The 123,934-nt window shown below is 36.1% G+C and overlaps 3 protein-coding genes across 8 annotated transcripts; 2 read left to right on the top strand and 1 right to left on the bottom strand.

Annotated features, from left to right (window-relative positions):
* The first annotated feature begins 6,595 nt into the window (after nucleotides 1-6,595).
* On the top strand, nucleotides 6,596-61,943 carry LOC100745699. Of its 6 annotated transcripts, none has more exons than XR_004461752.1 (14): nucleotides 6,598-6,800; nucleotides 6,871-7,004; nucleotides 7,079-7,236; nucleotides 7,325-7,490; nucleotides 7,572-7,827; nucleotides 7,912-8,049; nucleotides 8,138-8,758; nucleotides 8,807-9,453; nucleotides 9,539-9,640; nucleotides 9,745-9,788; nucleotides 11,766-11,841; nucleotides 12,515-12,887; nucleotides 13,102-13,167; nucleotides 61,926-61,943. XR_004461752.1 is itself a non-coding variant. In XM_024367682.2 (13 exons), exons 1-12 carry the CDS (start codon nucleotides 6,776-6,778, stop codon nucleotides 11,839-11,841), a joined length of 2,247 nt encoding a protein of 748 aa, XP_024223450.1. In that variant the 5' UTR covers nucleotides 6,596-6,775; the 3' UTR covers nucleotides 12,515-13,547. The 6 variants fall into 6 exon arrangements, 3 of the variants coding, with proteins under 3 accessions (XP_024223450.1, XP_024223448.1, XP_024223449.1); XR_004461751.1 differs by lacking the exon at nucleotides 61,926-61,943 and adding an exon at nucleotides 27,181-28,125; XM_024367682.2 differs by lacking the exon at nucleotides 61,926-61,943 and having other exon boundaries at nucleotides 6,596-6,800; nucleotides 8,807-8,949; nucleotides 9,070-9,453; nucleotides 12,515-13,547.
* LOC117151660 lies at nucleotides 14,360-18,101 on the bottom strand. Its single transcript, XM_033320747.1, has 4 exons — nucleotides 17,686-18,101; nucleotides 14,942-15,113; nucleotides 14,787-14,861; nucleotides 14,360-14,686 (listed from the first exon to the last, which is right to left on the bottom strand). Exons 2-4 carry the CDS (start codon nucleotides 15,054-15,056, stop codon nucleotides 14,511-14,513), a joined length of 366 nt encoding a protein of 121 aa, XP_033176638.1. The 5' UTR covers nucleotides 15,057-15,113; nucleotides 17,686-18,101; the 3' UTR covers nucleotides 14,360-14,510.
* A 15,605-nt stretch (nucleotides 61,944-77,548) lies between the features above and the next one.
* On the top strand, nucleotides 77,549-100,088 carry LOC100745460. The gene is made up of 5 exons (XM_003489564.4): nucleotides 77,549-79,238; nucleotides 85,370-85,608; nucleotides 93,904-94,044; nucleotides 94,768-94,905; nucleotides 96,002-100,088. The coding sequence occupies exons 1-5, from the start codon at nucleotides 78,890-78,892 to the stop codon at nucleotides 96,212-96,214; spliced, it is 1,080 nt and encodes a 359-aa protein (XP_003489612.1). The 5' UTR covers nucleotides 77,549-78,889; the 3' UTR covers nucleotides 96,215-100,088.
* The last annotated feature ends 23,846 nt before the right edge of the window (nucleotides 100,089-123,934 follow it).

The following is a 123,934-nucleotide window of genomic DNA, read 5'->3' as shown; positions in this document are numbered from 1 at the left end:
CCCGACATATCTATATATATCTAATATCTATATATATCTAATATCTAAAGATATACATCTAATAATATATATCTTTGGAAAACAAAAATTCTAAAAATACTTAAACTACTATAAAAATGGTAACTGCATAATTTATTGAAATTCATTGTACACGTATAGGTAATAAAACAAAAATAAAAGAAACATATATATATAAGTGCAACATTTTTATGTACTACCAACACTCTTCGCTAGTATTTTAAAGATACAAATTCTCGTTGCTTCTTTTAGTATCATGCATTATACTTTCTAAAAGAAAACATTCAAAGCTTTCAACAGCAACCAGCCAGCTCCAATAGCCAGCAGTTAAATTTCCTTTCACGTTTTTCGATATTCCCATCGTTACGGATAAATTCCGATCGTGTATCAATGTGGCTTCGATCTTCACTGGCTTTCAAACTACAATTTTCGGTAATATTCGAGTGACCATTGGTGGAGTACACGTAAAAATTTCACAAATGTAACCAATTTTTGAAATTTTCGTTTTTTTTCGTGCTTTCTGTTGCATAACGGAACGATGATTGAACGGAAACTACTCACATACAGTACATTTTAGTCCCTTCATCCATGAGCTTCCGGTGATGCGACGCTTTTATCACTCATTCGGATTTCATTTTTATCAAAAAGATCGTGTTTCCTATTGCGTCACGTATCAGAACGCGCAAAGATATTGTAATAGAGAATTCTAACTCTTTTAAAACTGATTATTTATATTTCGTGATTTCTACAATTTTACTAATGATATTAATCGATCTTTTAAACACTTATTGCGACATTTTACGTATTAAAGAACATCAAACAAGATTAGTATAAGGTATTGTACAACAAAATCATTATTTTTTCTTATCCATAAAAGCAAATACATTTTTTTATGATCAGATTAATTATAACGGTCATGCCGCATCTTTTAAATTATTTTCTTTAGCTACATTTTACTCGCATAGAATACAGAAATAATTGTAAGATTTCATACAAGTTACCTGTGAGTTCGTTTGCTATATTTAAGCAAGGCACTGCTACCATGATTGTTATCCAGAACACTTGCGAAACAATGCTTCAAACTTGTTAAAATGCCAACACCTGTTTCTGAAATTCCCTGAGGGTAACCTTAATCTCTCAGGTGAACCAAAATCGGGCCGGTCAGTCGACTTTGATAATGAAGCACTTAAGACTTTGGGTGACGTACACCATTATTTAGCGGAAGAGATTGTAGAAAGTTCGGATTCATTCATCGCTACTTAACGAGGATTTATGAGAGAGCAAAGTTCGAAAATTTGGCGAACAAATTCCAACCAGATTACTAGTAATCGTGTGTCGATGAATAAATATTTGAATTTAAGGAATGAATATGCATGTTTTATGATATTATGATGTTCACAGAATCATTTCAAGAAATGTATTTCTATTATTCGTAATTAATAAAAAAAGCAATTTTTCTTATAGGCTAGAAAAAATTCGATCCCGAAAGTATTAAACATAGTTCAGATTTTTGCCAGTAAATGCCACCTCGTCTTAGTCGTTCTCGAAAACCTATAAATTTGCATTCACTGTAAGCATTTTGAGTTATGTTCATGGATAAAAAAGAGTGATTTATTAGAAAGAAGCAGTCATAAAATACTTAATATTAAGATAGAATTAAAAAAAGTATTAAAAAGATAGTATTAAAAAAAAAAAAGATAGTATTAAAGTTACAAAATTCTAATTTAATATGCACATAAAAATAAACATTCTTATTACAATTGTGACTTTTAAATAGTTTTCTTAAAAAATTCCGATTCTAATTGTAAATAAAATTGTGTAAGTCACATATACGAATTATACGATTTTCAAATTTTGTTATCTGAATATGAAGTTGACAAAACTTGTAGTTCATAATGCATATAAAAAAAGCTTCACATGTGTCTATTTATTAATCTGTTTAATTTTTCTGATACTAAACATCACAAATATCCACATACAATAACTTTAAGGAATTACATTAGAAACTTGCACTAATAAGTTCATTACTTTCCACAATTATTATTTAAGTCTCATTGATATGTAACAATAATAATTTATTGTAAATTCCACGATCAAATTTCAAATATCCCACACGACATATACACGCGAGAAATTAAACCTATTCGCATCATGCTATTAATAATTTTCGTTCACATATAAATTGTGATTTTTGATAGATAAAGTGAAAAGATAGAGGATCGTTTGTTGAAAATATTATAGCAATCACATCAGGAAAATGAATAATAAAGTGATGGTATTCACCGTATAGAGGGCGTCGGTAACTCGGTCAAATTAACATTCTCTAGCTGACACTGCGTTAATTGCAAAAGTTTTCTTGGGCGATGAAAGTGATAAAGTGTCGACTAAAGCTATGGCTGTGTAAAGCAGCCTGCATAACAGGGAGATCGTTGTCGAGTACGGTAGAACTTTTCATCGTTGCGAATAAAAGTAGATCAAGCTTCAGTCGCATAGAACAGCGAGATTAAGAAACGTCTCGAGTGAACACTTTGAAATACGATAGAGGTCAATGCCAATCCCTTGAGGGATTCCTTTTACATCAAAAAGTATTTTCGTTTTCTTGAATTTATTGGAATCGACGGAAATACAAAAAAAAAAATCGAAGTAAACTTTGTAAAACTGAATCACTTATTAAACTGTAGATTATATTAACGTTTTGCGATTTTTCTAAATTGATAAACGTAAATATGACGCATCGAACTTTTGTATTGGAAAATCATGTCGATCTTTTTATACCAAAGAATCAAGTACGACCTTTTGTTCCTATTCGTTTATTCTAACTATATAGAGTTTGATGCTTCTCTAATATTCCTTGTTATTGATGCATATGTTGTGTCGAAGCAATTATTTAAATAATACTATCGACGAAACTGTTACAATTTTATCTTTACCCGTTTTGAGAAAATGACTGAAAAAGTTAACGAAATCAGTGGATAATGTATTTGAGATAGTCGTCATTATTTAAAATAAAAACATTTCTGACAGGAAATGAATTTTAAGTACTAATACAAAATAAGAAAGCGATAACAGAACAAACGAATGATATTTTGTATCTATTGTTCACCATAAAATACATGGGAGCGATGTATAACACAAGAAGGGTCATGAGGGATCAGACTCTGGATGCCTACCCAGCCAACGGTCTCGTTAATTGCTATGACACAATTTCAGGTTCATGATATGTCAATAGCTAAGGGAATTAGGGTTCTATAAATGCACATGCTTACCAAATGTGAATTAATTAATGACTTTCAACGCCCGACTTACAAGGACAATGCACCTTTGCTGATAACTCTAAAAGACAACCGAACTTATCGATCTACGTATATACCGAAGATCTAAGTTTTTAAATGACTTAACAAATTGGTAAAAAATTAGTATATCGACATTAATTTTGGAAATACATTTAAATATCCATACAGGGTGGTTGGTAACTGGTGGTACAAGCGGAAAGGGGGTGATTCTACGCGAAAAAGGAAATCGGAAATATAGAATAAAATTTTCTTTTTATTTTTTTCTTTTTTAAATTTTTCCATCGAGACAACGATCTACAATGAGATCCGTTATAACGTACCGCACGCGTACCGAGCGAAAATTCAAAGTCGATTTTCTCGAAAACAAAGCCTCAAACGAAAAATATTTATTCTATATTTTCGACTTCTTTTTTCGCGTAGAATCACCCCCTTTCCGCTTGTACCATCAGTTACCAACCACCCTGTATATTGGCATATATTACTTCTGGAATGTTAGGGATTGATTAATAGTTAAATACAAATGGTTCGGCTATAAGTACTCATAAAACACAATTAACCGTAACAATCATTGTATATATGTAAATATCTTGTTCTTGTCGTAAAACAATGGACAAAATACGGATCATAATGTGTTCGGCTAGTTTCAAACATAAATTGATATCTAATAAATATTACTTAATAGCACTATCAGTAACTAATTTCTAAATGAGTTCACATATTCATGAAATCGACCATTTCATATTATGCAATAACTTATCTAATATTTCACATTATCTTAAAATATGATTTCTCGGAATCGGATACTTCGGTGGTTAAATGAATAAGCAACTTGAAGGGATGCTACGATACCAAATTACGAACTCATATGCAGCTGTTGTACTGTTTGAATATTTAACGATAATTGGATTTAGTATCTCGATTTGAACATTCGGGAAATTTGTGCATGATCTGCACCCCTAATGTTCGTTAACTCTCTTTCAGTTAGTTAAACACATAGTATTTTCGCAAACACATATATAGATCTGTACGGCATTTCGAATAGCGCTGTCTCAGTTGAAAACACTTTTAATGAGTCGATCAATATTCGTACATACAACGAAATCAGCCCCGAGCTCTTCAGTTTAAGCCTACTGAAGATCCATTTACATACATGAAGCGTTACTTCCATGCTTGTTAACCTCCTTTCTTCGTAGTAGGAAATAAGCCAAGAAGATGGACTTCGCGAAGCAATTCGTCGAGGATCATTACGTAACATGAAGGTATATTAATATTTGTGTCCGATATTCTATTAAATGTAAGACTACTCTACATATCCTCAATAAAATTTTTATATATTTTTGTATCGTTATTCTTTTTTATGACATTTATTTTCCAAAGATCGTAGTTTCGCTTAAAAATAAACTGAAAAAATGAATTAGAAATAAGAGCAAGAAATAAAAATAATTCTGATAAGTAGAATTACACAAGATGATGCGTAAAATGTGTTGAAATTTAATATAAATCATGATTTATTAACCAATGTCCATAAACACGTTTTTATATAAACATATCTCTGTATTAAAATATCTTTGCTTACACTGTCGAAGTTTTTAAAATAAAGCATCACAGAATAAACCTTTATGTAAACTGAGCTAAGAAGGAAATTGCTGTGCTCAAACAGCCTCTCTTCCACCTATCTGACTGCTGTCACCCTCTTCCTTCCCAGAAAACTAAAACTGACATTAAATGCTATCTCTTCCATAAATTTAAATCTATCATGTATATGTAGAAACTAATATTTAAAATATATATTAACCAATTAGGAGATCATGGAGAAAAGATTAATATAGAAATAAAAAGAAATAATCCATTGATCTTATTGCCTTTCACCGTTGATGAAATGTATTTCTTTGAAAAAAGAGAATGTGTGAGAAAAAAGAGAATGAATTATTATAGAGAAATTCTTTGAATAGAGGATATTCCCTGAACTTCCATCTTGCATTCTATGTCTGCAACTCAACTATAATTATTAAAATTTGTATTCCTGTCTTCTCCTAGAATATACATTCATACACGAGTGTACTCGTATTCCTTAACACATTCGTTATTTATTATCAATAGAAGCTTTTTTTTAATTAAAATTATTTATATGTAACAGAACTTCATCCTTACAATTTACCTTTAAGAATTGCAAATTAAACCATTTATCCTTCTTAAAAAGGTACTCCATTTTCATGATGTCATATAAATTTATCGATTACTCTTACTTAGTCCAAATGCAGCATATTGAGGTCATAATGACTCAAGATATATTTGTCGAATTATAGGAAGATGCGCTCGTTATAATATGTGTTTGTCTTTCTTAACGATAATAATTGATTTACATTCAAATTTAACACTACGTATTCAACAAACTGCTTTGCGATTTTATAATGTATTTTTTATAAGTATATACAATTATTTAAAAAACACATACATATGTACTCATAAAATAAAAATCTATAAAATATCAAAAAGTACGATATATTTAATTTGTGTTTTAAGCGAATTACCAGCCGTTATTATAAAGATTAATATTACAGAAGATAAAAAATTATTTTTATTCATACGCGAGCGTGTGCGCGCGTGTGTCTCGATCACAATTTGTATACTACTAACGGACTCTATTCACGATATTGTGAAACTACTCTTACCATTTTCATATCACATGCGATATTACCGGCTCAGTCTAAAGAAATGCATATGCATTTATAAATGTATGAATGTACGTATATATAAGTTAAGTTACTTTTGCTATGCTATTTCTAAAATAAAAATAATAAATTTGTTAAAATAATTCATTATTTCGTATTGTTATTTTTTATTTTATTTTAAATCAAATGTGCCAAAGTCTATATCATATTCATAACTTCATAATTACAATTAATTTGAACATTTAAATCCCTGTCATTGTTTTATAAAATTGTTATAATCTTATTCTATAGTGTATTAGTAAGATCACAAATAGAAATACCAACGGGGCTCTGGGATTCATACTTAACAGCGTACTGATATTGTTATGTCTATTTTATTTTACATCTATACTTTGTTTGCAATGAAAACCTTTTGAATTTTGAAGAAAAAGAAATTTTTAATAAAGGTCTCCTTGTTTTGTATTAAATAGAGCTGATGAACTGGTACACTGAATTGATACAAAGAAAATTTAATTAATCATTAATTTTATCTAATCAGGCATAAAAACTGATGCCACTCATTGATTAGTGTTACATTATCATATTTACTGCACGAATATCATATTCTTTTTCTATTCCCTCTTCGTTTTTCCAGTTCGTTCATGCACGCACTCTATCTTTATATATATATATATCCATGGTATAAACATGCATACCTAACCAATATACCGTATGCCAGGCTATGAGCGAGTCAACTTATTGTAGATGTGTGAAATAAGTCAATTAAGTGTAACTTTATAATTGTTGATTACAATGTGGTACTTGGTTAATGAACAAGGTACGTTCTGTTATCGATTAAGTAATAGATCAATCATAAATGACAATGTTATTCCAGCTTTTGTGTTTAGGTGTCCGCATATATTTAAAACCAAATCAAGAGACGTTAATCGGCAGGAAGAAAGCTGACATTGTTTTGCCAAATGATAAATCAATCAGCAAGGAACATGCCTCAATTAGCGTTACAAAATTGGAGGAGATAAGGGTATTTTTAAACAGGAAAATATAATATAATAAGAAAATGCTGTTTACAAAATAAAAATTCTTACATTGTTTCAGAGTACTGAACCAACATCTATATGTAAACTAAAAGACTTAAAGTCAAAATATGGTACTTTTATCCTTCATGAACATGACATAATACAACTAACTGAAACTGAATGTATTTTAAAACACCAAGATACAATAAGATTTGGTTTACAGAACCATGTATTTAAGTAAGTTTTGGTTTTTTTACTTTTTTTTTTATCTAAAAATGTTACATATAATTATAAGTCTTCTATATGGAGGAAATTTACATATTAGGGTGATAAATGTGCCTATAATAACAACAGTATCTACTTTATGTGATAACGAGATAGAAAGATTAAAACAATTGATGGAAGAAATTGATGGTGTAATAATTACTGACAGCGATTGGAGAAGGGCATCCACTTATTTAACAGTAGGAAATGCTATCTTAACACTAAAGGTATTTTCCCTGAGAAAATTTTTTAATTTGGGTAATTTATTTCCTAATCGAATGTGTATTACTAATTTGGATATATAACAGCTTGCCTCTGCTATGGCTTCTGCTCTACCAATAGTGACAATGAAATATTGGGACGAAGTTAAATCTGCAATAGATAATGGTCAGCAACTTCCAGATTCAAATAATTTTGTTCCACCAATTAATGAACCATTAATCGCTAAAAAAAAGGTATTGATTTCTCCAAACAAGAAAAGAACGACGTTATTTGAAAATTTAACATTTATACATTTTAGTACAACTCAATATAGGAAATATAAAAAAATCATTAGAATAGCAGGTAAATACCAAAAATTGAAAATTGTATCCATGACTTATCTGAATAAAATATTAAATACTGTTTTTAATAAAAAATATATTTTAGGTGGAATACCACAATTATTTGAAAGAGCAAACCTAACAACTACAGAATTTTGTAGCCCAAACGTGATTGTACTACAATATTCAGACAATGATTCAACACAGATCACAGAAAATGTTTTCTGTACATATCATTCAATACGTAAGTGATTATTACACATTATAAAATAATTTGAGCGTTATCTTTTATTGGTCATATGTACTTAATTATCTTGTGCTTTCTTCTTCAGAACAAGCATTGAAAGCAAATAATTATAGAATGATAGCTGAAGTTGAAATTTGTCTTGCAATATTGCATTGTTCGACAGAAAAATATTGCAATCCTATGTATAAATTCGCAAAGCTTTTAAAAAGATCGGAACGAAAGAATGATTCATGTGAGATTTTAAATCTTGATACACAAGACGAAACAGCCAAAGTGTCAGCATTACCAACTTCTTCGTTTTCGATATCGACACCCGTAAAACACCGTATTATTCCTGAAACATTGGATATCAGTCAAGAACCATTACCAAATGTAAGTGGTGTTGTCATAAAACCTACAGAAGAGCAAAAATATAATAAAATACAATGCATAAGAAAAACTCCTAATGATACTTCAGCAACAGAGAATGTGCAAGTTACACGATCAAGAGTAATTTCCAACGTTTCGGCAACGACATCCGTGAAAATAAGACAACGTGTTATTCCTGAAACATTGAGTAGCATCAGTAGTCAAGAATCACAATCAGATGTACATTATATTTTCACACAACCAACAGGAACACAAAGATATAATGAAATACAGTGCATAAAAGAAACTCCTACTGATGCTTCAGCAACAATGAGAAATGTGCAAGTTAAACAACCAAAAGAAATTTCCAACCTTTCGAAAACAACATTCGTGAAAGTAAGACAATGTGTTATTCCTGAAACATTGAGCAGCATTAGTAGCCAAGAATTACAATCAAATTCAAATTTTGCTGATACACAACCTACAAGAAAGCAAAAATGTAATAAATTACAATACATAGACGAAACTCCTGATGCTTCAGCAACAGAGGCAAGTATGCAAGATATACGATCTAATGAAAACAATTCGACTTTTCCTAACATGTTCTCACAAATCATTCGATATTCTAACCATGATAACCAGAATTTACACAAACACGGTAATGTACAGGATAAGAGACAATCAAAGGAAGTAATAATCTTAAGTGATGATGAAATTGAACTAAAACCAGTACAGCAAAATAAAAATAATAACACGAATTCTAATAAAGATTTCATACATAATACATTGAATAATATATTTAAAACAAGTAATTCAAGAGATGAAAATAGGCAAATGCAACAAACAGCTCGATTAACTGATAATCGTATAGCTGCCACAAATTTAAAAGAAATGTGTGAGGTCAATAAAAAAATAGAATTAATAAATGTGCACCCTGTAACACTAGAAGTAGAGAAAAAGCATAATAAAGAAACGACATGTTCAGAAAATTCAATTACACCACATACAACAGAACCACTAAATACACCTGAAGATTCTCTTATATGTTCTGTGGTAAGTTTAATAGATATATAAATTTCATTAAAAAATTCTAAAGTAGGGGATTCTACTGTATATCATTTTTACTTCAAAATTTCAGGAAAAAGAAAAAAGGAAACATAAAGCACAAAATGTTATAAGTTCCGCACTAAAAAGTAATTCATCACTTCGAGCTCATCTTAATTTCAAAGTGTTCAAAAAGGTAAATTATAAAATGCTTTTAGGCTGTTTTCTATTCAGAAATATTGAAAGTAATGTAAGAATATTAAAAATAATAAGAAATATTAATAAGTTTTATTAATTTAGGTTCCTGCTATAGTTCCTCAGAAAAGGATAAAAATCGATAATATGTATGTATGGAACAAATATAATACTACAAATGAGAATTTGTGTTAAAATATAAAAATTATATTAAACTTCGAAATAATGTTTTTATGTTGTAGAGAATATTATTTTTCTAATTCGAATTGTAAAGAAAATGTAATTTCTATATTAATTTAATTTATATTATTTTCTTTTATAATATATTATTATTTAAAATAATTTCATGAGTACCTTAAACATTAAGAATTACCGTATTTAAGATAAAGATACGGATCTAGAAAAGCAACGATAAACGATCTGAAAAGCGCGAATGCTCGGTCGAGTCGGTACACGCGATTCAATAAAATAACCAATGGCTAAAATAAAAAACAATTTATTAACGACAATATCTATAATTACACTGTAATATATCGCGCATGAGAAGCGGTATTCCGCTTCGTACGTCGCCTCTATTTGCCCGTTTCTGTTTGCAAAACTGCTCCGTGTCAAACCCTCGATCAAATCGCGCAAACTTACCGTTGTAACAAACGAAAACGTTCGACCGGCTCTGCGACTTCGAGTTCGTGTTCGTCTTATTCGTTCGAACGCAGACGTGGTGGAAAATCAATCGGGGCGATCGTGAATGCAAACGAGGACGCGAATGGAAATCACACGGTAAAAACTAACGATAGGACGAAACACTCCTCGGTCATCGCCTTGCGTCCTGTCTTATTTAATTATTTATTTTTCATGCGCAATAATAGTATAGAGCGATTTACTTCGTATCACCTGTATCGATACATCACGGTGGTTTGGAATATCGAGTCGGATAGCTGCGATGATGTCTCTAACGCGAGAACGTCGCCAGGAAAGAGACAGCGAGTCGAATAAAAGTTCCGATGCGAAAAGTACAATGTTGCAACGATTGTTGCGATTCCGACGATGCAGTGCGTGATTTGACGCGTTCACAGCCGTTGACGTAAAATTACGTCATGTGTAATATAGGTATGTAATATAAATAATAAACATTCTATTTAGACGAATTTTACCTCTTTTAATATTTTTTTTTTCAAGCTATCTTATCGATATCAAGCCCTTATTTATTTTAACGTGTAAAACTACCGAAGCAGAAAAAATGTAAATATTCTTCTCTACTGCAACGTCCTTTCTTTCTTTCCTCTACGTTAGCCGGACATAACACATTCCCGTATATATATATATATATATATATATATATATATATGTATGTATACTATATATATATGTATACTATATATATATATATATATAGTATATATTCAACATATATATACTATATATATATATAGTATATATATGTTGAAAATCAAATACATTATGTTTTTATATTTTAATAAGAAAACGGTTCTATAATGATAATATGTACAGCATTATTCATTTAAATCTAACATACATCATCTAGGATCCACAAGAGAACACCAATAGCGTAAAATTACAACACACGTCACATATATGCATTGCACTCTCACTACTACAGTTGTGCCGATGTTACAAGTATAGAGTTATATAAATGATAGGAGATATGTGTATATATGTATGAATGTATGTACTTACATAGCTTGAATTGCAGCCATAGAACTTGAAGTTTGATCACAGAAAAAAATTACATTTATCAATTGACATCTTTCTCACTAAATCTCACAGCATTTAAAGCACAGAATTATCCGATGTAACAACATGTAACGCTCTTTCGGAATCAAAATTAATTAGTGAACTCGAAAGGAGTAAACTTTACTTGTCTCTAATTGTAAGCAAAGAACTTATAACTAGCTAACTAAATACATACATTTATATATACAACTTTTTAAAAAACTGTAATGTCTAAAAATTTAAAAATACACTTTGTCTATATAAATATTAAAAAAAGAATTAAAGACCGTCACTTTCGTGAAACTAGTGAAACTATAGAGTGTGCAATCGCTAATTACTAATTACATATCGCGATATTCGATTATGTCATCGATATAATTTCTCGTGGTCGATAGATTGATGGCGTCTTGGAGAAACGTTAGTTTTACGCGGGAAGTCCAGCGAAACGGAACATCTTCCAGATCCCATTAGGTAAAAATTAAAATTATTAGTTTTAAAATTTCTTTCTACATTGTCGAATATGTCTATTAATTAGATTAAAGAAACATTAAAGTTACATATCTGTAATTCAATCATGGAAGTTGATAAAAATAGAGCAGGCGAAATATATATCGTGAAGAGCAAAATGAATTTGATGTATATCTTTTCGTACTGTATGATTTAAGAGGCCAAGGAATAGTCGAATATAATTAACATAATTCTTAATATCCTTAATAATTGTATTAATGTGATGCTTTAATATATAATCTCATATTAAAAAGTAAAGTAGAATTGTGTGTGTAAAAATGTATCAGATTTACATATTATATTCTTATTTATTTATTAAATAAATAATTGTTGATTAACGGTATATTATGATAACTAGTAAAAATTAGAAGTTTGTAATAAAATTCCGATGAATCCGTAATTGATGCTATTACAACAGTAGATTGCTAGTAGATCACGATTTTTATATGTATCATGGTTAAGTATTCTTGATTGACAATCCTTGACAAACATGATTTTTAGCTACTACGCAATATAACTGTTTTTGTCACAAACTGGCATTTGATATATATATCAAATATACATACACACACACGCACACACACGTGTATATAGCTTTTCTAAATTTCTTCTAATATAATCCTTTATTCATTTTCAGGGAACATTCGTGGTCGTGTGTAATGTGATCAGCAGAGTCAGTGTTTGCTACGTGAAGTTATCTCCAATATTTTTGAGATTAAGATAGTTCTTAGTGATCATAAATTGAATCAGAATTCATACGCGAATTTAAACGCCAGTGTTTGTCCGTCGCTTGTAATTTAAACGAGCACGTTAATAGTCTTTTATCTTTTTTATACACATACACACACACGCGCGCGCGCGCGCGCACACACACACACACACGCGCGCGCGCGCACACACACACACACACACACAACACACAGATATATTCTTCTTTTTAAATACTCTTTTCCGGTATTAGAATCAGCCCTCCCCTCAAAAGGATCCAACCTCTTTAAAAACCAAGAACTGTAAGTATATATATTATATACCACTTTATCTTATTCATAGCTTAAACTGCTGTTAATCATGAAGGTAATTTAGTGAAGTTCCAAATTTTTATTCTTTATTGAAATAAAATCAGATTTTAGATTGAACATTTATTCTTACTAAAGTTCTAAAAGTAATAAAGTTCCATCTTTCTTTTGTTAAAGATTTTTTACAACTACCATTTTAATTATGCAGGTCGGTGCCTTCATGATGTTTCCCGGACAAAGATAATACTAATAACAATATTCTTCGCACCTAGTGGTAAGTCGCATGCATTTTTATTCTTCCGGTCACTTAATCATATCGTAGGGCGAAAGATTCGAATCGACACGACTGGTTGGTTATATTACGTAGACCTTTTTGTGAGCATAAGAACCACAGATATTTACCCGTAGTGTGGTAACATTTTGTGTATTTTAGTCATTAGTTCAGGATAGAATCTCCTTGTATATTGTATTTTCTGATGATTAAAATTTTATATCAGTAGTATTAATATAAACTGAATAGCTTCAAAGTAACATTTGATGTTTACAGAAGTTATCACATAAGTGAATGTTAAAATTGAATTGCGTATTTTGTAATAGAGAAATCCGATATTCTCTAATTTCGTTGCAATAAATATTACATCTGTGTTACCGTAATATTTTGAGTGATTGATTTATGTTTAAGTATAATTTTAAATACTCACAACGATATGAAAGTTCAGTTTTCGTCATGTGTCAGATATTAAATACAAGAAGACTTGTATTTAATAATTTATTGGCGAAAGGCAGATTTCAAAATCAAAGCAACAAATTTTGCTTTGATGATGGAATCGCTTATGAATACTTTACCTTATGGATACTTACGTCTACTGTAGTGTTAAATATTACATTGCAGTGAGTTTGTCTTTTTCTAAATAAGTTTGTTGCTTATCTACAACCTTTTTCATTTAATGATAAGGTTTCAATAATTTATAAAACTAGTGAAGTAGAGTGAAGAGTTCTAGTAATTTAAAACAAAATTTCAAAATACGAATTGAAAGATCACTAGCCCGTTAGATAAAAGATCGATACATATCACCTTTTTAGCTCAGGATTTTTAAGTTTAACCCTTTCCGTCACGTTTTAGGGCCTCATTCACGTATTTAGATGCAACTTGGAATTGGAATTACGAATTATAAGATACTGCTATTATTTTTAGAATTTTTTTATTATAGACTGCTATAATTTCTTATAAAATGTTATTAGGATTAGTTGTATTTTGCTTTAGTTAAAATTTAATTAAGAAGACATTAATTAATTAACTTTGTAGTATTATGATTTATAAGTATCACGCATATTAAACGTTTCTTTCGAGATATATAATTACAGTTATTTTCACTGAATGCATTTTAAGAATTAATATTGTTATATAATATTTAAAACATTATTGTATAGCTAATGAACTTAAATAGTAAATTATTTATTTCTTAAGGAGTCTATTATTCCATTCAGTGACATTTTTATTTATTACGCCCGAAAAACTTCTGAATATATATTAAGAATAAATTATTTTACAAAGTTTTACTTCCCAACTATAGGTAACAACTACATCTATTTCTAAAACTTGTATAAATATAGTAATTAGATATTATAAATGAGAATTATATACGTTAGACAGCGATACATTTTACACGGCAAATATAATAATATTAGATGAATATTATATTGCATATTTGTCTTCTCATCTTCGACGCAAAAAATTTCTTTCTTACCACTTACAGATAAAGAAGAATTTTTAAAATAAAGAAGTATTGTAACTGTAATATTTATTGATAAAATATCAAATTATCTATTAAAATGCGTATATAAAAATTGTTATTGAATTATACAATTTCACTTGCAAACATAGTCACTTACAGAAATAGTGGTCCCCATTGTCATCCGTATTCTTGTATTCTTTTCCATCAATCTCGGCTTCGATTTTGCGCCAAACTTGGATAAAAATAATACAAATAAGCATATTATTTAGTCGCAAATTTTTGAAACTTTTTTATTGATGTAGATTTACTTACCATTTCTGAGAAATTTTCTAATACTTGTTTTATGAGATATTCTATTACGTCTATTACGTCTAGGTGATCTTGTATTTTGTTCTGCGATTGAGCTTATATCGTCCTCCATATCCATGTTGATATTGTGTATTTGTGGATAAGTGAATCACGGCGAGAAAGTAATAGATGTGTGCTAAAAATAAATAATAACAAAATTTACGTTAATACAACTGTTGCAATGTTATTAACTTTGGTTTGTACAAAAACCCACACTTTATTATTGTTCTTTGATTGATCGAATGTTGCATTGTATCTTTCTTCAACTATATTTTTCTTTCAATCGTTGGTAGTTTACTTAGAAGAAGAATTCTAGAATACTCATGTTTGTTATTAACTTAGAATTTATTAACATTCAGTATCTAATACAATACAATATTACATACTACTTAATAAATAATTTCTTATTTGAGGAAACTATTTAATTGTTTTTGTTATCTATGGATATGGAAATCATGAGAATATTTCATATGTTCATTTTATTAGCACCACTGTTCACGCTATTACATTATTTACGTAAAATATGAAAAAGATGCTTGCTAAAAGCTAAAGTACTCCAAATTATCATCTATTAGAATGGTCACTAATTATTCTAAATATTACGGTAAATATAAATTTTGCATTATTTGTATTAAACCTTCGAGGTTTTAGTTTCGTTCTTGTTGGCCAATTCTAACGTTTCAAAAGCAAAGAAAACGCAAATGCATATTCCTGACCTTCCGCAACAAACAATTCGGTTCTGTGCTAAACGAAGATGAATACTACCAAAGCGAGATTTCAAGAGCTAAGAATTGAACACTACAAAAAATCTACGTGTTCGTCTTGAAGAAAATTTTTCCATTCTACTTACTTTCCGAAATATAAACATTTATAGGTTATAATAATGGATTACCCTGTGCATTAAACTATAGAAACAAAGTCTTAACTTCCTTCCTGAATTCCCTAATATAAATATTCTTACTTCTAGAAGTTTTACTGCTTTCTAAGTTCTGTAATATTAATATTCTTATTTTATTATTCTCTTCTTAACATTCTTTAATATCAATATATTAGATAATATTTATTTCTCAAGTTATTCGTTTTATTAAGGAAAGAAACTTTGTTTCTCCAATCTATAATTCTCTTTATATCAGAAGTACAAATATGTAGTTTAGTGGAACATATGAGACACTGCATAATATGTATTCTTGCACATAGCAGTATTTCATATTCAATACAGTGTCATAATAAATTTTTGCTAATAGAATTTGGACGTATTTCAAGAATTTAATGTGATAAGTATATCCGTTTATAAAATTACTAATGGCTAGTTTGTATGCTGTTGACCTAGTTATTACATATGACACAAACTTATCTCTTCTACATCCATACTGATTGCATAAACGATATTTGCTTGTGCAATCTTGCACAGTCAGGAAGATGCATATTTTTTATTAAATAAAATACATTTCATAAGACAGATCTGCACATTTGGATTTAATGTAGATCATGTTAGCAGGTTATAAGTATATTGCAATATATAATAATAATAGTTTCAATCAATAAAGTCTTATCAGATTTATGTTATACAATTTTTACAAATACAGCGATTTCAAATTTTATAAGCAATTTCTTAGTTTATCAATAACAAAGTTTAACTTTCTATTCTTTAATAGATTTAAAAAATCTGCAAATATCTATCGTTTATATTTTTAATTTATTAGAATTTTAAGAAAATATTCAGATTACATTAGTTATAAATAAAAGACTATAAAATATAGCTATAGCTATAAATAAAAAGTAATATTGCTATTTGTAAAAAAGTAAGCTATTTGTTTTGTAAGTCTTCTAAGTAAACTCGACAAACGCAACTCACGATAAATTTAACTCTGATAACGCCTTATTATCTTGTTTACGATGTTTAAGCAATTATCAGAAACTGCTATGCAAATTTCAATCTTTAAAAATCTCAACCCTTTCTTATAGTTCATAAACTTCTAAGATTCTTGATGACTATAAATTTATTTTTAATGCCATTGAAAGTCACATATATGGCGCTGGTGCAATATGAATAATATAATAATTATACCAGATTAATAAATAAGTAAATAGTGTATACATAACAAAACGGATAACCTGATACTACTATTTCCTTGGAAATTTGAAGTTAACTCCGGATTTCTTGCACGACAAAATTATAATATAAGTTTTCAAAATACAACTTTCTCAGATTTTAATAGTTAGCTATTATAGGTAGTATTTACCAACATTTACTTTGGTAGCTATTTACAGGAAGGACAAAATTGTGCGTAGAAGAAATGAAATAACATTCTAGAAATCGATAGATAGACAGATATGAATCTTCGGAATAAGTGTATTCTTTTGCCAAGAAAAAGACAATCTCACTCAAGCGATGAAAGGAAATGGTCAGAGTAATATTCCTGTTCGGTTTACGCAGTTTTATTACGCCGGTTACATGCAAAACATACGATAGTCTAACTATAAATGCATACATTTTTAACTTATACATCATAACTTTGTTTCTACCGGTACTATAACATTGTTGCGCAATCTTAAATGTCAATTCAATGTCACATCAATTTTATATCAAAATTTTTATATCACAAAATAGTAAAAAATTGGCACAATTTACACGACGGTATTAAGAACATGTATTGGTGACGTTATTAAATAAGATATAAACATAAGGTACGAACAAGAAAACTTACGTTTTATAACACAATCATCACGTGGCTTCGAGTTGCAGTTTCTTCAAGGATTTCAACGGAATATTTCTCAATCACTCTATTCATATAATCTGCTGTGCAACATGCAATTTACATAAAATCAACATCGCTGGTCCTCAAGTTACACCCAGCACACTAATTTACAAATCAATGGTACGTATATAAAAAAAAATATCGTCGGCCGCGAAGATATCGAACCGAAGAATATGAAAGAAGTGCGATCCACGAACGTAGCGATGATTGGCGAATGCCAAACTGCAAACTAAAATCTTCGCAATCTTCGTTGGTTGTAGGATAACGAAAGGCTATTCGCGGGTTACTTTGAACTTGGCTGAATAGCGAGCGGAAGAAGAAACTTTGGCCAGAGGCCAAATCCTCCTACTCATATTTTTTAACGTAAAACAAAAAGATTTTAACGTTACCAATAGATACATTATCGACTTTGACATGGTTAGTATAATCGAATACACAAATCGTAAAACTATGTGTGTTTTGATATCCTTACGCCTTGAATTCAGGAGAAATAAGAAATAGTTTTCAATAGGAACGTCGTAACTTGTTGCTCCGTTATTATAGTTCATACAAATAACAAAACTGGGAAAATTATTTACATATTTGTTGATTTGCCAAGTTGGCAGTTCTCAGTGTCACCTGTAATTATCCTAATGTGAGAAATATTTACAAAACCTAGTTTTCTTCCATCGATAATAAAATTGCGTACCTAAATATTAGTCAAAAGTAGAAGAGATATATTAGGGAATTATTAAGAAATCTATAAGAATTCTAAATCTTAAACTTGCACGATGATTGGAGGACATATTTGTGGCTGTTCGAATTTCGATCGTAACTGTTGCTGTCCTATTTTCAAGTTTGGTGGTTCAAAGCTGAAACGTTCGTACCAATTTCTCCAACTCTTTATCGAAACCTTATATTGTCTGAAATGACTCACGACGATGAATCGCAATATAAAATACAAAAGACGTGTTCTCAAAACGGTGACAACTCAATTAACACTTCGATCGCCGCTGAAACCACATTGGCGTCATTTGTAATATGTCAAGTGTTAATAATTGCTGATGCCATATAAGCGTCATTTGTTGTCAATTATTGACAAATAAGCGCAGGTTGATTAAAGCTACGCGCTAATAACGCAGCCTGATAGAGCTTGACAAAACATAAGCGAATTCTTAGCAGAAAGATTCGAATTTCCCATGTCTTCAAGTCTCACATTCGTACACTACTCTTATCAGTACGAATAATACCTAGGAATTCTTTTATCAAATATCATATACATCTGCATAAACCGACATTCTGGCACATTTACCCCGAAACAACGTAGAACGATCGAAGCGACACGATGAAGTCCGAAACAGGGGCAAAGCGTCGGGCAATGACAGAGCAAGAAGAAGAAGGGTTGCGTGCAGAGCGCGACGGCCGCGTTTTAAAAGCGTGCTTTGTCGCCATGCAACGGGTAACTGTACAGCCTCGGTCCGTGGCTCCTGGTCGTTTGACGGAAAGCGGCAAATTCCAGATAGTAACTGTCGTCGGCAGAATCATCGGTCAGCCTAGAAGGAAGGCATTTAATACCCTTTAGCGAGCGCGCCCGGTCGAGGCGAGTATCGCGCGAGCACGCAAGAAAGCCCAGCTCGGCGTATACAGCACAGTTAGCCTGGCTGCTTGTACAGAGACCGGCTTCTACTAAGAAATTTATATGGCGGCTTACCAGCAATTGCACAGCCACCCTGCCGCGAGTTCGTTTATCGGATGCTGCGCTAATTGGACCACCGGCCAATGCCAATGGACCGTGCTCGTGATTGCGCCTCGTGGACGCGGTCTACTGTCCACACCGAGGATTTCGTCCTTCCCAACCATTCCACGGCAGTGTTGTTCTTCTCGACGGTTTTTGTCGCAACTCCGCTGTTCCGCTGTAATTCGACAGACTTCTTTAACGAATGAGACGCGAAACGTTTCCTCATCCGGGAATTTATGGCTGGATTCGGATCGTTCGGCAAACGTACAGCAAACGTGCGATCTTGATGGAAAATAAGAGGTCTCTGTCCTTCAAAATGTATTAGGGTGAATACGGGAGACATGCCGTATTGTTGGTATTTTGAAGATGAAAGGGAAAAATGGGTTATTTCTAATATACGAAATGTTTGTACGAAACGTCTTATATAAAACAGTTTTCCAAGAACGATATCATTACAATCTGATTCCGTTCTTAAACGGTGAATAGCTTTCCAAGAAAAAAATTCATCAGTTCCAAACAAAATCTAGTATAAATAATAAATTATTTCCAAATCATATCGAAATCTCCGACTAAACCATGTAGGATCGAGTTGTATCGTGTAAGAAGAGAATTGCGGATTTCTTCTAGACCACGCTGAATTGAAATTGTAAGAAAAATGTCGAAATGAAAGCAGAACTGGGTGTACGAGTTTCTCAAGCAACTAATCGAAGCCTCACGGCAATAACAGGCAGAAAAGCTGCGACTGCGTGAAATCGGTTGGCATCAAGGTGGTGCGACAAAATAGCTGTCTTGTTCGCATTCTATAGAGAAGGCACGAGCACGTCCCACCAGGTGAAATATTATATAGATGTTAGAAGGGAAAAAATGGGCGTCCTGACGGGCGGCCGTTTGTGTTAGGACCGTAAGGCAGTTGTAAAATATTTAGGAGTCATCCCGCCCAGTTGTAAAGCCAGTGCTGGGCACAATGCTCCGTGATCTTTTTCACGGTACTTCACCATTCACAATGACTGACCCATGGCTTTAAAGGTGTGTCAAGATTCTAGTATTCTTTCAGGCTACGCAAACTGCCTCTGTTTCTTTCGTTACGCTTGACTTTCGATGTCACTGGCAAAGGAATAAATGGTTAATTTTAAAATAGGTCCATGCAGAAAAACCGACAAAATGTTACAGCAATGGGTTAACAAGACATTGAAATTTTCGAATAAAACCTTCCTTGTCGAGTTGTGTCTTAGAGTCGTTTATTAACTGCTGTGCTGTGTATATGTATGAATTTACATCCTTTGTCAAACTCTGTTTTAATATAGATTATATAGATTTAATATAGTTATAATATAGAAATATAGATTGACAACGTAAAATATAGATTTGGCAACTCTGAAAAAAAACTCATCTTCTATTAGATAGATCTAATATTACGTGCAACGTATAAATTATTGTTAGGAATGTTGGTACGATCAAAAATACAAAATGGTGAGTCTATATCCGACTCAATTTCTGAATATTTGTTTCTTACGAATAGAAAATTAACGAAATGACAAATTTTACGAATCAAGTTGTTATTAAATGATTGATATTAAATCGAAAGCTGGTAACTTATCTTGTAATACATAAAGTGCTTGGGAAATAAGAGGTCAGCAGCTGATACTTCAAGTACCAGGTGATCGAAGTAGAGAATCGGAAGAGACACGTGTTCTGCAGTGAATATCGAAGAATTGATCTCGTGTAGAGATCGCAATTTTAAGCTATTCGAATGTTCCACCTTTCTATCTGCCACAGCTGTAACAAGATTATAAACTAGAAGAAAGTTGGTTCTGTCAGTCAAGCTTGGATAGTTACATTGTCCATTTTCTTTAGCCGTTCAGCTACGTAGTAAAGTTGTTAACGTCTATCAGATGTAAGAATTCCTAAAAGAAACGCAACAGTCCCCAAAATATATCTGAATTGCTTTACTTCTACAAAAATTTCTATAAAAGCGCAAGCAAATAGATTAATTGTTAATATAATTAAATCATTGAACAAATATTATTAACTGGCTATATATTATACGTATAATACATTATTTTCATCTTTAAACGACCAAGATATCAACTCTGAAAATTAATACCTCGAAAATGGTTTGTATAAAAGGTCACAGATAAATCGCGTTTTGAAAAGAAAAACGCTTAGATTATCACTTATAAAATATGAGAAATAAAGATCAATGTGATCAATGTGTTCTTACTAATTAATCGTTTCAGTTCGATATTTCATACACAACGATCTTTCTATCTTTGATCTTTGATCTTAATGCTCGCTACGCTCGCTGAAATATTTTTCCATTTTCATCTATCAATTTCTTAGCTTCTATTAATTTTGATCTTTTATTATACGCTAAATTACCAAACGTTAAACGATTGAAAACATAGATTCGTCACACAAAACTTGGATAAAAACCTTATACGTTGTGAAAGCAGCTGATAATTGTAAAGAAAAATGCAGTAATAAGTGTCAATTATCATTGTTACAACGTGAACGCTTGTTTACCGCAGTTCTATCGACGGCTCGATCTTTCGACGATGATTTATAAATCGGATGAAATTCACGACGGTACATCGATGAGAACCGCGAGAAAGGAATGCCGATGCAGGCAGCTACAGTTGACGAGGGCATTAAGTAGAGGAGGAGAGGACATCAGAAAGAGGGAGACTCACATTGTAAATTAATGCCGGGACTCTTTAGCTAAATTAATTGCGCCAATGGTAATTACACTTAGAACGCGCCGGTCTGTTCGCATCCTGCTTTAAACGGTGCTAGTACTTCTTCTATGAGCTGTTTTCTTGCGTTCTCTCGTCTCCTCCCATTTTGTTCTGAGAGCGTACCAGCCTCTCTTGTACAACGACAGGACCGTGTGCCAACCTGTTCGACGATAGTCACAGTCTCCATTGACTGTCCGTACAAGCGTGAAACACGTGTTCGCACACGCACAAATATAATTAGTTGGACATTTTTGCGGAGACCGAGGCGATACTATGTTTGTTCGCCTCTTTCACTTTGCGACACGCATACCACAATTGTATTTGTCGTCGGGAGGTACTATTCAAGCGAATCAAACGTGTTCTGGTTTTGTCTACAGTTTCCATAGTCTTTAATGCGATGAACGTCTGAAGCCCGTTGATATGTCATTCCATTTTCTTAGAACGAGACGATCGACGTTGTAGTCGAAATTCGTGTAACAGACTTTCACGATTCCTTTCTTTTCTCTAGAGAACATTGTCCTTGTATCATCGTTCTTCGATATATACAATATAATATCGCAAATTAATAGGAGATATTATTTTTAAATTAACAGATAGTACATATTCAATTCGAAATTTATTTCACTATTCCTCTTTCTTTTCCATGGGACATTGTCCTTATGTTATTAGTTTTGTTATTATCTATCGTATAATATTATAAATCAACTGTATAAATCAACTGTTTATTTTTATTATCTTTAATTCATTTTCCAAATATATATTAAAAATAACGAGGAAGAAATAAATACGTCAAATTTGAAATAAATCTAAATTCCAGTTTTTGGACCAACATCGAACATTTATTAGAATCTTGCAATTTTATATGGAGAATATATATATCATTGATATGGAACGAGTATATTATATATTTCCTGCTTATTTTAAAAGTCGTACATATATACATTACGTTATATTGTAAAACAAGTGCCTAAGTAATATGTAGCCGCACACGGCGGGGTTGAAAGTTCATGATGGTCATTTTCACGGCGAATTACATAGAGTTGCGGATGATAGGTCCGCGACGTTTGCTCCGAAAGGAAAGGTCCCCTTTGTGGATGAAAGAAACGGCAAACACAGGGAGAACTACCGAGAGAGAAAGAAGGACAAGGCAGGAATGGGGAGGAATGATGCAAAGGGGGAGACGAACCGAAGCTTGGCACAGAGTCTGTTTCTCATGCTATGCTCCACGGGTATTGGAAGGTGCAGGAAGAGAAATCGTACGGCTGAGAAATCTGCGACAAAATGGAAGAGGGGCGAGAGAAGAGATGGAACGACGAAGAGACGAAAAGGGTAAAAGAGATGAAAAGAGACCTGTGTAGGTAGAAGCACGGGGAAAGAAAGGAGGAAAGAAAGGAAGAAAGAAGAAGGAAGAGAAAGAAAGAAAGAGAGTCGTGAAGGAAAAGGCGATGGTGGTAGGCGGAGAAGGGAAGAGGAGGACCGTTTATCGGACATACCTTGGGGCCACCCTGGCGTCTAATTGCGTGTAATGCACTCCCGACTTGCCAAGCCTCGAGTTGCCGCCAGAGGAGAGTCGAGCGAAAAACTCGGGTCGCGCAACGGCAAAACCCTGGCGATCGCGAGGACGCGGTGCTATGTCCGGCACGCTCGGACCCACACGACGAAGATGATCGGGACACGAGGTGCTGCTTGACGAGGACAGTGAAGACCACGTTCTCCAGGACATCGATCTCCACGTGCACGGGAATATCGTGTCTTTTCCGCTCGGCCCGCGTCCTAGTCCATTGGAATGTCACCACCACCTTCGAACTGCTAAAATGAAGACGTGTTCTTTGCCGGGTTCGAACCACCTGGGAATATGATTCTTGATCGCGGTCGTCGATGCTTGTTACTAGATTATAAGATTCAAATAAACTGGACGAATGCCGTGTTTCAAATCTGTTAGCATGTACAGTTTTGTTGCGAATGGGATAGAATCGGTATCGATTGTTCGTTAGATATTTCACTTGCGTTTATTGAGAGTTAGTAACAAATTAGTTAGAAGTTTATGTTACGCTTCTAGAAAAAGGTTTGATACAAAGTCAATCTATAAAGAAAATTTAGAAAGTTTGTTCATATTTCATTTTTAGTCAAATATACACATAGTGAATTAAAACATTTATCTTTGTATCTCACAATTTAAATAATAAAATGATCATTTCGTTACTAAGGGTACATGAATATTTAATTGCAACGTCTCATTGCCTTCTTATGATCATTTATAAATCAAATTTGGCAAGGAATAAAATCTTTGACTAGATCACCTAAGCTACTACTGTCGAGTTAACACTCGACACCATTACTAACAAAAAAGATACAAAATCTTATAAAAACTTGTTACAAAATCAAAAGATATAAGAATATAAGATATGAGAAAGATACAACAATTATATAAGAACAAGTTATAAGAATGTATCGTACAGCTCGAGTATAAAAACAACTTGTTATATGCTCAAGGCAATTGTTTCACTATATATATAGTATAGACGGAGTTTAAGTCACGTCAAACAGTCATCTCCGATAATTTCATCTACTTTTATAGGATGGCGCTTAGTCTCTCTAGAAATCAGAAGTTCCGAATTGAAAATGAGTTTAAAAGAGAACGTTTGGATTCTCACAAGGCGGCGTCCTTTAATCGCGCGATGATCTCCTCGAGGTCTTCTGAAGAACCGGTGGGGAGTCATCCGGTGGGGCGAGAGACAACTACGACGGCGATCATTTAGCGTAGCTAAGATCTGTCGGTAGAAATTTTTTGTCGCGACAGCTTATTATGAATAATGATTTATATCTGGTCTGGTAGGGTGTTCCTCTCAATCGAGTGAACGAGCCGCGGCTACAGGGTCGAAATAAAGACAGATTAAAGGGGGTCGTGACAGAGCAAGGGAGACCAACCGAGGGGTTAATAACGGTCGCGTGTTGTAATACCTGCCATTATCCACAAACCGACCGCCTAACAAGCTACCTGCTAATAATACATGACGACGCGGCACACATGATCACGTGCGTGATCTTTTTACTTGACTCCCCTCGAATTTTTGTCATTGCGATACCTAATCACCAGTACGATAGTTCTAGTCGATTGATCGCGATATACGCAGATCGTGGGAGCTGTAACGACGATTATAGCACGACGTATCGAAAGTAAGCAGAGTAACGTGAATCATTATTTAGTGAAGCATAATATATGGATACATTGGAAATACAATGAGGTGTAAGGCGTAGATTCTTTAAGAAACAAAACTTTGCCGTTACAAATATTTTATTCACGCCTATGCTATAAATAATCAAAAACAGTTGAATTTCGTTAATAGACTTTCGATTTCTTTCTGAAATAAAGCTCTCTTTCTATAAGATCTGGAATCAAACAGAAGATACGAATGATAGATAAACGATATATCTAGTAACATACGATCATTTGAATGTTTTTAACTACGCAAGATAAATTCTCTATTTATTTTATTTTGAATTAACTATTTCATTCTTTGCTCTCACTTTTTACACATCTCATTGTCGAAGGAACGAAGATCTTTCCAGAATCCCGGTTTCATCTTCGATTTCTAGATAAACATCGACAATGGTAAAAAAGCTAAGATTATTATTAGATATTCTTTCCTTTAACAAGCCCGTTACGTAGAACTAAAAGTCGAGTTAGGTGAGCCACGTTTGTACTTTTCTAAATATGTGCTGTTTCGATCGGAAAGTTCTATAATGAAATCTTGTCGAGCTAAAACAGAAACAATCTATCGACAGTTATATCTTCCTTATAATAAGGAAGATCCACTTGCACAAGTTATTCTTCGAATTAACGCTTATTACAGAAGACCAAGGTAAAGCAAATCAGCTTTGTTAACGTAAGAAGGCAAGTAGGTGGCTGGATCCGCGCAAAAGGTACTCCGCAAAAGTCAATTAGTAACGGAACAATTATATCCGGTCGAATGGATCGCTTCCAATCTCTTCTTGCATTACCTTCCTTGCACAACTTGGCTTCACCTGTCATCGGCCAACGATCCGCCAGTGAAATAATCAACCGAATGAAGAGAACGAGAAGAAGGTGGAGAAGGAGCAGCTTTTACGAGTTGTGAAATGACAGGGCGCAAGTATGACCATCAACTTCTCACCGATAGTTTTCCGTCGCTTGCTAATCCTTTTTCTTTGTTCCTCTGGGAATAGAGAGATTTCTTTGCGCGTTATTCAGTATAACTCGGGTGACATGATTTATGAGGAAACTTAATTAAGTTGAATGTTAAGTGAATGATTTTTGTAATAAGACTACGGACATTTATGTAAATTCATATTGTAAAACACTGGTGAAATGGTACCTGGGCAGAGATTACGTTTTGTTTCCCAACTATTATAACAGAAGTACTTATCTTGGATATTTTATATATCTTCACACAGTACGTGCATTCTGCACATTTTTGCACACTTGAATTCCTCACAAATCCATGAAATGTAAAAAGCTGCAGTCTAGTAATACGTTTGTAACTTACGAATGGAAGGGAAATTTGTTGAAATTAATCATCGCTTTTGTTAACAACCATAATAATTTTAATAATAATTCGTAACATCGTTAACGTATATTTGTATAAATATCGATCTAACATAAAACTATTGACGAGGTCGCCTAATTTGTTAATAGGAAGTTGTCTTATTTTAATTTGTTAGTTGAACGTATCGATGACGATAGGAAATTTCGTTTATTCTACCGATTGACTATGACGCGCTTACTTTCACGTATTCGATTCTTAGTATGAAAATTTCAACCCTAAAACGTTTCTTTAAGCAACGACGATTTGTAACATTAATCGACTTATTAGAAGTTTTACAACTTGTTTACTGAACTTTAACTTCGACCATCAATAAGCTCGCTACAAATGGACGTTCGAACATTGATATTCGTTCGTCGGCTATTGGAAGAGAAACAATGTACTTAGAAGTTTCTCAATCGTTTTGTAGCGAGCATGGCCTGCCTCCATCTATGCGTGTGCACAGTGGATCCGTTCGCTGGTCGGATGCAATTACGGATCGGGGCCGGACCGAGAAAAACGCCCAGTGCATCGCTTGCCAATTACTGGAAGGAAAGGCAAGGGAGTCTCCAATTTGCTACTAACTTCTCTCAACGAAGGGCGGAAGCGGCACGGAAGGGTGTGGCACCCAGTTACCGAACGCGAATTGCACGGAAGCCTTTGCGAATGTGAACTGAGTGCAACAGTATTTATTAATCTCTCAAATGATAACTCTTGAAGAAATTAATTGTGCAAATTGAAGTAAATCAATTTGAGCGCGATAATAATGATCCACAATGTGTTGAATTAAAAGTACGTACATAATACGTAGATTAAGGATTTAATTTATATTTAACATACGAAATGCTCGGTTGAACGCATTTTTTACTTAAATTATGCGAAACATTGCCGGGAGAAACACAATGTAACATTTTGACGTGTAACACGAACGTTGATAACGTTCTGTTACAATGGAAAATAACAAGCTTTCTTTATCGCGTATTTCACGGTAGAAAATGTGATCGATTGGCGTACGTGATGGTGAAACTGATACTAAAGATAGGCACGCAAAGTACAAATGTCAGAGTAAATCAATAATATAAAGGAACGTTGCTGCGAAACACAGAGCAAGTACTATAATAAATACACTAGATCAGAAGAATTCTAAAATTAAACAGAACAACGTATAAATACTACACTTAGACTGGAATATTAAACCTACTACGAAAATGCTATATCAAAAATACATCCAATGTTAAAAATAGAATTCAATAATGTTACAAATAACCACTAATGTATACAACAATGTGTAAACGAAAGAACTGTTTGGCCAATTTAAAATAAATTCACTGAAGAAGGTTGCAAATTTTGATCTGTCGTTGTTCTTTGATGGATCAATCCTCAATGATATTTTTAATCGATAGAACGATCATCTGATCATATCGACTAAATGTTAACATATTTTGCATTGATTACACAAAGATACATCTGATCGCTTAATCGTTCATATAAAAGTACGTCGTCCTTCTACTTGTCTATAACGTATTATTTCCTGCTTCTTCTATCAAGTACTTCATCGATTATAGCAATGTTTTAAAAGGATAATCGTAAATCTAAATACAACAATTTTGTACAAGGTGGATATACTTTAAGGTAATCAACGGTGAAACGATATTACGAAAAAAAGGTATTTTTACGTGACCAGCAGGAGATGTGTTAATAAGCAAATCAGCTCGTTTCGTAAACGAGAATAAGGTGGACGACGTATCGTTCGAGCGATACGATGGCATACAGATCATTCGTTTCGAGGACGCGGAGTCGGAATGAAAGAACGTGGGTGCGAGACACGAGCGAGCTGTGTCGAGCAGGTAATCGAAAATGCGATGCGAGTGCCACGCCGGCGGTCTTTGTCGGCAAGCCTGCACGAGCAAATGCAAAAGGCATGAATGCAGCTGAAACGGCACGAGCCGGCACGAAAGGCGTACGGTAGAGAACGACGTCTGCTGACGCAGACCGAGGCTTCCTCTTTGGCCAGACTTCCTGTCAGAAATGATCGTCGCGATTCGCGCGAGCCAACCGTTCATTCCGACCTTATGATTACATTCTCGATCAGCTCCAGTGATCAAATAATGCCACTCACTTGTCATCATTTTCTTTTCTATTCGTACAATTGTCCTTTAATGTCGTCGCATCCTGATAGAATAACGTTGCGTTTCTTAATATTGTTTCTATTGTAGGTAATATTATTACTTTACTATTTTTACAATATTATAATAGAGATTTATAATATAAATAGAGATTTGATTTATCCTCTAAACGTTCCAACGAGCATTTTATTTTGTACATTTTTACGAATTAGATACGTTAACTACATTTTTTATAATTTTCATTAATTCATAAATACGCGCAGTCTATTAATAATTAAACACACGATTTGAGTATTACGAAATATTAGTTGTCTAAAGTCACAAATGACAACTTTTAAAATAACATTCTTTATATTCTGATTATAAGTGCCACTTTTACAGGTGTATATTGAATCAACTTAAATAATATATTGAATCCCATAACTTTCATTAAATTGTATACGTATTTTACACCGTACAGTCAGAGAACCCAAAATAAGGCGTAGTAACAAGCGCATCATGAATGAAACCAGTGGAATGTCATTGAGAAACAGCATGAACGTAACACGATGACATTAGTATATGCCAACGCATTATCTGCTTACTTCGTTACGTTACGTTCCTTTTCGACAAAATCGCAAAACGGAACTCAGCCGAACATATATAGAACCGGTATTAATTTTATGCAAATACTTGCGAGTTTCGAAAACTCATTTTCTCAATAAACTCGTTTGATTCGCTCGATCAAGTACAATAAAGATTTATACGAGTTAAGAGACTTTCCCTTCGAACCTTGGTATTCTGCTAATTCGATGTGATGCACGAATCATCGTAGGTGGTCGAAGATGGAGGTGTGGGAGTTCGTTTCACGATGCCGAAAATCGCGACATCTTCGACACCGCATCGACATCCGGAGGAAGGCGCCTCGGTTGCGCATATTAATTATGCTACTTATCGATGCTAATTAATTCTTCTAATTAACTAGGCGACGCAGTAACGCGCCGTTAACGCCTTTCATTTATATATCATATGGCACATAGACAACTTTTACATATTTCTTTGCGTCATACTGGCCTCCGATATCAAGAAGCTTTGCTTCGATTATTATGCAAATCGATCAACGCGTTTCACCGATCGTTTATGCGCATTTATGGATCACTCGATACACAAAAAGGAAATAAGAACGTCACAAGTGAGAAAAGTCTTTCCGTTTTTTACATTTTCACTTGTTAACCACTTTCACGAGTTAACGAGTTAACCCGTTACTCGGATTTCCAATCTCTTGAATATAACAATTTCTTTATTTATACATGGATCTATTAGTTTTTAATATGTAGCATAGTGTGTCATACAGTGAATAAAAATCGAAATAATCATTGTTCGATTTTGGTCTTATTATTCGATGATATCATCAGTCTGTAAATAGCATAAATGTAAACAATAATTCCCCCTAAAATCGATAGAGGATTAGTAAACATCGCTTGTACATTAAAATTTAATCGCATGAAAATTAGCTCACTCACTCAATTATATATTCTTGTTTTCCAATTCTTGTTAAATAGCGTTTGTTACATCTTAAACATAAAGAATTTGAGCAAAGATATGTACAATGTTAATTTCTAATTTAAAAATTCCTTTCTTTTTTTAAAGAACGATCTTAAAAGAAAAGGATCCAAATTATCCTATAATTTTAATTGTTCTGTGTCAAGAAGATATTGTATCACATTGCTATATAACTTTTTTCTGCTACAAACTATTACATTGGATGTTGTTTACTTTTCTAGCAAAATGCATTCGCAATCGCGACTTGGTCGAGAAGTGGAATTCTGATTATATTTATTCCAAACAAATTTTTTAAGTTATGGAAACTCCCTGTCCTTTGCTAAGTGTCAACACAATACGTTATGGAATAAAAGGGGAGATAAATGACTTGTGCATGATCCTTACGAAATAATAGAAAGATTGTCCTTGGTATCAACACTATTTGCTTGAACGTCACCGCGTGTGGTTGGCCAAGGAAATAAATATTCAACTGAGCCAAAGGGTAACGAAAATATTAACAAAAATTTACTCGTGTCACATGCTTTGATATCAAGTTTCTATAAAACTGTATATTCGAATTATACGCATTTGTTGATTTTTGTCCCGAATCCTCATTCAAATGCCGCACTGTGGAACGTGGAAACGTGGTCTGCAAACCTGCGAACGTCGTCTGCGAACGTGGACTGCGAACCTGCGAACGTGGACTGCGAACGTGCGACCGTGGCAAACGTGGTCTACGACCACCAGCGAATTTTGATTTTTATTCCGAATTCTCATTCAACCGCCGTACTGTGCGTGTCATTTCCATTAAAAATAAACCATATCGTACTTATATTTGCAAAAGTTAAGATTGACCCAATTAGAATGTCATCGTTAGTTACTAATTCTGAAATTATAAATATTCTTGGCTAAGAGACCAGGACAACAGATTAAACAGGTCAAATAGACGGATTAACAGATTAATAAATATAATACTAAAAAAAAAAAAACGAAATCCCATTTATTAATACATTCAAATCATTTTCTCTTATCAGAACTCGCGAGATATATGAATTTCTATTGATAAGTTGACGAAATACGCGTAACGCGTTTCCGTGACGTAGCGTTACGTCACTGGGAAACCCGGAAAGGATAGGGCGGTATTCTTCCGACGAATATTTCCGACAGTATCCCTTTGGCGCAAAAACCAGAAAGGAGATCCGGTAGGCTGGTTGTTTCGTCGAAGGACAAGATTTTTGCGTCGGCGTGCGCTGCCGTTAAAACGACAAATTATCCATCTTGTAGTACAAGGTTCCTCCACCTAACCGATAGAGTAAAGATTTCTGAAGCAGGGAGGAGGGCAGATCCATCCCTTCCAACGTTCTGCGGATTCTTCCCGGACAGATTTGGTGGGAGAGATGGCTGTCGAGTGGGAAACCCGACGAACCATCGGAGGGGAAGTGGATTGACTTACGAGAGATTCTTGCACAAGTGCTCGCAATGCAACGGCGAGAACCTCCCGCAAAAGGATTTACGACATTACTTTCATTCTTCCTCTAGAGATTTTGTCCGGGCCGATTTCTAAGGGCTCGTGTGCTTCTCACCGTCAATGACTACCTGTTTCCATTTCTGACAAGATTTAATTAACGTGCTACGAGGCTCCGATTCCTTAGACACCGTTTTAATACCGACGCTTGTTGCTTAGAATGACACGTTGAAATCGATATGTGTGATACGATTGTAGTGGAAAAGTTTAGAACCTGATTTGGGTTGGGTTTGGGTTATCGAGACGTAGCAATGTTTATTTAAATTATATATCTTCTACTTCTTTCCAACGATTTCATTTCGTTCTTCAAATTATCCTATAAATAGTAAAAATGTTCTAATTTAACCAGGCTTTCTTGTTACCTCTTATCGGCAGTTTTAAATTATTTTCAAATAATAAGATATGACGAGTAGTGAAATTAGTTTAGTCTTTTAAGTTAGTAAAAGTATTCGTAGCCCTGTCCGTTACATTTTATCTTCTAATTTTTCACGTTATATGATAGTCGATGTTTTAATAGAAATGTAAAGTAATCTGAGTAAAAGCAATCACAACTACCATAAAAATGAACAGGAAGATTCATTAATCAATCAATGTTGAGGTAAAGTCTCAATCAAAACTTGTGCCAGAGAAGTTAAATCAAACTTCAATTTACTTTTAAAATTGCAACATTTCGAATCGTAATAGCGTGGTACCAAAATGGCGCACGCAGAGGCACGCCGCTAAAAATTACCGGATACGGATTCTTTTAAAACCTATGATTATAGTCCTATGGTGAAATGAAGTATTAACATATCACGGAAATATTCGATCTCGTACGTTGATCACGTTATATAGAAGAATTCGATGTTTAGACATCTGAGAACTTGAGCAACATTGAGGCTGAGACAGACTCACTACCGACAGGGTCGATGTCCGGCGAAGGCCGCTAACGACGCCTAATCTTTTCCAAGAAGTTGTCACAACTCGCCGCTCTTCTGGTATCGAGCCACGTTCAGGATCAGCTTAAGCTTCTCGATGTACTGTACTTGGAGTAACTTATAACTTATCCAATGAACAAACAGCAGCGATTAACGTAACTTTCAAATGCTATTAATATATCGATTTCGTTCTTTTTTTTTTCGGAAAAATATAAAAATTGGCGGGAATAAGAACTTAGAGTGTTGTTTCATTTCAACAATCTAATGGTACTTTCTTTTTAGAGAAAGTGCGGCTGTTCTCTAAGATGTGAGGTATATGGTATAATAAAGGGACAACAATGCATCTATTACATGTATTGTATATTGTTTCTGAATCGACATAATTCAGATGAGAGTGAGTGATTGGTATTATATAATTTTTGTCAAATAGTTTGAATATTAAAGAACTGTCTTTACTAATTCCATCTGCTAATTCAAATTTTGTAACGATATTGTATTCCAGAAGCTAAAATGAATTATGATATATTATAATAACCTCTTATAATATTATTTTCAACTTTTATTAAAGAATTTAGCGCTTCAAGTCGAATTAAATTTTATTTCAAATACTACTCTAGTAGATTTAGACTATATGTTACTCATCAAGTAGTCGTTAGTAAAATTTTGGAAATTTCTATATTAAAGACGCGCTTTAATCTATATAAAATTAATATAAAACATTAATTACGAACGTTAACAAATCCATTTTTTCATGTTACTATTCTAAATCAAAGTAGCCGATTAATAACATCCTCACGGCAACTAATGTCTTGTCATTTCATCCCTAATCTATTCTACATGTGTATATCTATTTACCTTTTTTACTCTTTGCAATCCATCAACTGATTCGCCATTTTGTCGCGATGTTGTAATAATAATGGCTACCTGTTATACATTTCCAGTAAGCTCGCTACTGAAAAAGTATGGGCTGCACTTGGAATCCTTGTGCTGAGATTTCATTTGCATGATACCGTTTTGGAACACGTCCAACGTGTAACAGAATTCTGTAAGTAATAGAAACTGGACACTCATAGATATATCTTAGCTGAGGTCTGTCCTGGCTGTTTTAAATGAATACGATGTTCGTTATTTTCAAAGGATGCACAATACAGATTGAAGTGGTTAGGACAATTTCAAATCTGCCTTTCGAGCATCCTGGTCCAGGTACTGATCTGCTGGAGGCTGATGGGGCGTGGCACCAGAAGATGCGGGTTCTGCCATTGGCTCGTACCTGTTAAACCATTCACTGGTACAATTGCTCTCTCTCTACTACACCGATACTGTAACTTTATCGATCGCTTCACACTCAAATTGAAAGGTCAAATAGTGCTGCTGTTCCAACCAGTGGTGATTTTTGTATCTCTTCGAAAGTGTAATTCTATAGTAATTCATCTCAATTTGTTTGGAATGAGACGATATATAAGATATTCTTTTAGACTCTTAATGCTACCAGACTAGTTTTTGTTCTTTATCTGCCTTACTTATCTGCAGTCGTGCATAAATACAGCAGATAGATATCAAGAGAAAAAGTAGGCAAGTGTTTATGTATATCTTCACCTGCATCTTTTTAGTGCACGTTCAACTTTTGAAAGGAATTCGTTCCACGTACGAGAATGAAATCGTGGAAGGCATAGCCTGGTTCCGCGTAAAGTGTCGCCAATTCCAGCAAATCATGAAAATTCATAGGTATCGCTTTCACGGAACGAATTACGAGACAGCCTGGCAGTTTTTCCACGAACCAGCTCAAGTGAAAGAATCGAAGGCAAACCTGTTGTAAAAGAGTTGTAGTAAATATTATTTATTTATCGAGTCACTGACGATCGGTTGATGGAACTTTAAAAGATAGTGTGTAGGCTGAGAGGTAGATTTTGTCATCAATATCAACAAATCCATCGTCTTCCTCTATAGTCTTGTCTTATGGACTCCGGAACATACAGTGTCCCAAGTTTAAGCGATCGGAAAACAAGAAGTTGCATAAACACGTGTCTGTGACGCTTTATTACGTTAAAAGAAGTTGACTTGTATTTCCATTTCAAAGTGCCGCCCTTCGTCTCGAACACAAGCTTGTCATCATAGGGAAATTGAGTCTATTACGCTTCGAATTTCATGTTTATCTTGCTGTTGCAGTTGTGAACAAATGCTGATTTATTCAATGAATGAACCATTAATCTTTTCTATTGCTTCTTGTCGCGAATTGATTCTTGCACGATGCACAATCGCTTTCGCTATTCCTCACTGATAAAAGACTGACGATGTAAGATTTGATGACCTTGTGGGACAAATAATGTGTTCTTCCCGATCAATTTTTCACGATAATGTTCTTCTAATGCCTTTAGGTTTCGCATTTCTGTTATAACTTTTTTATAAAACGTCAGCATACCTATGTTTATAACATATTTTTTCTTATCTCCACCTGTAGGACATATTGGAGACATTTGATCGTTTAAACTTCTGGGGCACGTTACATAATTGAAGCTTGACAAAATTATATGTTTTACGACTGATAATAACGACAGTTGTTTGTAACCCCGTTTGTTGTGTAACCCCGTCGAGCAATGAAAAGAGATAAATTACGTGATACTGATTTTTGTGTTTACACGAATTGCTTCCTGTTTGCCCTCTATCTATATCTATTTAGTATTAACTTTTTGGATTATACCACGCGTGTATAAATATGAATTAGAAGAAGTCATATAATAACGTTAGTTTAACGTATATTAATAATTTAACTTATGATAAAGGATACGCAATTTTTTGATGCAACATAAAATATAAAAAATGAATTTTACGCAACATGATATTGTGAAATTGTTACTAACAGTATAATAATAATAATAATAATAATAAACAGTATAATAATTTTAGTCCTATATTTGTTAATTTAGGATTTTATAAAACTAATCTTCGAAAATTTCTGAGAAATTTTATCTTTATAAATAAAGTTTCTAATTTTAATTAAAGAAATTATAGTAAATTTTTAATTAAATTACGATTAATACGCCTATTAATTTCTAGCTATCCGTACTTAGAAATGTCTTTCATTTTAGTTCTCATGCACGAATTGTTAGGTATCTGCAGGTTCTTATTAATAGATACACATAGAGTCGACCAGTTTAGTCGAGATTTACACATAGAGTCGAGCAGTTTAATTTTGAACGAACTCTTACAGTTTACGAAGTACTATAATAAAGAAAATAATTAAATAAGCTTAATAAAATTAATACTATCCATTTACTACTTATTTTTTCAAATACATACGTTTTATTGATTTTTGCGTGACAGTATTAATACAAAATATTTTGATCAGATAATAAATAAATAAACGGATCCGAAAATTTACGATTACCTTAATATTCTAAATTCAAATTACTTCTCATGTTAAATCACTGAGACGACTAAAATATTGATTTTATCAATATCAAACTTATTTCTCTCATATATGTGGTACACGACGTGATAATCGTCCCGCTGAGATGCATCATTGTATGAGTATCGAACTCCTGTTAAGATATCAAACGTTTGATTAAGTTAAAAATAAAACTAATCGTCAACATAACTTGATGCAATTTCCGTAATAAATGTTTTTGGCGTCGGTAGTAAGTAAGAAGCTTACATCTTGTTCTCTGATCGTTATATAAGTCACAATTTACATCAACTTGTATCCAATTGATACAAAAAGTAAGAATACGTGATATGTATAGAACATTTGTAAAGAATCTACTCAACTTAATAGGTCATTTAGCAAAATGTGTTCTTAGTTTTCAATAATGAATTTTCAAAAATTTTATCGGGAATTGAATGAGAAAAAATTAAACATGATAAGACAAAATCATAATAGCCTAATATGTAGGTACATTACAGCACTACGAAGTTTAACAATTATGTTTAATGACAAACATAAATATATATGTGTAGGTACATTTCGTAAGATCTGACTTTAATGGCGTAATTTAATATCCTTATCTGTTAGATTCTTATCTGTTAATATTGTTCATTGGCCATAATTTATAATTTATATATGTGATATAAAACAAATGTTACTTATCATATTTCTGCGGAATTTATGTGGAATTTACGATATTGTAATATTATGTAATTCAATCTAAAAATAATCTTTATTCCATCGAGAATAAATTTTATACGTAAAAGCACATATTCTGTTAGATATATATAGCTGAAAGTAAGACAAACATCAAGAATAATGAGATTACGTTGGAGGCTTCATTTCCGCTGAAATTTTATTTGGAAATATACACGTGAATTTGCCAAATTCGCAACTAGATAGGAATGTACAGGAATTTGTTCTACGAAAGATTTATGATTTTCTCGAAAATAAAACCTCCAACGCAATTCTGTTGTTCCTGGTTTTCGTCGTATTTCGAGACATAAAATCTGTCAATCTTCGCTTCTGCCACAAATTTAGACGGTGTTTATATACATAATTTTAGAAATAGTTTTTCAAAAATAGACTAACAAAACGTAATTCTAAAATAGCTTGCACATTTAATGATCTTTAATCGTAAACGTGAAAGAAACAATCTATCAGATTTTTAAAAGATACGAAAAATTGAATAAAACAACATACATAATATGATACACCAGTCCAAACTTTCTTCTTAAAATTACACAGTGAATTATCATTCATTATTTATTACCTAATTAATAATAATTATTACATAATTAATACTTAACATAATTTGACCGAGCAATTGACGCAACATTTAAACATAAGAAAAACCAAGAAAGACACTTTTCACTCGGTTTAACGCCAAGATTTTCCCACGTTTCTACTTCTACGAGATCAGCTCTATATTCCTTACCCTAAAAACGAGAATCTCGAATTTTCAACTGAAATAACGATATACAAAAAATGTTATCATATCACGCATCTTCCTAATCACAATTCATCATTCGATAATCGTATCATCGCTCAAATACTGTTATATTAATCAAAATAATCAGTCGCGATAATTCAATGTGTATCAGGCTAAGTATCAAGGTTTAAGTAGATAAAAATTGAAAGGAAGAGAATGAAAGAAAGGGGAGGAGGAAAAATAATTCTCGCGGTGTTCGGGAAAAGCATTCACGTGAAAGGCGCACGCTCGATTTACATGGAAGTAATAACACGCCCGCGCACTAATTTGCATGCAAATAAAGGTCGCCAACGAGAGAGCGCAGACGCCCCACTCTCACGCGATTCTGAACACGGTCGCAGCAGAACACATATCTACATAGTGGCGCGGAGGAGGCACCTATGTGTACGTTGTTACCAATACGACGCTAACTTAGACCGATATGCACAACCGTCCGCCTTGTTCTCGGTGATCTTTCACGACGGCAGTTCGTTTCTAGCATCGTTCGTAACTCAGCCACGCGTGATCTTCCAAAATTTTCCGGAAATTGCGTCGCGACACGTGTGTCGAGCTTTTCGCCGGATATCCGTCAGGTAGGACAAGACAAGCCGAAGTGGTGGCCAGCCGTTTAACCAGCTTACTGTGTCGTTCGCGCTTCTGGCACCGTTATTCCGTCCTTGAAAAGATACCAGTCTTACAAGAAGCATCTAGACATTGAGAAGCCGCAGTGTTCGCGGGATCGTCAGATTCCATTGATCCGATCGATTCTTGGACATTTAACCAGAAACCGGTGTTTGAATACGTGCTTGGGATTCATCGATCTCGCTATTCGGATCTCCCATCGAACAAATTCTCACGGTTCCGAACGGTATGTTGTTTTTAATATTCAGTTTTATTGATTCATTCGTGTTGTGTTTTTATTACATGTTTTACCAAGAAATGTATGAATGAAGGTTATGAAAGTAGTATTATGAATGCAAGTCTTTATGCACGCAAGTAACGATTGAATGTTCCTGTTCATAGTAGATGTTTGATAAAATTAACGCCCCTGAATACAAGATTTAAATAGTAAGTTTTAACAGATAAGTAATTCATTTTGTATCGTTGTGTTATCAAAGAGAAGTTCAATGAAAATCTCGAATTTGACATTCCACAGTAGGCTTTATTTGTTCGAAAGGAACGGCCAACAAGTTTTACGGTTAGAATTGTTTTATAAGTATAAGGATAGATATTTCCTGGTAGCTAATTTGTTTTTAGATCACAGCCGTGTAGTTTATTCTGTCTAGTGTGTTTAGCAACGTGGTAGGTGCCGGTTCACATCAAACAAACACGCAATAGATATTAATAGTCTGTTCCTCGTTATCGAAATTCCTGAACTAGAAAATCGTCAAACACGATTCCATTCTTTGTATAGCATCGTAATAATTATTGCTACGTGGACAGCGTAGTTGTAGCAGTGTGAACGTATTATGTAAGAGAAAGTCCTTGACTGCCGGCCGCAAATAACCTCTACTTCCTTCTACGATCGTTACGTTACGTATCGTAAAATCGAATTTATCAACGTTTCCATTAATTGAATCAGACTTGGCTTGGCGAGAGGTTCTATGCAAGATATCAACCATCGATTGTATAATAACTACATTTTCGTGGTTCCTTGCCAACAGGTATCGTGTATACTTTCTGTCGTAACATGTGACGCAGAACGCCGAACGCGTTGGGATATTAAACGAGTGTGGGTTTATGAATTGTTTCGTCATATGTTTTTCTACGGTGCATTGTACTCTAAGTTTAATACCAAAGCTATGTTTTCTTAGACTATATAGATCTTTTTTATTAAATATTTGAAAAGCGAGATGCATGCTGCTGCGATATTAAATTTTTTTACTATTTGATATACCATATATTACGCAAAAAGAGAACTATGTTCATTGAATAGATAATATTTATTAACACATAAGTGTTTTGATGTATTGAAAGAGAGTAGTACAAATACGAGAGAATTCCAAGTAAGGTGAATACGCGAATAAATAAAAAAAATCTCTGTTTAGCTTTTCTTTTTTTAATTATTTTCATGACATGAATATGCATAAACATCCACAGTTCGGTGATTTTCTATATTAAATTTTTAGTATCAAATTTTTACCACTTCTTTATGTTCAGTCCAATAATGCTTTTGGATATTTCACTGATGTTCTTAGATGTTTATCTTACAGAACAGTATATAGTTTATATCTATAGATTTTTTTATTATTTATATCAATAATTACTGCTTATTTTCTTATCAGCAAACTGTAAATTTGAAATACGTGACATTTATATAAAAAATTATTTCTTCCCTTTTTGTTTGCAAAAGAGTGTAGATTTGAGATTACATGTTTCTAAAATATTCTACTGGCAGTCACCTTGCGTGTAACTGCTTCCAAGCGAACGTCACAAAAGAGACATTTATTGTGCTAATAAAAATGGCCTGAATACCAACACTAAATGAGATACAGCAATTAAATGCAATCGTCTTTTTTATACTTACATAACGCTGCGCTCTATATTATACAGATTAATATTTGTGTAATATTGTACACTAACATCGCAGATATCACCGATATCAGGGATTAACATTATCACCATTGCATACGTAGTACATGTGCTATACTTTTGAAAACTGTGATATTATCTTAACCATTATCGATCCATGAGAAATAGTGAGAGAACTAGCCACCTAAAGGTAGTTTGATGTATGTAAACAGAAACATAACAGAGCGATTTGTCGATTATAAAATTTTACGTAATATTTTTAAATGAACCGACACTTTTATTCGAATACATAGGTATATTGTTACGTATTATTTTTATTATACTATTTTATGTATTGGTATATAGTACTTTTATAGCATGAAATAATTGACCAAGTTTAAAACGATTATTGTCTTCTTTCTTTTTTAGTATCATTCGCAATATACAAATTTATGTCAATATTAAAACTGCAAATAGGACAAACTGCAACATAGGAAACGAAGTACTTACGTAAATTTTCAATACACAGAAATCAATCGGGAAATGTTATTTAAATCTATGTAAATTGATGTCGAATACGAATTATCTATGACGTAAACAAGCCCTTCCTCTTCCAGTGTTCAAATTACATAATTTACGTATATCATATAATCATGATCGTCTTTTTCCTTCTGTTACTAGCATAAGCGTCATAACCTTAAGCTGAAGCAACACTTACAAGCTACATATTTTCTACTTACACTTATACTTTAAATCACTGCTGATGATCAATCACTTAACCATCACTATTACACTATGTACATACTTCCATTGAGAAATTACACACTATCGAGTCGTCCACTTAAAGTGTATAACATCATCGCGTTTACTAGTTTTTGTTTCAATTCATGACTATTATAATAATTAGTATTACAATGTCGTTTATACATTATTATATATGAACTATGGAAAACTATTGAGCTTCAAAATTAGTCCTGCACTTTGCAAAATAGTCATGACAATTATAGTACTAAAATTTTTAATGCATTAATAATTTTTATAATAAACTGTTTATAATTTGCTTATAATTCGAAAGCAAAAATTCAATATATAAATAAAAAATTGTATATGAAAATGAAAAAGTTATTTTAATAAAAGGTAGCAAGGTGCAAAGTAGCTTGAATACAATCACTTAAAACAAGTGTAACAATCTATCTTTAACATTCTCGTGAGATCATGCTGTTTTGTGGTATTGTACGACAGTATCTATCGATAAGAATAATCTTAAATAAGTCTTCATACGTATAATTGCTTACGTAATTTATTGTAACAATGTTAAAGAACTAAGAATATTCATTGTGTATTATAAAGTCTTTTACGTAATGTAGATATGCTGGATAATTTCACGTAATATCGATAACATGCTTTTTGAAAAATTTTTATTTCTTATATTTTTGGTAAAAATGATTCTTTTGAAAAAATTATCTAATCGAGTCAATTTTAATTTTTAAGCACTCCGAGCCTTATATAAATGCTCATAAATAAATTATTGTTGATAAAATTCATTTTGCAACTTGATTTGTTTGTTTGAAATCAATATAATATTATTTAAAAATTTGATAAACTTTGTATATATATAATACGTATAAGGATAATTAACATAATTAAGACAATTAAAATATTAACATGACAAGAGCTATGTGCACATTCCTCTGAAACTGATGTACTCAATATGATTGCTAAAATTGGCTCAAACTCTTTTAGAGGTCGACCCCAAGTCTGAAATCGATAAGTCGAGCCTGACGTAGTTACGTTAGTTGTGTCAGTTATCGAGCTGCACTTTAATTTCAGTTTTACTATTGCCAAATCACAGGAAATTTTCTTTTGAATTTGTATATGGCCACAAAATGTTACATAAAGTGTGTTGTATTGTTTTAATAGCTAACGAACAGATGTAATACTTCAGGTAGCTTTTTACGTCGTTTCCTGTTTCCAAAAGGCAGTAAAGTTTTTGCAATACTTAGTATATGTTATTAAGAACTTGATATTTTTTGAAAATCAAAATTGCACTTATTTTATGCCAAACCAAAGTACGTATTTGTATTACATTGAAAGGTAGAAATTGGAAAATACATTACAACAGGGCAAATATCGTGCTAAAGATTTTTCTTTTAAATCACATGTTTCAACTTTTATTTTAAAATCCTTTTTGTAAACGAGCGTTAGACTAGATGCAACATATTAAAATAATATATGTATATACCTATGTACATCATTTGTATTTAATGATGAATTTGTTTTTCTATCTAGCGATAAATTGCAGTTGGAACTAAAACTAAATTTAGTTACAAATACAAGTTCTTCTTGTCATTATCATTTGTCAGAGTTGAATCTATATTTCACGTAAAGAAAGCATTTGGAAATGAAGAAAAATAAACGTTCCATGTTCATTTTCTATTTTCAATTTTAACCTTAAATTCAGTATAAATCATGACATTGAAAGAATTTTTTCTTCTGAACGAATATCCATAAATATTGTACTAGTGTAATATAGTGCAAACAAAATATTGTTCTAGTAATGGAATTTACTATTGTGTACAAATTTAGCTGTAAACTTACAATTTAGTTTAATCTTGCGAAGAAAGACCAAGTAACATTTACACGATAACGTGATTTACACGGTATTATATTTAAGTTACGTTTATTCTTTGTAATCGGAGGCAACATAAAGCTCAATCTTCAATTTTTATATTATGCAATATTGAACAGACACTGTATCGTGTTATTCAAACTATATATTTATAGAATCCGTTCATAATTAGGTATATCTATAAGCGAGTTATTTCTAGAAAATCAATCATATTTTAGTTTTACCTTTTTCATTGATAAAATATGTTAGAACTAGTGCGTTTTCAGTGCGAGCATCTATTCAAACTCATGTATGTCACGTGCATACACAACCACGTGGTTTTTTCCACAGTCGATACAGAAGAATCAGTCAATCGGTAAAGAAGTTCGCTATAGTTCAAATTATGTGCACTATCATTTATGCTAATATGCGTACCTTCTGACATAGTATGTATTTGAATCACTATTTCTGTGTAGATATTCAAGCGGGTTAATCATTTCTTCTACAGATGTCTCCATACATGCGATCAATGTGATTAAGATGTTTTTTATTTTTATATTCGTATTTTTAATTACACAGTAATATTCGTTAACGTAACAACATTGCAATTAAGCATACAATTGCTTTTAACTTGTCATAATTTATGTAAAGAAAGTATATTTTAACCATAAACATAGCTACAATTTAGTGGACTAAACTGGAGTAAAACTAGATTAAAAGATAAACATATTTTATTTTTATTTACTTTATTTAGTTATTTTACTAAATAAAAATAAAGTGGTATTATTAAATGAAGATACAGATAAAGATAGGGACAAAAATTAACGAGAAGTGTCGTACGTTTTTTAATGACACAAAATATACACCTATTCCATTTTCATATATATTTCAACTATATCTTTTAATATACGATAATTTTCTAAATATGAAGTTTTAAAATTACATATAAATTACACGTATAGATCTTATCCAACAGAAGATGACTAACAAATGATCCATCTTACGTTTGGAGCTATACTTATTTTTAGTCGACACAATTTTTCATGCATAATTTATAAAAGTTTAGAAACAGTTAATAGTTGCATAAAATTAAAGATTATTATATCACTTCTTCTCTCTCTCTCTCTCTCTCTCTCTCTCTCTTTGGATCCGTAACTAAAGAATATAATACATATAAATAGTTATAGAGATGAAATTAGTTTTAATTGTGTCATATTTATCACCAGAAAATATGTATCTAGGCATTTTAAATATCCACTCATTCCTGTTTTACCACTGTCTTGCAAATAATGAGACACGTGTGCCACAGGATATCACGGTAACAGGATAACAGTATACCGAAATATACTGCGCGTACTACGATGAAGTTCAACCGAGTATTTGTATTTTATTCACGGAGATGTAATGCGAGAAATAAAGCAGGACATTAAAGAAACTAACCATCGCATAAACTTGTGCGACAAGTTTCGTTCACACGACACTGACAACCTCAAGCTCAATGTAGAATTAAAAAGAGCTAAATTTTCGTGGATATCTTCGTAGCTTATATTTCGATACAAACTTTACGATTTACTTACAATTCAAATTTTTTATTAATCATTTCATATAAATTAATATCATTTAAGAATAAGTATTCTCTTTTCTCTTTTTTTAGATAGATTGTTTACTATAATACATTATTAGCGATGCGGTTGAAATTACGGAGTTCACAATCTTTAAAAAAGATTGATATGTTTTACAGTGTTTCTCAGTTATAATACTTCACAAAAATTTGTCAAATTATCCTTCACCGAAGAGCAATTAATATAAAAATATGATCTAGCGATAGAAATCTGTAAAATATTATTTTACAATTAAAATTTCGAAAGTTTGCAATTGTCTTTTATGTTTATTTTTCTGGGACTATGTATACAGAAACCTCTTTTACTACTCGAGAGAAAAAATTAAATGAATCATGCCGTAGAAACGCGCATATCGCACAAATTCCTGTTGCATTTGCTTGCCATTGGACAGGCCGTGGAAACTTAGGTGATAATTCTTCAAAATGTATAAATAGATCTACATACGGTTATATGTAAAACTGTAGGAAGTATAAACAAGTAACTCAAAGAGATCTTGAACTGATGAAAATAAGCTGTACAATATACATATGAACACTGTTATTACTTAATCAAATTGCTGACTTCATCTGAGCATTTCTGCAATCTTAGATGATTCTACATCTCGATTGTCTCTAATCCTAGTCTCCGGTTACGTCCAGTATCCAACTGATGCATTCTTTTCAAAAATATCACTACTGTACAATAAGTTTTATTATATGTGTGATGGAGATTATGTAATGAAAAATTTGCTATTATTAAAGTATGTAATATATTGCTTTCCGTTAAAATATATAATGATTAAGAATTCATACTATTACATATGTATAAATTTTACGTGTTTTACGAGTTTCTACTCTACATTTATCTCGTGACTCATTCTTCGTGATAGTGACTCACATACGTTATCGTATGGAGACACAGATACTTCGAACCTGCTTCGTTCTGATCTAATTCATGAATTTTTTTATTACATATTGTTGTATCCATATCTATGTTCTGTAAATACTTTCTTTGATATTATTCTGCTCCATTTTAAGCAAAACAATCGTATTATAGAGATACGTAAGTATTTATAAGATTGCTGTAATCAAAATTATCATCTATCTATGTCATATCCTGTAAAATTCCAATGCATATTGCTATTATCCACGGTAGATTTCCATGTTCGTTTTCATTTGTTTCTCTAAATCTGTACCCTCCATTTCGTTTTAAAAATTTGTTGCCGTATATTTGATAAAAATTAACGTTATCCAAATTTATTTATTTCAGCTTTATCTATTGGTTTTAACAGTAAACCTATTGTACTTGATGTACATATTATAAACTCGTTTTAGAAATGTTGATCCTCATGACTATAACTTAATTTACACGTATATTTAATGTTTTTATTTCACTCTTTAATATTTCTTTAGCTCCTTGGCCTGTTACCTGTTATTTTCTCTTATTGCCTGTACTTGTCAATTTATTAGTCAAGTCATGTCAAGTTAAAAAATTACACTAACTGAACGTTTATGCACATTCTTATTTTTATGGATGCAATGAGTAAAGAAAAAAGAAATAGAACACAAATAGAGATGAGTTTCATTCTTTAAATATTGTAACGAATACTATATTAGCTTAAGATATTTTGTATATCCTTAATCTGTACGTGTTGTATATAGTTTGCATATTTTAGCATATGGTATAAATACATAAATATAATGCATAAAAGCATGAATAGTCTATTTTTAACGTGCGCCTTGTGCACAAACTTCATGCTATGTAAACAGAAAGCGACACATGTTTTCGCGTCAATCAGCAAGTCAAACAATCAGCCGTCTGTATAAGAAATCTCCTAACATTTCGCAACAAAGATAAAACACTTTTCTCGAGGAAACACTCGAACCTTACGAAGAGAAGCTTGACTATCGGATAAAATTCGGATTTATAAGCGCCTATAGAACTTGATTTCGCCGGTAATTTCGGCTATTAAACGCGTAGAGCAAGCAAGCATCGATGAAGTCCGCGAATACCTGGCAAGTACGAATACCGTAGCGCCCTCCTACCAACGTAACGAATCAAGCGGCCGACACTCATGGTCAGCAGGCCAAGGTCAGCGGTCTTTGCCGCATTGTCAGATAGAGAGACAGAGAAAGAAAAAAAGGGACAGATAAAGAGGCAAAAAGTAAGAGAGAGGAAGCAGGACACGATACATAAGCGCGAGACACGCGTCGTGTGCACACATATATGATACGCGAGCGATGTGTGAGCGTGGAGGGGCATGGTTAAGAGGGACGCACACGAGCGCAATCGCGGCCTTAAACTTTTCGCACGCACGATTCCTTCGTGTGTCACTGACCACATGTTGCGCGCCAGTACACACGAGCGCGCGCACCCACGTGTACGAGTCTCCGCTCTTCCACGCTCGTGTCGCCAGTGAATAATACGCAGTCCGCCTTAACCGTGACCGAGTATCAATGATATTCGGCTGATTCTTTTCTTCTTTCATGCACCTATAGAGTTTCCTTCGATCAGAGATGACTAATTTAATAGTTGGATACTTGTATTGTGAGAAATTAATTAGTACACTTTGTTACGTAAAATGACTCGATGATGGTTAATTATATATTTTACTTATCAGTTAATCGGGTTATCTCTTAACGAGAAACCTTTATAATTGGACTGCGTTATGGATATTTATATTTGCAATGGATATCTATGAATTTTCGCATTTTTTATGAATATATAAAGAAATGAAATCTAAATAGGGATTCATTTTTTTCTCTGGATGTTACAACGAATGCTTTATTTCGCATATTTTTGCAATTTTCTATCTCCAAATTTCCTGTAAACGAATAATAGTCGTCGGTCTATTTGCGATCATAGAATTAAAAGTTAATAAAGAGTATCAATTTCAGTGAAGTTTATTTTAGTCTTTAGAGATATAAATATGATATAATTTATTCAAAAAAAGAAAAGAAATGTGTGTCAAAGGATATTGAATCTGTAAGTAAAGAAATTATATTATGTACGAAGACTGGAAATCCGGCTGACGAATTTACTCGTCTTTCTTGCTTAAGGGGACATTCTCCTGTGAACGTTGCAAAATTTAGCAGTTTTCACATGACATTTGTTACATGACACTGGTAGGATCTTTTCAGATACAATTTTTAAACAAGTGATTATTGCGAGCGAGATTAAAACGAGAAACAATTAAAACTGTGTAAAAAGTACTAAATAAGGTATGAAAAAGATTGTAACGTTAGACGTACCATTGCTTTAAAAAGCATTCATGAGAATTATTAAATTTTACGACTTTCACAGGAGAATATTCCCTTGCCAGGTTAAGAATAGCGATAAATAATAGAAAAATACCGAATATCGAAATTGGAATTATTCTCTTACATCAGAGAGAAACAAAATATTCCATACGGTATAAGGAAGCCTAATTACGTAAACGAGTGAATAATCCCGTACAATTAAGTACATACGTATACGTATACGTGTATGCATTTACTCATCTAGACACGTAAACTCTCAAAGGAAACTTTCATACATTAACGCAAACAAATCAATAAGAATCTTTTGAATTTGCTTAATCATGTAGGTAAGATTCTTTAAATTACGCTAAAGAATTACGCTACGTTTCATTAAAATGTATAACATTGAAATAATATCATATAAGATGCTCTAATTAAACGTTACAAACCCTTTTTTCCGAAATCATAGCAGTTATTGACATTAACTTTTCTTTTTTGTCAAGACTATGTCGTGTCATTTTGATGGTTCGATAGTTCTATTATCAAGCCCTGGTAACCTTGAATTATTAAAATGCACTAGTTTTTGTAGAATTTTCCATCGTGTTCGTTCGTGCGATGAAAATTATGCTCGTTAAAGACATTTTTCTGTTATGAATGAAGCAGTTTTCTACTAGCGAAGGCTAATATCAAGAGTTCTAGGTACTAACTATTATGACGTTTGCAAACGTGACGTTGACATCATCAAAATTTCCACAAAGGCCAGCAGCAAAGGTATAGAAAAAATAGACCTGATTAACAATTCTTAGAGACTTGTCTCTTCGAGATCGCGATCGATCTTCCATTCACAGAATTATTTCCAGAATGATATTCCTACCGCGTTCTGTGCGAAGATGGAAAACTTTGATTCATTGTTTAAAGGCATAAGTGAAAAAAATTAAGCTGCCATCTGAGATACATGGAACATAGTTAATGAAAATAATGGAAAATTGTATGTTTTTGACAAAGTTTACATTTAAATAACATACATATATACAGTATCGTTGTATATATCTTTCGTTGTAAAAGGTAAATAGGACATACAATTTAAATATTTGTGTTTCATTCATAATGTTATCATTATTCATATGTTATGGAGGAAATAAAAAAAAGATATTTCAATAATAATATAATATTCCAAAATTATAATAGCGAGAGAATTGAACTTAAAATATAAACAAATGAATCTTATACTTTATTAAATTTCTTTAAAAAAAAAAATATCTTATTTCTGTAGTCATTATTTTCTTTTACGTTTGAAAAGTTACATATTGTAGAAGATACGTATGTAGGTATATTATTTTTCGAACACGTATTCAAGATGCAATCGATCGATTTATTTCTCATGTCGAAGAGAAAAGATCGCTCAGTATGTGAATTTGGAAACCAATGATTCATATTGGCCTTATTACGTTGCACTTTCACTCACTCGCAACTGTCTCCACTTTCACGCTGAAAGGTGTGTTGCAGTGATTCTTTCAGGCCATGTCTCACAAGTGGCACTGTTCTTAGTGACGTCACAACGATTGCTCTTACATCTCGCTATGCCATTTTTTCTCGGATTGTGTCAAGAATCTGAAAAATCTATGAACGTCGAACATATGATTTTCCACTAATAAATCCAAACTTTTGCCAGAATTATTTGAAGTTCTACCAGAAACAGAGAGGATTCCCGGAAACGTCTCATTTTTCCTTTACATTGTTTCATAATGTATAAGAATTCACTTTCAATCTGACTATCTATTATGAAATTATTACAACATCTTAAAGAATAGACATAATAGTATGATAGATGAGAAAAATCACTTTTTACAATTGTTTTAAAATAAAATATCGGATTAACGTTCTCAATCTAACGTAATTAGTATCTTCAATCACGTAATTTTATAATATGAATTAAGTCAGAATTATGAAAGAAATTTTCTTCAAGCGGAACCAGATTTCTGAGAAAAACGTCATTGAAGATTAATCGAGTACGCATGAGCTTAATTGACATCACAGATATTCCACGATAAATTGTACTTTTATACTTATTCCGACAATTTTGTGTTTCTCAAATATATCTACTTTTAACGTCATTGATTAATACAACAACGCGTACGTAAAAAATGATATGAAAAGTATTGCAAGGAATACCTTCGATCCGAAAGATCTGCAATAGGAATAATAATCGTTTAGTTAGAAAAGACCTCCGGTAATTAAACGATATTTCGATCTTTTTAAAACGAACATATCATCTAAATCAAAATTTAAAACCACGAAATCTTCTATTCTGCATGTAAGACACAGTTCACCACCAAATGTGTCGTCATATTTATTAAAATGCTGTACTTCAAATATCACCAGAAATAAGTGGCTAATTTTAAAATAACAAAACGAAGCGATTTAGTGTCCCGTGATGATTACTGTGTCGTTCGAACGGTCAAAGGAACAAATTCTGAATACTAAATCTGAGCGTGATTTGTGTTCCATCTTCCAAGCGTTCATAGGAGGATCTAGAAATCGATCGACCGAACTAACGGTTGGAATTACCGGCGCGCTTCGTTGTGCAACCTTCTTGACGTCACTCGGTCGTTACACTTGCTTGAGACTGATTCATACACGTCATGGCGTTGCGCGCCGCGCTCGTCGTCTTCTCTTCCTTCACGTTGCAGGAATATCGCCGCGGAACGTTTCTTGTATCGAGCACTGATTTAGTTTGTTTCTCGACGAGCTCGTCTAGAAACGCGAGCGCTATTTCCGCGTAAAAGGAATACTGCGAAAATCGAACGTTCCTCTGACACTGTAAATGAGACAGTAATTAATTGGAGATGTCGTTATCAATCTGTTTATTTTTAATTAACCTTTTTTTTTTCTTTTTTGAATGTTAGGTAATACAAGACAATTTCTAAGAACAATGTTCTGTATAATGCACACGGGTAAAGTAGAGAATTATTATGAAAGTATATATGCCTTTGACTGCTTTTTAAGGAGTTTAGTGCTCGAATAAAAAATGATGGAAAGTTGTTATTTATATAAAATACCAATTCGTCTTTAGAAATAATGATTTCAATTTAATTATGACTTGATTATTATTGATTCTATTGCGAGGCAAAATACTGTATACTTTAATTCTGTGTTAGAATGTTAGTACAAATTGTAAGTGAGTGTCAAGGTGCTAATAAAGCATTGATAGTGTTGGAAAATAGATAGGAATACCTATTTCTTATTTCAACAGCTTAATTTCGATCACAAACTGCAAAAGCGATTTCAAATAGGCTGATATAAAAATATCAATAACTAATGAAAAAATGCGGAACATTTTTTATGACCACATCGACAAGGAAGGTCAATGAATCAATTGACTTATCGTCAATGTAATGGCGATTTAATTCGTGTAATTGCTATAGATAAGACGTACACATGTATCAGACACTTGTTCGATATGTTTTTAAATTCACGAAAAGAAGTCGATGATAAGTGTCCTGTCTGGTGTAGGACGTATCTGTTTCTCTTAGTCAAATGAAAAAAAGAGGTCAGTATTGTGAGATAACGTGCGTCAGATCACGGACGCCGTTAACGTAATAATTTATCCAACATATTATTCAACTCTCGTGCGTATGCGCGCACATAGGAACGTGTCTGTGTGGAAAAACTCGGGATTTACCGTGGCGAACATTTACTTACACTTGAGCTCCGTAGAAGATTCTTACTGCACTTGTACTTTGTACGACATTGCATAGCATACCGGAAAATTATGCATTTGTGATAGAGGAAATTTACACTCGAGATGTGTGGCATATTCGAAAGATATTGTCATCGTTCGAAACAAGATTGATAAATTTACTTTTCGATCATTGTTGTGATTCATGTAAAATCCATTCGTGTAAATCCTTTGTATATATATAAAACAAGTGGTTTCAACATTTATTCGTTTCTTCAAATTAATTGAAAAGTAATTAGTCGTACGTTACCTAGTTTCTTTTAATTTTTTCATGTAAGGAGAAATTATTTTTCTTCGAACTCTTTTATTATACGACTATCAGATGAAGGTATGTTTTATTATTTTTATTTGAATAAATAATTTCTTGAAATAATTTCTTAAATAATTTCTAATTCTATTATAAGATAGGTACTCACAAATGTCCTTGGTTGAAATAAAAATGAGAGCAGATGCTGGGGAATTGTAAGAGAACTTGGATTTATTGTTTATGGTTAAAATGTATAAAAATTTAAATTATTTTCAAAGTAAGAATCTTAATGATCGTACATTATTGTTGCCTTTAAAACCATTAAACGTCATGTTCGCTTGAATGGTTGAAGTGAGTTGTAGCGTTTACAGAATATCCGTCGCCAGACGAACGATTATTTGCCTAGCATAAACTTAAAATATCTGCATGCGTATGTTATTTGTCTTCGGTAATTCTACTTCTAAACTTGTAATCCGCCGATAGTATTGCATGTAAACAAACACTTAATGTGTTATCATAAGTTATCTGTTAGAACTCTTCGATATATAACTAAGAATAAAAAATAAAAAATGTATAATGATAAATAGGAATAGATGATACGATAAAATTTTTGCCACAATCAAAAAAATAAAAAGAAAGAGGATTCAATCCTGAAGATATTAAATTTTCTATAAGCGTATAAACATCCGCAATTTAATTACTGTATCATCGATATATTTATATAAAAAATTGTGAACTACATGCAAGTGTAACTGCAAGTAAAAAGAGCCATTTCGAAAGCTACATACTACTTAAAATGAAAGAAAGCTGAAGAATTTAGGTTAACGTAAGCGAGACATCTGATGCAATACAGACAAATGTTTTGATAGACAGATTTCCTATTAAGACTTCGATTTAGTGTATAAAGCATTCGCTCCTCCATTGAGAATGCAATCTGAACCGAATCCTACAAAAAGAAAGAGAGAGAGTGATGTGACAAACAAGTGGAAGTAAAAAGAAGATCGTTTTAGGTGAATATAATAAGCATTCACCTGATGAACGAAGGTGCACAGGGAAACAGGTCAAAACCTGCACAGACGTGCGTAAGAACAAACGAGGAACCAAACCCGGTATTCCGAAGTAGGTCGATCGTATAGTGAGAGTGTCCTCGTAGATCGATCGTGTAACGCCAAACTTTTGCTCTTCGAAGTAACGTTATTGCCAACGTGGAATCAAACTGATTATCTTATGCTTCTAAACACGGTGATTTTTATAATCTTGGTTAATTTTTTAACTAATAATATTAGTGAATTAACGAATAACGATCGTAGATTTCTATGACCACAAATAGCTGATGATTTTATAATTTAAAGCGGAATAGGGCAAACAATTGATTTGTATAATTTGAAAAATTCACTTGCACTTTTTTTCATTGTTGTGTATAAGAAGATGTATTAATAATAATAACTTTTAGTCAGTGACTTGTCAAATCTCGCTAACAACTAGGCCGTGGACATATATGCAAATTCATATTTTTATGAATTTTTATCTTTGATTAAAAAATCGGAACTTAGATAGAAGATTGTTTTCTATCTATCAAATATTGTAAAAGGTATCATACTTTGGATGTTTGATATGTTTCTGCATATTATCAGCTCTCTGACTATTTTTTGAATTTTTAATGTTCCCATAAATTCATAAAAAGCCGCAGTTTACTAATAATATTAGTTCGGTTGTGCAAAGGAGTTTGGCAAACTCTATTCACAACCTAAGAAAGATTTCGAATTCTGAGTTAGAAAACTGAGAAGATTGCATCTTCTTGTCTTTATGTGATTTCTTGTACGAATAATTATATATATAATTATATACAAAAGTATGAAATGGATGAGAAAAACTAATCTCATTATAACTGACGATAAACGATTTATTATAATTCACCTATGTATCATTCTCTGTCGTATACATTTTTCCTTTATGCAGCACATTAAACTATTGTTTAACTAATCGCAAGACTTTTATCAACTAAAACAAGCAGCTGCCCATTTCGCTGCCTTATCTACATAATATAATGTCGTTTATAGACCGTAATCGCTTCATTCAATGGATAATCATATGCGGTACGTTCAGTTTAAGAGGAAAATGATCTGGTTACTGAGAAACTCTGTAGTTGGCTTCTCGGAGTCGCATAATGACTCAGCAATCGCGTTGGGGTTTACCTATGGTCTTCTTCGGACCGTGAAGCTATTATCCGCGGGAACTCGACGCACGTACGAGCCGTTTTCACACTCGTTTAATCGCCAGCCATCACACGGGTCAATTTATAGAAGTTACACTTGCATAAATATGTTTATATTTTAGCATCGATAAAAACCCTTTGTTACACAATAGAATGTTAATTTTTCATTTGTGTTCTGCGTCAAATATTATATGCATTATGGAATAGATTTAACGATTAGCTACAATCAGCATAACAGGTATAATTATGATAATTTCCTTGTAAAGGATAATATATAAACTTTTGTCGGGTTCTTATAACTTATCATATGAAAAGTCTTAATTCTTAATATGCTATACACGTATGTACATAGTTAAATAAATTTTTAACAGTAAGTTGTACCTATGCTATTTATTTGAAATATGTATATAGATAAGAATGTATATATATATATTCTTAATGTAATAATATTCCTTTTACTAATAATGTGCTAAATAATACTATTTTTTTTTTTTAATAATTATATTATATTTACAAACTGCGGCTCTGTTGAACGAACCAGCAAATCTGATAATGTGGATATCGTGAGCGTGCGGATAACGCTCACTAGTGAAATGATCATATCAAATTACAAGTTGTACAATTCAAATTGTACTTTATCTTTTGATAAAACTGATATGTATTTGCATAAACTTCCCGATATGTGCAACCAATTTTACCTTATAATTACACATACGCTTATATCACACACACACACACTTCTACATTTATTTATAATTATACATTTCAAATAATAATATACAGTGTGTGGACATGAAAAACTAAATATCCAAAATTTCAAAAATAATATTTTATTAACACAACAAGTCTGCTGTTACTATAAACGTTAACATCTTTGTGTTCCTCTTTCGGTAGTATTCCAAGCATAAGCACCCAAACATTTAAGAACATTAGGCAGTCCTTTTAACATAGCGTTTTCGGTCCGCTGTTCCTTTCCTTCTTTTTTTTTTTTTTTTTTTGCTACAAAAAACTAATTTCGAAGAACGCGAAGCTCGTTTCTCGTGAGATATACATATTGCAAGCAACTCTCTTCGGGCATAACATGACTGGGCTCACGTTCGCGACAAAGTTTATGGTCGGACGAAAAAAATGATACGGGTATGCTAATTCGCCACGCGAACCAGTAATATTGAAGTCAGGATTGTCACGCGTCACTGACCGAAACGGTCCGGTACGAGACTCAGGATGTTAGAACGGCGATAATTCTCGTTGACACGGGACGTCGTGGTCGTCGTCAAGTGTGAGAATCGTGGTTACGATCGTGGATCAGTCATTCACGACGGTAAATACATTTTCGAGACAGGAAAATATCGTTGCGAATGTCGTTAAATATTCTTATGGTCGCGTCGTAGACAACGACAAACGGGAAAGATCCTTGTATTTTTTCCATGTCACCTTCGGCCGAGTGACTGGTCACCCAGAAATTATTGCAACTTCATATCGAGTATGTTGTAACGCTTTAACGATGGGACGTAACCTCGATCGAGAATCGAAGGTGAGTTTCTTCGGAAGCGAATGACTCGAACGGAGCACCGTTTTTCCGCTGTCGACCTACGAGACGAGTAAGCCGATCTAAACTTTAAGTGTACTTTTTATGATGGTCGGGAAAATTATGGTTATAAATGTATACTGCGCGATTTCTTCCTTCTCTTTCACCTTGGTATGGAAATTATGTCGTCGAATAGAAAGATAGCTATACGAGTGAAGTACAAATAGATGCAGTCCAATTCGTTGGTATTAGGACATTATGAAAACCTTTAAAAATGATCATCTGATTCAAAATGTTATATTATAAAAGATCAGTACTATAATAGTAATTTTATCAACAATATATCGACGTCCATACAACGAAGTTAATTCTCTTCGCGTCTATGTATGACTGACACGTCTTTTGATCATCATTTTGATCAATTTCGACATTCGTATTATTATTATACATTAATCGTTTCTCTTAATTTTACAGTGAAGATTCAAATTTTAAGTAGATTTCTTCTAGTATTCATCTACTCCATATATTTTGTTATATTCTTTATACATAAGATATCGAACAACTCTTCTCTCCAGTCAAATTTCCGACTACGTTTTCAATAAATTTCAAAGTTTCAATAATAAATTCCAAACACGCGAATAACAGAAATACTCGTTTAACACTTTTGTACGTAGAGACAATGAAATTATGATCGTACCATAAACGTTAATTATTTCGGTGCAATCGTTTCAAAGTTAATCGTTAAAACTTAGTAATACACGCAACAATGATTTTGATCATGCGAAGAGAATATAAATTTTATTACATTATTCGTGTACACGTATCTTGGTCAATCGGTGAGTTGCACAAAATGAAAGAATTTGGCGTCAGGCGGTTACACCGGAACAAAACTGTTCAGGATACGAAATGTTTGTAACGGGACCTGATCTTGCGCAATAGTCCAAAACGAGAGCCGATCATGACTAAACGTGTACCGAACGTGGGCCCAACACGTGGACATTCCGGACGACCGCAGAATTCACTTACAATGATTCAGAGCATACCACCAAGATCCGGTGTATAAATTGCGAAATGTTCCATTTCGATTTTCAGAATGTCTAAAAATAATAGATTTTCATCTAATCAAATAATCAACTTGTTTCTCTGAAGTACGGGCAAATGTTTAAAGACGTTACTGGTAAATATTTATTGAGTGTATTTTTCGCGCGTTAAGCTCACGTAAGCGGATATTCTTTGACGAAACCATTAGAAGATGCCTCGTAATCGTGCTTCGTAAAGCAATATTGATATATAATATGATATATGATATGAAAAATGGATATATAATATGAAAGAAAAATTGTAACAGGTAGTATATTTATGTATAATAAAATTCCAATATTTTTATTAAAATTAAGTAACTGACAACATTGCAATGGTAACAGTGTATTTTCTCTTTATCTATTCTTTAATAATTTAATGATGCAATTTGTAATTTAATTCGTAATTTGTGTTAAATACGTGCAAGATAAATGGACGTCTGAAACGATGATTCTGGACAATCTCTAATATTTCAAACTTTAAATAAGTATTTAAATATTTGGTATATTTAAAATCGAACAAATAATCGAAATTGATATTAGATCAGTAGCCAATTTTATTGCACATGTGTCGCCGTGAATCAGCGGGACATCCCCTAACTGTTTTTACGAGGAAATTTAGCTAATATAAAATGTAAAAAAATGTATATTGTATGTAGTATTTGAAGAAGCTTATGCAAATGTTAGAACAGTTTAAGGAAATTTTGTAAAACTAATTCTGTAGAAAATGAACCAAGAGATAGACCAGAGAATGTAGTCCATAATATTTTAAAACAGAAAATATGAGATATTATTGAAAATAATCTACATAGTGAGAGAACTAATATTTCAAATAAAAGTAGACTTTTACTTTTTACGATTACTCGTCGACTGGTGCGAACAGGAAAGGTAAAGAGAATAGACAAATGAATTCTGCATGAGTTATATGATATGCAGAAGTTATGGCAATTAAAGATGACTGCTTATTTTGCTGTTTCGAAGAAATAAACAGGTTTTATTATGAAATATGAGATTCTATTAAGTGCTCTATAGCTTCGACTTCGCTCTTATGGATTATTATCTTTGCAAATAGTTTCTTAATTTATGCATCGATCATTTCTATAAGTATATTTATAATTAAATAGAATTAATATTTATACGCGGATGAAATATTAAATTAGACCGCCGATATTTATGCACTTATAAAAAATATGGAACACACATATTGTATAAAAATATACAAGGTATTTAGAATATACATAGTACTTATTATAATATTTGCATTACATTTCGTGGAATAAATCTCTATTTAAAACCCATTTCCTTAACTGTATTTACAGAAATATGCATTTGCATAAAGATCTAACGACAAGATAAGAATGACAATGACATGAAAATTATTTTAATTAAATATACAATCTTTTGAAAAACTTCGCGTGTTTGAAGTTTTGCTTAAAAAAACATTTCACATGCATTCCACTACAAAATGCAAAAGTACATAATGGGTTGCATTCAAAATCGAAGGTAGTGTAGAAATTCATCCAATATAAGGAGAACGTTTAAATTGTCGCACGTTAGGAATGACTCGATACGCGTTCTTTTTTTTTTTTGGATGTTAATTTCCATATTCGTCTATGGCTTTCTGTTCTAATTAGAAGTCACATAACGTATTCCTAAAATTTAGCAGGCTCTTATTGAAAAAGATACAACCTCGAAACCGCAACTGTCTGTGGAATTCAGCCTACTCTCGATGAGAATGAGGTCAGAAAAGCGTTTCTTCCGCGAGTAGGTTCGTCGATTCCGCAAGACCTTCGGTTTCCGCGTCCGAGACATTGCTCCGAGATGAATGGAACATTCCTGGAATTGATCCGCGATGATTCAACTCCAGGACGTACAAACCCGTTTACTACGTCTTTCCTTCATGAACCTACTCCGAAAAAATTTAGTTCCTACCTGTATATCTAGTGAAATGCCAAACTCTGCTTCCACCGGAAATTCCAAGGATTATAATCTCGGTCACGCTTTCTCAACCCTTATATAGGCAACCGCAATGCTGCGGTTATACAAGTTAATAAATAAAAGCTGGAAGCTTGAATATTTAAAATATTTGCATAAATTTCTTTGGAGACTAGAAAGACACAAATAAAGAACTGAAAGTAAACAATTAGAAAGGAATACAGAAGTGGATACGAGAGAGAAATTAAGAATGAATAATGCGTGACTGAGGAACAAAGTATCAATGGCACGCAGTTGCGTAGAATCTGCTCACTATCAGAGTAACTGCAAAGAGCGACGTAAGGTGATATTCATTGAGGAAGAATATTATGACAAACCGATACCATAATGGCTTTTCTCTTTGAATGGTTTCCTGTTACGTTTCAATGCATTTCTAACAAACAACGGACAACTCGCGAAATTGTGCTAACTAAAAAAATTGTCATAGATGCTAGACTGTTTATTGTTAATAATAATTTGTGGACTTTATTTTGAACCGCTCGTTTCTCACAAAGTGATTAATGCAACATAATCGTAGCACGAAACAAATTGATATTACTAATCATTAAATGCGAGTTTAGAATAATTATATTTGTTGCACGCGTGTTCGACACACCAGTAAAGCATAAGGCATCGTTGTTTTGATTCATACGAGCATCAAGACAACCAACAATTTTCTAAATAAACTGACGCGGATAAAAAGCCTGAGAACACGAACGTCTTATTAAAAACGCATTTATCTCAACGATTTTTCGATATTCTTTATGCAGCTCCGAATTTTACCAACAAACAAGTTAGCGTTACGTGCAGTTTATAATGCTCGTCGTCGAAGATACGCACGAAGGATAGTTAAATTCCTGTGAACACGATTTTAAAGTTGATTCGAAAGCTGATGAACTTCCTGTATTATATCATTGATTCAATCGATACGACTATGTAGTCGCGTTGAATGAACGTGGTTATGAATGAACGCACGATGTCCGGGCACGTGTTGTTGACGGTAGCGCAATCGCGTAGGGCCTGTTGGCAATCTTATCGGAAGCAAACGGCTGTCCGAATGGATGGAGGGAAAGAGAGAACGGAAAGCGGTGGAGGAAAGGCGAGAGAAAGAGTGGAAGAGAGGAAAAGAGGAAGAAACGTGGGGTGATCTGAAGGAGAATGTGTGGCACGATGCCACCGAGGTGGTTTCGTGCACAGGTGCACCCTATGAGAGGGTAACACGATATCGTGCGATCTTTCGACCTCGAGTGAGGATCCGCCATTACGACCCTGAAGGGCGCAGCTAGCGTACGCGATGAATCACCCGGAGGAAATGATGTGCACATACAGACGCTCCGAGACCGACAAGTGTAAGCCAGCTTGTGTGCACCGGCCTCTCAAACCACGCGCCATCGTGAGAGCGTTCGAGAGCTTATGCTGCACGTGATCGCGACTCCTCGCTATCTTTGCCACCCGACGGATATTTTTGCGCTCTTTTGCTTGCGCACATAAGCCTTCGCGTTCTTTTCCTACTCGATCGATGAAGTTCCATTCGACACTTTATTTCAGGTATATTATATTAGGTATATATTATTTGAACGCTAAAATTATTATTAACGAACATCAGATCAATTAACTATTTACGATTATTGGTTTTAAATAGAAGTTTTAATAATATATGTCTGTAAGAAAATCTTCGAAACATAGGATAACATAGTTTCGTTTATGATTACGTGATTTATAAGTTTGAACTTTGTTTCATAACTATGACGTCCATTTATATTTATCACGCGTAATTATAATGTCTCGTAACTTCGCTCATAAGAATAAATATAGTTTGATTGATTTTCAATAATAAGGAACTTATTAGCAGTAATATATCGTAATAAAATATACCATTCGACATGACTGTCGGTTTGTATACCGGTTTGTGCACAACAAGTGGAATAAGACAGGAACAAAGTGTCTGGTATCATTAACATATAATTTATATAAAGCTATATTAACAATTTTGCAAAAATGAGAAACTAATTTTTGCAGATATCTATCCTCTTTTTCCTCAAAATTATAGCCTCCCACTTTATCCGTTAAAAAACCCCATAGCTTTAATTATAAAGATACTACTTTCTTTCCCGTGTCGATTATAATTATACCTGTGTATCTAAATATACACCCGTGGCCAAGAAATACATAATTATGATAAAAAGAAACAGTCACTTCTTCACACGTCGGTATTCCAATGAACGCAAGTATGTATAGAATTATAAGCATTATATATTGTTATGATAATGTAGTATGAGAACATAATAAAATATGCAGTTGAATACCAAAACAAAAGCTCCGAGAAGACTGGCTTTTCTCAGTATGCAGTGTCAAGAAAATGCAAACGATACATGATTTACAAATGCCATTCGCACGGCTGTCCCAGGCGGTGCACACTCTACTGAAATACAGGGTGATTACGGGGAAACGAGCGCAACAGGTGCCGTGTTGTCTGCACTGGGAATCTTTTATAATCTTATCTCAACACCTCAGCCCCTCGATTTCATGGTATTTCTTTCAGGAGCGCCGTGCAAAATGAGACACAACGACATAAACTATCAGATTGGTGCATACCTATGGTATACACGATCTTTTTCAAATGAAACTTTGCTAGTTTTTTCAAAGTACGATATATTTGATCAATTGTTGGTGGGCCAGTATTGGAAGCCTAAATAAACAAATATCAATAAAGATACATATATTTAATTAAATAAATATATTTATATAATATATAAAAATATGGATATACCGATATGTTAGATTCAAAGAAAGAACGTTTTTTTATATACCTATATTTTAAAATATAACCTACTTCTATTGAAGCGATATATAATTTTGTTGTCATCGACGCTCTTTATAAGTGTATAAAACAGAATTAATGAACAAAAATGACGAAAACAACAAGAACAATTTTTGAAAGGTAGAAGAAAAGAGACGACAATGTAACGACCTAACTTCGCGTATCTTGATCAACGAGTTCGACATCTAAGAGAACATGATTCAAAACCTGTGATTAAGGAACAATATCTGCATACTCGAAGGATGACTACTCTTTTTCTCGCTGACCATTTATTACCACAGCGGTAAGCCTGACGCGTAGAGCAACTAAAAGCCGCAGGATAAATATAGGGATATTCCAGGATAAAATGCTCCTTAGTGCATGACGACTATTACATAAAGCTTAAAAATATCTTATTATGTATCGTACAACGTTTCAAGCGGATATAAAATAGATGAAGATACTAATGTACTTCGATTTCTTGATATTACATTTTACTATCTTTTACACTTTATCGTCGCGTACTTAAACTCGTTTCTCATGTATTTGAATGTTTTTTTTATCACAAATATTATTATTTGTTATAAACACTTGATAATTTTATAATGCCCAAAGAAACTAATTTAATTTCTATATGTTTTTTTTTGTTACAGAGCCAACTCAAGGAGCTTTCGATTTAAAAGAAAGGTGAGTTATATATAATACAATACATAATAACTAGACTATAAAGCTGTATAAAAATTCATATTCCTCAGAAATTAATTAAAACAGTGGGATTTTAAATGAAGGTTTGTTTCGTCCCATTAAATATCGTAATGAGTACTCTATTTTGGATATTTTGTATAATTTTGCATATGATCTACGTTCTATGCATTTTTGCTCTCTTAATTCGACTTATTAAGATATAAAAACTGAATCATCAAGGAGTGGAGAGTCATAGCTACTCATGGTTTCTTGAGCTACTGAAAAATACCCGAATTACGTGACTAACTTTGAATGCCATTACCAAATAACGGCATATTCTTTAAGAAGGGACAGTACGTAATATGTAGGTTCATTCATGGAAATCGGAGAGATTCGCAGTGACGTAGCTTCCATGACGTTACATCGCAATTCCAGTAGGCGGACTTCGTCATCGTAGTAAAATTTTTCACCTACGCGAAACTCGTAAAATCGATAGTATTACACTTGAACATTGTGCAATCTGTGTGCTACATATGAGGGATTTGCAATTTCCAAGTGATAATTCTTCTTTCAAACATATCAACATTTGCGCGTGCTTAGTAAAGACAGTAAAATTAATATGCTTTGCCGTTTACAACTCTCTTTTAACTTTCTTAGAATGGTACAACGTAAACGATTCATTTAAGCTGTCATAAATTGTGTGAAGACGTATAAGATCCACGTAACTTAAAACTAAACTGAGTCTTTCAAGACAGTTAACGCTAGAACAACTACTGTCTAACGTATATTTAAATATGCATTGTACATAAATTATTCTGGTCAGAATTCTATAACGAGAATAAAATAGATACGTACATATAATCATATTTCAAATTTAACGAAAGTTAACATTAATCGTGCAGTAGCAGCATCTGCATAAATATGTTCGTTTGTTTTGGGCAGATTTAGTATTTCTCGTATCAAATATTTATATTTCTAACAATTTCATTGTTTAATGAAACCTTCAATGAGAAATTTATTTACGCATTTATCTTGTAAGAATGGTTGTGAATAAGAAATGGAATATATGAATAAATAATGGAAAAACTAGTTTATGATTAACAGAAGAAAACTCGTGATTATATAATTGTAAATAAATTCTATCTAGTTTTAAATAATCATTCGTTTCATAAAATTAGAAACAATTTCATAAAAAGAAAGTCATGAGATTTTGTAAAAAATAAAACGTGCAGACTATAACACTTTGAAATATTGGATGAAGCGTATGTATACTGCAGAACATAAGCCATTTATAGACAAGATGTTGCAAAGGCGATATATTTCTTTCATTTACAGTTAGAGGAAGTAGAGGAATAAACGTGTAAACGAGCTAATTACAAATTCAGTATATAAGCTAAATTCCATGATGTTTACCTGCATTTTAATTGCAGTAGTTGGGAATACGTACTCTTGTGATCAAGATTAATAATCATTCTTTTCTTTCGCGTTCGCCAATCCTTGATTTCAAAGATGTAGAACTCATACATAAGTCAACGCCGTACTATTTATAATACTATGAATTTTTATACATGTTGGATTTTCTTACGAAATTTTATACACCTTTTATACGTATAACTTTGTTATATACATCTACTATCGTTACTTCCATACTGTATGCCTGCAACGTACTTCGTATAGAAGAAACTTGAAAATTATATTAAAATTCATATAAATCACATGTCGTTAGTAATTCTAATTTTGATTTAATTGATATCGTAAAATAGCGTTATATAAATTCTCTACTCTAACTTTTCAATAACAAATCTTTACGCTTAGTCATTTATGCAGCTATCGTCTCTTCGTGTGCAACTTTAAAAGATTTGTTCTTCTCACCAGAATGCGTCATGATAACATTGTGCATCAGCTAAAAAAGTCTGCTATTCTTAGGTCGAGGAAGTCCCTCGTAGTGACGTAAATAACGTAATTTCTGTGAGGAAAGAAACGTTACTGTCCGGAAGCGGACGTGTGATCAGACTTATAAGACGTAGCCTTAATATCCCTTTCTTGGAAAAATCTTCCGAAAATGAGGATATTGGCTAGACGGAAATGAATTCTATTTTCATCCACAGTTATAAAGTACAATAGGTCAATTGTACCTATTAAACACGTGAATAATCACATTTATGACTTTCGTCATGCGTAATGTTTATCATAGAGAAATTATTCTACAAGTATGTTTTTCTAATTAGAACGATATTTAATGAATCACGTAATAAATATATCTGACCAACGACTGTCCAAATTCTCTGTATTTCTCCTCTGAATACTTTAAAGGCCGTATAACCTTCGATACGCGGATATAGATAAAAGCAATCGATAAAATTAATTTCGCGAGATCGATATCTCCAGTAAAATTAGCTGTCGTTATTTTTCTTCTAGAGAAAATGCAACTTCACTGTGACATAATTGGAAAATCCTCGTAGCCCATTGTACTTCTAACATACTCATCGAGAATAAAATCGTTCCTAGCAATCGACCGAAGAGCGATTTTAGATATTCAAGAATGGCTGGTAGGAGTTTCCACGTGTGTCACTGTGCTTTCGTGGTTTCTAGACCACATTAAACTTTCCGTTATATAGAAAACACTTATATAAGTAATTATTCATTGCTTTTTATAACGTTTCGAAAAGAACGATATTCCATGCACAAATGTTTCTTCGTCAAACAAGAGAAGCAACACAATAGATAGCCGTTAATAATAAAAAAAGAGCTGTTTGCTTTACTGTTACATCTTTGGCTCCTGCGAAACTTTACTAGACATTTGGACCTAACAGATTCTGCCAGTTTCTAGATATTTTATGTCAAAACAATGATTCTAAATTAGATGAAAATGTCATAAAATGGCATTTACTTTCGTCAGCGACAAAAAATTCCAAAATTAACAAAAATGTACCTACTTGCGTCCCTTTTCTGTGTTCTTCACATCTCAGTAGCAGCGAATGTATTAATCCACGATCTAACGTATTGCAAAATTCTCAATTAGCCTATAAACCATGAAACAATACGCAATAAGTATCTGAAACTTGTAATCTGCATAACAATCGTGTCTCTCTCTGGAGCTTGTGCATTTTCTAGATCGCAAGTGAAGGCACACTTGCGCAAAATGGAGCGGTGTCGATTCGCTGATGATTTCGCGAGCATACCAGGTGGATGAGCATTTGCAGTGGGTGCGGTAGCTAGATCGCGATCGGTCGAACACGCTGATCGGCCTTTGGTGACAGAAATGGCCGACAATTATGCGAGCCAAGCCCGCGAGATGAGCTAACGCACGCGGTCGGCATCGCGACGGATCCGTAGCCGCTTTCCCTGGTCTTCTCTTCGCGCGGCTTCGTGATCACGCGCTAAAAATAATAGCAGACAGGCACGGCCAGACGAGCCGAAGGCGAGTGTGAATCAATCCCCGGAGGAAGTAGCGGCTCGCGCGGTTCCTTACTGCCTTACTCATTTACGACTCGGCCACTACGATTATATACATATATAACGCCGATTTTGACTGGCGATTTTGGATGCACTTCATCCACCGACCATTACACCGAAGTCGAATCTCTACTTGAGATTCGTAAAAATAGCTGTTCATCGAGCAATATACGTTGTACGCTTCGTTTCGTTTCGTTTCGTTTCTCGTGGTGATAGACTCGTGTCTGTACAATTCTATGCTGGATACGCGCCGATCATGAATGATGAATCTTTAGTGCGATTGGAAAGCAATTTTCCTTATTCTAATTGCGATAAATTGCAGAATGTTTATATGGTTTTATGCGGAAAATTATACTCAACTGAATCTCCTCAAAAGTGGTATTGAAAGAAAATTTGCATTATCGGTCATCGAAAACAGCAATTTACTGCAATAATACAAATGATTACGTTTGTAACTTCGATCATACTATGAGTTAATAATATTCAATGTGTTGTGGGATAGCGCTCGCTTAATAAAGATTATTCACGTTCTCCTTGTTACTTAATGACATACGTAGCACATAATAAACTTTTAACAAAACACACGAACATTTAATACAAACTTCTACATCGGTACTTCTTGTTATTCCTGAAGAGACATCATAATGGATATCATCATTCTTTACAAAATTTCCTTTGTCCTTTCTGCTTATCATGACAGACTGTCCGGATATTTACGTAGGAAACGGAACCTAATCATATTTTCTTGAATACGTATTATAGCAAGTACTTTATTTTGCATATTTTATATATCTTTTAATATTATACGCATTCTGAGTATTTTTGTACCTTGAAATCTCCTATAAATACATAAAAATGGCCAGTTTGCTTATCAGTATACACACAGAGTCGGGAAACGAATTTTCATTAACGATCGTTTTAATGCCGAAAGGACAATGTATAATGCATATTTCGAACGTCGTGCGCTGAAAGACAAATGAAGTTTAATTTTAAAGTTTGATTGAATGGATTGCAACAACTGGCTGATAAAGCGCGATCGTTCAAGGATGTGTTTCCGGTTTTTACGGTTACACCGCCTAAAATTAAACCCGCTGATTTAAACTGAGCGCCGCCGATCATCGTACAACTTTAAACTCGTGACATTGGTTCTACGATATTTACATACAAGAATCTTGTTGATTCTCTACAAATTCACGATTCCATGAAGTAGTACTGGAATTCTTATATTCCATGATTTACCGTCAATTCTACCGATCTTGAGAAATTTACACGTCGCTGTCTCTAATAACACCAGAATCGATTGCTAAGTAAGTATATAATACACACATGTACACATTTGGAGTCGATAATGACTATAACAACGAACAAACGAACGTTCGTAAAATTCATTAAAACGTTCTAGTATTCTTGTTAAAAAAATAATCATCTTGATATTTATTGCTAGTACTCGTATTATTTTTCATATATAATATATCTCAATATAATTTCAATATAACAAAGCTATTGTTATATTATTATACCCATCGTTGAATTAAGCTATTATTAGTTATTTTTGATACTTTACCGTGATTATGTATATTATAGAATCAGTTGATTCTTCTACCACTATAACCTTTTCGCTATGTATAAATTAGTATTGCAAGCATGGTAATCTAGTGGACAAAAGCACAATAAAACACAGTAGTACAGACACATTGATAAAACATATTCTTTGTCACAGACGTATTGAATCGTTGTATTAATTTACATTTTCTTCATCGCGTATTTACATCTCATTGTCAAATTCAAAACTCCGTGCATTTTTACGATTCGTGTATTACGTCGACCTTTTTTCATTCAAGAAATAAATGGTATAAGTTATTCAAAATGTTTAACTTCGCGGATGAGTTAAAAATCACGACATTTGAAAAAAGTTTTCGTGTTAATTAGTGTAAAATATGTATGTAAACGTCTACATATCTGTGAATATGTATAGCATACGTCAGCATATATTGTGGTGGGCAATGAAAATTCCATCAACAGTGAGCGTGTTAATCTGCGATTTACAAACATTCAGACGAATTCCTGCCGGTATATGATCAACATCGAAGCCATTCAGATTTATGTCGATTTCGGTAAAAGGATCGGCTAGAGGCTATATCGCGGGAAAATTAGCCACGTGTTATATATTACTATAGAAGGACGTAGTGGTATAAAGGTTGTCGGTATTCGCGAGGAGTACGATTTTCCAATGGTTGGCTCAGCTGATCGGCTCGTGCCGCGAGAAAAGACGCGGCAGTGCGTGTTAGAACGTGCGATCGTGCAAACGACATTCACGGTCGAATAACGTACGTCGGGTGAAATGCTCGAACGTGATCGCGACGTGAATGTTCCATGGCGTGGGACTCGTTGCCTGAGGATCTACGGTGCAATGTATCGTGGAATGCCGCCTGTAAGTCTTACTAAACGATGACCATTCTTTCTACCTTAAACATGCCGAGAGATTACCTTACGTACGTGTTCAGGTGGAAATATCGATGTTTGGAGGTTGCGGCAAAAACGAAATGATATATCTGTTTCCGTCGAATTTGCAATTAATTAATTTCAACGAAATATAAACATCGAACAATGAGAAACTGTTTGACGAAAAAATGTATCGATCGAAAGTAATTTTATGTATATTCGTATTGTCTCTGTATGTATACAGTAAACATTACAGACGTTTACGTACATTCAAGAGAATAAAATAGATAAAATTTGATCGGTATTAAAGCCAATTTGGCTTAATTGAAGTTAATGAATAAGCAAAGACACATAATCATTACAAAAATAATTTATTGTAAAATCGAGATTAGTTATAACGTATAATTTACTTCCTACACTCTTGATTTTCTTCGATCTTTCACTTTTATCGAGATACGTTTCAAACGATTGATTTAACGATCTGTATAATTCTATAATGTTGTAATAATAATAATTATAAGCATCCCGAAATTTTCCTAAATTTCATTTTAAATCTAGAATGAAATTAAAAAATTAAGCTTGGACACATAAACGCGATTCTGTTTGTTTACAAAAACTTGAAAGGAAAATAAGTATTATGAAAATTAAGCAAACACTATCTAAAGTAATAAACACTATAATGACAGCATACATAAATTTGTACTTTCATAATTACATATGTGCATAAACGCATATGTAAATACAAGTATTCTCATGGTCGGTCAAGAACGTCTGTGTGTAAAAATACAAAGACGCTAATCACTTGTGATAGGTTAACAACGCATTAATTTTTTTCCAGTTGCGACTTCTCATTATGGTATGTACGCATCAGCAAGAAAATCAAGTCGTACAATATAGAAAAAGAGTCTAGTCGTTCCAATAGAATCGTCGAAACAAGATTTGTATAAAATTGGAAAATTCTAACGAAATTACGAGATACATATTTTAATACGAAAACAATGTGATTCTACGTATTCATTGCCAGCGAACTGTCACTGTCTTTTGTTTACCTCCTTTGGCGTCGTCGTGTTTTCATTGATATGCGTGCGCGAGCCAGCTTCGTCAATTTACTATCCTTCCAATTCTCCACGACCGTTGTATCCACAAAAAATTATCGATCCTTTCGAATGTGAATTAATCTCGGAGACGTTTTATGTCACGCGGCCATCCATATGGCAAGTAATTTCTCGGTGCGTCGCAAAAAACATTCGCTGACACGAACACCGATAAATGAACGCTGATTTCACGGCCCAGAAAATTCTTAAATCACCGCTGCCTCGATGCTGACCTCTCTCCATCGCACCGGTAAGCGATTTTATTTCGTTTCAATCTAATACATTCCGACCTGTGCTTCCGTTCAACTTAGTCCAAATTAGTCATGTTACCTGCCTTCAAGTAGTTGGCCACTACTTTACCAGTATAAACCTGTTATGGTATTATACTTGACCTGAAATGCACTTTTTAATATTCTTTGTACCGATTCCTTTATTCTTATCGGACGTATTCTCTGTTCCATATAATACTCCGTTACTCAATAAGTTAACAAGATTTAATAAGAAATTCATTGCAAATGTTCTATAATTCGTTCGCCAATGAAGGCATCAAATCCAAAAGGAAATGTTTTTTTATCCATGGCATTTGTATTTAATTAAATCATATCTCTGCCAAGCGATGAACATTAATAAACACATTAACATATGAATGTTCACTGGAGGTATTATAGTGAATACTACTATACGTAATTAAGCTGTAGACAATATCGTTGCATATAAATCATAAACATGTTGTACAATTAAGCATAGCATTAGCGTTGCACGTGACTATCGAAGTTCATGCACCGATAGACAAAGTTAATAACAAAATCTATATGAATACCGTAATCGCGTGAAATTTTCTACTGATATGTGATCACTGAGCAACAAAGAAACATTCAGGAATGGTAAAGTGGCAGGAATGGTTTGGGAGCAGAATCGCGTTTGCGATTGACCCGCTATCTGTTTCTTTGGGTTTCATGCGGCCGGTATACCTCGGGTATTGAATATTGCGCCAGGCAACGAGAGTGGTTCTGGGTGGTCCTTGTGCGGCCGAAATGTTAAGCAGAAAGGGCAAAACGGACAGCAAGACGGTCACAGAAAGAGCGAGATAAAGAAAGAGAGAAAACGTGCAGGTCCCTATTGGGTTCTCGGCGTGCCTTTCGTACCCCTGGAATGTGGCCGATGTCTCTATCCGCTTCTTGCAGCGGCCACGATCACGGGGACCACACGAATCGATAATTGCCTCTTTCGAAAAATTGCTCCCGCCTTTTCCACTTGGACCAGTTAAACGTCGTTTTTCTGGGCAACGCGTCGGTACGCGCCTCGAATTCGCTCGCGTAATACCGAGCGCGAAAACCTGACCGGTTGAAGAAGCGAGATCCAAAGTACGCGGCTTCTGTCATCGGGATGTTCCGAGCCGGAGGGTCCAACGAACTTCGCTCTCGAATGTCGTCACTCGGTCGAATTAGTTCTCCTTATACATATAACAATAGATGTTTGTACTTATTCGTTGAGCTTGAAATAATGGCGGTAGCTTAACAATAGAATTATACCGATGATCTATAATGTGTGTCTAAATATTTTATACATAAATATTTCGAATTATAACGATGCAGTGGGACATGAATTATTAGAACGTAGATTAAGGAGACGATGCATTATTGGACGAGCGAATAGAAAATTCACAAGGAAGAAATCGTTGTGTTTTTGCTTGAAAGCTTTGGCTCTTGTTTAATATTAACATTTATAAAGAAGTTCAGAAGAAATGCTATATGCAAACAAAGTTCGATTCCGTATTTGTGAAAAATTGAATTGTACACACATGTACAGAATGCACTTAATATTGAGAGTATTGAAGCGAAGTGTTCGATATAATATTGAAAGACCAAAGGAATCTTTACTTAGGTTCGTTATTCGTACTCATAGCAGCATTACTTCGGCATAACTATATGTCAAAAAAAGAAAACAGGAAAAAACGAAATAAGCTAAAAGGATGTAAAATTAACAACATTATGTAAACGTAAGTATGGGGAGGACAAACAGGAGTACGAACGCGCTAAAGATGCTCAAAGATGGTAACGTTAAATGCACCGATGTTCATTGCTTGTCAACGAACATGTCATTTACTATATTTAGAAAAGATGTTCGTCGCAAGAAGAGGTACACGCGAACGTATTCTTTTCTCGCATCGTTTTTCAATATTATTTTATAACGATCGTCGAACGAACTAACGAACGAATCCATTATATCGACGTAATGTTTCATTTAACAGTCGATGGTCAGAATGCATGATTCCAGCTATTCTCTTTCATTTCTATCGAAGCGATTATCGGTTATGATGACAGACATTACGCGATAATGCGTGACTACTCGCGTAACAGCGTGATACCAAATTAGGCTAATTTGCATAGCTAACATACACCATGAGCGTGTATCGTGGCAAATGTTAGCAGAAGATGAATTCGTCACGCACCGGTTGCGTATGACAGCTTCCACTGCTTATTTTCGGAAAAACACGCGTATTTCCTGCGAAACAATAATCCATGTTGACTCACTAATCAACCGGCTCGAACCGCGCTGCTCTCGTTCCTGCGGCTTCTTTTCGCTTGTCTTTTTTTTTTTTTGTTTTGGCCAAGCGCCACGAGGAACGCGTACGTTTTCTGGGTAACGTCTAGTCACCACTTAAAGTCAGTGTAACGTATTTGAATCGGAAACAAAATCCTGCATGCAAATAATCAAACTAGATGTCCACGTGTGACGCACACGACTAATTTCTCACAGCGACGATGACAGACAGATTTGTAAAATATGTATTACGTAGTTGCTAATTTTAGTATAAAAAGTGATTCGTCTCGTGAGATTTATTGTAATACCTTCGATCGGATATGCTTGCGTTATTATTACGAGCAGCAGGAATATGTGGCACGACTTGTTTGGCGAGTATGTTGCAGTAAGGTCAGTTTTTCTATTGTAAGTCAAGGAAGAAATGATACTAATTACTCGGAAGTCGGAACAAAAAATTAATGTGGCGTATTTGAAATAAAGTTGTAAGTGCAACTAAGTAAATCGGGATAAATTAAATGTTATACTAGCTTTTATTATGTTCGTATGTAAATAAAATTGATACCAAAAGATTTTTAAATAATCCATTCACATTCCATGTGCAAAGAGAAATTCTTGAATCTGAATAGTTTGATTCAACACGTTTTATAAGGTACGAAGGAACTTGAACAAAGTTTTGTGTAAGAAGTTAGATTCAAGCAATTGATGTTCAAAAAGGTTGGAGCAAGTAATTGAGAAAAAACTGAAGAAAACTGCACGTACAAACTAATAATAAATTCGACTAAAAGTGATTATTAAAATTTCATGAGTAGGACGCCGTTTATATCTATATTTTTAGAGATAATTCAATGTGCTTAAAAGAGGCAAATAATGAAAATTCAAGATTTTCTATTAGCTTTGTAACGCGGTATTTGCGCTAAACGCGTACTTCTACGTTTCTTCTACAATGTTCATGCCGCGTGCAGCTACGTTTTCCCGTTATCATCGGGAGTCATGATTCTGATGTGATAACTTATATTATGTATACATAACAAGAATCATGTGTATACGTAGTACGCAACTCAAGATTGCTCGCGAACCTACTGAAAAATCTCGTGAGGACGGTCACGTACACCTTACTGTTTAAATTAAATTGCAACTCCTCGCAGGATGTGTCACTGACGAAGCTCACACCTGTTTATTATTAATCATGGAAGATGTTAATCAGATTCCGATCAGAACGCCAATAAACGATGCCGACCATTATAAATACACAGTTTCATTACCCGAAGAGTACGATTTACACGATAAACTTGCTCATCAGCTTTTCCATGTTTCAATTATTTTTCCACTTCACGTTGTATTTCAGGCAATTTGGAATCAGGTGATTTTCTTCTAACTTTCTAATAAACTTTAAACTTGCGTTTATATCTCTTCCTCCTTTGTACCAATAAAACATTCTGATGATGTTTGTCTATCATAGAAAAAGCTAGGACATCCTGTATTCGTCTTAATCTTGCATTTACTTCCAACGAAGGTTGTCTTGTCAATCTTTCAAGAACCTAAAACAACGTGATCGCGAAAGCTTAAAAGCATATGATACGTGTTCTCGATAACGACGAACTCCGCGTGATCGCATTTATAGTTCCGTTAAACAAACATATAGTCACGTATCGTCGTTGCATACTTATAAAATTATCATATAGAAAATTATCGTGGTCCACCTGAGAATTTTAGATACGGTGTGAATTCGTAGAGCGGCAAGGGCCGAGCTGAAATACCGAGCGTTATCGAGGCCGTGAACGATTGAATCATGATGTATGTACGAGTACGCACGCGACAGTCAAGACGCGACTTCCAGGAGAAGGTATTAACAACGGTTCGAATTGGCACGCGTACTTCCCCAGCAGACGACCTGCATAATCCTACAAGAGTTGAGCAATGGTAGAAAGGACTGGACGATTGTCGGATCGAATGATTGAATTATGTACTTAATTACACGGCTAACATTCATCCCTTTTATGACATGACATAATGAGTTTTGTTTGAATGGGGTTGCTTACATTACATAAAAACAATAACAGATTTCTCGCAATAATCGAATAATGGAATTCTATAAACCTTCCTGTTATTATCAATTAAGCGTAATTTTGTTTTTACATATCCAGATACTTTATAACTTCTTTGGGGTGTATAATGGGAAATATATTTAAAGGAATTAGATATAAAGGTAATATAAAATAAGGGATGAGACGTTATGGGAACAGTAATGCACTAAATTTGATTTATTCATTATGGATTTCCCATACGTGCATCAGAAAGGAACAGTTTTAAATTGAGCGCTATTGCAAATTGTAATAACAGTATTCTACAATCGTCAAGACCATTTCGTTTAAATTGTTCGTAAACGTTAATTATTAAAAAATATAATATAACGGTATAAAAAGATAATGTGGTACATAAACATTAAAAAGATTGATATTCAATACACCTCCGATTCTCATAACATAAATAAGTTTCATTTATCCTGTCTTAATTTCTTCAATGGTTTAATTCGTATGGTTCAGATGTAATACTAACTAGGATGGTTATCTTTTTATTATATAACAGAGTATTCTAATGTATCGGGATACACATGCGTAGTCATACACGAGGTATTCTTCGAACAGCGTTTCTTATGCACTTGACCCCGAAAATTAACGTGACGTAGACAACGTAGACGTCTGCTTTCGTAGGCGCGAAATCATTTCGCAACTATTGGCGAGACCGCCGTAATCATTGCGAAAACTCGCACGTCATCCCGTTAACCAGTTTATACCATAAACCAATAGCGGCGAAAGTAGAAGAAAGGCACGGGAGGAGAGGTTGGCCTTGATTCGAAATTCGTCCCTTCTACTTTCAAGATCGCTTCTATTTTTACCGTAAAATACGTGCTTCCCGAGATTTTTGATCTCCTGTGACGTCACACACGTAATAAAAAAATAGTTGCGTTGTTATGTGGTATAATCCGTGGCACCATAACCTACAAATCGTTAGTCCGATCGTTCTCACTCGTAACGTGATTTCTAAAGCGAGTGTAATAGAAATCGCTTAGTCATCTAGAAATCCTTTCTCTATCGATTCTTGTACTATAACACGTACGTCAATTCAGTACTAACTGTTATAATAGTTTAAGCTACCTACACCTGCGTTGTGCGAATAGGGAAATTTAAACATTTAAAAATGGCAACGTTAAAATGAAAAGTAAAATGAATTATAAACATCATATTACTGTTTATATTGGGTTATAAAATTGTACACAGAGGTATAACAATATTTATTATATCTATTAGGCTATAAAACGCTAACGAGTAACTAATATTCTGAAAATTTTTATTTACATCTCTATTGATAGTCTCGAGATGAAAGACAGTTGAACGGAGCCACGTCGATGTGCTTTTGTTTATCGATGTACTTACTAAGAGTCTTAAAACAAAGAATCTTACTATAAATAAAAAGATCACTGTCCCATATGAAGTTCTCGATACTTAGACACCGATTACACAGTGACTTATTAAAATTACACAATTAACACGAATTTACTGAGAAGTATGACATGTTTATGCTACTGGAGAAGCTTCCGAAAAAAAATCTGCGAAATAGATGTCATCGTCTTTTGACTTACTCGCCTTTGTCCTACCAAGAAAGATCGTTCGCTCCTTTTCGGAAATAGTAGCGTTCGTCATAACGTTAACGAAGCTGCTGCTCATCCCACCCTTCGATTTAATGGGGGTTTCACGCAGAATTATGATTACGAGATACGAGTAAGGGAAGACTCGGTAAAAAGAAATGTGATCACTGATTTCAAGTGAGAGGAAAAAGAGGACACAGGGGGAAGGTTTATTATCGAGGTGGGCCGATCGCACACGCGAGATGAGTACACGGTTAGGTGAACATGCAACTAATTGATCTGAGATTTAACGACATCCACATCGATAACAATTATGTTCTCAAACATGTCAAACGAAGAAGAGCGTTCGCGTAGAAAGGAAGAAAAAGAAGATATTAGATAAATCGTAGATAAAATCGCAAACTAGATATTATCGTTTCTTCGATACGTTAACCCGTTACAAATTCTAATAATAATTTTTTGGTTATATTCATCTTCTTATTTACAGAAATGTTTTTTATCATCTTATGTATTTGTATTTGCAAAAGCTGGAATTAATATCTCTCTGTTAACATTCAATAATTGTAGAAATCTTTAATTAATAAATTACTCGGTTAACAGATAAAAACGCATGTAGAAATCTCGATAATGTTGCTATTATAATACCTATAAATGTGTGAAACATCTATTGCATTCTGGCTTCGATATTGCGACGAGATGAGTGATGATCGATTACGAATTCCTTTGAGAAGGCTGAATCAAGAAAAACCTGTATTATCACGAACGTTCATACATAGAACACGTTAATAATAGATAAGCAGACGTATAACTATGCAAATGAGTCATTCAGTTATGATAAGTTGGTTTTAATGCGTCTAGCATCGCGAGAGGGTAAGATACTCCGCTAAAAGAATCGACGTAAAGCGCTCATTGTCATTGCCATGTTCATCGAACATTTTGCTCGATACGTTCGTTATCATCAGAATCTCAACGGCAATTAATCCATGTTGTAGCGCGGGCATCGAGATGCTGTAATTATTACTATTATCGTCATCTTCTCTATTATTAGCGTTGTTCCACGGTGTTATGTCTACGGAAACATGCTTACCGTGCATAACCGCGTACACACTTACACGCGAGTACGCTTACTCTGACGTAGTTAAAAGTCACGAGCCACGGTTCTCGCTTATTAATTGCATGTTCGAGAGGCCGAACGTTCGTCTTTGCGTAATGGATGCTACATGCAAAAGTCTCGACGCGGTGGCGACATGCCTTGGATTATCAACGACCACGGTAATTAACAGAATCACGCGTACAACACCGCTAATGACGCACACATTCGCCTGTGGGATGCCCCCTGCCACGGAAAACTTGCTCTCAGAAACGGATTTATTTATAAAAACATTAATGCACCGCTGATTCTTATGGAGGAAACGAACCAACTAACGACGTGTCTTCTGTTCCGAGTACGGAAAAAGCGCTCGCGTGCCAACGACGGAACGTTCTTGCAGCTGTGAGGACCTAGCCTTCTCTAGACGACATACCACCGATGTCTGTCCTAAGGATCAACCAGGCGTAGGATGTAAAACCGCGTAACTACCTCTGCCTTTTAGACGTTTGCACGCTCGGCGAAATTTACAATCGTTCGTTAACATGCTGACAAACGAGAGGAGAAGGAAGATTCGATCTATCTATTTTCTTTCGCGAAATGCAAAAGTTACGTAATAACGAAGGAGTAGGTTCGAACTAACGAAGAAATCAATCTGACAAAACATTAAAATGAAAAAATCTCGTTGCAAAGATTTCATATCTACATCTAAGAGACTATAAAGAGCAGTATATAAAAAGTGTTAAACAAATATGGGAAATTAACGATAATCTTACGGATTTCGGATCGGTAGAAGACCCATTCGATTGTTGGAAAGGAGGAAAATAAAAATGCAGCATCCGTTTGAAGGACGATGTCCAATGATCTGTGGCAGATGGTATCACGGTGCACCTGTGAGTGGCGCGGTTAGAGGAGCCGCGGAACGTGCCGGTGTAGCATCGAGCTTCCAGCAAGCTGATCGTGAGGCGAAGACGAGATCGGTTCGTTTAGATGCCCGGCTTCTACGATGTGAAAAGTGGGGGTAAACCGATGGAAGGTGTTTAGTGGGGATAGTTGGTCGCTCGCGGGGAGTTATGAATGAGTCGTGGAGTCCTGACCCACGAGTGTCACGTGGTGGGAGAGGCGGTAGTGGTGAGCGTGAAGTAAAGGGGAGGGATGCGATCGGAGGCAGGAGGCGGTAGAGCGCGGAGGAGGCGGAGGAGCAAAAGGAAAAGAAGGCCGGGGGAAGAAAGAAGAATAGAAAAGAAGCAAGAAGTAATGAGAGAGGAGTGCGAGAGAGACGAGGGAGGGAGGGAGAGGAGAAGGAGAGAGAAAGAAACGAGAAAGCGAGTGATCAAGGAAGGGCAAGGATGATAGTGGGGGTACTTAGGATTGACCGAAAGCGGGGTGTGGGCCACGTGCTTCGGTGCCTTTATACAATCGTATATAGGCACCGGTCGACCGAGTGGCCACTACCATACACTGATAGTCATACACTCAGGCCGCACGAGATAAAAGAGGAAAAGAACGACGTCGCGTCGGTCGAGGAAGAAGAAGGAAAAGAGGAAAGAGAACGAAAGAGAATACAATAGATAGAGAAGGAACGGACAAGAGAAACGACCTACCGACAAGCAAGGCAGACAGACAGAAGTCCACCTTCCACTTCCATTCCCTTACGCAGGTTCACTCCTACTATAACGACGAACGAACAGCCTGCCTCTGCTCGCTCGCCTGCCTATAGCTGGCTTCTCCTTCTCTGTTTCTATACCTACCTACCTACCTACCTTCTCTGCGCCGTGGTTAACTCGGACAGAGGCGAGAGGTGATACACTCGATACAGTCAGCCAGACGAGGGCGACGAAGACCTCAGTCACCTCCTGACATTCGGTATGGTACGACCTTACCCCACTGGCGTGCAACTAAGAAGGTATCGCCAAAAAGAGGGTTAAGAACATCCAAGAAGATCTCCGAGACTCGAGATCAAACGAAGACAGCCGGTGAAAGGGATAATCACCCACGAACAAGAGGCAACTGGGAAAAACCGAGAATAGGGACGCTAAACGAAAGAAAAGAAAGCATCTCCGCTGTTACCACCGCTACCGCACGGACCACCCTTAACGGTGTACCGAGCCGCTGATTCTTTTTTCCTTTCCACGCGAACCTCCCCGCCACATTCTTAAGCACCTACCGCTCCCCTCCTCCTACCATCTTCTGAGACAGCTCTCGTAACCCCCTTCCCCCCTCGTATAAGAATCAGTGCATCGCGTGTGTCGGGACCAGTGCCAAACGGCTTGTGATTCTGTGCGGACAGTTTTTCAAGTGTGATCACACGTTCCATCCGATAACCCGAACCATCGGCAACTCCTATGATTTAGTCAAGAGCGTGGGCTAAATCAAGGTCCTGTCTTCTAACAACTCGTTATTTGCTTTCTCAACGATACCGCATCGTAGAAAACGGACGCTATCTATTATAATAACAGTGCATTCTCCATGCGACTCGTATCTGTCAACTACGTAAATACACGCTCGATGACAGGGTACCACTGACCCGCGCCTTCACGCAGCCAGTACGGTATACATCGGTGCTGCGACACGCGAGGATAGATACGTCTCGCTTGCTCCTTGGCTGCCACGCGCCACCGCGAGTGCCTGCGTGCGACGAGAGTGATCAAGTGCTATGCGAATATGACAGTTGAGGAGGATACGACGATCGCTTACGATCGACAAATGACAATGGAGGCCATTCTAGTTCGTGACCAAAGGACCACATCGCACAGAGTTCTTGACCATCGTACCTCGTCGAACGGTCTAAACAACACTACTGCGTCCAACAACATGACAACGTCCACTAAATGGTACAAACCTATTTTGGATAAGAATCCATGTTACGCAGCGGATGTCGCTCCGAGAATAAAAAGAAACGATGAAAAGAAGAGACACTTATCGTGTGATTCGTGCCCTGTACCTGCTTTTTACGACGATCGAGGGATACGATCGAGATACAACGCATCCGTCACTGCGACCACGTGGCTGAGTAAGTCCAACTACTTACTACTGAACACGATGATGTTTCGATACCAACGATTGCCAAGAAAATATGCGCGGTAACTGTTCTTTCTCTATGTTTTTCTTTCTTCTCTGCATAATTGGCAATTCGATGTGTTATATTGATCTAAAAATTTATCGAAACTAACGTATCTGTCTCGTCGAAATGCAACTTTGAGCGCTAATGTTTTTTACAAGCACGATTCTTTCCTATTTTATTCACGCGCAACGTTTAAGGCGATCTGTTTAGACAGATAGCAATTTTTGGTCCTGAATAATTTTTGTACAACGTTTTGACATTGACGAAAATCCCGACGTACGTTTCATTTTATGGCAGGGAAGCAAAGGAAGAATTTTCACCAGATATTCGTAACTAATTCGTCAAGAAATGTCTCACTGCGATATTTTAAATCATTTCTGACAAAATTTGTGGTCACTGTCAAAAAGCGAATATCAAGCAATTAGTCCAGAAATTCTACTTTATGCTCTAAACTAGACTATTCTTTTTGTTTTATCTTGACCGAATGTTTGTTGTCAAAGTAAAGATTGCGTCCTTTTTTCAGCTACAACGTGTACTCTAAATCTGTATACTTTGAGATATTCTCCGTTCATTTCTACAACTAATTTACATATTTCTTACATTAATAACTCTAACAGCTCGTATAGCGGTCGTCGTCCTTAACAGATAAATCAGTTTACTCATCATACGTATAATTGATACGATATTTTTAACTTTTCTTTCGCTCTTTAATCAGTTATCTCAAGAATAACACTAGAAACTCTATCCTTTGATATTTATTGAAATAAATCGGTTAATTGCTTTATGAAGTGAATCAGCTAATAACTGACTACTAGCGGACTTATGAGCCTAGTATCGACTGAATTTACATATATTTTTTTATCTGTCATCTATTGAATTGCACCTCGTAGACACTAGTCAACGTACAACAAATAACAGTTGGCAAAAAAACATATATTGTTATATAGGTGTCATTTATTAACGCTCTATGTCTCTGTCCGTTCAATGTGCAATGTACATCAACACACCTGACGCTGACTCACGTAAAATCAATACTTTCTTACGTAATGATCGTTCAGCATCTTTCCCGGGGTCTGAAATCTTCTTCGTTCATTCGACGCTTTTACTTTTATCCATTCAACGCTAACAGGACGCGTTCACCATGATAAAACGAACGTAAACGTACCTTGTTCTTACTATTTCCGATATTCTCCAAGTTGACTGTAATACGGAGTAAAGACTGTTGCAGGAGATTCTGTTCGTACAAGAATCACCTGTTGCAATGTGCTTCGACTCGACATTAACGACAGTTAATGCGATATCGATACGCGTCACAGAATTCGACTTTTGAGATGTATCATAAAAGTGGGAGATAATACACGCGTTCTGAAACTTTAACGTAGCAGTTACCACGTAAACGTGATCATATAATGTTTTCTTCTTTTCTTGATCCTTTGTCCCTACTGACATTCTCTCTCGCGGTTTGACGTCACTATTGAACAAGTCGATGAACGCATTAGTCATTCTCCTTGTAACGGTCCTTCTTATCGATTCTTCTTTGCTCGTTGTTTCCTTCGAAATTCATCCGATTGCATATATTGATTGTATTCTTTTCCATTTACAACTGTTCTGTAACGATGAATTACGTAGAATGGAGCGCGATATAACTAAGCACGATGACAAATTTGATGCGAAATCGGTGAGAAATGTGACATCGATTCGAAGAGCGACGTACGCGCTCGACACACCCACCTGTTGAACACTCGCGAGTCTACGGAGAGTCCTGACTGATGCCGCGCGCCGGTTCGTAAAATTTTCATGCGTCATGTTGCTGCCGTGTTTCATGCAACAGTTCCCTAAAGCTATACGAGATTGAATAATGCGCCATTCTGTACGCAATTCCACTCGTTAACCGGTATATTTTTTGAGCACAGATATTATTACACGAGAAATGACAAATTTAATGACTAAATGGTAAAATCCTTGTCGATAGGATATATATTACGGTAGAACCTCGATTATCGAAAGGCTGATTAATCTAAATCATTAGTTAATACAAAACTTGAGAATTACAAGGAAAACGGGAAAATTAGAACACAAACTGAAAGAAATTTTTACACTTCCCTTTAGAAGCTTTTATTTCTGTTCATACCAATAATCGAATCGTTTATAAATCAGCCTGATTAATTCCATAAATCGAGAAGTAGAGGAAAGTTTTGCAAAGATTATTTTTCCTTCATTTTGGAATTTATTTAATCGTGTATTTGCATAATGAAACTATGAAATTTATTCTCAAACTCTCGTAAGAAGTTACGTTCAATTATCCGAACAACGTCTATTACGTATATCAGTTTGGAGAAGCAAGATTTTACCGTATTTGATAATATTCCTGAAACGAATACCTATCATACCAAGACTAAAGACAGAACGATTTCTTACCACGTAAAGAGTTCATTTGAAAAAACGTAGAGACATTTTCAATGTACGAGTTACTTCATCTTCGTCGACTAGAAGGTTACGTTCGACTAAAATAAGAGTTGAAGGTATTCAGCGTGTATGGAACAAGATTCTATCGATCAGGACCAAGTGATCAACCCTGATTTCGAAATTTTTTCGGTGTCAAAGTACGTTGAAGTGAGAAATGGCGAACAAGGAACAAGAATAGTCGGAAAAGGGCGTGTAATAAATCGGCGAACGTATAGGTACACTTGGCGCGCATCGCGACCTACCGCAACGCGCTTCGGTCCGGGCACGAACACGATCAGGTTGATAAGGGGGTGGCGGGACGGGCGTAATGGGGTATAATTGTCGCGAGCAATGCGAGGACAGTGCGTCATTACCGCATTTTTCACCATCTTCTTGCCGACCAACAGCAGAGATGCGCTTGCACCGGTGTCCACCGGCTTTGCGCGCCTTACTTTTTTCCACGCAACCGCGGGTTCTCAGGAATTTCGTTGGAACGCCGTCGCCGAGCGTCGTCGTTGAGGTAGGTCCTAGCTGTACCGTCTACATCGTCCAGGCCACACGGGGCGAAAGTACAAAAGATGCGAACGTCGACCGTTAGATGACCGTCTACCGAATATCCGCGGTAAATCGCGCGATTCGATGAAGAACACTAGACCGGTTCATTTGTCACTCGTCTAGAAGCTCGTTTGAAAGCTTCATTTAACTCATTAAGAAGCAAGTAGTGAAATAATATGTAAAAGTTACGTAAATGTAACGTTATCGAAAAAACGTAAATGAAGTAAATTCGTGTCTCGTTAAATTACAAAAGCCGTATTAGGATTATAAACTGAAGTCTGTCATGCTAATCGAGCTTACAAAAGGAATTTCTATAATTTGAAATAAAGATTTTGTCATATTGTTATAAGATACTTTGATATTTTCAAAGTTTCGTTAAATTGTAGGATCTAGATGAAGGAAGAAATAGCAACAAAAAAGATATTGATCAAATCATTGAAATTCTTTCTTATAATTGCTACGTGAATTTAATAAGGTAAATTGATTTTAAAAAATTACAAAGGAAATTATTCCTTATGAAACGTTAACTTGCACTAATTTTTGGTTGCCTACATAAGAAACAAATAATATTTATCTCCGAGATAGCCGAGATATGTACATTGTACATACTGAGTTTGTGAACGAAGCATATCGGATGATGCATTCCAGCTGGCAAGGTTGCACGTTACGAGCCACAGGTGGCTCTTTGAGTTTCTTACGGCTTAAGAATGCGATCTTGCTCGAAACAGCACATATCATCGTAATTCCCTTTCCGGACAAATTTGGCCGGCACGGAGGACATATCGTATGGCAATTAACTTTCAGCGGTGTAAAAACGCGGCGCAATTAAAGAAACTGGAGAAAGTACACGATGCGTATACGAACGACAAGTAAGGAAATATAATCGTAGACGCTGAGATCATTTACCTCTACGATGGGAACTTCTGTACGGTAAAAATACTTGCCGCATTATTCAACAGACTCTTTTTCCAAAGTATGTACACATTTCTTTCGGCATGTTTTAACTGAAAATTGTAGACTCGACGATATCGTTTCCACGCTGCTGCAAAGATCCTAATTGCGCCGTTTAACCGTCTTAATCGCTGTTCTGCTGACTTGACTGTTTCGAGGCTGTTTTGCCGCTGAAATTCACCGAAACGCGTAAAAACATTCGCGCGTGGCGTTTTCCGCCGTATTGCATTCGTATAACGGCGTAATTCAAAATACGTCGCAATTCAAAATGCATCATAACGCAGAAAGAAATTGTCTGAAAAACATGCGCGTGTGTTTATCATCGAGTTCGGTGCAACTGCACGTATAAACAAATTCACGTGATTTCCATCGAAACTTGCTACAGTCTGCGAATACGTGATTTGTGACCTATGTATCTATCTTCCAGAGAATTCCAATCCAATCTGTCCGATTAGAGTTAACACGTGTGTCTTCTAATTTCTTGTTACACGTATCTGTCCATCGAATTATCGAGAATGAGTCCGTCGTTGTTCACGTGAATCGAGGCTTTTAACATCCGAAAGGAGATTCGAGGATTATGTTAGGTATGTAGTAGGAAGAAAGGATATCACCGTTAGACACGGTGCATACGACGACACGGATTTCATGGTTACTTCAGGGCGCAAACTTCCCCGCGGCAAATTACTCTCTCACTAAGACGCGAAACGCACTTAAGAGCCGCTTATTAATATGCGTTAAGTGTCCGAGGTGTCTCCCTGCCCTCCTCCTCGTTCCCTCCTTTTCGCTGTATCCTTCTTTCTCTTTCTTCGTCCGCTTATTTTTCTCCTTGCGACTCGAGAACGCGTCCGTCATGCGCGTTGCATCACGCGTAGCTGCACATTAAAATTAAATTCGTTAGCGCCCGTACGATCGCACAACATACCTACATTTTCTAGTCCTTGATACGACCGTTACACACCGGGCGATAGTTTTTCCAATTCATTCGCGGCTAGTCTTTAGCATATTCGCGAATATCGCCGCGAATGAAAAGTAATCGCATCGGTGATGCATCGAAATCGTGCTAATTGGCAGGTAACGAGCGAGCGACAAATTGAAACTGCAAATGATAGAACATCGAGCGAAACGGTTGAACTTGACAAACGACAAAAATCCTCTGCGTTGATATTCTCGGCGATCTATCATAATATTTGATCGGTGTATTTTAATGTATCACGGTTGACCGGACTTTGATACTTCGTTGGCAAATAACGCTGTTTAGACAGATCGACGGCGTTTATACGCGGATATCGGAACGATTCTAGCGTTACAAATCAAATATAAAGGTATTCGCTTGAAGCGTGCATACTCGTCAGCGTCGGGAAAGAAAGACGACGATATTTAAACGAAGGAAGAGAACTCGTACGCGGTAGACTGCGGTGGTTATACATCCTCCGAATGCGTACGCGACTGCTGATGGTTTGTCGTCGTAGCGGTGCACGTGATCCCAGGCCCCTCATCAAGGGTCGTAACTCGTGAAATAATGCGACGACGAATTCGCGTGGATGTAATTCGACGAGCGGTGATCCCGAAACTGCCGGATGATCATAAGACGGCCTCGATCGAAATCTACCATTTAGGCGCTTACTATCGACGAAGACAGCATCGAAGGGTGGGGGGAAGGTAGAAGAAACAAGCCGGAAGCTCCAGGATGATTTCTCTCGAGGGCATCCTCCCCAAGAGTCTCACGTCAAATCGTTGATTACTACCAACCAGTGAGCTGGTTCTTATCTTCTTAATACATGGACAATTCCGTTAATAACGTACCGCAGCAGTTATCCATGAATTGGAAATAAGACCTATAAAACCGAAATAAGCCACCGATACCAACGAAATTAACCCAACTGCTTTTTCGACGTTTTCATTCTATTCGATTCTGATGTACTTTGTATTCGATGAGGACGTATAAAAGTCTCAACATTTAACTTGCTACTAGGTAATCCTTTAAACCAACTCTAAGACCACAGTTGGATAATTACTTTCTTTACCGATCAAAATATATCGCTGAAAAGCGACCGATAAAATAGTTATTTCATAGAAATCTTGTATCGCGTTGATCATGTAATCATTTCGTTGTTCAATTTCACTTTCAGGGTTAGGTAGTCTTTTGCTGACCCTGCTCGTGGTTTCGGTGCACAGCGCTCCGACGATGACCCTCGAGGGTAGACGACATAACTCTCCCCCGAAATGGGTGAATCCTTGTGGCCTCGCTGCCGAAGATTTTACCGGTGATTTGGACGTGGTGCAGCTTACAGACTCGCAGCTTCTGAAACAAGTTGTCCTTCAAGCGAAAACAGCACTGATGCACGCGGAACTTTTTCGTGATGATTACGTGAGTACAGATTGCACGTTCATCTTCCTCTTTTCTCCTTCGTTTAGCGCGCGCGCGCGTGTGTATACTCGTCGTCGTTCCCCTCGGAGAAACATTTTCGAAATGCCTCGAATATTTTTCGGGATATCTTCGGTGCGATCCAACTCGCGCGCGGTATCGCCGATCAGAGACGAAGATTAAGTTCATCAATGGTTCAATAATTACTGACGTGACTTCTGGTGAGGATCGGACGGGGAAAGGGGACATCGAGCGGAAGGCAGTTATGGCAGTACTTCCGGTCGTACGGACGTTGATCGTAGAGTCGCACAGACCTTCGAAAGAGATCTCGGACTTACGAATCGTCTTTTGTAGCCACTCGAGAATATGCTTTCGAATTTGATATTACGCCGCTTTGTTTTCCTTTATAAATGCTTTATACTAGTGAATTTTAGCATTATAAAATGTCTATCATGTGAGAAAAAGCAAATACATTAAACCATATAATACATATACGGAGAAAATGAAAGTGGAGCGTGCCATAGGTGTAAATGAAAACGAAATCTTAGAAATAACTCGAGGATAATTTATTCTCTAATATTCTATAAATTGTTTTATCGTTAACGATCTATTTTAACTCTTTGGAGAATATTATTCTCGAATTTGCTCAAGAATTATATTCTTCTAGCATGATTCTTTGCTATCTTAGTTATCATCTATATTTGTTGATTACGTTTTCCTTATTCTTAATTCATCGACTCGAAGGTAGAAAAAATGTAATTACTAAATATATAAACGATGCTTGTTTGGCAAAGTGGAAATGCAAACTCTCTCTTATTTTAATCTTGCAACTATCAGATAAACGATTTCGATGAAATATGTAATTCTTTTCGCTGTTCACTTGCTTATATTCTCACCAAATTTTAATCACCAAGTCGTTATTTTAAAAAATAGCCTGCTCTTGTTACGTAATTAGACGGTGACAGTCGTCGATTCCGCCGTGTATTCGAACATTGAAACATTGGTTTTCTTGCGGGATGGATTGGAAAGTGGTCAGGATAAAATTACCCCGTTTCTCTTATTGCCAGTATTACGCGTAATTTTTATTACTCGTAATTGCACATTGGAAATACAGAGTTATAATCGCCGGAAATAAAATTGTTCGAACGGGAGAAAAACTGTTCGATTTCAGTCGCATATCCGATATAACGATCATTGTCGCTGTTTGTCACTGTATTGTGTACCGGCAGGTAGCTCTCGGCCACGTTTTTTTGCGTATATCATCAAACATGTAAGCGATCTTTGGGGGAAAAAAATAGATTCGTGCGACCGCGCACGGAGATCCTTCGTTTCGAAAGAATCTTCCCAGCCCGATCGTGCCTTATTATCTCTAACCAAGGACAATAAATCACGGACCGGGTTCGGCCTCTCGTTGCTCAAGGTTTCTCTTCTGAAACGATCCGAAAGAAGAGACGTGGAAACCGCAGGATCGAAGGTACGGTTACACACGCGAAACTTTACTCTCGTTTTTTAGGATAGATTAAGCTCGTCCCCCTAGTTATACATCGTGCACACGTGTCGACACGATTCCGGGTCTCTATAACTGCGCGTCCTTACGCGCCCGCCAAATTCTTAGACTCACCTGACTCATCCTTGACCATTCTACATGCGCTTCCTGTTTCTACATATCATACACTGAGCGACTGTGGCGTGAATTAAAATATCGATTACATGGCGTACTCAAACTATTACTTCTAATAGATACTTAGCGAGATTGTTAGTGCGTCGAACGAAATGATAATCACTGGTAAGTCACTGACAGCAAAACTATAAATCTATAATGGAATGCGAGTTTTATAATACAGCTGGAGGAACATTCAACGCGCGATTGGTGCCGAATGTCCATTACTAAACGACGAAAGGTCCGATTCCTATGCTTATGCCGCTAATATTTGCCTACGCGAGGCGAGTGTACGACAGCGAGAATTAGCATTCATCGCGTGCGACCATAAAGGGTATTTGTGTGTCTCTTCGTACGTATAGGGCTCGTTCCGCCCTGTGGCTCCACCAAAGTCACCGTTACATCATCGTTCCGCGATACTCGATACCGATGTTTTCTAAGTCAGCGCATAATCCGATATCGTTTGGTTCGCTAACGATCTTTCTCTTTCTCCTTCTTCTCCTCCTCCCCCTTCTTCGTTCTCTGTCTTATTCTGGCCCTTCTTGGGAAAACGAACGGCTTTGAACAGCAGGTTGCGCCATTTAGGTAGAAACGTGTTCTACCAAGACAGAATTATCTTCGTTCTCCTCGACATTTATTCAACTTTCTCAGATCCAACCGAAGCTTCGGCAGGGGGCCTCTAAGGACGCTCGTGCTGATACCGATTCTAGGCGACGTACTGTCTGGTGGTCCAGTGACGTCACCGTCCACCTCGTTATCGTTTAAACGTCGACAGACACTCTGTAGAGCGTAGGGAAAAGGTAGATTAGCAAGGGATACCGAGAAGCAAGGAAGTTCGTGAGACTGATCGCTCTCGCATGCACGTGGCGTGTTTTGCGATACAGTTTCGATCCGCGAATCCTTTGTGCGCGAACCTTGCTACGTATTTGTATCAGATATTTTAATCGATACAAGTGACACGCTTAAAAATATTAGAAATAGTCGCGTATTAGTTTTAGGTGAACCGCTGGCTATTTTAAGTAGTATAGGAGATTTCTTGCTATTCGATTGCACGCTTCCAACTGTTTGTATTTTTAATTATTTCATCACAAGTCGTTTTAATTATTATTATATTATTTTATCATAAGTAATTTTATCATAATTATTTCGATTTTTATCGCGTCGAATATCTATTAATGGGAAAAATTAACAAGCGAAAAACCATGCTTTCGGGTAAACATAGATTTGTGTGACACGTCCTTGTAAGACGTTCGTGAGCAAGTATGGGTGATTACATATCCGATATTCTGTTCTTCGTAGATAGGAAGTCCGACGTCTACGAGTCGCGTATATGCGCGTCGGTACGTGAAGGAATCGGATAAAATATCGGAAGCGGAGGATTCCAATAAATCAGAATCGGAAGCTGCCCCTCCCCGCCAAGGATGGGGCATCTATACACCACACCGGCACTCTGCCTGCATACTAAAGCGCAGACCGGATATACAACCCGCCAGTGCATTTACTCACCTCGATACATTCAGTACGCACTACGACACGTATTTTCTGCTACTCGGTTGGCTGGATGTCGATCCGTACGGTTTCATTTAATGCTGACATATTTTTCAAATATGTAGGTAGAGAATCGTTTTACCTACAAAATATTACTGCGAGTATCGTACTTTGAGTGTTTTTTTATTATCTTTACACGTTCATATGTCCCATAAATGCATAAAGATCTGTAGCATAATAATTATCAATTCGAACGTAACCAATACGAACTCCGCCACGTTCTTTCAGTCGTTTTCGACATAATTATTACCTAAGGTTAAAAATATCTTCGGTTTGAACAAAATATGAAACAAGTCTTATTGGTATGCGCGACTTCGAATTAAACGTTTTCTTGAAGCATTAAAGATACTTCTCGTTTGCTAAAACGAGAGCAAGATTGGAATATCAAAATTCGCGAGGATCGTAGACAGAATGAAAAAACTAGACTTAGAACTTCCAAGAGAATTTATTCGATTCACCAGTTCGTCTTACGAGTTCTTTTCCCAGAAAATTCCTAAAAATTCGTAGATCTAGAAATATTCTGAAACGAAAGTAGAATTAATCGAGCGGGAAAGTTTGAAATTGAAAAGATTTCCATTCGCGTGAAGCATTCCCTTTGTGTCTCGTGGAGTCGCGAGCACAGAGCGAGCCATTCGATCGGTTCGAGGCCGTCGCACCGAAATTTTATAACTTCTAATAAGCGGTGGAGCGGTGAAGCCGCGCTAGAAGAAAGACTGAGAGGCTAATTGATTTTGACGGGTCCTCGGGAGTACCACAGAGACCATACCTACTCTCGCCAGCCTACTTCCTGTCAGTTTTCAGCCCGGTTTTACGATTATTCGTGCCTCGGTGTGGCCGAGGAGACTTTTACGAGGCACAAAAGACCCGCGTCTCAGATTTGCTCGCCGCCAGTGGTTGTTAGCGACAATTCCTTTCATTCTTCGTTGTTTCTTCTCCCTTTCCTATTCGTTCGCTCGCTAAAACCATTTCGTGACCGCCTTCCAACAAGCAACAATACGAGAAACCCACGCATTTCACCTGACCTGCGGATATTCGCGATCCGTTCGGTTTCGAAATCGATAAAACACCACCTTTTTTTTTATAACTTCTCTAGTTCCTGTGGCTCGCAGCTGTGTATACTGTTGACTATAAGTATTTCGACACAGTCGAATTATCGCAAATTTATAAAATATCGAACGAAACTCTTTAGTCCAATTTTGGGCTCTGATCTTATCTCAAATAATCATATACAGTTAGTAGATATTAATAATAAAAATAATAGTTAACATCAATTAGTATAGAGAAGGGATCAATAATTGAAAATGACAGTTCACTGTTTAGATCTTAAAGCGATTGAAATACGTATGACTAGCAACAATCAGAAAAGTTTCCATAAATTTCATGAAGCGTCAACTGTTCGTTGCAGATAATCATAGGATTAGAGCGATACAGGTATATGTTTCGGCTTTTGGTTTAAATTTGTTCGATCACAATCATGAAAATATAATAAAAATGAGAGACTCGTGGTTAACTAACGAGCATCGGCAGAAATAAGCCATAAAACGTGCCGATGGAATTCCAGTAGATCATTTGAACACTTCAATTCGGGATGAAGCGGAAAGGCTGTAACATCAATTCAGAAATGAACTTGTAAGAATACGTTTTAACGCGTATTTATTATACCGTTCGTTATACGCGGGAACCGTTCGCGTGAAATAATCATAAAATTATTTAATTACCCATTTCGATGCCTGTTCATGAAGCCCCTCCGCGTATTGAAGGGTTCCCTGGACAGTCAATGTTATACACGCTTGGTGATAATAATAGTTCGTGACGCAATCAATGACCGCTCGGTTTTAATCATCGTGTTTAATGTTCCCAATACAAAGTCTCTATTTTGAAAGGTATCTGTGTCCTCTCGAAGGGTTTCGTAATGATTTGGGCGTGGAAAGGGATCGATTACCGATCGAAGAGAACGACTAGCTTTAAATACGACAGGCTCACACTGTTGTGTGAGGATTCCACTCACCGAGTAGTTCGTTTCATCTTTCGATTTTCTGCCGTTTTCTATTCCTGGTTTTGCCCTTCCGCGATACACCTCAAATTTACATTTTAGGTACAGTGGCTCGCGAACATCTATGAATGTATCAGGTATATGTGTTATATATGAAACATTTTGAAATTTCATTAGTGTGTTACAGCGTTAATAAAATTTCAAAATATTCTACATGACACGCGTAATGTTAACATTTCTTGATCAGGTCATTGATCAAATACTGTCATGAACCACTGTACGTTTCAAGATATTTGCAGGGTCACAATCGTAGTGGTGTAAGTCAGTGCTCTGCTACCTTTCATCAGGTAGTGTTCTGCGTTCGTTATTCTAAAAATTCATTAAGTTTCTCTTGGCGAAGAACGAAATTACAACTTAATTGTTTTTAAATTTAATTTTAACAATCGAAGTATTTACACGAGGAAATTTAAATTCCCAAAATGTTGATTTATACTACTAGGATTTTCAGCCCGACATTTCTTTCAATCCATATATTTTTCAAATTCTGCAAGTTGCGAATATAGAATTCGACTTACATTTCGATTTACCTCTTACTTCTTATTGGCTGATTAACCTCCGATTTGCTAACTGATGGTTCGTTTTATTAATAAACAATTTATCGAAATTATTCCTGGCAGCCGCATAGTTCTCAGGTTGCCGCATAGTTCTCTAGTTGTTTGCTTGTCAAAGTATTATCGCAGTCTGCAGCTCGTGAGAGTAGTATCGCATGATGATTATTTCCATTCCTGGGCCAGATAAGAGCCTGGATAACTACGTTATCTTTGTGCGGGCCAGCTGGTCCGAGATGCGAGGTCGAAGACACATTCGATGATACAATAAGTGCTTATTTCAGCTTGAGACAGATCGATTTTTTTAAATCGATTTAAAATAGTAGTTTCAACGTGAAAGCATTTATAATGTAATCACTAAGTGATTCAATCGACGGGTTTGATTATTTACCATGATACAATGGTATGCCAAAGTCGAAACTCTCAATGAAACCATTACGAGATTATCGTATTTACAATTTACGTTTCACTATGTTTCAAGATTATAGAAATAAAATACGAAGGCAACGAATGAAAATTCCTGTCATTTACAGAAGAGAAATATTAACATTCAATATCAGCATATAATTAATGAAATATCTCTACATAGATTAGAAGCATTTTTCAAATCTTCCACCGCGTCAAATCTGCTACCAGCGTCTCGTCTTACAAAATTCGAGTGAATCGATACAAACATTGATATCCAGTTGCCTATATGAACGTCAATGTTGTTACATCGATCAAAATATCGGATTACTTTTCTATCGCAGTTTCGACTTCCTTTGGCTAAAGTCAACTTCCTTGCACAATCGCGGCTGGGTCATCGAACGAGTCCTACAATCCTTGGCCATTGAATTAGGATCACACCTGCACATATTTCACCTTTTTGGTTACAATAGCAATTACTAATAATTAGACACTATATCAGAGTATATTCATCTGCTATGAATTTTCTCAACAATCTAATATAATATGTATATATGTAATACCCGAGTGATTAACAAACGTTATTATTAGCCATTCGTTCACGTATCCAAATTTTACTCAATAACTGAACAACTAAAAAATGTTAAAAATTCCGGGCGATTTTAATTCCGTGTAATTGACCGGTAACCGTACTGTACCATGAAACGAGAATTTTCGCGCGAAACGAAGCGTTTGGACGCGTGCCGATGCGACCTTGTGATCGCGTTAGATCCTTTTATATTGGGTACGCGGCGCTTAAAGTTTCGCGGAACGTAGACTGTAATGGAGCATCCCGAAGTCGTGACACGATACGCGCGAGGGCTTCTCCCTTCCTTTCAGCTCGTTACTCGACTCTGTAAGTACATACTCGTTCGCATGGTTCGTGATTCATAACGTTCAGACCTATGGAACCTGTACTTGGGTAACGCAATTAGCGGGACTAGCCTGGCGCCTGAGCTTCCAAGTAATTTCTTGGTAACGATCTAGCTTTTACACAAGCTGAGCCACCTTGGTATTCCCAAAAAGTGAACGACGTAGCTCGAGGCGGGCGCGTGCACCGTTCGCATGGGGACTCGCGATACGCTTACTCATCCGTCAGCATGGCTTGTCCACGTTCCCATCGTACCAGGAACGAGGGATATCGAGAGAGGTTGTACTCGTGAACGAGGCGCTGCTCCCTGTTTAATCGGTGACTAAACTCGCTAACCTGTTATTGAACCATACTGCTCCCATAATGAAGGTGCAGTGCGAAAATTTTGCATATATATGAACCAGTTTGGATACGACGCGATCGCGTTAACTTTCACAATAAAGACATTTGGTGTTTCATGGCCGATTATTGGTACCTTTGACGCACGAATATAGGGTATTTGCACGTCGCATAACAGTTAACACGAAGAAAAATGTACGTTCTTCGTTAGGAACTTTGTTGCTCTGTGTACGATCTTTTATCGTCGATGCTGCATTCTCCGCTCTTTTTGTGTGTTTTCCTTTTTCCTAATCGATAAATTATCAACTTTGAATATAAACGAGTAATAACGTCTACGCAAGTTAAGTTTGATGTCATTCGTCACGTGTTGTTTCATAAGGAAAACAGATAATGTTCAGCTAATATACGTAATTTTTTTTTGAAAGGTACAAAAAGGCATCAAAACAACGCAGCTGAGGTAGTTACGATCTAGTAAATCTAGTACGACGACTTTGTAAGTAGAATGAATACTGTCGGACACGATTTATTATGGAAGAGTAGATTTGAACATTTTTTAAGCTTTTTTTTCTTTTTTACTTTTTATACGTTTTCTACCGGGGAAAGACGACGGGTGAAATTTAATTATTAGTTATTACATGGGTTGTGGTTGAAGATTCTGAAGAGAATTTGATTTATTTTTATATAACGAATCATCTGCTCTCAGATTGTACGATATTTTCAACTACATTTCGATGTATAATGTCTTTTTGTAATTTGAAAATTATTTTAAAATATGTCACTTTTCTAGACAAACGTCATTTTAATCACACGTACTATTTTTTTCGTGATTTTACAGGCTAGACGAACGTTCAGCATCGACTTCGCCGAGCTACACTTATCGTTTAAAAACAGTCATTACGATTGGCTTCCCGGGCAACAGCAAATTCCCAAGCAACTAGGAGAACAGCTGGAGCAAGAATTTCTAGACAGATTAGAAGTATGTATAGATAGCAGTTTTTTCTTTTTTCCTGCTCGTTTACTTCTTTTTTCTGCACTAACAGAATGCGAATAGCAGAAATAAAGACAGTAATTAACGAAACGTTTAATTTCGAGTCACTTGTTATTTAACATTCAATTAATCAAGTCATCATGCCCTAAAGACCTAGCAGTAGATTTACATTTATCGTCTTTGTGAAATTGGTTCTGCTAATGCATTCTATGCTAATATAATCTCCTAGCTTAATACATTATTTTTCATTTACACGTGTTAAGTGGAAGAAGTATATATTTTAATAATTTTAACAATAAAAAATAAAGTATTGTTAGACATTATGTAATTTTGTCATAGATTGAGTAGCAAAACTGACGTAATTAAGTATAGAATTTAAGGAAATTTTCGTAAAAGCATTGAAAATAAAAGTTGCACTAAACCACATTTTTCTCTAAATACGAGCTTACACGATTTATTCCAATAAACTGTATTAATTATATACAGTGGAGGAATTAATTTTTTCCAAATAAACTTCAGATAATATAACAAAGTCTCTTGTAGTATCTATATATCTTTATGTAATACTTTTATGTTCACCTTTAATAGCTAGTTACAAAGTTCGTTGAATATTAAGATCAGTCCATTTTTACTGTTCCCTTGAATCAATTCAAATGCAAATTATTTTTCAGAGATACACTTAAATTAAAAAATAATTTCTTGTTTTCACAGCTTGATACGGCCTTGATCGATACGTATGAATATATGCAAAAGTTTGCAGTGGGTCTAGAACAGGTAGTTTGGGATCAAGAAGATCTAAAGCTTCAGTTTAGCAAGGAATTTAAGGCCACCGAAACTGCACTGCGAACGGTGAGTGTACATTTACGTTGAAACACTTTGTCTTGGAGAACGCTAGTCTAAATTATGATATCTTATTTCCCGTTCCCTTTATTTTTTCCGATAAAAAAAACAAGTTACTGAACAGCTTTCACAATGGTACCATCTCACTGAATGCTATTAGCCTGAATCACGTTACCTTCTATTGTCGCAAACGCGATAAAAAAGATACTTTGCTTTTACGAGTTTGACGCAAAACTTGCGCGACTAAACACTCGAACCTCGTGAAAAAGTTTATAGCTATATCGTCCGTTCGACCAATCTGGATCGCTGTTCTGTCTAGTCAACTTCCACTCGATTTCTCTGATTTCTTATTATCGGTTCTTTTTCCAGCCATTTAACATTGAGAGAACAAAGCATTATATACCTCGAATATTTTTTGATACGTTTGTTACATTATACAACATAGATTATGAATTATTATGTATTCATACTAATGATCAATATTACACGCTACGATTCTTTAAACACTTGTTCAATCCTTTATTAGTCTGATACGAGTTAAATCGCCAAAATGTAAAATATATATTTTTCCCACGCGCATTTTATTTTTCCTGCCAAAATTATCGCACTTCTCGCTGACTGTCTCTGCTACTCTGACAACGCAAGACCATTTGTTAGCCAAGTTTTTTACCAGTAATTAATTTATTACTCACTTATCAGAGATCTAAGCTATATCGCTATAACATTGCTTGCATTCCATGTTTCAATGTTTCTATACTCGTTCGAATCGAAACATCAATTCCACTGAATTTATACGGAATACGTTCACTAGATTGGTAAACGTCTATCTATTCATTTACAAATCTAAGGAGACGTTCCGTTAATAGTCTGCGGATATTTGTCTCGCTTACGGAAAGTTTAAGTATACAGAAATATATAGAATGTATGCACTATACAAAAATGTATGAAATATTTAAAGTATTCGTAAAGTATTCTCTGATTGTTCTTACAAAAGCATAAATCATTTTGGACATCCGCGCTCCAATTAACATTTGTCTCCTACGCATAGAAAGCAGTTCGATGTTCATCAGAACGAACCATAACATTAGGAAATATACATTTGCAGGTGCTGTGCGAGCTGCAAGTAGCATTGATGGAGCGGCAGCTATCTCCACGGCCAGACGTTTCACGCGACATCATGAATTCGGATATTCGTGGCTTGGCGTCTTCAGAGACGTCCCGCATGTTACGCGACTGGGTAATCTTTCGGGACTACATGAACGGGCTAGAATACGTGGTGCAAGTGTTCGAACACTTACTCCGCGGTCTGCAGTCCTGAGGATGGCAAGGCGGAAGCCGAAGAAGGGCTACCAGGCGACGACTCGCCCATCTCAGGAAACCGGAACAGTTCAACCTGGATGGCCAACTCTCGTCATGAGGTTGAAGAAGAAAGTGGGTAACGGGGGAAGAACCTAGGCGTGCTCTGCCAAGCAGGCCCAGGGGCTACCTACTCTTCTCGGTTCCAGTGAGATGTGTCTCCATGGCGACGATCGGCCTATCCGTCGGCCACAGATCAGCTAGTAATGCTGCATCACAGTGAAACCGACAGATATACCGTATCGTCGGAACGCGAAAGTGTGCGTGTGTATCTGTATCAAGTTGACTAGCATGACTTTGAGACAGAGAATCGACGAAAATCGTTCAAGAATCTCGTCAATAACATACACCGCCCGTCGTTGATGCTCACCGAGATTCCACAGTGAGACAACCAAGGAGATAGTGTGAACAACAAGAAACAGAGAGTCGTACGATGAGCAGCCCATTGGCTTTCGCCGCCGTAGTTCACGAACGTGTGTCAATATTACTCGATTTCGTACGCGCTTACACCTAGTACGCGTCATATATATTACGCGTGAAAATCCATGTCCAAAGTATAATTATTATATAGAAGAGGATCGCTGAAGATGACAGACACCAGTTCCGTGCAACATCTTACCGTTCCTTGAGATTTCCATCATCGAGCAAAGCGTTGTACTCTTAAGTTTCTTCTGATTTATCAGTTCTTTCACGTTTGGTATCGCTGCTCTGACATTGTGCTCTTAAATTAATCGTGTGCATCGATCGATTTTTAGAAAATCACTCATAAAGTTTAGCATTTTATCGGCTTAATGATCCATTCTAATATTTTATACCGTTAAACGTAAATTTCTTTCTTGTCATTTAACAAAGACTGTCATTTAACTGATTTTACTCGGCAATTTTACTCACATTTTACTCCATGATATCTCACTTTTAATTCGCGTGGATTTAAAATATAGAGGTTTATACAATTGCAAACTTATTCTCCTTGAGCACTAATTATCGATGATCATTCTGCCCATTTGGACAATGTATCAACGTGTTTTCTCTTTCGAATAATTCTCTTTTAAAAACGGAGTTGCTTCGTTCGTGTTCGAAAGTTTCAAAGCAGCGGCACCAACAAATATTTCACTGTCATTTTCATTCAGGGATTCATTGAGGGAAAAGAAACGAACAAGACGTGAAAGAAGTTGAGCCGACAGGGAGAGAGGAAAGGATTCAGAGGGAATCCGTCTAAACGAGCTTGTGCGCCGCAATGGCATTATATCATAAGTATACAAGAAAATACAGTATTCGCGCTTTAACTTAGACTATGCGTGTCGTGCGAGAAGGAAGTAAGAGAAATTTCTGCGTATGTGCTATGCCGCGTGATATCACGCGCGAACCCTGAAAAAAGGTACAGCACGGCGTCGATTGAATCATCGACGACGAAAGAAAACAAATCTCTCGACGAGCCATCCGCGCCCACTCTTAATCCTACATGATAATTTATTGACTAACTGTAATATTATTATAGTCGTATTTATTCAGATTATTTATTTTATTTTTGTAAAGATTTTACATGTCTGATTAACTGTATTTAAAGTATCTAGTTGAGCTTAAAATTACCTAGAGTATAGGAAAAATACAGAAGGATATATATTATTATTATTAATTATTATTATTAATATTATTAGTAGAATTTTAATAGTATCATTAGGGGAAGAAGGAAACGCATCGACGCGGCCGACGCCATTTTACGCGCCGCGCTGCTGCTGCAACTCCCTTCGCTCGACGTACTTTTCTACGGTATGAACATTTCAAATTTCATAACGATACATACGATCCGCAACGTCCGTTCCTCCCGCTCTTTTTATCCGTTGTGATGATTTATTTTCAACGATTGATTCTAAAATCAATTTTATCCGGCATTGATTCACTGGCTGGGCTTTTATGACAACATTTCTTTTCCTTCTTTATTCTTTTTTCCTTATTTCTCTTTTCTTTTTTTCTTTTTATTTTATATACATATATACATATATATAGTGCCTGATACTTTCGTTTTTATCCGAGACTGTTGTAGGCTGAACAAAACGTAATCTTCAATGACTCGAAAGTATTATAATTTTATCAGTAATTCAAGTGCATTTTATCTTCTGTACTAGGATTTTAATCTCTCGTAAAATTCGTTTATTTTTACTACCATCGATTTTTACTGAAACTTTACTATTCCACTTTCACTTTTTATTCCATACACTTTCCTGTCTAGAAGAAAGCGTCGCGTAAGGTATCACTTCGACATTTGCTCGAAGACGGTCGACTTCACAGACTTTTCGTACTTACAATCCGAAACTTGGATACGGATAAGCGCGTTCCGTTCCGCAAAAGAAAGGACCGCTTACTTTCATATTTAATTTTCATGTCATTGGCGGCCTATAAGCTTACCATAGATATTTAGTATAAAGCGTGCAGAAAGTTCACGACTGGTCGCACTGTTCGTGTGATTTTGTAAAGTGTACGCGGATGCACGTTATACGAGACGCACTTTCAATCCGATATCATCGTATCTGTGATATGCATCGTCGAACGTCGCTCACATGATTAATTATTATCATCGTCGAATTGTACTAACTGATTTTTCCGAGTTCTGATTTCGTCGAAGGGGAGGGAAAAGAAGAAAGATAAATGGAGGATGTATCGAAAGAAGGCGCTTATGCGTGCTGATATAAAACAACATGAGAGAGGGAGAGAAAGGCCGATGTGTGTGGCAATGTCGATCTCACGAATCGATCTCGAATGCGTATTTCATTTTATCACTGCTATTTTATATATTTTTTATTTAGTAGATCGTCACTTATTCTTTGACGGTATCGATCATTTTTTTTTAGCTTCTTTTTCATTTTCCTCTTTTATTTCTCTCTCTCTTTTACATAAGGAAGACTGCCATTTTAGTTAGAATCGTTCCAATCATCGTAGAATACGAATCTATTTAAAAATCGGACGCGTTTGACATTCGAGAAAAAAAGAGGTCGCAGATTTGTAAACGCTAGGAAGGACTTCGGCAATTGCACGTATTGATCAGAAAGCAGCAGCGCAGCTTATTCGAGCGTCGATTAGCAAAATAATCCTACCGATTGCCGATATGGATTCTATCTTTTTATTTCTCTTTGAATTTGAATTCGATCAACTTTTTATTCGAATTTAATTTCACGTCGAATCACCGCGCGCACGCTATTTCTTTGGCAAATTTTTCCCGTCTTTTGTCATTAGACGCGGTGTATTTATGTAAAGATACATGGAACGTGCCTGTTAAAAAAATGAAGGAAAAAGGAAGCTCATTTTTCCTATGGAATTGAATTGGATGAAATGATCGTTGATTCAAACGATTGGAAGAATATTAGAGTAGGTTCCGGTGATGCGTTTCACGGGCAGATTCTACGTGATCGATACGGGCGATAAAAATTTTGCGTAAAATAATTATTGATCGCTTGATATATGTTGTACATAAACAGATTTGATGATATAGAAGCTGCAAAGTATAATTATATATGTGAATATGTAATATGTACACGAGCCCTTACCCTAGAACGTCCGCTCTGTTGTATCATATTAAACCAAAGACAGTTCAACATGGTATATCTTGCGTTTCATTTCATTTTGGCGATACTTTCCAATCCTCTTGCGTATTTTCCTTCGTTTGAGAGATAAATTAGAAAGCATGATAAGACGTTTAATTTTTTAAGTGTTCAATGTATCCAAATATCGAATATTTTATTATAATGCATGGTAATTTATTGGCGCGAACTCCAGTATTCTTGACAGTATTCTTATTATATTTATCAGGTGGAAAATAAAAGTTTTAATTTATATTTTAATTAATTCCTTTTAATATTTATCGAAGGAAACAGAAACACGAAATCAATTAAATTGCTATTAAGCAATGCAAAAGTACAGTTATTGGCAATTAGCTGTTTTCGATAAAACATCAATTCTCTCTTTTCAAATTTTCTTTTATTCTCTGTACATGTCCAGAATTACACGTTCGTAATTGAATAATGAGAATCTTTGTTATTCGAACGTTCTATTATTCGGACATTATATATTTTATTAAAATATTATACCTACACATGTAATAAATATACAATGTCTATCTTTTTCTATAAAGCGATATTTCTTCACAATGATTCGGTGTAATCGATATAGAAATAACACAGATGTATTGTCAGGGCGTTATTACACGAAATACAAAAATACAATGATTGCGATGCATTCCATAAAACTTTTATTCAATAACCGAGCACGTCCATCGGACAAAGTTATTTTCCGAAACATTTTGAATAATAATCAAAGAGTAAATGAAACCAGTGATAGCAGTAATGAAGAGGTATCACTTCGTTCCGTGGTATTTACAGCACCGGAAAAAGGCTTCTTAAAAGGTTGGAGGCTTAAAAGGAATGTGACATAAAAGAACTAAGGACACAGGTGAAAAGAATGATAAGTCACATTTTGTCGTCAACCAGTTCCACGTTAAAGCTAGATATCTTTTCCTTTGACTTTGAAGCTTCCTGAATATTTAAAAAATATAAATGACATTGTTTAATTACGTCAAACTAGCATCAACGACAAAGTAACTTTATTCGTTTCTTACAAAAGATCGCGAACCTATCGCCGATTTCCAAAAAGCTGATACCTTTGAATCTAATCAGGTATTTTCCTTCCTCGACTATTTCGTATTGAAACACTTCTTTCTTAGTCAAATGACACAAAATTCAGAGTTAACAAAAATGAAGTTTTAGATTTTAAACTTTCACGACGATTAAACGAAGGAAGTCGGTACGTTTCGCTTTGTTCCAACGTTTCGTGAACATTCCGATTCCCTTCTTCAGGAAAGATCCGAGACGAGATTGAAAGCTGAATAATCACACGTGGTACGTGATCCAATCGTCGTGAAAGCTCACCTTCTGAAACTACAAATATCAAGAATGAAATTATCATATTTCTGGCGTGGCTTCCTATAAAGTTGTAACACGTTCTTCGGTTTCGATTTTCTTGTCATGGCGGTGCGTATCGATCGTCGCTCGATCCCGTTGCTGAATTTGCTAGTCGAACAAGAACGACTGGTCGTTTCCCATGATCAATGGCCGAGTCGTTGTGCGTTCGGTGCTGTCTACGTCTTCGATGTTTGAGAGGAAACGCGTAAGTACATGATCATCGTCCCGAGCACGGCTCTGTCCCAAGCCGCCGTGTTTACCCATGCTGTTAGCTCGTTGTCATCGCTCTCCCAACTTACCTTCTCATAAGGATTTCCACTTCACTCGTGCTGACCGTCTGTTTGACGATCCCTGCCCGCCTTCCCTTCTATGTCCTCGCCCAGGTGGTTTCCCGAGCGCCGCCAAGGTGTCAATGTTTTGCCTAGCCATTAAGATCGTTAGTCCTCCTTCCTGTATCGTTGCGTATATTTGGTTGGAGAACGATCCTGACGATCGAATTTTATCATAATCATACTTCGAGCAAACTAGCTTGTTCAGCATTAGTCGAATACGAACTTTGGAATTAATTATGAAACACTTGGTGTCTGGGATTCTGGTAATTGTAGAATTTCGTGACTTGTACCAATTTTGATTATTTCACTGCAGTATTTTTTAAAAGTTTTCGCGTCTATCGTCTCTGTTAAAGCGTAAGAGAAAGAGGAGAAACGCGAGGAACGATATGAGTTTCATTGTTTTATCAAGAAAGCGTTTACAATGTTTTCTTCCTTCGTCAAAGTAAATAAAATTATGTTATGTTCTCAATTCGCTCGGTGTTTTAAATTTAGCGAAAAAGTTAGATGGAGTTGGATTTCGGTAAATAACTATTTCCATCGTTTAAAAAATTCTTGGCCCAGATTTAACTCAAGCTTTTTAACAGATTTCCAACGTTTAAACTGAAAAGACGCGGAAAGTAAAAGGAATAAGAGAAATTACGGTATTGAACTCATCTCGACCGCAGACGATTGCTAATAATCTTTTCGCTCTTTTATTCCCGACACGTTTAATAATAAGAAGACGTATACCGAAAACAGGCGCGAAAATGTGAAAAGAAGAGTAAAGTAGAAAAGTGAAATCGCGCGGTGATTCAGAGGAGCCGAGCGTGTTTTGAAATATTGTCAGAGAAGATATAAATATTCATACGGCCCGTTACAAAGAGATGATCAGAAAGCAGACAAGTATTTAAAGGTGGTTAACAAGGCGGCAGCGAACAGTGGAATCCGAAAGGTCCGGCGCATACATACCGGTGGACCCAATAGCAGAGGGCCGAAAAGGATGATTCGCCGGTGTCTTCGCTGATGATGCAGGTAGGGATCGACGATCGGATCTCATGCGGCGAGGTATGAATGAGTCGTGAGAAGAGGCCAAAAAAATCGGTCGGTACCATGAATGGCTGGGAAAACTGCGACGTTCCCGCGGAGAATCTTACTCTCTCTCTCGCTCTCTTTCTTCATCTTCCATTTCCTTGCGGCTGTTCTTTTTTCGTTTTGCCCGATCCTCGATGACGGCGAAGTGCCGACGATCCTTTTGCACTTCGTTTCTGAAGCGAGTCCTGGGAGCGAACCGGAATCGTCTAGCCTTCGTTGCCGCGGGCAAATACTTCGGCTCCTTTCAGCTCGAAAAAAATAGGAGGCCTCGTTGTAATTAGGACAGTGCGCCCGCATGGCCTGTTGGACGGAGTCTCCACCACCTCCTCACCATTCTCCTTCATCACCCGCTATCTCGCTTCTCCTGTCTTTTTCTATTCTCCGGTAGCTCTCTCTTTTCTGTTATACCTATCCTTTACCATCTTCTCTTTTACTCGCTTCCTCTGTCGTCCTTGAATACCCGAAGGCATCTTGCCGCTACATTCCTAGTGACCCTCGAGACAACTTTCAATAACGTTGAGACAAAAGGCTTCCAAAGTTGAGTGGTGCTGTGGCGGGGCGCCGTGCAACCCATTGCATGTGTAGACGTAACGCCTCGCGTGTGATGCCAGAATTCGACGATTGGGGTTGCTCCGTGTTTAAAAGGACGTTGATCGTTACCATGCCGATCGGAATCGGATCAGCAATACACAGTGGCTTACGAAGGTATTTCAACGCTTGTAGACGTCTTTTATCAATGTGTCGTGTATGTTAAACAGCTTGAAATTTCAACTGTCATTATTATATATATTATACTATTATATTAACATTAAAATTATAAGATGAACGAAATTGTAGCGAAATTTATCTCTCGCAAGATACATCTTCTCTTCTTAAACTAGAAAAATTGACCGAATGTCCAGCTGGACAAATTGTAAAGTACAAATTAAATAATAATGAAAAAAGAAAAGAAACGCCTTCTCTTCGTTTGTATCGATGGTGTAACTTACCGACTTGTTAAGGAAGAATTAGGAAGTGTTCTAGTTTTTCTAAAGTGAAATCTGAAATTGTAGGGATCGCACTCAGAAAAGCAAATATATAACTATTTTTAAGAACAGTGGATTGAGAGGCGGTTCCGTGCTAATAGCTTTCACCCCTCATCCTATTACTACGGACACCGTGCTTTAGAACGATTTAGATTTATTATTTTGACAGGCTAGTTAGGAAAACACGCCTGGCTAACCTAAGTAAGTATCGGCCTTGTCTAAACGTATATAGCATGAAAGTTAATGATAGTTTCGTAGCTGTAGTCTCTCTCCCTTGTGAAGACAAATTCGTTGAGACGTGGTAAACGACGAACGACTCTAATAGAAATACTATGGGATATTTGAATATCGAATGAAACGATACGTGACGAAAACGTTGCTCGTGTGCACCTACGCCGATGAATAAATTAGTCATAGTATCGAAACGTTGCGAGATCAACCCTTGGAAAAGTTGGCAATCTTTGAACGACAAAGTGACGAAGCTAACGCTGAAAAATCGAACAATCGTGCGTGATACGTATATTCGTCGGTTTGTCTCGCTAGGAATCTAGATAGGAGCATGATGTGAAGCATCGTAGGACGCGGTTTCTCTCGGTCAATGTCGAGATGGCTTCAGAGAAAAGAGGTGCCGTTCGTGGGAACCGTGAGACCGCTTCCGAGAAGGCTGAACAGCACGTAGACATCGGCCGGAAAAAAGAAGGTGGATGGAAGATTGGAACGTGGAGGGACGATCGGCATTATGGAAATTCGGCTGTTTCGCAATATTAGCGTCGGTGTGGTACAGCGACGGTTGTGAGGGAACGATGATCGCGTCGCGGTGGTTCGAGCCACGATTTCGACCAGCTGCTCTGGGCCAACGAGATGCATTTTGTCGCGAGATAACGCGGCGTGGACGATTCGGGCACGTGGGTGGGACAACCGATAACCGGTGAAACACACGAACACTTTTAACGACTAATTGCCGTAGATAGGAGCGTTCGAGAAGCTGGGTGTGGAACTGGTATAATATCGTCGATCGTCCTCGCAAAATGCATGGGAACCGGAGTCATCTGGCCGAGGTGTGCGTCATCATTCCTGTATCCATGTGGATTTCCATAACGATCTTGATCTGCATGTGCAACCTGCTACCGTGAAGAACGATGACGGTCAGGAATGAAAGACCGAACGGTGTCGGACTACTATTTTCAATGACTATAGCTTTCCTCGATCCTGTTACATTACAATCATTAGACTGTGAATGTTTATGTATCCATATGAGAGATTTAATGATAAAAGAGACGTATAAAAGGTAAGTAGGAGTTAGGATATTTAGCAGATGAAGTAAGGTACTCTATTTAGGTTCAATTTCCTTAGTTACATACAGTGGCTGATGAAAGTATTCGATGAAGTATTTCCATTAAGTTTTGCAGAAGTTGTTCATAAATATATCGTATGTATTATGCGAAACATTTTGAAACTTCATTGCCACTATATTAGGACAAGACGATCATGGTAAATATAATTATATTGGTAAAATTTGAAAGGAATTTGTAAACGTATGTAAAAGTTACGAGATATTTTATTGAAGGCATAGATATATTTCAGTATTTAGCGAGACCATCATCAGCGCTGATTACGTCTTCAAACTCATCGTTCCTATTATATATTAATTTTTTACTAACACTTTACAAGTGAAATACATATATTTTTAAATTGCCTTCAAATTTTACCAATATAATCGCTGTTTTCACGATTAATCAGAAGCGTATACCGCTGCTTCCTCTGTTTCCTATTACGAAACTAACGAAAGAAATTTCAGAATGACAAAATTTCTGAAATAATTACTCGATGATATAACCAGGCAGCGCGTCGTTTCACGAGTTGAAGAAAATACATGGTCCGTCGTGCTTCGTCGAGCCATTACGGATCGTTACAGATCTCTGAGACCCTTATGGGAAGTAGTCGCGGCTCGAAGGTAGTCGGTTTAGTGGCGGTGGCGAAGGTTTAAGAACGTAGTCTGAAGCGGGACGACGAGGTCGCGACATCGTGACCACGGCCAGCCACTGATTTACATATTGTCCACCAGTGAAGCAGCATCGCGGCTCTTTGTTTTGGAATGCCTGCCGAGAGCGAGGAGAGGAGCCTTCCATCTTCGTTTTTCTCGGCTCGGACTCTCCTTTTCTCTCTACTTCGTTCGTAATAGCGTCCAGATCCCGACGCCGGTGCTATCCACCGAACCACCAACGTCGATCTCCCCGAGAACTCAGAGAGAAGGCGTCGGGGTAATGCATTCTCATTTTTCGAACGGCGACACCCTTTCTGTTGTTCCATTCGCTGTAAACGAGCAAGGCCGACGATCAGCAGATTAGAAAATTCTTCGAGTCGCGCGTCGTTGATTCCCACGGATAATAACAAACGTACGTGCAAACGTACGTGCAAACGCTGTACCAATTGTTTTTCTTTTCTTTGCTCTTTTGTCGCTTTCAAGATCTAAAGGTATGATCGCAAATTTTCCAATGTTTCTTTAATTTAATTGTTCTTGAATAGTTGGCGTAACGGCAGACAAACACGTAGTTGGTGTAAATGCGGTGTATGTATGATTTTTGTATGATACGGCTGATTTTTCTCCTCGTATTGTGATTTCAAACAGAAGTTCATCGAATCGAACATCGATTAAAATTAGAATTTTGTACACATAGCGTTGGACAAACAGGTACATTTTGCATCCCAATCGGAAACAGCATCCAGTGCAACGTTCTGTGAATTTAAGGAACAAAATATCAGTTCAATTTTATTCCTTTCCTAAAAATGATACGATATTCTTCAATTTAGAAGTTTCTCAGACTATCTGTTCATTTGTGTACTTCCCACTAGTTACTCGATTACTTGACACGACGGATCAGATCCGCAGGCTAAAAAGACATTACCCTCTAGATTTAAACATTAGATTAAACTAGAATCAAACATACGATAAATACTTATTGTCCGAGTTATAGTACCACGCCAGAATAATTTACTTATGATTCTCAATGACAATTGATTGTAAAATTCTTCCAAATAAGAAAAGAAAAAAATTTGTGTACTTATTTTCCGCTTAGTGTGAAAATATTCCCTAAAATCTATGAATCTCTTTCTTCATCCTGTAATTCCGTAGATGCGAAAAAATCTTTATACTTGGATTTATACCAATGAAGCGTCGAGAAGAAAAGCTTCCATTTACGTAAAGATAGACAGCGAACGTATACAAGCGAACGTATGTAAAATGTACAAAGTGCAATCACGATATCTAGCGAGTGAAATTTCTACTTGCGTTTCATTTTCTTTTTCCCTTTTTCAAGCGTATTCGTGAAAATATGAATTTCCATAAACGTCCACGATCCACTCATAATTTACGCTAACGAAACAGAGAGATTTGTCGATTTTAACGCATCAGATACTCGACAAATGGCCATTCGGACGTATTCAATGCAAATGAAGGAGACGCGTCTGTCAGTCCGGTAAGAAGGTATTGACACTTTCTTTCGTGCTATTCTCCCGAGTAAAAACAAGAATTTTGAGAGTCGTGGAGCATCGATTACGGAACCGTCGGTTAACCCCTGGCCAGGTGGATGCGTAGAAGGCACCCGGTGGAAGAGCTGTAAAACTGATCCCTCGCGGCGGATTAAGGTGTTGCAAAAGCAAATAAACAACGTGCTGCAGATAATGGAAACAGAAGGTTAAGGGTTCTTTGCTTTGGACTCTTTTGCAGGTATAACTGCGCGTTCGTTTGTCCATTTTTCTAATGCAGTAAATCAAAAGTCCTTGGCACCTTTAGTTTTGCTGCTTTTACAATACGGCAGCTACGAGGCGCCGCTTTTTTGCTAAAGAATCGCGTGACGAATCTTCAGCGATAACGGATTTACCGTAGACGCGATTTTCTGTCAGGCGAAAGTTTACTTAGGATAACCATCGTTCTGCGTGCAAAATGCATTTTGCACTGCGAAAATAAATTGCAGCGTACAGAATATTCCACATGGTTATTCCGAAACTGAAAATTAATCATTGTCAACTTCGTTCTTCTTCGTTCAATGAAGTCGTTGGAAAAGTACATTGAATCTTCTTGGACTGTTTGATTCGAAGATACGAACATTCAAACCCGCGAGGTATTGTTAATGCTAAATACACGATTCGTAGCAATCGGTATTTTTTGGAATAGTCAAAGTCACAGCAGAATCTTCAACGTAGTAACAAACATACGATTTACATTCTAAACAGAGATAGAAGGATTATTTTGATAGTATGAAATTTAAGATCGCGCTGGATAGCGTATTAAATTTTCATCTTATAGGAAATGAAAAATGTCACTTATGTTCTTTCCTATGATCTTCGTACGTATCAATTTGATATAAATCGTAACAGATGGTGTATTTAATTTCTTGAAACTATTCAGTTGTTCAGAACCTTCGTATCGTTTGCGGTAGAGTTTGTTATAGTTTACATATCCTCCACACTTGTATTCTGTCCTGAATTCGATAAGATTGGAAGAAGACATCAGATATAAGCAATATACCGCAGAAAGCTTGGAAACGACGAAGCACAAATAAATTAAAATGCTCTCAGTGATAATTCCTCGGAGCTTAGTAATAAATAATCTCCGGAAACTACAAATGGACTCGATGCTAGATCGCCCGTGTTCTTTGAGGACGTCAAGCGGCGGAAATGCTCCTCATAGTTCTGATTCTAGTCTCCCGCAGGCAAAAAGCGGAGCGATCCGTAATTTAGCATCTACTTTCTTTTTCTCTCTTCCTCTCTCTCTCTCTCTGTCTCGGAAACACTGTGTTTCAGGACACGTAAACATGTTCGATGAGTAATAGCGAGAACGTTCGCATGCGGTCTGGAGAAATACGCGCGTTGCGAAAATACGCGATGAATTAGCTGCGAAGAGATGAGAAGGAGAGAGCGAAAGACGAACGAATGGTTGGAAAAGAATAAAGGCGGAGAACGCGAGATGTTAAAACGAAAAACTCGTATGGGATGAAGACCTTTAGGAAAGCTTGCCAAACCGCAAAACCTGCCGTGAATCGAGCATTTCAGAATCGATGTTGTCCAGTTTGCCAGGCCGTTCTGGCTGCCGCGCCTTTCCTCTTCATCGTCCCACTTGTTGCCGACCGCAGCCGGGCACGAGGCTCATGCTGATGCCTTGTTAACATCCGCGAAACGACCATCAAGAATCCCAAAGAGCTTGCCGCATTAGAACCGGCTGGGAGAAGGAAGAAGCTGCTTTGGATGACTGGCTTCCATGTAGATTTGTCACACACATACGTACAACATATACAAAAGCAATAATATCGCCTGCTTTTATATACTTCGGCCGAATAATGTTAAAAGGATTCCTATAACATTATGAGCAGGCAATTTCCAGACCCGAGTAATGGCGACAGATAGAGAAGAGATTGTAAACAGTTCGATTTCGTTTCTTGTTATTTGAAATCCTGCGACCAATAGGCTTTAAATCACGTTACGAAAGATACTGCAAAGGACTTGGTACGTACATACAACTTTCCATAAAATAGAACTTTACGAATGTGCGAATACGATGAGAGCCTGAGACAAAGTTGTTGAAAATTCAATGCGACGGTCGTGAAATTGGTTGCAACGAAGTTCGGGGAAATTGTGAAATGCATTTAATTGATCGTTTACAATCGCACGAATAGAACTCATCACCGATATTTCACTATTTCCAAGGGAAGATCGATTCGTTCAAAAGTATATCAACACTTGCATCGTTTAATTTGAATTTTTCACATCTTTCATAGAAAAAAAAATTAATTTATCGAAGTATGACGATACCAAATGGAATGTTTGTTCCGCTATGAAATAATCTTACAATATTTGACACAAACAATTTGTGTACCGTACGTGTCAAACAATATCTTATCGATGATATAAATTTCCAGGTAACAAAACCAAACAATGTTTGTATCAAATCCTTCGCTTTTCTACAATGGTTACTTCTACATTGTTAAATTTCACATCGTTCACACAGTTTGCGACGGTCGTTAAATCATACCGAGGACAAATCCTGTGCCCCAGCCACGGTTATTTTGGTTGTTCCGTTTGTGGTATTTGGTTTTGTGGTACCGTGTCGACCAGGCGCAAAATATGCAGAGTCGAGGTGAGGAGAGATCTCGTCGGCGGGATGAAACGGGATCACCCGCACGTGGGAAAGTGCGAGGTTTGACCGTGGGGGGTCTTGGTCCTGTCCTATCCTGTCCCGTCTTGTACCCTCTCTCGTTCTTCCTCTCCCTCCATTTCGCCCACTCTTTGCTTCCACAACAGAGCTGTCCCCGCAATGCGGAATCGTATTTCTTTCGGCAGAGCTGTCCATGGTATAAGCCGGTCGGTTGGTAGCTCTAGAGTCCCTTCATAACGGCGTCTGTATGAACACTGTGTAACTATGCTACCCGCCATTTTGTCGCGCATCAACGAACATGATTGTTAAGCGTCAAGTCAGATGAAACGCGATTCGATGTAATTTCAGCCGTGTAATTAGCGAGCGGTCGACCGTCAGTTTGAAACGGATCATCGAGAAAATGACCGAGAATATGTTTGATTTTAATCCTGTGATGCGAATTTTTAAATTTTCATTCTTGTTCTCGTTTTAGTCTCTTAACACTAGAACTACTGGTAATTTCGATCCGGAATTTTCCTGATAACTGATATCATCATATCGAACGATACGCAGTAAAAATTAAAAAACACGTGTGGCAAGTTGTAGAAAGCGTGGAAACTGGTTAATTGGGGTTCGATAAACACATTGCAGGACCCTTTTACACTTTGACAGGTATCAGTTATTTTCACTGGTATTGGTATAAGTAGCCTTGATACAAAATTATTTTCAGCTCGAATGCGTAAGAAACAAAATAAAATTCATTATATTATTCTTTTAGTTATCGTTACGAAAGTCATTACATCACTGCGGAAAGAAATATAACACGAAGTAAAAATTTTAAAATAAAATTGTAAAACCAGTCAATTTGACTGCTATGGTAGCTCTAGTGTTAATTGGAGAGATTTATATGTAGTCGATCGTCAAAAAATTGGAAACGTATAGGAAAGAGAAAATTCTTACTGTTAGCTTAAAAATGATACATAATGATACGTTTCATAAGGATGTTAAAACATTTAATGAAATAAATAATAAAATATTTCTCGAGAAAGATTTATAAAATACACACGACAAAATCTAGTATTTCAAAGGTAATAACCTAATGCATTTTAAATGGAATTCGATTTAAATGATTTAAAGCGAAGTGAGACAAGTGGAATCAAATATGTAACTTTTTATTTTACCTTTCAATTATTATTGAATAAACGTTACAATCTCTCAAACAGCGCTCGACCACGCATTCGTGTCTCCGGGATTCTTTGTCAAAGCAAATCACGCAGAATTCAATTATGTAAACTCTTACATTATTAATCTACCACGTTGTACAATTCCTTTGCGATACGGCACAACGATTATACACGCACACACATGTATAAATTAATGCAACATATACGCGTGAATCATCACGAATAATCAACTTAAGTTTGAAATACCTGAGAGAATCGGTAATTTTTTCTCAAGGTCCAGACCACTGCGGCTACTTTTGTTCTTTCGGTTCCTAACAGAATGTACCTGTTGTAACGCTCGTAGAGCCGCCCTCTATTAATGCACGCATATTTGTATCCAAGCATCTCCGATTACCACGAGCGGAGGCTGCTTTTCGACCTGGACCACCGGCGATACACGCAGAAGGATTGCTTTAATTTTTCCGACACTCGTGTCAAATACATCACGGCCCAGGCGATAATATATTAGCGACCGAAACTCTACCTAGTAGCTCGTGCTTTGACATTTCTATATCGTTTCTGTGACTAAGACTTGGTTATCGTGTTAAGGCCTGCAACGACTATTAAATTTCTCGACTCTTTTCGTAACAAAATAAACAAAACTTGTTCGAAACTGGATCGAAATATAATGGTCTTATTCGAGGAAGTAAGAAGCATCTATTTTTAACGCATCGAACTTGTATCCGACGTCAGTTGTTTCCTGAAAGCAAAACTAATTGAAATAAGACAAGTCTAATGAATCGTTGGAGCAGAGACAGTTGCCGGTGGATTATCCGAGAAAAGCGACCTAATAAGCCAACGGGTGTAGAAGATCGATCCTATATTTCATATAACAGAAGACGCTCGCTGTATCGAACGCGTCATCGATTGCAGTGGTTGGGTGGCGAGAGAATCTCGTTTCTCGTTAGTCTCGTGAGAGGGTCGGCCACTATCGTGTTGCTTGAAGAGACGTTCAAAGATCCGAAGGTGACGATATCGAACGTGAGTCGCCAACGACGGTGCTGATGACCTGCACGGAGGCTCGACGTATGTTTTATATAGACAATCGCCAACTAGACCAGCTATTAGTTGTTAACAGTATTAAACAGAGCTGCAGCAAGAAAAGAAATTTTTAACGCGTAACGTTTATTATTAACGTTAGTCTGTGTAGAATTTTAAAAAGATAATAGCAAAATATTTCTTACTCAACGTATAAAGTGTCATATAGTAAATACTACTTCATTGTAATATTATAATTATTTTTTAAATATAATTTTAAATTGGCAATTTCGGAACATTGGTAATTTTCTAATGGTGGTTGTATTAAAAGGAAGGCATTTCTCTATTTTTAACAACTCTTTCAAATAACCTGTTCAACAAATAAAATCTGGAAATTTCAACGTAATATAGCGGACCCTTGTCGGTAAAATCGTATTATATTAGTTTCTTGAAAATCCAATTTTATATTTTCGCTTAATACTGCGTCTATTAAATAGACACGAAATATTATATTTTCTAAACTCGTATTGCAATTAAGATAATAATTACATTTTGTCATATCGTCAAGTATCGACTACACCGAAGGCAATGGAATTTATTATGAATCACATATATCCAGTGTCAAGACGATTTATATTGGTTTATTCGTTTGTAGTACATCGCGCAAAGCATTCACAAACAACCATAATAAGAAGTTCATTGAAAATAATCCGTCTCATATCTCCCTGTTATTTTTCTTCTGCCGAGTTGTCCGCATCGTCGAATAAACGTAAGCTCTGTCCATTCACGAACGCGTCACAATGCGCCTAACTAGCAGATTCCTATCGCCCAAACCCAAAAGGTATACACGATTATCGTAGAAAAATCCCAGCTAGCCGACGTGATCGACGGCGTCCCATTTTACGGGGGTGGTTTCCACGTTTAGTGTAGTACCGACACTTATGTGGACATATATAGATGTATCGGTGAAAAGAAGACAGCGCGTTGACAGGAAAAAGAGAGGAACAGAGTCGAACACGACAAGCTGGCGCCACTTTAGGTCTATCCACGTCCTTTCTCCACCGCCTCTTCATCTTCTTTTCCTCGTCCGTTCTTCTCTTTTTCACTGGTCTCTCACTCCAGACTCTTCTATCGAGTACCAAGAGGCCGACAATCCCTTTCGGATTTGCCAACATTCCTTCACACGCTAAATGCGTAACAATAGGCTTGTTTGGGCTGTGATTTAGGGGCCAGTTCGACGTTTCGTCCATCGAACATGGTTAGCCCACTTCTTTGTCGTTCTTTTCGGTTATTATTTATCTTTGATTCACCGGGAAACTGAAGCACCCTCTTTTGTGTCGTGGCTTTCCTTTCGCTTTGTATGATCCTTCCTTCGCGACCCGCCTTATCGTTTCATCTTTCTGTCGACTTGTTTCAAATCGTGTACACTATATGCGCTATCAGATTATGCACGTTCCATTGCTTTGCTACGCATTACATTGCTACCATTAAATTGCTGCGTCGAAATCGCTTCACGTGGGATTAAGCGAAAGCGATCGAAAGACGTTAAGAATCCTTAGATTTTAGAGGAAGAATCGTGTAAAACTGCGATTTTCGCTATTCTTAACCGATTTAGACGAAATTCTTAGCACGTATATACCTGACAGAAATCTCCAAAATATGTTGTTTACATATTAATTACAGGTCCAGATAAAAAGGCTGTAAAAACGATCTTTACTTCTTTCTTCGTAGATCCGATTAATTGTAACTTTGCCAAAATTCTTTTTACGCGTCATCTAGTAAACTAATGCTTCTGATTTTTTTTAGACAAAAGTCAAGTCGTTTGGCTCAATTTTAAAAAAGTTATTGGGTTTCAAAGAGTCTACGAATACCTTTTACATTCACTGTGATTGCAAATAAATTCAAACGATCTAAATATGATATTCTTGTTGATTTATCTTTAGATTCAAATATTTGTATAATAATTTATTAATATAAAATAAGTTTCTTCTATATTAATTTTAAAAGAAAGGACATATTTTTACAACGTTGATGTAATAAGCAGTACAATGATATCAACCGCTACAAATTGTTCCACAATATTTAAACGCCATATACGTATAACGTAAAAGTGATTAGACTACATTCTCCATCGAAACATTAGAACATGAAAGCACTAATGATGGTTAATTGTACGTACGACGTGTATTTACGGTTCTTGTAGTGTAATACACATATTAGTGCTTAATATCTGTAATTAAACGATGCTTCTTATTGGCACAACTCTCGACACTTGGGGCAAATGTAATGGCGTGAAAATGCTTGTGCTACTTAAGTAGTGGCATCAAGTGGCGTCACGCTCCGCCCTCTTGGTTTCACGCTCCTCAAACTTCGCCGATCTGCGAACATAATCTGCGAGCAAATCGGGATTTCACGGACCGACTGTTGCGGATGCTTCTCAAGAGATCTACGAAGGCCCTTCACCATCTCTGAACCTACCGACACGTTAGAAACATAGTCTACATCAAGTGTCTGGGTAACACATTAGCAGCAATCACGTAGTAAATCAAGTCGACAGAAGATATTACTGTCTCAATGTGTGCGCAGTGTAATGAAGCGATGATATAATTATCGTTGTTTTATCGACGCAAAGAAATATAAATATCAACTGTTTTATCATCATAATGTTTCTTAATTCCTTGATTTATAATAAATAATAAGAACTAGCTTACTTTATCGCTAGATCATTGAAAAATATCTTACTGATTATAACTGAATATAATAATACACTGATATACCGAATATAATAAATATCTTACTGATTTCTAATACTCCTAAAGTGAGATTATACGTATAACAATGTATTGTTTTTAGATACTTGAATACGATACTTGATACGATTGATACTTTGATACGAAACGCAAGTTTTACGTAAAGTACTTAACTGCTTTCTTTATCGAATATTTTTCATCGAATCATTTACTTGTCCATTAGTTTCTGCTTTTAATCTATCTATATTACACACTGGTATCCTTAGTAGTTGAAAGAAGCGTCAGAAATTTAGCAATTAATGGGGGAAACAACTTTAGTTTTAGGGGATCATTCTTGTACATTGGACAAAAGTTAGATTTATTTTTAAATTAAATATTTCATATGTAATATAGAAACATGCAAATTAACAAAGGAAACGTGGAGTGATCGGTGAAGAAATTCCTGTTGAAGAGCGTGCAGTGGTGGAGTGGTCGTGAGCAATGGCACTCGCGATTTCACTAGCAAGCAGATCGTATGCCGAGGCACGTCTGGGCCACATAGGCCGTGGAAAAGAACCCTGAAGGACTCCATACAACGTAACAGACCACGATGCAATAACGCGCGTTGCGCGACGTTGGCGACAACGCGCCGGCAAATTGTATGCACGCTCTGGTACATTGTTTGTGGCCGAGCATTCAAGACGGTCAGCCATGAACTACGGTTTGCCAGCTCGACGAAGACGATTGCTCGAGAACCGTGATTGGTAGGAAGTCAGTACCTTGTATGTTCAAAACACTCTTATACGTATATTAAGTTGTCGTTTTTTAAAAATAAAATGTTTAACGGTACAGTTTCTTTAAAATGTCGTATATTCAATAGAAATAATTTCCGTATGATGTAATACTCATTCTCAACGATCGATTATTTCAGAGTTGTACGAATTATTTGTTAAGAGTTAGAGTAGCTTTTGGGATTCAAAAATTCTTGGAAGAAAGTTAATACAGTTTCTCGTAGGATAATTTTTAGATCAGAAACTTTCCAGATGGAAGAGAAGACGTCTTTGACTAAATTTATGTTTCTAATACTTTCCATGAGGTTTTTCACACATTTGAAAACTCACGTGAGAAAATCATACGGATGTTCTAATTATTCGGACAATTAAGCTTTTTAATATTACACGCTTAGGTCACTTTAGATTGTCATATTAAAGTAGGCCAAAGATAGCAATCCATAATTTTCCATAGAAATTTTACAAAATCTACAGCGATATATTTTTAGGGATTTGAATGATTTTTTCTAAGTGACAATAAGATTTATTCTTTTCTTACGTTATGTATTCAACCTACGTAACTATCAGTTTCATTTCCTTACAATTAGTACACGTTTTACACTTTAATCGACAGTAGTCATAACGTTACAATATTTTCGTCACTTCTTCGCTCCCATTCATCTTCTTAGTATGAGAATTACAACTATCGAATATACTTGATAACTACGTACTATGCAGTGTCAGAACATGGACAGCATAAAATTTTAAATTTCTCCGCGCTCGAATTTTTATTTGCCTTTCCAAGATTCATACTCCAAATACGTGATTTCTGAAGAACGTACCAGAACGGTATACCTACAAGATTTCGGAAATGTACGCGATTAAGCGTGTTTCGGAATGAAAGGCATCCGAAGCAAGCAAAACGGCCAGGTGATTAAAGGATCGGACGCGCGCGTTCACCGTGGACCTGTAGTTTAGAGAGAAAGGGAAAAAAGTCAGTACATCAAAATCGCATCTGGCGAAGGTGAAGGCGAAGGCGGATTGTGGGCCTGCATTGTCGAGGAGTGTGCATTGTAGCCGACGGCTCAAAGTTAAGTGCCGCCAAAGGAAGGCGGAGAAAAGGAAAAAAGAGAAGAAAAGAGGGTAAGAAGACGAGAGGAAGGTAAGTTTCGGAGTTATGCGCATTCCCGAGGAACCCGCAGGACGATCGGTGGATCACTCGAGTACACTTCCTGGGCTCCATTGTCGTTTCAACGCCTTTCATTGGCGTGCCAGTAGACCCCACACGGTGATTCCGACGGGAAGCACCTTCGAAAACGCGTATACCTACCTGGGGATAAGAAGCGGCGCAAAACGCGTGAAATAAATGGCGCACGGGATCTTTTCTTCCGAATAAACCGAACGCCGGATGTCGAAGAGCTGTTCGTCAACCTAATGAACCGCCTTCGAAATTTACTGAATTTCCAGCTGATTTCATGCCGCCTTTCACACAGTCACGCTTTGTGAGACACCTGCAGAGATGGTAAGATCATTGGGTCTATGGACGGAACGATTTTCCACTGGTTAACCTACCTATTACACGTTGCTTTTACCAAGCATCAAGAATTATTACAGAGTCAGGCAAGGAACGGTTCCTTTTGAAAAAATAGACCGGCTGCGAGAATCTCTGCAGTTTGTCCAACAGGGTATCGCGTGAATTATTTTAGCGGTGTTGTTTATATCACGATGCTTTCGTTAGAACGAAACCTCACTGGAAGGAATCTGTATAGAAATTACGTTTGTTATCGAGGGACGAGGTTATTAAGATGCTTTCTGTGCAGTCTACTGTGCAGTGATTGTTTAATCCTTTCGTCGGAGACACGTCGAGCAATAAGTTATATTTTAATTCTCGCTTGCTTGGTAACGACATGTACTATCTTCCATTTGATAACATATCGAATAGCCACTTCTATTCGACCAGAAATCGAACGGCGACATATTAGTAACTGAGAAAATTGGAAATTTTAGTTACGTCGTTATTCCAGCGAATGAGCGAGATCATGTTGAACAAATTACAAAAGCTGAATCCGTGTCAAGGAAGCTCGAACAGAACGAGCGGACAATTTGGCAGGATTAACAAGGTACAAGAGAGTGAGATCCTTGGAAGGATACACAGCTCCCAATTCCCTGATTCACGACTGTGTCGGGCCCCGTAAAGCCATCAAACCTGGCAAATATTTGGTCTGAGGAAGAGAGGAGGACAGAAGCAAGAGAGGAAGGCGCGTTGGCGGGGCCCTAAACTCATCATAGGCACGAGACCCCCTTAATGAAATTACAGGGGGGGCGCTGCCGGCCAATTAGCGTGAGAATGTCGAGCGGCGGTGGTGTTAGGGGGTGTCGGATAGAAGATCCTAACTTGTACGATGAACGAAGAGAATTCAGGTCGGAGCGAGAAGCATCGATCTTCCGAGGCTATCTTTGTCGTTTCGTTAGGACCTACCTGAGTAGCCCCGGGGACTCATCGTCGGGACCAAACACGACGGTTTTCGGGTCCCGAGAGTGCCTTATTCCTCAGTGTTGTATGTGGCTATTGAGTTGTCGGGCCCGCGGGGGACACATACCGAAACCTCGTGAAACACGATCGGACACGGATGCACACGAGCACGCAAACAAACAGAACTATTCTTCTATAGGCAGGGGGAACCACACCGGTATCCGATTGATCTCTTTCTTCCTTCCTTCTCGGCGTTCTCTGCTGCTCTCTCTTCCTCTTCTGCTCTTTTCCTTTGCTGCTTTTATTCCTCTTTCCACCCTTCCTTAAGTAGGCACCGTGATAATTTAACTCTCGATTTCTTTCAGCTACATACTCACGACCTGTTTAGATTTGTTACCGAGTCCGAATCAATTTACGGCGCTCTTTAGGAGAAAGCGTCCGTCCCCTGGGGCGGACCGATTTCCTTCGTTTATTTTGCGAAATGCCGTGCCGGCCTTTCGCTTCCGTAATTTTCTTGTTAGTGAAGTTTTGTGTAATGTTATTAAGTAATTAGCGATCGTTAGACGGAGAATTTTTATTCGTAGGAAGTTTAAACGTATAGAATGCGCGTGGAATATAAATGTACATAAAATAGCCAAAATACGAAGTATGAAATTGCATACATATTCTCAGTGCAGTGACCATATAATTTTACGTTATAGTTAGATACTTGTTCTCTGTTTATTTAATCACATCATTATTAGTTTGATGAGAGTTCACGGGAGAATTTTTTACCACGAGAAGTGCAATATGTGGAAGGTACATTTCCATTTATCGTGAACATAGTTCCTCTATCGTCACTTTCATAGGATTCTGTATAATTAATGCAAATTGCATTATCTATATCATTACATGGTAAACAATTCTTTTAATAAACGATTAATACATTCTAATCAGTTTTGTAAAAACCTAGTGTCCTTACTGTTTGAATCCAATTTCATCAAATTGATATTCATAAGAAAAAAATCATTAAAAAATTACGGTTCCACATTTTACTTTTGCTTCCAAAATATTATCGAATGAATGAAAGGAATTGTAATGGAATGAAACTTTCTGAACATAGCCAGGAATTGATTTTAAAATGACACTGACGAAAATAAACGTGAATCATGTACCCTAATGCAGTAGTATAGCAACGGCGTCACTGTGGAATCACAAGCATTCACACATTAAGATTGCAAGATGTTCGACAAGAAGGCAAAGAACACCTAGTCTACCGAAAAGACGATGACGGCGCGATATGCATAGAGAGTCTGATAACCCTGAGGAGCGTCAAAAGCAGTTAACCCCTAGTAAGAGTGGGGCCACGTTCCATCGTGGTCCAAACGATATCGAGCCTCATAATCTCGATCCGGTTTAAACCGAAAAAATGTCACGGTCTCTCGTGGGATATGCTAAGGGCGGGACGTGAAGCTATGTCGTTCTCTCGCGAGGGTGCCATGCCACTTTCCCACCCTTCTTCTGGCGGATGTTGTTGAGCAGCGTTCGCACGAAAGGAAACTAGCATAAATGCGTTTACTGCGACAAAAGCTAAGCATTTTTGACTCCCACCAATCCTTGCAAGGCTTTCTCGCGCTTTAGTTCGGTTCGTTTCTAAAAGCGGCCACTTTGACTGGTTTCGGGTCCCCGTCTATCTGATCGTTCGAGAGGAGGAGGAGGAGAAGAAGAAGAAAAAAAAAGCCGGTAAAATCATGATGTTGTCAGCCCCAGAAGGCGGCTACCCACAAAGCTCCAAGGTGGCCCTTTAGTTAGGAGGAGAATTCGGGCCCACGCCACGGGGGTCTGGCCAAAGCTAATAGAGAAATCACCCTGGCGCTGATACTTCCCACTATTGGTAACGCCGTTTCGACGAGCTGTACCAATAAGAGGCCCTACCTCCTACGAGCCTCGTAAATCCAAGGCTTATACGGTTCACGTCTAACTAAAGATGGCCCTCCCTCCCTCGCCCTCCCCGAAAACGTGTTCTTTCTCTCCTCCTTTGCCGACACCACGAGTCGACGGCTACTTTTCAATCGATGATTCTCCACCATTGCTACAGGAAATCGATCGTTTGTCAAATCTAATGCGCGGAATAATCGATGTTATGATTCGACGAGTTTTGGATCATTTGTTATCGGACAATTAGGCGGGCTAGATTCGGCGCTAAGCTGTCAGATTGAATAATCTTTGGGTGGTAGCTGCTACGGAGTATCATCGATGTATCGCTACCACATAGCGCAATACCTATTATTTCTTGTCGTTGCTTATAATCAGGTTGGTTTGAAATTAATTTTATCGTTATTTACATATGTCACGGCTGATTACGTTGGAATTGGTGTTTAAACGCAAAGCACTGTAAGATTGGTACGATTGGAAGCTTGCGAGGATAAGTTACGTTTGACAAGAATTACAGGAGCATCGAGACTTTAGAAATCACTTTGGCCAAATGTTGGGATATATTTTTTAAAATAACGCGGTTAAATGCATTGAATATTAGTTAGCAAAATTCAAGAAAGAGGAACGTTACAGAATTTGTAAAACATGAAGTGATATGAAAAATTATGTTTCTGGCTTCTCTTAAGTTAACCATAAATTGATGTACAGCTTCGTTTTCATTCGATTTGTCTTAAACAAGCGAATTTGTCTTTTTGTTAAATATTACGTTCGATGAAAAACGAGCATTCGAAATTTTGGAGTGGATTGCTTTGAAAGTTTAACGAGGCGTCAATTTGAAACGAAAGGTAAGTCACACATTCGAGGGCGAGAGAGAAATGTATCGTACGGTTGATGGCGGCTGAGAGCCGTGAAAAATTAAGGGCGTGCGACGACGTGATTTGTGGCTGCAAGCAAACTACAAGAGCGAACGTTTGTTGGTGCCGCCACGCAGTGTAGTCCCTTTACACGCAAGTGCGTGCCTACCTTGGCACAGCAGTAAGTGCATCAGTAACAAGGATACTTTACACAAGCGTAATGTGTTGTCAAACACTTGACATCGTAGTGGACATGTGAGTTTCAGTGCAGCGCCTTCCGACTTCTGCTAATTGATGTCACCATCAATTTGTGTGACATAAATCAGCTTCCAAATATTGATACAGTTTCTTAAACTTTATAAACTTTATTTGTTATAATATGACTATTATAACAAATAATGAACGATCGACTGCTGTGATAGGAGAATTGAGACACTCGCAATAAGGACAAAAGTCGGTTTTTCTATATTCTTTTATAGCATTAATTCATCCTAATAAATTAGTCATATTAAAGTGGAGGAATTTATTTTTTTCTAACCACAACTAGATAACAATGGAAAATGAAAAATTTGTTGCATTGAATATCTTGTGTTTATGTTTATTTTAGACAACATATTCATATATTAGAAATCGACATTTTCAATGTAAATTTAATTTACATATTAACAATTTCATTCGACCGAACAAAATACCAAAAACTCATAAATCACGAAGTAACTGAAACGCGCGCAAACAAGAAACGAATTTATTCGGACAAACGTCCTAATTTGCTAGCAACATCTATCTTACGGTTCATCAATTTAACAAAGTCTACAAGATGGTCTCCGCTTCACCGAAAAAGCATGTCATTTCCACAAAAACGGGTTTCCAGCTCGGATCTGAAAAAGGTGGCCTAACGTGGGAAAGCAAAGTAGCGAACGTTTCGTCAGCCGCGGTCTGCCGGTTTTGATCTCGCTCGAATGAATGAGAGATACGACGCTTGCCTACGGCTACCAGGGCCATGTTCATTGAGCTCCCATCTCATTCTATTTTCGAGAGTTGAGGAGCACGAGAACGAGCAAAAAAAGAAGAAAACAGTGGAAGAAGGAGGTGGAGAGAAAGGAACAAGAAGAATCAACAGCAGCAGCAGCAACAGCAGCAGCAGGATAAGGAGCTAGAAAAAGGAAAGCAGCGGAGAGAAGAGCAAAGCTCGAAGGAGCTGGCTGTGGTTCGTTCGTTCGGCCTGAACTGTTTCTGGTGTCGCGTTACCATGGACTCCACAAAGGATCGCGCATGATTCTTATCTGAGTATCGCCTAACTTGTTAACATACCTAACCTGCCTGAGGAGCTCACGGAGGATTCACCCGGCACCTCCGGGACAACTCAATTCCACCGTTCCTTGTCTTACCACCGTAAACCACCGCTCTTTTACTCTCCGTCTCGCTTGTTCATTCCGTTTTTTCGTATCTTGCCTCTATCCGTTCTCTCTTCTCTTCCCTTTTTCCACCGCCTATTCCCGTTTTTAATGGTGCTGAGTTAAGATAACGACCTTGTACGCATTTGGACGCTTATGCTCCGTTTATATCGACCGACTTGGGCCTAGATCGGCCATCTGCTAATGCATCGCACGCAAAAGACGAATGAAGAAGGCCCCCGAGACATGAATATTTATCTGTTCCGATTGGAGAAGCACTTTTGCCAAAGGAAACGTGCCGTGCTTAAATACCGTTCGCCGGCCCCGTCCAAAGTCCCGTATTCGAGGCTTTCACGCGTGTTCAGCTGCTTTCGATACGCGACTTTCGATCCTCCTTGCCCTCTGATTACATTCTGTCTCTTTCGTGTTACCAAAGGGTAAAGAGAGAGAGAGAGAGAAGAAACGATGAAGGGTTAGTCGAATTTATTTAAATGCAATTTGTCTAAAGTGCGTCGTGCTTCCTCTTAATCGACTGTTAATCGAACGTTAAATTCCTTGAAAGCTAAGAAAATGGTATCTCGTGACAGTACTTGAACACTTATACTTTTTATGAATATTCTTATTCGTATTAATATTTTCGTAGCTTTGGTGAGCACGCTGACTTCGTATCTACGTTTAATTTCGTTACTGTTCGAGGCTTTAACCAAATCTGACAAAATCTATGATACTTGATCGCGTCTCTTGAATTTAAGAGAATCTTCAGGAAAAATAAAAGTTCGATTGGAAGAAAGTCATCGGTGAAATTTTGATGGAATCATAAACGATTCCAGGTTTCTTACAGAGGATTGAAAGGTTCTTTCTGTTTTTCAGTAACTTAATATATCAATTCTAATAAATCGAAAGGCCACTTTTATTATTGCGTATTAGCTTTGAACATTCAATTGATCCGAGTCACACGATATATCATATATATGATTGCAGTTTTGTCATCTATAACTTTATAAATTAAATACGTCTCGTGAAAAATAAATAAGTACCCGGATACCATTTAGCGATAGCGTGCATAGAGATAATAATACCAGTAGATTCAGTATATCACGCAATGCAAAAAGGTAAGAACTCGAGAGTATGCATCTAATTTCGGACAAGCAGCGGAAGCCTGATCAAATGTCAAACAGAGGCGCCGCGGTTCACGTCTACGACGAAAAAGGTTGCTGGTCGAGAGCGTAGGACGAAACGCGAGGCAAGGTAGACAAGACTGATAACGTTCACGAGGAATAAAGCTCGGCGAGTTTACGCTCGTTAAAATGTCGCCGGTGGACAGAACGAGTAAGTCATCCTCGGTTTATGCTAATCTTGCTGCCGGCTAGCCTCCACGGTCAATAAATTCCGGAAAAATATGCCCCAATTACCGAAATGACTCATCAAGTAATTGCGTATAAAACAAACCGCCCCGCAGGAGATGGCCACGCCACGATAACGGGGTTGCCTTTGCATTCGGAGCACACACTGAGACCAAATAAGAACGTAGATAAGGCATACTTTCCCAAGGCCCTCGGAACGATCGACCAGATTTACTGTAACCGTGTCGGAATTTGGGCGAACGTCGCCTCTGCTGGCTATCGCTTATTACGCCATAATGAGAAAAGGTTTAGAATAACTTGAATACCGAATTACCTAATTAAACGAATTATCAATCTACGATTCTTGCGATTCGAATGCAAAAGAATTTGAAAAATTTATTATAAATTAATTATTATAATTAACGCAAAGTTGCAGGGATGTGGGCGTTAAAAGATGTTTGAGAAGTTGAAAAGTTAATTCGATCATTGGATTT

The sequence above is a fragment of the Bombus impatiens genome, unplaced genomic scaffold (assembly GCF_000188095.3).
Source record: "Bombus impatiens unplaced genomic scaffold, BIMP_2.2 scf_0344, whole genome shotgun sequence".
NCBI classification, from domain to species: Eukaryota; Metazoa; Arthropoda; class Insecta; order Hymenoptera; family Apidae; genus Bombus; species Bombus impatiens.
Note: the sequence above shows the minus strand (reverse complement) of the source record. Positions and strands in the feature narration are given on the sequence as shown.

Bases quoted from the DNA above. Each gene is read 5' to 3' on its own strand.
- LOC100745699 (XM_024367680.2), top strand. From the start codon at position 6,776: ATGTGGTACTTGGTTAATGAACAAG. The intron at 6,801-6,870 runs GTACGTTCTGTT...TTTTGTGTTTAG, and splicing joins GTACTTGGTTAATGAACAAG to GTGTCCGCATATATTTAAAA. The intron at 9,454-9,538 runs GTAAGTTTAATA...TCAAAATTTCAG, and splicing joins ATTCTCTTATATGTTCTGTG to GAAAAAGAAAAAAGGAAACA.
- LOC117151660 (XM_033320747.1), bottom strand. From the start codon at position 15,056: ATGGATATGGAGGACGATATAAGCTCAATCGCAGAACAAAATACAAGA. The intron at 14,862-14,941 runs GTAAGTAAATCT...TTTTTATCCAAG, and splicing joins TAGAAAATTTCTCAGAAATG to TTTGGCGCAAAATCGAAGCC. The intron at 14,687-14,786 runs GTAAGTGACTAT...TAAATATTACAG, and splicing joins CAATGGGGACCACTATTTCT to TTACAATACTTCTTTATTTT.
- LOC100745460 (XM_003489564.4), top strand. From the start codon at position 78,890: ATGACAGTTGAGGAGGATACGACGATCGCTTACGATCGACAAATGACA. The intron at 79,239-85,369 runs GTAAGTCCAACT...TTTCACTTTCAG, and splicing joins CACTGCGACCACGTGGCTGA to GGTTAGGTAGTCTTTTGCTG. The intron at 94,906-96,001 runs GTGAGTGTACAT...ATACATTTGCAG, and splicing joins CCGAAACTGCACTGCGAACG to GTGCTGTGCGAGCTGCAAGT.